General features: G+C 40.9%; 4 protein-coding genes across 12 annotated transcripts; 1 reads left to right on the forward strand and 3 right to left on the reverse strand.

Moving 5' to 3' along the window:
• Positions 1-5,278: 5,278 nt before the first annotated feature.
• Positions 5,279-25,524, reverse strand: CIRSR (corepressor of RBPJ and splicing regulator). 2 transcript variants are annotated; one of them, XM_074911472.1, is made up of 10 exons: positions 25,373-25,524; positions 24,502-24,596; positions 23,924-23,997; positions 22,738-22,751; positions 22,586-22,641; positions 22,179-22,227; positions 21,850-21,967; positions 10,110-10,216; positions 8,580-8,665; positions 5,279-6,879 (listed from the first exon to the last, which is right to left on the reverse strand). In XM_074911472.1, the coding sequence occupies exons 1-10, from the start codon at positions 25,442-25,444 to the stop codon at positions 6,156-6,158; spliced, it is 1,395 nt and encodes a 464-aa protein (XP_074767573.1). In that variant the 5' UTR covers positions 25,445-25,524; the 3' UTR covers positions 5,279-6,155. The 2 variants fall into 2 exon arrangements, with proteins under 2 accessions (XP_074767573.1, XP_074767574.1); XM_074911473.1 differs by lacking the exon at positions 22,738-22,751 and adding an exon at positions 23,429-23,446 and having other exon boundaries at positions 23,919-23,997.
• A 32-nt stretch (positions 25,525-25,556) lies between these two features.
• On the forward strand, positions 25,557-33,895 carry SCRN3 (secernin 3). The gene is made up of 7 exons (XM_074911474.1): positions 25,557-25,788; positions 25,958-26,139; positions 26,871-27,070; positions 27,757-27,969; positions 30,528-30,690; positions 31,009-31,189; positions 32,000-33,895. The coding sequence occupies exons 1-7, from the start codon at positions 25,621-25,623 to the stop codon at positions 32,153-32,155; spliced, it is 1,263 nt and encodes a 420-aa protein (XP_074767575.1). The 5' UTR covers positions 25,557-25,620; the 3' UTR covers positions 32,156-33,895.
• Positions 33,896-35,631: 1,736 nt separating this feature from the next.
• On the reverse strand, positions 35,632-84,841 carry GPR155 (G protein-coupled receptor 155). 7 transcript variants are annotated; one of them, XM_074911466.1, is made up of 16 exons: positions 84,823-84,841; positions 59,449-59,954; positions 54,454-54,853; positions 52,975-53,140; positions 51,529-51,684; positions 50,352-50,435; positions 48,929-49,049; positions 47,531-47,615; positions 47,359-47,449; positions 45,954-46,251; positions 45,196-45,297; positions 43,354-43,487; positions 41,729-41,824; positions 40,658-40,722; positions 39,839-39,976; positions 35,632-37,665 (listed from the first exon to the last, which is right to left on the reverse strand). In XM_074911466.1, exons 2-16 carry the CDS (start codon positions 59,939-59,941, stop codon positions 37,443-37,445), a joined length of 2,652 nt encoding a protein of 883 aa, XP_074767567.1. In that variant the 5' UTR covers positions 59,942-59,954; positions 84,823-84,841; the 3' UTR covers positions 35,632-37,442. The 7 variants fall into 7 exon arrangements, with proteins under 7 accessions (XP_074767567.1, XP_074767563.1, XP_074767566.1 ...); XM_074911462.1 differs by lacking the exon at positions 84,823-84,841 and adding an exon at positions 65,941-66,189; XM_074911465.1 differs by lacking the exon at positions 84,823-84,841 and adding an exon at positions 65,773-65,791.
• On the reverse strand, positions 80,027-119,222 carry WIPF1 (WAS/WASL interacting protein family member 1). Of its 2 annotated transcripts, XM_074911470.1 has the most exons (7): positions 96,783-96,871; positions 94,060-94,189; positions 91,427-91,609; positions 89,388-90,161; positions 86,641-86,853; positions 84,823-84,936; positions 80,027-83,515 (listed from the first exon to the last, which is right to left on the reverse strand). In XM_074911470.1, exons 1-7 carry the CDS (start codon positions 96,831-96,833, stop codon positions 83,460-83,462), a joined length of 1,521 nt encoding a protein of 506 aa, XP_074767571.1. In that variant the 5' UTR covers positions 96,834-96,871; the 3' UTR covers positions 80,027-83,459. The 2 variants fall into 2 exon arrangements, with proteins under 2 accessions (XP_074767571.1, XP_074767572.1); XM_074911471.1 differs by lacking the exons at positions 80,027-83,515; positions 84,823-84,936; positions 86,641-86,853 and adding exons at positions 115,658-115,749; positions 119,126-119,222 and having other exon boundaries at positions 89,198-90,161.
• Positions 119,223-121,896: the final 2,674 nt, after the last annotated feature.

Below are 121,896 nucleotides of genomic sequence, written 5' to 3' on the forward strand. Positions count from 1 at the left end.
TTCATGTCTTATCAAATATCTAATTAATCTCCTAGACATCATTTGTTCTGGCCAACTTTATCTCAGCTGGTCCACGGGGAAAACGCCGAATATTCTCGGTGACAAAGCTCCCTTGAAGATCCTTTTAATTGTCCAAATTAACTGCACCAAATTTGCATGTCAAACGGTAAAGGGCAACCTGAGATAAAATGTAAACGTTTTAAAAGCCCCAAACTAAGCACTTGATTTGATAACTAGGCTTTTTAATGTTATGGAAGACAACTGCTCCTTTCCTTTTCAAAGACAGTTGATCTATGCAAATAGTGAATTGGAAATGCTTATGTCCCCATGCAGTCAAATGGTCCTTGCATGTTATTTGAATATCAGTGGCTCTGCTATTGAAAAGGTTCAAGGATGCTCTCTGACTTCTTTGTGATTACTCAGTGCAGCGTCTTATTCTGAAGAAAAAAAAACTCAGGAATAATTAAAGGCTGGGCTAAGGCCTGGGAACACATTTGGGACAGGAATCTCATTTAGACAGGCTCTTTCAAAATAAGGCACAGTTAAATTGACCAGAAGGCAATTATTGAAATGAAAATTATTTTCACTCCCTTTGTCTCCTGACCACCAACCTAACAGCCACAGTATTTTTTTTAAGGCAAATTGTTAAATGAGATAATTGTATTATTAAAAAAAAAAAAAAAAGGGGGGGGGCGACGGAGGAAGAAAAAGTTAATTTAATCTGCCCGGTACAGATTGGAGGAACACAAATATTTTAATCCTCCATAAAACAGGGAATGCAAATAACATCGGGAAACGGATTCTGCTGTCGGCCACCAACTGGAATAAAGACGTTGCGTTAAAGAAAATACATCTGCCGTGAATACTAATAACCGCGTCCCACCTCCTCCGCGCCACCGTTGCACAAAAGCCACCGGGCAGCGCCGACACCGCCTCTGCCCCGGGGCGGCGGCGGGAGCCCGGCGGGCCGATCCGCGGCCCGGGGCAAGGAACCCTCCCGGGAGACACACCTCTGCCCCGGGTGCCCGCAGCACACTCCCCGAGGGCCGCCCTGCAATTTTTTTCTGGCCGAAAGCATCCCGGCGAAGTCCCTTTGCTCCCGCCCCGCCGGCGGCCGGGTCCCGGTGGGGGTCCCGGCGGGCAGGGCAGGGGAGGGCAGGGCGGCGGGGGGGGCCCAAGGGGACGTGCTCGGGCAAGGGGCAAAATGAACGCGGAGCTGGCGCGGCGGGACAGGGCTCTCCGCCCTGGCGGGTGGCGTGGGGCTGCGGAGGAATGCACCCGCGCGGGGTGCTGGGCAGAAGTCAGCTTTGTTTTCGATTTATAATAAAACACATCAAAGGAAACCATCCAGGTCCAGTTTCTGCCAGGCCGGGGTTACAATTCTCAGCTCAATGATCAAGGACCTCTTTGCATTGCCTTTGCCCCTTCGGGTCAGAAAACGTCCATCACTTACAGGCTCCCCAGAAACGAAGAAGAGAGCAGCTCTGGGCCGCAGAGCCGGTTCGTTTAATCGGGAAAATAGAAAGCATGTCACCTTTTCAAAAATAAATGACACCCTTCTTTCGTACATGTTGGCGATAATTATATGGTCTGGGGAACTTTTACACAAAGAAAAACTAAAGAACAGACGGTGTGAGAACCGAAAAATAAATCCGATTTCACTGAATCCGTAGTCCGGCAGCACCTCTGGAGGGGGAAGACGCTAACCCGAGAGCAGGAAAGCACCGGGAAAGAGAGCGCGGCCCTCCCGGGCTCCGGCGGGGAGGGAGCGGAGGGCAGAGCCGGGCTCGCCGCCGCCTTGGCCCCGCTCGCCCCGGGCTGGCCCGTGGCTGAGCCCAGCTCCCCTCGACAGCTCGCTCGAGCTCCCGCTTCCCACTCCCTCCCTCGCTCCCTCCCGCACTCACTCCCGCACCGAGCAACCGCTCCCCCCTCCCGCACCGCGCGGGCAGCGGCGGCCTCACGCCGGCTCTCGAGCCCGCTAACAGGCGGCTCACGACCAGCCGGCGACGGCAACCACCAACCGACGGGAAAAGGTACAGTGCCAGCAGAAATTATTTAGTAAACGCCGTTCGATCGCCGAGTGCTCGGTCCGCAGGAAGCGTGTCCCCTGCCCCCCGCGGCGAGTTACAGCCCTAACGGCCCGTTTTACACTTAAAAGGTAACGTTCATGGGTTTGTCCTCATGAGATAACATATAAACACCCGAGCCCGTGCCCGGACGCTTTCTTAATTGCGTCTTTCAATTAAAATAGAAACTTTATCCGCGGGAGCTGTAATTTATTTGCAGCCATTATCTCTTCGCTAGGATCCTCTCCCACCCTTCCCAAGGCAGATGAAGGGAATCTAACAGAAAGCCCGCCCCTTTGGGTAATTGCTGCACTAAGTGTTTATTTTAAGTGAGAATAATTTAGCTACAAATTTCCTCAAGGAATAACATTCTTAACACATTATAAAAAAAAAAAAAAATAGGCGGCAGCGGGAGCGGAGCGGAGCGCGGGGGGGCCGGGGCCGGCGCTGCCCCGGCGCGGGGCCGCACGGCGGCTGCTGGGCGCCACCTAGAGGCGCGCGCCGCCCTCCCGCGGCCCGCGGCGGCTCGTGGGCGCGGCCGGAGCCCGCGGCGGGGCCAAGGCGCTGAGCGGGCCGGGCCGGGCCGCGGCGAGAGGCCGGCGGCGGCGGCGGGAGGGGGCCGGGAGCGGCGGGGCCGGGCCCCCGGCGGCGGGCGGGGGTGAACTTCTGTGGGAGAGGACAGGGGCGGGACGGGCCCGCGGCGGCAGCGCGCGCGCACCCACCTGAGGGGAGACGGCGGCGCGGGGGGCGCCCGGCGCGTCTCTGCAGCTCCGCCGGGGCCGGCACCCGACGGGGCGGGTGGGCCCTTAACAACTAAACGCCGGCACCCCGCCGCGGGGCCGGGGGAGGGGGGGGTCACCGCTCCCCGCCCACCGCGCGGCTCCGTGGGCCGGCCCCGCACCTGCGGCCGCCCGGGCGCGGCTCCCGGCGGGCACCCGCCGGCGGGCACCGGGCGAGGCACCGCCGCCGCCTTCGCGCCGCTGTTTTAACACAAACCCGCGGCAGTGCCTATTTCCGAGATGTGCTAATTGCTACTTGGATGGCAGGGCGCGAAGTCCTTGTCCGTTTCCTAGTACAAAGTAGGTTGCTAGAAAATTTGAAATTGCCTTTCAGCCTAAAGCTGCCTTACCTGAATGTCATAATTACAGTAATTATGTACATCCAAATTACATGCTAATTAAATTAGAATCAAATCGTTCTAAATCGAAATCAAATGAGGTAGCGAGAATTAATCAATGACAACATAAATAGAGAGCTTCCTTCAGGGATATTTATTGTAACGATCCAAGCGCGAATCTGATCTGGAAGTCACCTGTTTATTTACTTTCGGAACAGCAATAATTTACGGTTCAGCATTAATTTTGAGCGTTCTGTTCCGCGGGGCGGCAGCGCTAAAGGGCGGTCCGGGAGCCCCCTCGCCTCAGGACGGCAGCTCAGCGCCGCCCACCCCCGGGCGAAGCCCCGGCCGCCCCAAGGGCCGCTCAACGGAGCCGGCGGGGGCGGGAGCCCGCCCTGCCCCGCCGCCGCCGCCCTCAGCGCGGGGCCGAGCCCCCGCCCCGGCCCGCCGGGGCCGCGCGGCGGGAGAGCGGCCGCTAGAGCCGCCGGAGCTCCCTCGGCTCCGACTTCTCCCGCTCCGGCCCCGGGGAGCCCCGTCCCCGGCGCAGGGCCGCGCCGCAGGGCACCGTCCCGCCCCGCCAGGCTGAGGGACCCCCCTCACGGCGCCGCGGTCCCCGGCCGTCCAGCCCCACCGCGCGGCGGAGGGTGAGCCCTATTCCGCGTCTTTTAAGAAAAAAAAAAAATGCTCTTACCGTCATTTGTGAACCGACAGCACCTCCTACAGGGCCCCGGCGCGCTCTGCCGAGCGGCCGCGCTGAGGGGGCCGGGACGCCGCCGTGAGGGCTCCCACCGGCGTCCCGCCGCCTGCGCGGGCCACCCGCGGGAACACCCCCCCCGCGGCCCTTCCCCCTCTTCTTTTAATCGGGTTTGGAACCCACCGGCTTTTCCCGGCGCAACGCGGTCGGGCCCACGGGTGGCGAAGGGGGCGGCCCATCAGCCCCGCAGCCGCCATGCCGGGCGCCACGGGCCGCTCCCCAGGCCTGTAAGGCGGCACAAACCAGCTAAGGAAAGTACCGAGAGCAGCGAGCCGGGCCTCCTCCAAAGCTGCCCCGACCTCCCCCGAGGCTGGCAGGGCCGCACGGAAAGCAGGAAAGGTGTTGCAAGGATGGGTGTCAGAGCTCTTCAACAGGCGGTCTCTGAGACAGGTACATCCAAGAGGTCATTACTCTTCTGGTTTGATTCTCGTTCACAATGGCCATCCGTCACAACAGACCCACGCCTTTCGCCAGTCTCTTCTATGCGGAAAGGCAGGATGTACACAGCCTACCGTTTAACCGCATGCAAATGAACAAAATGCAGAGCCCCCAAACTGCTTAGAACTGTACGCATCAAGCTGTCCTTCCTTCTTCAGGTAGGAGTCAACTGCATTGCAGCTGGCAGGTCCCTGTGCCACACACAACAATCAGACCGACTGGTAAGCAAGAGACCTTTCTTTGGAGTACAGGCACTTTCCAGTACTTACTGGTTATTCCTCCTATCTTTCATGCTGCACTTAACATGAAAATATTCTACCACAGTAAGCCTGTTCCCCTATCACGTTACTCTGTCCTCTTACAGAGAAAGATAATAAATTCTTCACAAGAGGTTTTGTTTAGATTGTTCGTATGGGCGTTTTGCCTGTTCCTTCTAAGTCAGAGCTTCCACGTGCACATTAATATAGGGCCTGACTCCACTGAATTGTGTGTGCCCTTTAACTTTTAGCTACTTCAGCCAGAACGCCTGGAGCAACCTAAGGCAAAGCCATTTAAAAGAAGACTGCACATCCCTTAATGGCTCACCCTTTCAAACCCATTCACATGCACTTGAAAGATAAGCCAGGTCACTTCCACCACATATTATATTTTGTGTGATACTGAAAAACTTCTGAGTGACCGTTTTAAGAAGTAGAAGTGGACTGGTAATAAAAGATAGTCCCATTTATTCTGTGAGTGAGGAGGAAGAAAGCTGCTTGCCAGAATACCAAGAATGGTGATGCCTTTTCACCTGTCCACTAATGTACTTCCATCTGCCACCCTGAAATGGCAGAGAAGCATCTCCTTTGCAATAAAGACCTTGTGAAGTGTTGCCCTGTGCATTTGTACTGATTCAGAACTCTGGAGAAGGCGGCAATTCTTACTGTTTTTAAAGAATAAGGTATTTTATTATGGAAGTTCACCTTCTTAACAATGTGTGCAGAAAATTACTGACAACCATTAAAAAAACAGTTTGTTTCATGAAAACAAAAGGATGACTATTTACATTAACTTCCTACCACAAGCAATGAAATACCTGAAACGGTTGAGGCAGTAAATATTCTTTTCATGTCTTGAGAGATTATTGAACAATAACTTGACATTGTACTGACACATACCAACGGGGGTTCAAGATGTTTATATAGCCCTGACCAAGTTGTACACTGCAGGAGGTCAAAAAAATGTTTGCTACACACTTATGTGAACTATGTCTCTCTGTTGTTTAAACTCATGAAATTGATCTCTTACAGGGAACTTTAGGAAAAATGCTTTAGTATTAAAAAAAACACCCCCTCTACAAGACAATGTTTTGATATCTGAAGCAGTGATTTTTATCCAGAACGATCTCAAACGTTTGTTAGCATTTAGCATATCCCAGGACTCTTCCCAAATTACCCTCTGCTTTCCCTCACAGTTGCATCTAAACAGAAAACGTAATTGACAAAACCAAGAATATCACATACTGCTGCTCCGAAATATTTTAAAACCCCAAAATTGGGTCTATGAATTACTGCATGTATACAAGAGGTATTTGCCAACAAGTATATTTATACAGTAAGAAAAATACCATAACATTTATACCTAATTTACAAATATTCCAATGCTATAGAAATGATGCTGTTGGCTTTACATAGGAAATGCTAGTTACTGAGGTTGGAAAAGTAACAGCAACACGTAATTGAGCCCTTGTTAAAGGTATTCGTCAAAAAACAGGCATTCCTGTTTGCACCTGTGCCCTATACTATCTGTTCCTTTTCCTCTCTCTGCTTCTGCTTCTACTTCGTCTGCTCCTTTCTCTGTGTTCCACTTTATTGCACTTGTCCCCATAGTGCTCTCTACATCTTTTTTTCTCTCTGTGCACATCTGTGCTGGGACTTCTGGTTTCACTTTTCCTGTGCTGCTCTCCACTGGGGCTTTGACTTGGACTTCTTATTTGCCTTTGCCTGGAACTGCTGTGACTTGTGCAAGGGCTTCTCCGGCTCCCCTCATCCATGCTTTGGCTTCTACTATCCCTCTCCTTTCCTTCAGTCTCTCTCTTGTTGGTGCTATGGTATCTGCTTTTGGACTTTCTTTCCGCCTCACAGGAGCTCCATTTGTTGTTCTCCACAGAACTATTTTGCTTTAAAAGTCTGTACTTCTCCCTATCTTTGTCCTTGTTGCCGTGACTACTGGAGAGATCTTCATAAAGTTTTTCCTTCCTAGTCTTTGCCTTTCCTTCTGAATCACTGCTGCTGCTAGCCTCTGAAAACTTGTCTTTTTTTCTTTTCTTAGAATACATCTTCTTTTGTGCTGCTTTATCTCTGCTGTCAGTCTCGCTATCACTGCTGCTTACTGAAGTCTCACTGGAAGATGAGGAAGAGGATCTCATCTTGTGTTTCTTGTGTTTGGTTTTGCTTTTTTTCTTTTGCTGCTTCTTCTTCTTTCTGTCTTTCTTTTTCTTTTTTTTCTCCAGACGATCCAACTTCCTTTCATTTTCAAAATAGAAGAGTGGTGCAATCAGACATGTTAAGATATTCTAAATTGCAAAGTCATTGTCTTTTAAAGTTCACTGCTTCTGATGACCTAAACAGTAAATACACTATTTTCCATAAAAACATGTTGAATTGTTCTCCTCTTTCAGCAAAGTACTACTTTTAAACTTCTAACCTGACATTAACCATAGCAAGAATCCTCCTGTAATTCACAGCTGCTTCCTCAAAACAGGAAGAATATGATTTTATAATTCTTTAATTTTTAAAAAAAGATAAGTCATACATGTCAATTTTGGCCTTGTAACTAGGAACAAATACATTCAGTGGTGCTTAATTTTTTTCCATTTCAGCCTGATCTGGACACTTTGGAAAATCATTGCTGCTTTTGTTTCTGCATTTTTATAAGTGATTTTAAAAATTAAAAAATGCAATCATCATTCACTTAATATTAATGATGGAAACCGAGTCTCTAAAGCCTATGACTCGGAGTTCTCCAGGCATTCTGTCACAACTAGAAATTTACATTTTCTAGCCATAAATACAATATTACATCATACACATGTATTTGCTGCTATTTGACTTTTACCTAGTTTTTATTTTGCTTTCCGTGTTTAGTCCTCAAAAAAATCACTGACTGAATAGTGAAACTACTTTCAGTGTATTAAAAATAAAATCCTTTCACCTAGTAAAGTCCAGAGGACCCAAATATTTACTGAACTTCAACTTTCAAAATATAAAGTATCATAATTTCACTGTATTGAAACAAAGAAGTTCAAACAAAATACCATTTTAAGTTACTCAAACTACACACATTCCTTAAAGAACATAAAATATGCCAATTATTTTCAGAAAATTATTTATTATATATGCAAATACCACATGTACCTAACTGCTCATGTACCTGCTTAGCCATTCACCTTTCTCCCCTTCTCCTGCTCCCCATATACATACAGAATGTCTTTAACATAAAAGGCTGTTTTAACTAGTGATACCTGTATGGGATCTACCAGGCAGTAGTTAGTATTTTTCATTTTAAACGTCTTCAGGTTATTTCAAGATAATGTTGCAAATTAGCAGAGGAAAAAAAAAAAAAAAGTCACATATGAAATCAATAGGACGGAAGCAAAGAATGAAAAGCTCATTAACTTTTGATTAGAACTACAAAGGCAAGGGTGCTCCCTCTGCTGGAGCAGCCAGCTGCAGACCCTGCTCCCAGAGCAGTGCAGAGCTCAGGACAGCCTTGGCCCTGGGGTGCCACATCGGGTTCAGTTCAGCCACACAGGAGAAGACAACACACTTTGCCAAGTTGTAAACCAGTAAAGAAAAACATAGAATTTTTAAGCCTGGAAGAAGATACTGTAAACAATGGAGTGCAAAATAGTATTTTAAAATAGCCAATTTACAGCATCTTCAGTGAGTCAATTATTATTATTTCAGTATCGCACTTACACTGGAAACGAGCCCCAGTGCAAAGGTATCACAACTAGATTAGAACAACCAGGTTAAAACAAAACAACTGGATTAAAAAAACATGCGGCATAACGCCACTCGTGGTCAACTATATGTTAAACTAAGCTGATTTTCGTCTACACTGATGGTGCTAAATTCTCCAATGGCATAGAAGTGTTACAGCAACAATCATGGAGTCACAACTACTGCCAATACAGATCCCCTCCACTAGGTACCACACTTACCTTAGAAGTTTCTGTTTTTGTTTGGTTGACAGTGATTTTAAAAATTCAACTTCTGGATCATCATCTCCTTCACTTGCAACAAATTCCTAGGAAAATGTGGTAAGACATTAAGCTCATATATAAAAATAATCTCTTAATTCAGATTTCTGTATTCAAAGCGATGCCTCTATGTACCTTATTTTTGCACAGGCACAAATATATTTGTATTACTAAGTCAGCTTAAGACTCTGTGGAAAGAGCAGCAAACTCGCTACAAAGCAAAAAACCACCCCCCACATTCTGTCTCGAAGCTGAGTAGGTGTTATAATGTGGGGGTTATACAACAGGAGTTATTAGTAACATATGAAAAAATCACTGCTAGGGAAAGAAACATTTCTGAAACAGTTAATAAAAATGAGCCAATTTTGGTGCCCACATGATTCCCTGGGATAAGTCACTCCATTGTTATCATGCCTGGATGAATAGGTAAGATGCTAGTCCTGCTCGAACCCAGAGTAATTTAAGCAAATTACTTTTCTGTCTCGGTTTAGTCATTAGGAAAATGGGTATTAACACATCTACCTCACTGTTGTGTTATTAGTCTTTAAATGTTCATAAAGTGTTCTAGCAATGCAAAATACTGTAATCATACAATCTACATACAATAACGCAATCAGCAAAGCATAGCTACTTTGAAGACCCTGAATTCTTCAAATTATGTGCATCTGGTACACTACAGTTCTCCACCGTGATGTTTTTAATTTTAGCCACACTCAGGAGGGGAAAGAAGAAATAAAGATTAAAAAGCTCTTCCAAAAATCCCCCACCACACCTAACATAAACCAAACATACTGATATCACTGCGATTCATTTAACAGCGCCCATATGCTACATTTTTTCTGGAGCACAAAGCTTTTTTAAATGCAAAGGTATATCCATCTGTGGAGACACAATGAATTGTTGATTTACTCAAGATTTCAAGACCAGCTGAGGGCTGTTGTCCCGTCTTTACCAGTGGTTTGACTATCCTGCCATATGAACAAAGGTTATTTCATGGCAGCTCGCTCAAGGGGTGTATATGAATTTTTCACTTTACATTAAAGCACCTCAATTAGAAATGTACCCTGATAATTAAACATTTTCCCTCCCAGAAATAATAAATGTAACAATAGTCAATGCAATAAAAAAATCTTCATAGCCTTCCTGGCAGTGCATATTTGTGCATATTTCCTCAAACTGCATCCAAAGGCTAGTGCTGCATCAGAAGTATGTGGCAAAACCCCTAACCATCCCATTTATGAAAAATTCAATTTCTAGTCACCTAGAGGAGGGATTTAATTTATTATATGGGGTTTTAAAAGAAGTAATTTATGATTCACCATTCTGACTAAAACAAAGCTGGAAAACAGTAAGTTTGTGGACATTTTTCTACTGGTATAGCTATTCAGCTTTCCTATGGATATGCATATTTGAAAACATTAAGCAGCAATTCACAAGCAATCACATTTAGATTTATAGACATTTTCAGCTTACTGGTAAAAAGATCATTACCTGTGATGGATCATTTGCGGTCAAGTTTCTCCCCAGTACATTTTGTTTCAGTGCAAACCCACTGTTTCTCATCTCCGCTATTAGCTCCGAGGGGTGCATTGATGGCCCTGTTCACAAAAATCACAGTTTGAATGTATCATTTATATCTCTCTACCTTTTCTGGACTCCACAGTAGGAATTCAGTTGAAGCTTTGTTAAGTAAAATCACAGCTAAATCAACTCAATAATCTTCTGCTGAGCAAATAATCAGATATGATTTTCTAAAACAGCAGTGTGGAGATTCAGAATAGAAAATAATTGCATTTTTCTTTAAGTATGAGGGTATTCTCTTATGTAACTTTGTCATGTTGAAAATATATTTAGGTAAGTCTAGTAATATAATTTTATTATAGTAAAAAAGCACAGGAAACCTAAAGAAAGCACATTAAACAAGACTTCTAGGTGCCTCTTCTCTCCTAAAACAATGGGAAAACACACTTCTGGTATGTCACTAATAAGGCATTTTTCATGACACAAGTTTTTGAACTTAAATGTTGAACGTAACCATTATTAGAAACTCAGTATACATATGGAAAATAAATAAATGAATGAAAAAATATCTACGTCCTTACTTATTGTAGTATACACCAGGTGTCTAGGCTGTTATCTCCTCGGAGGTTTCTGTTTTATCAGTTTAAAAAATCCACTAGATATTGCATTAGAGTAGGTATTTGGAATTAGGCACACCGTCTTTCTTTGCAAACATCTAACATGGAGCAAAATAATGGGATGTATTTTGGATGATTCACACTTGACTGCATAATTTATAAACCCCATAACTCAGTCTTTCACTTTAACTGAATACCTGTGATCATCAACACCTCACGTACTGTCTGATTAGGTACTTTTTCTTCACCCTAAACATACACTCTTTTGTTAGGTCACTTCTAGTACATTTCCTTACCAGGTCATTCACTAACCTTCCTGTCAATGAATTAACACTACTACAGAAGTTAATCTAAATTAGAAGGAACATAAAATAGAGCATGGAGCACATGATTACTATTACTTCTGTAAACTAACTGTAAATTATAAGATTAACTAGTCTTACAAAAGATACTGTTTTGTGATTTTAAGAGCTTCTTAGCAGTGGAGATGGACAAAACTCATAAATTTTCCACACAGAAAAGTATGGAAAGGGAAGTATTTACAATGGAAAATATATGGAAAGTAAAATAGCACTTTCTCAAAAAAATGTCAACTTCTTCCTTCTGGGACGCAGGGCCTCTTTCTTTCTTTGGTGTGAATTGATTGTGGAGTCCTGCTTGTTGGGAGATGCAATTATCCTCAGCACGATCAAACTTGGTTTGTCTGGTAAGCCCTTGAAGAGGTAAATCTTTTCAGCCTGTCTTTGGCTTATGACTACACTTATGTCATCACTCTTCCAAGATCTTCAGACAAAACACTACTAAGTACACCTGATAGCCATGTATCTTTATCTGGTTAAGTTCCAATTCAGTCATAAACTGTAAAACAGATGGTAAGATTGAGCCAAAAGGCTCTCAGTTGGCTAAAACCTTGGAAACTGATGTTAGCTAAGTATTCTTGAACAGCAACCATCAACTTGCAAAAAATCACTCCTACATCAGGCTTAGAAAAGCACTGTGTATTATGAAAACTGATGTCCTCATACATACATTCCTTATGGACTTGTGACAGTCTGTGAAGAAGCTACCTGTGTGATCTCATGCAGGTGAAAACATCTAGAGACAACACTATGCCATGAGTTGACAGAACAGATATAGGAATCCTGTAAAAATAGCTGATCGCTACAACTTCTGACAACTAGTCTCTCAGCATTCTTCCATCAGCAAACTAAAAATAAGTTCAAAGTTACAATGTTTCATCATCTGTTTCTTATTCTTTCTGAAACAAGTCAAATACAGTACCTTGCTATTTTTGAACATGACTGTCAAGCTTATTTTCTGGAATTTACATTTTGATAGGGAAAAAAAGAAAAGAAAAAAAACCCACCTTTAAAACTTTTCCAGATGACACTTTTTAAAAAATAAAACATTTATCTGCTTTAAAATTAATTCATAGTCTTGGAAAAGCTTTTTACTACATAGTGGAATTAATTGCATGCTGATATCATACTTATTTTTGTGCATGAAGGCAACTGACAACTTGTTAAGTTTTCTACAGGTACTTAAAATTATATTAAGGGCTTGCACAAAAAGAGGCTCCATACTTCCAAACATACACCAAAGGATTTTTAAAATCTTTTCACGGGCCTTTATAATTCTGAAGAAATAGTGTTGTCAAGCAAATAGGCTATAGTTTCTTGCTGCTTCTTACTTCCTACAGAAGTTCTTGCTACATTAATTCTGCTATCTTCTGTTTAAGATACTATTTAGGAAAAAAGTCCAGATAGATCAGTTGACTCAAGAGTTGGGGCACAAAACCTGAAACCACTCAATGAAGCATGAAAAGAAGGATTTTATTCTTCACAAAGTATGACATGAACACAACCTTAGCTTGACAGCTGTTGGTGCATCTTTATAATATTCATACAATTAAATAAACAGAAGAGCTATAGATCTAATTTTTCTAAAGTCTGTATGAGCATCAATTATACTGGATTGCAGAAGAATATCATACTAGGATTTCTACAACTTACAGTAAATTTGCTTTTTTATAACAAAGAGCACTCCGATTTCTTATCACACTTCACTGAGATCAATTTTAACAAATTCAGTTCTGCTTCTATTAAACAACTGGGGGGAATATAATTCTAGATTTCAATTACTTAAATGCCTAGCTTATAGCAACCTCTCCCACCTCACATTACTACCCCCACTCCTGTCCCAGAAACAAGAGAAACCTATAGCTGCAATTAATTTCCAATTCTGTCTGTACTTCTCTTGAAGGTACAAATGCAGAGCATGTGTAACACTCTGTTGTTGCCAGAATGTCTCCTCTAAGAGGCATGGGCACAGGACTCCTCTTCGGAGAACAATGCTCGCTGTAACACACCATCTAGCAGGCCTCCATTAAAATGTCTAAAGCACATTTTTCAAATTATCCAATATTAGAGAACAGTATGCTAAAACCTCTTTTCATAACGACTGTGATTAACTACCACTTTTTCTGCAACAGTTTCAGTGGCAGTGAGGACAGACCATAATATTATGATTGCCAGTATCACCAAAAATAGCAGTTTTACTTCTATCTACTCATGATGCATAGTCTTGACCGTATCTGCTCAATTTATTGATAAAACCTTTCACTTCTGTCGCCAGTACAGTGAGCAAGCCGAATTATTCTTTGCAATCAATTAAGTTTTAAATGGATTTTTATTGTGGAATATATATGGAAAGCAAGGAGATAAGCAGCAGCAATAGTGTAACCACTATTCCCACCTGTGGCAGGGGAAACTACAGTAACCAGTTGTACTCAGGTAGTGGCTGCAGTTGTGTGCTGTTATGAAATGAAACAGGCTATTCAATATAAAACTTACTGAAAAAGGCAGTAGATCCCTCACAGTGTCATTTTAGTTATGACTTTTTAACCTTTAGTGTAACTAATGCTCATTTTGTGTATCATCAAAACAGAGTATTTAGAATAGGACTCTTCTAGATCTTTCCCTTCCTGAAAATGTGTTCTGGTGTGGGACACTTCTAGTTTACAGATGTGAGCATTTTAATCTAAAAATATCACCATCATCCTACTATCAGACTTCTTCTGACTTAGTAACAGAGAGATAATTTACATGAACATAAATGTGAACAAAGCACACTTGCATATCTGCTATCAATTTGCCAGTATATGTCACATTCTGTATACTGTACCATATTTAAAAGTTTATGAATCAAGGATAAGGTACTTTCAAGGTTTATCCTTTATTACTATATAATTTGTGTTAACAAGGTAGGCCTAAAGCATGATGTCTTTGTGCTTTATTATATGAATCTTGGACAACATGATGATATAACTCTTCCAAACTGAAATCTGATTTTCTATGTAACAGTGATACTAAAGCCACGTTTTGTTGTGGGAAAATAAACACATCAACTAGGTTTTAGAAAACCATTCTGCTGGTGGGTTTCAGTTTAGCTCACAATCACATGAATACCCTGAATTCAAAATGCTGCCTTCTCTGGGTGGTAGCAAAGGCGAAACATGATACAAGGCTTTTTAGGTTTTGCTTTAAAAGCAAAACTAACTTTAAAATTAGCATAGACAGTTTTGTCAATATACGTTTTTCATGCTCTTCACAGTTTCATATAGGTTTTTTTCTCTCATATGGCTTTAACTGAAATTGAACATAAATGGGAAAAAATTACAGACTGAGGCTAATCACACTGTATCGTCTGTGAACTTTTATTGTGGTTGTGACAGAGATAAAAGTAGACACTTATTTATCTAAAGGACAAAGAGCCATTATCAAAATTATGTGATCATGATCCTGGTCACAAAGAACGTAGCAAATTTATGCTGCCTCCACTAATTCAGAATTGATCATTTTTTACTGATATTTTTTCCATCTATTTCAGAGATGACTATATTCAGGCCATATTTACACTTCAAAGCAACAACTGCAGTTGGCATTGGGAGAAATCAATGAATAAAAAAACTCTGGCTTTTAATTAGCTCTTCTTCAGAGGGTCTGTAGTTCAACTGAATTTAACACTTCAGCACAGAATTTGTGTATAATTTGCTATGCTTTTGTCACAGGGTACTTCAGAGAATGCCAAGTTTCCTTTTTGCTTTTCTTGAGTAGTAAAAACCTATTTTGCATTATCAAACTGCTACAGGAATCCGTATTTATTGCTTAAATACCAAGCACAAGACTTCTAATAGAAATCTGTATTTTATGCATTCACACCAAATACAGAGACTTCTGAGACATAAATGGAGGATTATTCTAAAATGTGACGGTTCTTAAACTATGTGAAGATTTAGTTAAGGTTCCTACTGTTCACAATCAAAGGTCTCAGCTGTAGATCATACAGTGTATGAAACCTTCCTTTATGTTTCTACAGATGACCGTTTATACAAATATTCACAGTTAACATATTCAAATGCCTTTTCTTTGTTATTATAGATTCAAGAGAACACTTAAATCAATTCCTGCATTCCTGATACAATGCAGATTTTTACCTGTTGGGAAACAAAAAAGTACTGTATTTGTCACTGAAAAAATGCAGTGAGATATAGACATAATATAACATAGACATAGATTTCCTTTGTTGCTGTCTCCATATGACTGATAATTTCAGTGATTACTATGGAAAGGATTTTCACCCAAAAGCTAAAGATCAGTGGAACACACTAAGTGACAGACTGATGGAAACCACAACCACAATTAGTATAGGGGCACTCAGGCGATGAAAAGAGAGGGCACAAACTCTAGGAGATGATAATGAGCTTTAGAAGGCTGCATTTGCATAGACTTATCTAGAGTCTATGCTTTATCATTGTAGATCATAAGACACTAGATACATACACATTTTGCTGCATTACATTTTTAACACTATTTGCCTGATTTTTCCACAACATACTAATCACTTTACAGTACTCACTTCTCAGTAATTTTACTGGACAGATCACATATGGAGCCAGTCACTTGTAAAACATTCAAAGTTAGTCCACAGCAGAGTAGGATGCCCAGCACTCTCCAGGCTTAGATTTCATAGGCCAAGAGCATAAGAACCTCTTTTAATCTCACCATTCCACTTCTTCTAACTATGCCATTCATAAAATTACATTGCCCATTTGAGATACTAGCCTTACTTCATAAGATATTAATACCCTTCTTCATAAGAGAGTAACAGATTCCTAGCAGGTTATTTGTTCTAAAAAACATATGATAAGAATTGTAAGCATTTAAGTTTTTATAGCTTTTTAGCAATCCCCACCCAATGCTCACTGAACAAGATAGACTGCTTGCAGGGAAGAAGAAAAAAAAAAAAAAAAAGGTATTTAGTTTGTCCCAACTTTACCTGACCAAGAAAACTGCATGCAATTTTGAAGTGAAATAACAGTATTACTTCAAAACATTTTGCACAGAAGATCCACTCACTAGTCTCTGTCCTAATAAAGGCTTTTCAGGCTCACAAAAAAAGCACAAAAATCAACAGATGCTGCTGGTTAATGATAAAAAAGGATTGTAAAAACAGATGAACTTTTAGATGCTAGTGACCTGGATTCTTTTGCTGGTATATATTACGTGCATATACAAAGCAGCATATGAAGTCAGAACCACAACTGATATCTCCATCTTGTCTGAACTTTGAAAGTTAGGATTTTATCAGTAAAAAATCCTGTAAATCAGTTTAGCCCAAAGAAGGATTTTGATTGCCTAATTTAGCTTTGTAAAGAAGTAAATCTTATAAGTTGGTCCCTGTAAGCCTCACAGCTGGAACATTCTAACACTACTTTGCAGTTTCCAGTGATCAAAGTAAGTTACTTTATATCTAAAACTAAGATTTTCATAATGGAAATAATGCAACACCAGGGGGTGCAGTTATCATGAAATAATTACACTCCTGGGAGATTACAGACAAGACTGTACCCCAGGGGTGTGATTATCCCATGATAACCACATCCACTGAAATTGCCTTATTGCAAAAATAATCTCTATTCACTGGTGAGATATTATTCAATAGGCACTTTTTTTAATGGTAAGATTATTATTTTTTTTGTATGAATTGCCAGATAGATTAGTAAAATGGTCCCAGAAGAAAAATAACCAAGCCACCATGCCTAAGTTAAGGTACTGATTGTAATTATTTTTGTTTGCTGGAGTGCTGCAGTGTATGTCAGATCTTGAAGGACAGCAGTCTTTTCCTCACAGAACAGAGTTCTGTGCCACAGACGTGCTTTTGCCCTGCAGCAGTTCTTAAACTGAAGTCCATGACTGGTCTTTGCATACAAGATATTCTACACTGAATCCAAACCAGCAACTGCCAGTCTGTTTATGGGTAAAGAGGAAGATTACAATGCAGTCCTCATATAAGATTCAAAGACAAGTATCCTGCTGAAATAAGAGAATCACAGCTTACAGAATTTATGGGAAAGAAAAAGCCTGCATTGGTGGTTATTTTATGATGTGAAAAAAATATTTACGTAAGGATATCAATAACTTTTCTCACGGAAAAACAGAGCAGGAACTTTAGATAATGCAACTAAATCAGACAGAGCTGTTTCATTTTCATTCATCTGAACTCAAACATTTCCTTTGAGGCTGAAAAAATGGTCTGAGTTCAAATAAGACATTTTGGTTTATTCCCTGAAGCAGGAAAAAATTTGAACAAAACAAACTGAATTTGTATCAAGTGCTCTTGAATTTGGCTTCTGCATTACTTAAACTTTTTTCATTCAAATAAGAAGTCCACATCCTACTGAAACTCACTGATCTGGGGCATTTAAAAAAACCTCAAAACACATTGCCCCCAGGCTTTTATTAAATTGAAGTCACCATTCATCTAAGACGTTTGAAAGCCCAGTTTTTGGGAAGGGGGAAGGAAGAAAGGGAAGGATGGGGAAAGGCTGCTCTTGTTGTTTTTACTCAATAACTTGGTTATCCTAATAAAATAATTTTTTTACTCTTCTGTCAAAAGCTTCTACTTTTGACTAAGGAGAAAGATGAAAATGTCCCTCCAGTTAAGTAAGTGCCAGTCCTTTATACATGCATACAGATTTGTTAGCAATACTGTGGCTACCACTCTTTGTACGGGTTTTGGCTGGAATAGAGTTAATTTTCTTCATAATAGCTTGTACCGTGCTATGTTTTGGGTTTGTGACCAAAACAGTGTTGGTTACACAGAGATGTTTTAATTATTACTGAGCAGCACTTGCACAGCATCAAGGCCTTTCTGCTTCTCTCACCACCCCACCAGGGAGTGGGCTGGGGGTGTGCAGGAAGCTGGGAGGGGACACAGCTAGGACAGCTGACCCCAACTCACCAGAGGGATATCCCACACCATGACATGGTGTTCAGCTGGGGGAAAAAGGAGGAAGGGAGGATGTTTGGAATGAAGGTGTTTGTCTTCCCAAGTAACCATCACGAGTGATGGAGCCCTGCTGTCCTGGGGATGGCTGAGCACCTGCCTGCTGATGGGGAATGGTGAATGAATTCCTTGTTTTGCTTTGCTGGCATGCGCAGCTTTTGCTTTACTTATTAAACCATCTTTATCTCAACTCACGAGTTTTCTCACTTTCAGCCTTTCACTCCCCAGTCCTGCTGTGGGGGACTGAGGGAGTGGCTGGGTTGGGCTGCCTATCTGGACTAAATCCTTTCCAGGTTGATTAACTCTTGTTTCAATGATTTATAGACTAAATTTGGTCTAATACAATTAGTTTCATATAGTGAAATTAATTTCATGAAGTCCCAGTATTGACTATTTTACTAAAATTTTGTTCTGGTTTCACCTTTATTCCTTATTATATCTGTATTTCCCAGATGTACCATTTCATTTCTGAGATAATATTTATATTTCAATTTCCTACCACACAAGCTAGGAACAAGCTTTCAAAGATTACTTTCTACATATGGAATTACTTCCTGACCTTTGGAAGTATTATTTGCCCTAATAATTTAGCTCAAGATTTTTCAACTCTTTTCTTGAGCTGGTTGCAAACATATTTTCACACACTTAGCTATTAAAACCCCCAGTCAAACAAACTAAATACACATCCCAGGCTTGCTGCATACTATAAGCAGTCATTCCCTATCCTTGAAATCCCTATTCAATGTTCTCTTCAGAGGTGCATATTTTCTTCTCCATTCGAGAAACAGACAGCTTCTGAAAGTTGCTCTTTGGAGTTCTGACCTTAAAAGCGAAGTGTTTTTGTACTTTTATTTTGTTGCTGACAATCACAATAAATGAAAACTCTGGACTATTTACATGTTTTTACCAGTCTTCTAAGCATGACACTTGTTTGGGACACATTGTATGGGTGGGAGGGAAGCAATTCAAATGCTTCTCGGTTGTTTGTTTTGGTTTTTTGGTTTTGTTTTTTTTCACCCTAATCATCAGTTCATGAAACACAGAAAGGTTTCTTAAAGAGATGATATCACAAAAAGTCTCTGTCCCTTACAAAGCAGTGTTTTCTGCAGTTCTATACAATCTGAATAAGAACAGTGGCAACAGACATTTTTGCAGTACTATAAATTCCTAATTCTGATTATTTTAATCTAGAGACATAAAAGCACCTTAGGAGTGCATGCAATTACTGATAAAGAGAAGCAGGAAGAAGCAGAGGTTGAGAACATGGGTTGTACAGAAGAACAGAAGAAGGTTCTTAGAGGTGGATACTAATTCAGCATTAGGGCTAGTAACAAAGCATTATGTAGAACTAATGAGAAGAAACAAAGAGCAATAAAGAGAAATGGCCAAGGCAAGATTATATTGTTGGTGGGTGTTCGTCAGAACATGATAGAATTTCTTTTTCATGTTGCAGTGTCTTGTTAGGAAACATAAAAACACTGTTTCACTCTCAGCGTAGGTTAATTTTACAGAGCTAACTGCAGATCTGCAGCACTTTAACAACTGGGTAGAATTCTCACCATTGCAAAGGTAATGACTTACTCCCATCCCAGACAACACAGGACTGCTGTCAGGGTTTAGTTAAAAAAAAAAAATTTTTTTTTTTTTTTTTTTTAATGTGTGTCGTTAGCTTTAACACGCCACGTGGATGAATTACAAGTCTTATGGGAATCAGTGAATTCAATAACTTGTGTTCTCACTTAACTGTAGTGCTTCATTTACATACATGGAATTTCCAGAAGTTGTCAAAAGGAGCGTAATTTAGCTTGTTATTAAATCAGATGAAGTTTTAGAAAAGTTGATGAAAGGATTGTATTCCTGAGGTTGGAAAAAGCAGACAACCTTTCATCTGATGATCTAATTAATGATATTACCATTTCCTATAAGCCTTGTATCTGCTATTAAATCGAGAATTTAAAACAATTCTAAGCTTTACCTACAGTGTTTTTACATAGTTTCCCTGAAAGAAAGTAGCAGTATCATTACAGCTGACTATTCAAAACCAAGAACAGTGTCTTACAAATTATATATACAAACCCTGATCTGTCGCCCACCCCTACTTGCTGAAATCCTTCCTCAGCCTATAAAAAAAGTCTATGCTCAGCATAGCACACTGTCTCCTAAGTTCCAGAGTTGAAAATGAGAGGGCATTGGTGCAGTTTGAGAACATTTAAGTAGTTTTACTTTCCTTCATGCAAAATTCATCGTATGTGCTAAATCCCTTTCTCGAAGCTTAGAAAGATGGTTTGGAAGGCTACCTGCAGAACATCTCTCTGACAGGAAACACCCACAACAGTCGAACGTTACCTACACCTAGATAGTTACTTCAGCTAGGTTTGAAACAAGCAGTTAGTCTTATATTGACATTGCAAAGTATTATGAATAATGAGGAGTCCATCTTCAAGTTTGTGCAAGCATGTACAATCACTTTCTGATTTCCCAGTCAAACATTCCTGAAATTTACCCACATCATTTGAACTTGGGAACAGGGGGGAAGAGAGGAAGTGAGTTCTGCAGCACAAAAGCATGTCTGACATGCAAGAGCTGCGCAATATAATTCTACCACCACCAAATGCTCCAAGCACCATTTCTTCTAAAGTAAGAACGAGGAAAGAAAATGATTTAACGTTATAACCTACTAAATAGAGAGACTGAGAATTTCAACTACAGGATAGCTAATACAATGGCATAAATCATCAGACAGTGTCCAAAAGCCAAGGAGTGTAAGAGGCATTATTTCCTTTAACTTAAGTCTTCCAGGCCTCATCTCAAAGAAGTGACATATCTCAGTGATCTAATTCTGAAAAACAAGATTGTCAGTAGGCTAAACACGTAATAAAACTAAGAGCTACTACATAAAATAGATAACCTGAGGAAAGACAGAAGAAAACCAGATGTTATCAAGTGTGCAACTGTAATGGTATCCCTGCAAAATCAAATACACAACACGGCACGTGATCTTAAAGCACAGTACAGCAAAGTTGAAGACTCACCCATGTTACCAGGTGTTCCTTTAACACGACACAATTTTAAGAATCTTAAAAGCGTTACAAATTTGAGTCAACTTAGAGAAAACAAAGTATTGCAGGCAAAAAATTATTCAATTTCAATGTTTATATCCACTTTAAACCTGATCTAACACTAAATGCTGTGTGACTTCAAGTAACAGGAAAGATAACAGGAAGCAATATGAAGCCAACTGAAAGGAAACCAGGCATTTGGAAATCTAGGTGTCAACTGCTTGTCCACTTATAGAAGCCCAATTACGTATATTAGAAAACGCAAACCTCTCCTTTCTTCCAAGTGACTAACAAACATATACTGATATATTCCAGCTTTTCCAAGCAGTTTGCCTGAATCTGAACTGGGACAGTCTTCAGCAATACATTAATATTTTTTTTGGTGAAACAAATATTGTCATTCTGATATAAACAATCTAATTGCAGCGTCTCAATTTTTGCTACAGATAGAATCAAAGCAACAGTCACTGCAGAATCTTTTTTAAATGTGTTACTAATTACAAAATTAGGTCCCTGTAATTTGAAATAATTAACTGAAAATTGTGGATCCTACATTTGGAATAAAAAAGCGTTTTCCCCATTTCATCAACTCTTTGAAAGATGATAAACTTAAGTCTTCTAAAATTAAATGTGACGAGTTCCCTCAAAATTTCTAACTAGCACTTTTAAAAGACACTCACTGCCCACCTGAACCATCACTGGAGACTGAACTTGCGTTAATTCCAGAAAGGCCAAATAAGGGACATTCTCGATCAGTGTTTACATGACCCCACTTGTGGCATTTAATACATCTCACATTCCGCACCTAAAAGGAAAAAAAAAATTTTACATAATTCAGTTAACAATACAGAAACATAACCTTTACAGAAATGTCTATGTTATTAGGCATGAGAGAAGCTTTTAAACTCACTGAAAAACAGATGATAAAATTAAGAGAGTCCATGTGAATGTTCTGCAGTTAGATAATATTTGAAATATACCCAAGACATCCAGAGTGTGAAATTTATGTAACTTGCCTGGATACCAAATGGCTGATCTCTGATATTCATATCATCCTTAGCATATCTGTTACACAAACACAAAAGAAAAAAAAAAAGTTAATTGAATATTTGTTTTTAAAGCCATCATATACAAAGCAACTTTTTAAAGTGCATATCAATTCCAGAGATTATATACTTCTGGTAAACATTAGTTTTAATGAGTTTTACATCCATATTTGAGAACACAAACAAAAACTAAGCTGGTCGAGGAAGAAGTTCCAGGTTTACAGGTTTTACTAATTAACTGCCAGGACATGACAGGATTACACAAGTGTCCTTCTCAAAAATAAAATGGGAAAAAGTAGAAAAAGGAAAAAGAAGAAAAGGATATGAAAGGTAAATAAGAAAAAAAAAATCATTCAGATAAAATCCAGACATCTTACTTTTCTCGAGGGGCGACTTTTTGCCATTCAAATTTGTATTCAGTCTCTCCTTCTTGCTATAAAACAGAAAAGATGGTAAGTTTGAAAACTTTTTTTAAAATACATTTTTGGTAAGTAGAAAGAAAAGATAAAAAAATGATGTAATGAAATACCTCTTTAGTCTCCTCTTTCAATTTTCAGAAATCATGGAAAGAAAAGAAATGATACATTAATTATACATGTAAAATGCAGCTGGTGTCTAAGCTTGAGACAAAACATTTTATGGTTTACACTAATACAATAGTGCAAATACTCAGAAAATAACTCAATTTAAATACAGTTTTAAATAATCAGTCTCTAGGATATGGTTACAAACCCTGTAAAGCCAGAATCAGCTGTTAAAACTACATTGATCTGATAAACAAATACAGAAAATTTTTTTTTGCAGAAGTAGCAACAATACTTGATTTTTAAATCTTTAAGGAAAGATTTTTTAAGAAAGAATCACTAGTTTAAAATTGCATTTGCTCTAAACCTAAGGGATTACTTTAAGAACTTTTAAAGTTAAATAATTGTAAAATTTGCTCTACAGGAATGAGCCCATCCAAGCGTTTCCATGCAAATGGGAAAGATGTATTTTAAAGGGAACATGTTTTCTTTTAGAGGGAATAGGTTTTTTAAGTTCTGCACTTACATTCAGATTTTGCTAAAATTAAATGACTGAGTATCCAGCAGGTAACTAGTAACTTCCATTTATGAATCTACAAAATACAGTCATAGTCAGACCCACCAGAGTCAGGTCAGCCAGCGCTTTTGACTACAGAATCTCAGTATTTATTATTTATAAACTTCCACTAATTTAACTTCTTGCTTTGGTATTTTCTATGTTTGACACCCATCAAGACGAATTATGGGCAGAACTTTTGGGCAAAATCAATCTTGCTATTTCTAAAAAGGAGAGTAGGTCAAAAAACAGGTTTGTGTTGACTAAGTCATGGCCTTGGTAAGGTCTAGTCCTCCTCATTCTGTGCCTTTATCACTGGCTATGGCCTTTGGTCAAGGACAGGATCTCTGCTGTTGCCAGGAAAGGTATTGTACCTGTTTTTTCCCTTCACATTGAACTGTTGCTTAAAAAAACCCCCAAGCATTCTTAGTTTGAAAGAAACTAAAGTATCGTAGATCAAAATTATTACATACTATGTATGTCTGCATATTCCCACAGGAAGAACTAAAAATCCTATGTTTTAGCATTATCTCACTATGAACACATTATTTTAAAGTAATGGACACTATGCTTATCTCTGAAGAAGGTTTTTAGCTTTGCAGTACTGTTTGCTCGCATTCAGGAAATCACAGTACCTTTCTTTGCTCCCGGTGGGGCCTCATACATGAAATTAAGACCATTCTTCACACGCTCATCACCCATAAGCAACCTAAATAAAAAGGGCAGAGTTTGGGGTGTTACACACAAACCAGTCACATGATTTTTACTTATTAAAAAAAGAAAAACGTGCAACAGGAAATTGTTATAATAACTGGCAATTTCTTAATTTGAGCAACAAATTGAGTACCAAAAAACCTGAAAGACCAGTCAAAACTTTTGCGTGCTCTACTGTATACCAAAAATCACACATTTCAATCACAGCTGAAACATAACTCTGTGGCTATAGAATTACGAGACAGATTTCTGTGTGATACACTGTTATACAAAGTTACCTGCTGTTCTGAGAAGCATAACATACTTTGAAAATAACTAGAAGACACACGCAAGCCACTTGAAATTGCTTAATGAGACACGAATTTCTGAGCCGCTGTCCTCTCCTACTACTACAGTCAATGGGAGACAGTATTTCAAGTAAGTCACAATGGTAGGCCCTTCACTGCCATAAAAACAAGAGACAGTAGGAAGAAGTGTGTGATCTTATGCCAATTCTCACCTATTATCATAGGATTCCTGTTCTTTCAGATACTGTTGCATTAATTCTTCTTGTTTCTTCTTGTCATATGATATTTTCTGTTCTGCCATCCATACCTAATTAAGACAAATAAGTTTCTATTTTAAGCAAATACAAGAGCACCACAAAACATATTCACATATAAATACTTAACTAGCCTAATCTATGGAAAATACTTAACAAGGGAAAAGTTCCCATTTCAATCACATAAAATATTTTACTTTCATCCAGCATTTCTACAAATTAACTTTACACAAGCATTAACTTTGACAAGCTACAACTCCAGCATCTAAGAACTAAAAAGACAGATGAAAGTTTAGTAAATTAAAGAGAAAAGCAGGCTCAGAAAGCACCTCGGTCTCACCAGGCCCCAGATCCCAGGTTCTCTCGGGAGCTCCTGGAATGGCAGAACGCTGGGGAATAGAGAGACCTGGATCCAGGTCAAGGCAGTGTGAAATACTGGGAAAACACGGGCACATCGGGACAGGTGGGGGTTTTCCTGGACGGTGCACAGTGCCTGTTTACCCAGAGTCAGATGTTGAGAAGCCAGACCAAGGAAAAGGCGACAGCTGCACACGCCTACGAGCAAGGAAACCTGAAGCTCCAAGTATTTCTTAACGTCTTCTCCCGGCTCTTCCCGCCCCCTCGCCCCAGCCCCGCTCCCAGCACAGGAGGGCCGACGTGCCCTACTCACGCTGCTGCGGTACCGGGAGCCCGTTGCCCCCCCAAGGCACCGCTCGGCCCCGTCCCAGGCCCCGGACTCGCACAGAGCGCGGCGGGCGCGGCCTGTCCGACCGGCCGCCCGGTAAGGGCCGCAACGGCTCCCGCCGCCCGCCCGGCCCCCCTCCCTCACCTTTTTGATGTTGGACTTGGAGGCGGGGTGAAAATCCTTCTTGCACATGAAGTTGGCGAACGACTTCCCCATGGCGGCGGCGGGGAGGGAACCGGCGTCTCGCCGCACTGCCACGGGCCCTCCGCCGGCTGCCTCGGCCGGGCCTTCCGGGGCGGCGGGCGGCCCTTCCTGCGGGACGCGGCGCCGCCGCTCAGCCCCGCCCCGCCGGGCCCCGAGGAGCCGCCGCCGGGCCCCGCGGAGCCGCCAACATGTTCCCGCGGCCGCCGCCCCGCTCCTGCGACACTTTCGTGGCGCTGCCGCCCGCCGCGGCGGGGGGTCGCGTCGTCTTCGGGAAGAACTCGGACCGGCCGGCGGACGAGGTGCAGGAGATCGTCCACATCCCGGCCGCCGCGCACCCGCCCGGCGCCGAGCTGGAGGTGAGGGCACCGCCAGTCCTGCGGGACACGGGGCCGGGGGAAAACCAAACCCTTTCGTCCTTTTTTCTGTGTATTTTTAGCCCGAGATTTGGCCGATTAATCAAAGGGAGATGCTCGCTAAAGCGATTAGCGCGAAAGATAATGTGTTGCGTGCTCTGACTCCCTACAGTGCACCTACATCAAAATTGAGCAAGTCGAGAAGACCCACGCCGTGGTCCTGAGCCGCCCCTCCTGGCTCTGGGGGGCGGAGATGGGGGCCAACGAACACGGCGTGTGCATCGGGAACGAAGCGGTGTGGGGCAGAGAGGAGGTCTGCGACGACGAAGCTCTCCTCGGCATGGACCTCGTAAGGTTTGCACTGGCTCCTTTGGTAAATGGTACTGAATTCGGAATTTATTTGAAACATTTGTCCTGAGTTATATGGGGAAATACATTCTTTCACTTTCAGAAGACACGTCTGTCTCTTCTGCTGTTCTAGCCATGGTTAAAAATAAGTATTTCTGGGCTGGGAGCCCATGAGAGGTATCAGGTGCTAGGACAGAATCTGTCAAGGAAATCATCAAACGTTTTTCTCTCTACAAACTTTACACTAAACTGAAACAAGACTCTTAACAAGACCATAGTTGGACTTCAGGAACTAGCATTTGCACCTTTTTCTAGGGTCTGTACTCACTTCCTACTTCCCCCATCTTTCACACACGTATTTTTAAGTTTCAGTCTTAGCCAGGCATCTCCATGTAGATAATGATGACTTCTTGTGCCTGCCTTGCTGGCTGCCAGTGTAACTCATTAACCTACAGCAGTCAGTTCTTCTTGGTACTTTCCCCACAGGACTTGCAGACATTTCCTAGGAGCCTTCTTCCTGCCTTTCTGTATTTCCATTTTGTTGTTTTTCCCCCACGTCAGGGACATAGAGGACACACATCAAACAAGCCCTTTAAGTGACTTGCTCCTTTCTCTTACCAGTTCATACAAGCATCAGGTACACATAGAAATAGCATTCCAGTCAAATTGAATACTCAGGCTGAACAGTTGTTTGTAAAGTTCATAGTTCCAAAGGTAACATCTTCCTTTTGTTTTAGGCTTGGACTCGAGAGAGCGGACACAGCTGAAAAGGCCCTTACTGTTATAGTTGATTTGCTAGAAAAATATGGCCAGGGAGGAAACTGTATGGAGAGCCACATGGTATTTACATACCATAACAGTTTTCTGATAGCCGACAGAAAGGAAGCATGGGTGCTGGAAACATCAGGAAAATACTGGGCAGCAGAAAAAGTAGAAGGTATGGATGGTGCCCTTCATTTTAAACATTTCAAATGCAACAACAATTAGCAGTTATCCACTTTCCATTTACCATTTCCTGAAGGCATCAAACTAGCCTCCACATATGTGCATGCAAACCACAGGAGTTGCTTCCTAGGACATCAGTGTGGAGCTGTTCGCAGCTTCACAGAGGAGCTGAGTCACAGGGGGCCTTCACAGGGTCAGAGATGACCACCTCTGCACTTGGAAGACAGAGGACAGCAGGAAGGTCAGCATCAGAATGAGATAGGACGTATGCTCTTAAGGATGGTGACAATGAATGACAATTTCATTTGGTGACAGGGTAACACTGACAGGATCAGTGCATTGGGCCCTGAAGTGGCTGATTTGTCCACTGGACTTAGAAGGACAAGCTATGTCTTTGGAGGTCTAAGAAGAAGAATGTAAAGATGGGAATAATCAGGACAGAACCTGAAATATGATGGTAGCAATCAAAGTAAATGAGTCAAAACTGAGTGGAAGTGGAGTTTTAGTCAGAAGGGTACACATAGCCAGGGAGAGAGAGCCAAAAATAAACCACAGGACTCACAGATCTTGTAGGAAACTCTTCAAGGCATAATTTGCTTTAGTAAGCTAATGGTAAACAAAATGCCAAGAAAAAGCATTACATTTATTAAAATGATTCTTTCCTCACCTTACAAACAGGAGGTGTACGGAATATTTCCAACCAGCTCTCTATCACAACCAAGATTGACAGAGAACACCCAGAGCTGAAGGAATATGCCAAAAGCAAGGGCTGGTGGGATGGGGAAAAGGAATTTGATTTTGCTGCCACATATTCTTACGTAAATACTGCGAGAATGACCACATCCAGAGGCCGATATTGTGAAGGCTATAAACTTCTGAACAAACACAAAGGTATAATTTTTATATTTTTTTAAGATACGCAAAGCATTTAGTGAGCTACATTAATTTAAACCATAAAGGATTAGACCTCTGATGCGGGCCATCATTCACAGGATTTGGTGAACCAGAACTTACTAGAATAACTTTTTGCCTAAAGGAGGAACACTGAACTTGAAGTCTTCTATCTATTTTTGCCAATTCGTTGATGAGGAAAAATTAAAACAAGGGTTAAACATCAAACACACACAGCTCCAATAACAACAGTGAGAGGTCACATTATGACTACACCGCTAACTACTCTGTAAGACCCGCTTTTAAACATTTTGATAGGCTATATATTATTACTGTACCTGTAAGAAAAAAAAAAACAAAAAACAAAAAAACCCAAACAAACCAAAGGCTAAAACAGACTCCTGGTGGTTTGCAGCCACAAACAAAATCTTATGAACAACTTCAGTCTGGTATCATTCATATAGGCCTAAGACACCAGCACAGCATTCAGATACATATCTTGCATTTGTTTTTTGAGATTGTTTTTTTAATCTTTGTAGTTTCACTATAACTGCTGCTCTAACCTTGTGTAGTCTAACATAACACAGAGGCTGAAAAAAATAATTTTCTGTACTCTAAGCAGGTGCTCCTAATCACTTATTTACTTATTTTTCAGACCTCTCTAGAAATAAGCTATTACTTCTCTTCTAACTGTATCCACCTGGCAGGTTTTTGCTGCATCTATATTCACTTGCTCATTTGAAGTAATTAATCTGAACCAAATTACATTGCACCCCTGTGGGTTTTTTATTTATTTGGCTGAGCTCTGCCAGACCAGGTTTAGCATCAGAATTACCCTTAGCTATCCTGCTCTAGTGATCATGTAAATCCTGCATTCATTTTGGGAATTGCAGGTTCTGAATACTGAAAGCATTTTCATAATACCTGTATTTACTTGTATTATAACAATGCTGAGATTCTATCAGTGTTTTTCATTCTAAATCCCCATTTTCAGGCATTTACCTGAGCCATTTTAAAAATCACACTAGGTGTTCAGGTTACCAGCCTCATGATTTCAGTTTGTTTATATTTATTCTAAATAGGTGCCCTAACTAAAAGCTATTTGGCTTACAGCATCAGTAAAATCACTGGTTTCTTAATCCACCCTTTGCAGCATTTTCACTCAGTGGCACTACAGTTTTCTTCCAGGCTGCCTACCATGTGAAGACCATTTTTAGATATCCATTATTTATATTTCAAAAAATAGGGAATGTATTTCAGGAGATCAAAGTAATAAAAAAAGTCTAGTGGAAAATATGCAGTATCTTATTTCCAACTTGCAGTTGACAAACTGACTGTTGCTTCTTTTAATTTCTTTGATTAATCTAGTTTGCTGATTTCTTGAATTCTCTGACTTTCCCAGGCACCTGTGGGAATACTTAAGAGTGTTTCCTTGCTGAACTGTAGTGCTGCATGCCTGTCTGCAGGCAATTTGAATTGTGTATAAAAAAAATAATATTGGAGACTTCTGATTTAAGAGCAGAGTGATTATTTTCAGAGGAAACAGCAAGGCAGGTTAAAAAAAAAAACCCTTTATGCAGCTAGAACTTCACCGAGGGAAATACCAAAAGATTAAATGGTGGACAATACCTTCAAGTAAAAAAATAGTGAATGAACAAATATTTTTCTGCCATACGCATATACTCAACTGGTATATCAAATTTGAAAAGAAAACAACTGCAATTGCCTGTTAGAACACTGGATTGCTTGGTGATACCATGGCTGTATTTAAGCTTCAGTGGACGCTATACATGAACAGCAGTATCATGTGAACACTAGATGCAGAAGGCCTATGTGGAAAGGATTTTGTTTAACCTAACTTGAGAAGAAATAATTGTCTTCATAGACATTTGACACTATACCTCACAGAGGTAGTTGACAAATGGGTGTACTATTGTAGTTTCTGTTGATTCTGAGTATAGAACCTGTTGTTACTCCAGTGCATCCTTTCAACTGTCCACTTGAAGCTTAAGTGCATTGGAAGGTCAGATGATTAAAAAAAAAAAACCCAGACCCCAAAACATGACAGTCTTGGTGTTTCATTTTCAAAGTTACACACAAAATCCACACATAGTTGTTATTATTTTTATATTTCCAAAGCAACATAGTGGTATTGTGTACAAATACCAGTAACTATTATAGTAACACGGTGTTCAGAAAGTTCAGCCTTTAATCCAAGCTGCTAATTTTGACCTGAAAAGTTACTGTGTGAATGACCATTTGCTCGCCATATGTATGTTACCTCTCTGGGAAACATCATGTGTTGTTGTCCTCCACCCTTTCTAAGTCATAAATGTTATAGCTCGTTATCACCTACTCTTTGAAATAAACAATAATATTAAGTGTATTGCATATTAAGGTATGCTCTTAGGATGATGTTGGGTTGTTTTTGCCAACACAGACAAACTAAAATTGGCATTGCCTATTAAAGGAAAAAGCAGCCAGTTGTAGAGAATGTGCCATTTAGTTGGTATTATAAGTAGTACTGTGTGTAAATAATTGTATTGTATCTTAAATAGGATCTATCACTTCTGAAATAATGATGGAAATTCTTCGTAACAAAGAGAGTGGCATTAATATGGAAGGTGGATTTATGACAACTGGAAGCATGGTGTCTGTACTGCCTCAGCAGCCTAATCTGCCATGTATTCACTTCTTTACTGGAACTCCAGATCCTGCGAGGTGATGTAGCAGCAAGTAATTAGGATTAAAAGTTGCAAATATCTAAATGAAAAAGTATTGTAATTTGTTTAATTATACTTTTTTGCTTTGTTTCGTCAAAAAGCAGAAGGAACATAATGTACATTATGTATATTAATGCTATCTACTAACCTTAGTGAAACACTGCTATGACACTGACTTAATCAGTTAGGAGATTTTTTTTTTAAGACTTCTTTAATAGAAGAGGGAATTAGAAGAACAGGGAAAAAATACAGCAATCCACTGCCTGAACAATTTTAACTGTATCAGTAAAGTATCTGTTCTATTTTCTCTTTCTAGGTCTGCATTCAAGCCTTTCATTTTTGTGCCCAATATTACTCAGTTATTAAAAACTAGCTCCCCTACATTTGGTCATGATGATCCAGTTAAGAAGCAGCCACGTTTTCAGAATAAGCCAGATCGAAGACATGAGCTCTATAAAAAACATGAAAGTGCTGCTGTAGTTATGGAAACTATCAAGGTATGTTGATTAAACTAGATTTCAATGCAAGCAGGTGGCTTATATAAGCTCCTTGCTCGCATTTTGTTAATGCAATACCAGTTAATGCCCTTTGATGGATTGCAAAGAACACAGTAGTGCACCAGAAGCCTTGGCATCTGGCAGGCATATGTTTCAAACACTAAAAACTGCAACTAGCACTTTGCTGTACTCCCAGGCATAGCCCCAGACAAGTATCTGTACTGCTCGTCTTGCAGAGCAGCAGGCCACACATACTCCTGCCCCAGTCAGATAATGGGGAAATGCTTGAGCAGCCACAGGCAAAATATACAGCTCCTGCTAGGAGTACTGAAACTTCTTCAGGACGCTGGTCTCAGGCAGTAAGGAGGGCAAGCCTTTTATCATTGCTTGGTATGGGCAGGAAAGGAAACAAGATCACAAAGACAGCTGGACACAAAGGTGAAGCAGGGAGGCAGTTGCTTACTTTTAACAGTAGCATCTCTCCTACAGAGGTGCTAAATCATCTCTCCTAAATGTTCTAAAAAATAAGACATATGCTCACATAAGTTTTGACAGTATAAACAAAATGAAAGCTGCTTTAGGTATTTATTTTCAATCCATCAGACAAGGATGCAGGGCAATGAAGTGAGTGCTAGATATTAGGAAAGTTGTGTAATAAAACCTGTCATAGTGCTAACTTCTACCAACACAAATTTGCACCCTAGAAACTATTAGAAGGTTAAAATAAGGACAGTAGAACAGAATTTTGTTAGGGTGAACCGTACATAGTCTGTATAGTTTTTAGTGAAATACAGATGTTTCTTTTTGCAGGGACAAGGTAAAAAGATGCTGCAAGAGTTACAGAAGTTGGAGAAACAGAAGATAAGTGAAATGGAATCAATCCTGCAAAACGGATGTCTTGACATTAACCAAATGGTTAACCTTTTTTCGCAGTGTGTAGATGAAGAACTCAAAATATATAGCTAAAACTACTATTTGAATGTGGTAAAATTCAGTTTTATGATTAACTTTTCTAATGAAGTGGCTATATAGATTACATCTTACTTTCAATATAGCAGTTAGTATGGATAGTTTTAAATATGCGGATTCATATTCAGGCCAAACAGCTTTTGGTTGTATGAAGCAATGCTGAAAAGGCTCTTAGGAGCTAGGCAGTAGCTTTGTCCGTATGTGGCATAAAGCTGTCAGCAGAGATTGATTTTGTCAACAAACAGATGCAATTAGAATGTAATAGCTTGACTAAATTGCAGAACAACCCCATCTCTGGATGAAGAGCACCAACTCAGATTTGAAGAACTGAGTTCTAGTGTACACACAGGTAGCTTTTATAGTCAAGATAATCATAGCAGAATTTCACATTGCCTGAATTAAAATGGCCATGCTGAAGGATGTTCTAAAATGTAGAACCTATTACTTGCACTGAATAAAAAGGAAAGTAATGTGCAAGTCAAGTAACATTGATATTTGACAAAACCATTCTAAGACATGTTTAATGTATAAACCTTCTACTCTGACATAAAATGAGGCTGAATTCAAGGTATATTAAAACCAAATCACAGTTACAATGTTACCATAGATTTGTTGTGAAATCTGATTATATGGAGTTCCACAATGCAATCATGTGGCAAGTTATACTATTTTCACTTCCCTGTCTATATCCCCCACCCACCAAAAAATAAACACACTTATTTACATGCAATATATTTATTGTCAAATTAATTCTGCAATATACTTTATAACATCATATGGGAGGTTTTTTTAATGTTTCTTGAATTGTTACTTTTTTTAATTGGGCAACTAGAAAGGAAGAGGTTGGGGTACACATGTATATACATATACTCTGGGACACTTAAAAGGACTCTTAAAATTTTTTCACTTCATATAAGGCCTTCTAACCATGACTTGTCTTGCCAAAATTACTAGACTATGGAGTTAGTTTAATCAAGCATTTTGCCCTCTTCCTCCCTGATCTTGTTTAAAAGTAATGAAAGTAGCATCACATATTGATCATTATCTGTGGCAAGGGAAAAACCTAGCAAACAACAAAGCAAGAAGATTCTGGCTTTGCTACATGATCAAGCAGGATAAAAATGTATGACTGGAAGGAGAAAAAAAACCCAGCACACTTCTGCAAACCTTCGGAAAAGAACATGAAACAAAGCATTAGAGCTGCGGTAGCAGTATGTGATATGACAGAACATTCCCACAGAAAGACACAGCAGACCACAGAAAGACCATTCTTTGATGTTTTTCTATATATAGTCAGTTTCTAGAATAATCTCAGATTCTAAAGATGGGGCTACACACAGGCAGTTTTCTCATCCCTCCACTGGTAAAAACTAAGTATAGGCAAGCAAAAGAAATACATATACAATGAGGTTTGCAGAATAAATAAGAAAATTGAGAGCTTGCAGAATTTGTTCTTCCTGATCCTACAATGAAAGTAGAAGTTAATTTGGGGTGCTGTGTTCAGATCCACAGCAAGAAACTAATGAGTCAGGAAAGGTTCTTGAACTTTCTAGTTCTAGTGATCCTATGTGTACCAAGTGGCAACAGCAAGTAAGATTGAATAGCAGGTAAAACAAAGTTGACTGTGAACCTTTTGAGCCTGTGTTGCCAACAAAATTTCTTAAAAGTTCAATAGTACAGTGGACGTTCGTGAACTGGAAGGTATATTTAATAAAATTTTGCTGTATTTACCTGTTTTCCTCGTGGATGTCTATATCTGACAATCATGTGTCTTTGTCCTATTTCTGATCATCAGCTGTTCCACACTAGCTCTTTGATAACTTCAAAGCATCAATAAATGCCGGGTAAAACTGTGCTGGAAACCAAGGTGTGAGTCAAGTTTACAGGTAGCATAGCAAAACAAGAGAAACAGTTTTATGCTACAATGCAAATATAGTGAAGTTCCACAGGAATGAAAGCAGTGAAAGTGGTGGGGCAGGCCTTTAAGTGAACTTCTTGGCCACTTAATCATAGTGTGGCAATCAACCAGGTTAAGCATATTAGTCTGCTTGTAATATAGGCAGATACAGTCTAACAGTTCCTCTAGTTTCTGTGCTGTTCTTTATTTACTGGTTTACACAATACAAAGTAAAAGCAAATGTCATGTGTGGAGATAGATCAAGTGATGGCCGACAGGGTACAGGATATTTTGGTACCTTTTTCACTGGGATTTCATCCTCGTAGAACACATGCAGTGTAAAATCAAAAAGTGAACATGAAATCGGGAGGAATAAATAACGATACATTAAAAAAAAATAATCAGAACGTCCTCTAGAGGGCAATCGTTGCATGTATTTCAGCTAGGAACACATTTACAGCTTATTTTAAAAGGTCTAGAGCTTTATGAAGAATCATTATTTTTTAAAAAGTACTAAAATTGCTATCTAGAAAACTAAAAGTTTTATATCCGCCCCTGTTCATTATCACAATTATTTTAAGATTAGTGCTAGAAAAAAGATCCAGTGTTTCACTGGAGACTCCTTTGGACTTGTTCAGTGAATGTTTTCATGGATTTGTTAACTTCCAAGTTAACTGAGATTTACCCCAAACAAACCCACCTTCAAAATAAAATAACTCATTGCACCACTGACCACATCTGTGAAGCAAAGCTATTTCTAACCACCAAAATTTCACACATCAGTAGATCAACTATTGACATATATCAAATTGTCAACTATTTAAAAACTTGCCAGTGTTCCTTGGTGGAAACAAGTATTTACCAGACACAAGAGTTACTTAAGTTTCTAAAGCTATCTGAAGTCTACTCTTACCTTCCAGAACTACCCAGTGATTTATAAACAGATTATCATACCTTGTATTTAATTCCTAGTTTCTTTAGTGTATTTATTAATCATCATAGTCTCTCATCAGATTAATGAGCGTATCAGCAGTCACAATGTTGTAACAGTTTATCTAACAGGATTTGGTGTCAGTTGTTAATTAAAGGTATTATCTTCATTAGATTTGTAACAGGGAGCCTTCTCTAAGCGGAAATTTTGAGCAATTTCTTACTTAGAACAGATATATTGTGTTCAAATCTAGGGAAGAGCAGAGCCATTATAAAAAGGGAGGCAAGGGCATGACTTTATGATGACAATGAGAAAGACAACCGTGCAAGAAGAATGACTATGCATAGGACCATAAAACTGACCTAAGATCAACTTCGTGAACATTTGAAGAATTTTCAATTTAAAAAAAAAAATATTTGGTAAGTAGATGGTAATGTGCAACATTCCTAAAGCTCTGTTTAGGCTTAGATAAAAACTGGTATCTTTGTGTGAACATCCATTAACAAGTCCTCTGCCTACTTAAACAACAAGGATAGATTTAAGAAATACACTTTATGAAATCTCTCAGGAAAACACATGTGTTATAAATCTTGACATGCACACATAACCCTCCCACACCCCACATAACATCAAAGCTCAGAACTCTTGAAATCAAGTAACAGATTTATTGACAAGTTACAGTATTTAGAAGCCAGACATATTATGGCTTCTGCTCTTAAGTCACATATATCTAATTTTTCCAAAATATTTGATGTAGCTGTCTTCAACAGTTGTAATGGAAATACACTACTGTTCTCCTTTTTGGCCACAGCATGATACAAATGGCAATTATTTTTGTGCTGGAAAACGTTCAAATACATCAGTTTGTATAGCATACATATGCAGTAGGATGCAGTTATGTTTTTGTGCACACCATAGAAGTGCAATAAGACTGACAGTAAAAGGGATTTTTTTTCAAATATAAGTCTTGCATGGAATTATAGCTACCATAAAACAACTGTTTCTTGAACAGTAGTTTAATGCTGCTAAAATCACTTCTAATTCTTAGTACAAAATAGATGCATAAGTAGCTATAATAAAAATCTGTACTAAAAAAAAAAGAAAAAAGGGAAATACTTTCTTAAAAAAGATGAGAAGAGTTATTCATATGCTTGAGCAAATAATTTTTTGTTTTAATACCTGGGTTCTTTTCCCTCACTATATAAAATTTTTGTTTAGACATATAAATGCTGTTCTTACAGTTTCAAAAGGGCAACGTAATGGCTATTGGATACTATAGTTTGTCTTTAACCTTTTCAAAATACTGCAGAAGACACACAGATTCTCAGATTCTGCCTTCAGTGCACTGGAACCTGAATGACACTAGAGTAATCATTTAAATATCACAGGAGGATACCTGAGGCTTATTAGAAACCTGTGTTAGGCAAACAACACCAAAAATTTCAGCTACACTAAACCCTAACTTGGATCTTCAGTTAGGATCCTTTATATAATGGATTTAAAAGTCAATGTATTTAATTTAAAAGGTTTCATAATTGATAAAATTTTTCATCTTGGCTTGCACAGGTATCCAAGGCTTCTGTAACATCTTTATTTGAGGCTGGCACTTCTGAATTAAACTGGAAAGGCTAATTACAGAAGGTAAAAAAATCTACTCTTGACAAAGCTGTTACTAACACCATAAGGCAAAACTTTAGAACCAATTGTTTAAATTAAATTCCATTATATCATTTCCCAATTTGGGGGAATGGTGGGTATTTTTATATGTTTTATAGATTTTGTAAGTTCGTACAAAACCATTATTTATTCCACTCAATATTTCCTCAGCTTTAATCCTCTGACATCAGAATCATCTTCATAACAATTCTGCTTTTACAAATGGAAGATTTTATCTTTAAGGAAGAAACAAACCACCTGATCTGAGGTGTAAACATCTAGAAAATGTTCCTGGTGTTAGACAAGAGTAGAGCAGTAAGAAGTGGGGTATGACAGAAGAAATCCTACTTCTATGAAGTATGGGGGAAGCCTGACCATAAATGAATCAGTATTTCATCACACTAAAATATGGAAAACATATAGCAACATGAAAAATACCTCTCATTCATGTTTTGTTTTGATTGTGTCAACACTCACTAAGGCTGCTGTTATAATGCCTCTATAATATGACAGTGACACATATCGATTTACTATTTGTTTTGTCAGAATGGAAAAAATGCTCTAAATCCAGAGCATCTCGTTTTGTTCTAGTTCCATTCTGGCTGGAACACTCACTAAATATCACTTGCTACCATTTCCTTCAGAACAGACACAAGTAGAACCACATCTCAACTTTACAAGAGAGAATAACAAAATTCTCCATGAGCCCTGAGAAAGAAGTACTTCCAGTTTCAGTGGTGAGGGCAGAGGAGGTGGTCACACTCAGCCCTAACTGCCTGTCCTCTGCCTACCTGCTCAGGTCAATGGCTCTCAACGGCAACTGATCTCTTAGGAATAAAGCGGTAGTACAAATATTCATCCCGAAATTCAAATTCATTTGTAATATGCTGGACAACGCCTCCTTTCATCAGTCTGTCTCCATACATCACAGCTTCACCGCGGTCAGAGGCAAGGCCAACTTGCATGAGCCAGTTCACCAGGTCACAGCCAAAGAAGATGCCAGTGGAGATCTTTGCACCACACCTGTATGTCAAAGGAATGATTCACCCACATGTTCTGTAAATCTGGTATCACCACTGCACGATGGGGGAAAGGCAAGGAAAAATAGCAGGAAACAAGGAAAGACATCATGATAGTTAAGAGCATGTTAGAAGAGAATTTACAAGTTTTGTATATTAGGGACATGCCAATCTTCACTACCTTTTCCTACAAACACTTCAATGAGAAGCAAAATGTAGGTACAAAGTTATTGTAGGCTTGTGCAAATAAACTTCAGCGAACTTAAGTAGCAATTTTCCTAAAAACACACACAATGTAATTCTATTTCTCGGATACTTACTTCCCATGTACTCATTAGCATGACCATTTCTGCAACAAAATATCTGATTTGAGTGCGGCATGCCCGTAGCAACAGGGACTCAATCTGCACTTTAATTCAATTTTATAATTTCTCTACAGCTTTAAACAGACACTAACTGCTTACATATATTGTAAACAAAAACCATTTAACTTGCATATCTGATTAAATATTTACCACACAGCCAGTACTAAGAATAAACAAAACCTTTACAACAAGACTAAACTAATTTTCTTTTACATATTTATGAGGCAATGCCACTAACCTCTACCTAGCTGCAGTAAAAATACCATTCAGAAATTTACCTGCAGCAATGACTGTTTCTGGTTATCTAAAATCTGCTTTGTGGAACCCAAGAGCAGGGTTTCTGAAGATGATTAACAGCTACACAAGACAGCAAAAAAATAAACTACTTTTTTTTTTTTTTTTTTTAAGTTAAAAGCAGCAGTAACACAGAGCAAGTGTTAACATCTATTAGCAGAGAGGCAAAAATTAAAATAAATAAAAATCCATGATTACAAGGTCTCAGTTACAGTATGTTTAAATCAAAGAGAATAGGATTAAGTTAGATGAATATTTAAAATGAGAAGATAAAAGCTTTAACTCACAAGGAGAAATAAGATATGAAACTCCTTCCACACAAACATAACATTAGAACAATGAAGCAACAAATGTCAAGAGTCTGATGTATTCTCAGGTGGATATATGATTAATAACCACAAAACCCAGCCAAATGAACAGCCCTAAGACCAAGAAACCACAGTAGCAGCAGAGGCACAGGAAACACAGCTCTAAAACCTGTCCTATTTCAAACCAAACATTTTCTGATACATCCTTTCTGTCTGGCATGAAAGCAGCAAGTCTTTGAACTGCCATATTTCATTTTTCCTAAATAGATAATTTTAATACTTATTTTCTTATGGAACATTACTGACTTCTGAGGAGACTGAATGAAATCACGATGCTGTTGAAAACAGTTCTGGAATGCAGTTTTGGACAATATGATCATTAAGAGACCACCCTATCCCACCAAACTAGTTATACTTAAAAGCTCACAAGACAAGAAAAGTAGAAGTGTCCTGTTAGAACAATTCATCATGTCTCCATTTCATACTGTGAATATTTAAATAAAGGCAGAATATTTTTCTTGTTCCAGCTGCTTCTGTCTGCCTTTCTATTCTCATCCACCTACACATACCTGAATACATAATCCTTAATTTGGGTATCTTAATTTGCTTCTGAAAGCTTTGCTGATTCAAAAGTTGAAGTTTAGGCCTCACAAGATGAATAAGCAAAAAAAATTGTATGAACTCAAAAGGTGTAAAGGTCCTGAAACAACTATAATCTCAGATACTGAGAGTGGCCTCTGAGTACACACTGACATCAGTTGCAACAGTTTTGCTTCCTGTAAAAGCATTAGTAAACAGTCACATAAATACTGACACCTTAATCTCAAATCAAAACAAATGAAGGGTCTCAAGTTTGACAAAACTCATAGACACATGCACTCTATCATGGGTTTTATTGTATAAATTTTTTCAGGAAGATTTTTCTCTCCAGAACTCCAGCTAAATGCAACTGGGGCAATGCTTTAACAACATAAAACTTTTTAGAATTTATATAAATCCCAGGTGGGATAATGTGGTAACTTGCACATCAGTGTTGCAGTGTGAGACAGGAAACATTTCTGTTACTGCTAAATTTTTAACCCTCACCTTGAGTTTGAATAAACATGTCACAACAGGAATTGCCCACAAACAGATTAAACTGCATTTCATTATTTTGAAACAATGAGCTATGACCTTTGTATTGGGTTATACATACAGGGAGGAGCCTTACCTTCTGCCTCTGACAATACTTTTGACACAGTGATCTCTATGATAACGAACAAACTGTTGACAGGTCATCCTGATTTCCTCTGGTACAGAGGGATCTGTATGCCCTGCTGCTTCTCTTCCTCCCCAGAAAAATTCAAGTCTTAAAAAGAAAAAAGAAAATAAATTAAAACCACTAAATCAACCAGAGGCATTTTTAAGGAAACTGCAAATAACAGAATGGAACTCATAGGAAGTTTATTACAAATGTTTTACTGGTTTTGTGCCCAGTACTTCATATACACTCTTCACAATATACCTGTATGGCCTTTGAACACTGAGAGGTTTTATTCTAGGCTCAGATAGAAGGAAAGACAGAGCGGCTGGGAGCCAGCTTTGGCTGCTGGATTCACACCACAGCCAGCTAGCTCTAGGTTAAAGATGGCTTTGTACAATTTCTGCCTCCACAGTGAAATGTCCATCCATACAAAGTACTTGCAAGAGGTTATGAATACAGGTTCAGCATTCACATTTAAGTTTTAATTATTATTTAATTATTTCTGAAGATACATCATCTCACTGATCCAATCACTTAATTCATCATCATTTGCCAAAGATTTTGTCTCTAAGGAGCCTGTGAGATTTGTGTCTTTGGGAATTTCATTAGGACAGCTGTGAAAAAAACTCATGCACAGTGAGCTCTCTACAACTGGGAGAAGAAAGAAATTTGGAAGATTGAACAAACAGGAAATGGCATGCAATGGCACTGAACATTAAGTACCCTTTAGAAATTATTATTGTTAATAAAGAAGTTTATAGGTGTACGTATAAAGATTCTATTTACCTTCGCTTGAATGGTAGAATGATTAGATGCTTATCTAAGCCAAAAATACCAAAGCAAATGAAGCCCTGGAGGAAAAAAATTACAGAAAAAGCAACATTAAGCAAAAACTTTGGTTTCTAAAGAATGTAAATAAAATGTTAAAAGCTCATTGCCAAAACACCCATGAAAAGTAACTATCTTCTCTAGATATAATTTAAAATGCATTTTGTTTCTGCTTTTATTTTTTCATTTGGGCCTTAAAAAGACAGATTAAAATGTAACAGGCCAAAGAAACTCTTCAAGAAACAGTCTGGTAACCTTAATGCTGTGACATGCCACCTGACACTTAAGGGTAATGGCTATCCTCACATAGCCAGTTATTTAAATCTATTGTTGTTAATGTTAAGAAAAGAACTGACTTACTGTAATTGGAATGCTAGAATGCTCTCTAGTTAATTCATTTTTCTGTGCCGTTTTTGTATCAAAACTACTATCATTATTTGATACTGCAGCACATCTTGCAGGCACATCTGTCCACAGATTTGTAAAACATTCCACTAGTATGTGTGTAAATACTGCCTTGCTTTCACCTTCATAGATAACCAAGCTACCTTGTGTCAGTTTGCACGGAAACAGGCTATGTGCAGCTGGAGCAATTACACATCTAACTGTCAGCTATTAGCTGATGGTGCTGTAACTGAAACTGAAGAGGTAACAACTTAGAACCTTACAGTGAAAGTATCAATTGTAGCCATTTTGTACCTATTTAGTTACACTGGTGTTAACTCCACAGAAGCTACACCACTAAAGGTTTCTGGTACAAATAAGGCTAAAATCCTACTCAATTTCCACAGGCATTTGGCATTCAGTTGTCATTTGTACCTTTAAAAATGTTCATGCACATAAAAGACACGCATTGTGGTAAGCAAGCTATTAAAGCAAATGAAAAAGCTTGAGGAAAAAAAAGGCAAAACAACATAAGGAGCTGGTGACTTCAGCATTGTTTGAGGACTTAAACTTACAGTGCTTGTAACAGCATCTGCTGCAACACCCACTAACAAAGTAATTTTCAGAACAAACATTGACGAGTACCTGACCAAAATTAAACACAGCACAGAAGAACTGCAATTCCACATAGAGCCTTCCAGGCTCTTGGTTGAACAGCCACCACAAACAACTGGAAAGATTCTATTAAGAAGAAAAAAAAACAAAACAAAACAACAAAACCCACAAACCTCACCTGACTGTTCAAAATCAAAAGCACTTTCTTACACGCTAATAGATTCTTGCACCATTTTCACTGTTGTTATTTAACAAATGATTCAGACAAATAAGAAGGAATAAACACCTTAAAACATCATTTTAGTTAGACTTAATAGCTGGGGGTGGAGGGAAGAGCTTGTTTGTTTTTAAACAAAATAATGCAAAACATACCAGTGTAGAGGTCCTGCCCCTTTAGATGTTTATGTAAAGTACTTGCCTTAAGCATACTTACATATTCAACCTAACACAGACAATATTAGCCCAGACAGATCCGCAGTATTTGTCTTTAGGCTTGTTTGGTTGAGACCAGTGCTTTCTACATATTTTCTGCATAGTTAAGATTGTGTTAAGCTCAAGCACATACCACTTCAGCTATTTTAGATGCCTGACAGCAGGAAAAAAACTCCAAAGTTAACCCCTTTGGGTGTAAAGGCTAATTCTTTAATGTAACTGGTCTCATTTCATGGTATCTATGTAATCATTCAGATACAACTGAAGGCTAACATTTGGGACACCTCAAATATATAAGATGTAAAAAAATATATTAGCATGGAATATTTGATGCAGGAAATTTGAGAAAGGGAAAACTTCCATTTTGTAATTTAACAGAACCTGAAAAGCAACAGTAGTAGCTATTACACTACATAGTTGTGCCACACTGTCCTGCTTTGCAGCATTACATATTTGTGCCATAGTATTTTCCAATTAAAATAAAAATACTTCCCCTCAATTGTCATTTACAAGCAGCTCAACTTTAAGCATTACATTCAGAGAGTTGTTTTTCATCTTTGTCACAGGTAAAAATTTAAATTTTATCCCTAATGCGTTATATTCTGGTACCGTACACTTCTACACAGGAGCGGCCACCTTCACAGCTGCAATCTAGTCAGTAATGATGCTTGGCAACACCAACTCAGCTGCCCTGCCTCCAAACCACCACTAAAAGCAACAAAATTGCATTTTCTCATTTCAGATAAAGTCTTACATTATTCTTCATTACTAAAGCACCTCAGAAAATTCCAAGCTCCAAATATAAGCATGATTAGATGGAACAATTTTTGTACAGTCTCCTTCAGAAGTAGAATTCACTTTATATGTTCAATTGATTATTGCCTAGGGAAGAAGACTAGCTCTGGAGAAAAATGGGAAGAGGGGCAGTAGTGATTAATTAATTACCAAATTATATAATTATTTTTTTTTTCTTTTTACAGTTCTCCAGTGTGGCTTGCTCACTAACATCATCAATCTTAACTTGCCTTTAATTTATGATATGGCACAGAAAAATTAATTTTATTATATCCCTCTTCCAGTAAGGGACCAAAATAAAGCCTCTAATTTATTTAATGAATTGTTACATGAGTAATTGGAAGATTTTTACTGGACTGTCTACATAGCTTTCCTAAAAATCATTCCACCTCAATGAGTTAAACAACATGGGGAGAAAAAATATTTACGGCAAACAGGCCAACAATAAGAAGTAAGCACAGCAGCACATGTCTGGCCAGCTGTTTGTCTCCGGTCTGTAGAAGCTGTTCTTCCTGAGCCAATACACAGGTTTGAGTACTGCAATGACTCACACACTGATCAGCTGAAAAACAAACCAGAATCTTTTATTAGGCTTCTAACTTACAAACTCCATGAGCAAACTCCTTCATGTAACTTCCTGAGTTGTAAGTATATGTACTGAAGTCACACACAAAAAATTTAATACTTAGCTTTGACAACAGCCTGTTCAGACATCTATTTGCACATGAAACAGTAGTTTACACGTGCTCGTAAAGTGAGGAAACTTTTAGCAACAAAACTCTTCTTTCAAAGGTTTAATGCAAACTTAAGTTGTGGCTAACATTTAGAAAACACTACTAGAAATAATGAAAAAACCAGACATTTCTCAGAACAGTTTTTAAAATTAGAATTTCTGGAATAAATATTTCAAATAGAACAAGTCTAATGTTTTTACTCTGTATCTCAGCATTGTTGAGCTCTAGAGCAGACAACCAACCATATTTAATTTCAATTCTGTGACTATATTTTGAATATGGTATATCATAACACTGTCATAATTCTATCAATCAAATCAAAAAGAGCCAAACACACAGAGAATGGATGCTTGTCTTCCAGCTACAAAGCTCTAAGGAAGTCCAAGTATCTTCCTCTAGATGGCAGTGAAAAACTTCCTGGCCAAAGACATAACTAAAGAATTTGCACCAGATACCTGTCAGTACTTCAGTGGAATAGTAGAAGGCTTAATATTTATTGCAGCCAAAGGCACACAAGTGTATCCATTACAATTTGTTTTTACTGATGAATAGTTTTGAAGTGTTCACTCAGCAGGTCGAAAAAATTTCCACTCAATGTTAAGATATTTTCTGCCTTATCTTTTAGGATAAGAAAATGAAACTGGCCTTTCCCTGTTATTGGAAAACATTCTTATGATGCTTGTCTGAACGACTTAATAGATAAAAGAGTTGGCAATAGGCGGAAAGCTAGTATTTTGTGAGAGGAGACATAACTATGTCTCAGTGTGAAATATTTAGATTGCTTCAAAGTTATGTTGCATCCAAACAAAGCATGAAGGTATGAACGTCCCTGTTAAGGATGCAAAAAAAACCCAAGAAAAAGAAAATAGGAAAAAGAGAAAGGCTGCACTGCAGCTAGCTTTGATTATTGAAAGCAATGTACAATGAGAATGGGCTGAGCATGCAGTTTTCCATCAGGTGCTGAACAGTCACAGCAATCCATTTTTTCTATTTCAGTGACTCCTAAGGCCCCCTTAGTCAATTTTCTCCATCTCTCTCCCCTAGACTTGAACAGTATAGCAGCATGGACACTTGATCTAAACTGCAGTAAGTGCCTGCTCCTCTAGATATCATTCAGGTTTCTCATTCAAAAAGTGTGCATTATTACAACAAAGGCTTTTTTAGAAGACACGAGATGTGAATATGAGAATGTAAAAAAGTCTGTTTAGGTTGAAAACTTGAGGCAAAATAGGGTTATGCATTCAACTTTCCAGCATCTAAACAAGGCAATGATGGAGCAGTAACGTCTGAATGCTCAAAACTTAGTGGTAGAAAAACCCAACCCAAAACAGCCGTCCATCTTGAGCACTGAAAGGTTACTAACAACTATCAGGCAGAAGAGAGCAAACACCTAAACACTAATACTTGATTTTAATATGAAATATAAATGATGCAGGTCGAGTTGAGAGAACAACAGCCCAAACATCATCTTTGTGAGAACAACACAAAGTGTGGAAGAGTTTATAGTACTAAAATAAGGAGACACTACTGCTTTACCTGTCTCAATTGGAGGAACCTTGCTTTCAACAGCATTTGACACTGCTTTGCTCTCTCTAGCACAGGATAATTCACCATTTGTTGTTTGACAAGAACAGCAACCTATTAAGCATATACAGTAACAGGATAGTTATCTTCCTTCACTACCATAATTTCTTTTACAAGTATAACAATATATTCTATACACCTTTAACTATTATACTCAAAAATGACCCAAAAGGAGAAAGCAGACAATTGTCCCAATTTGCTGAGAGGGTAAATGGGTTACACTACTAATATGTAGAAATATTTAACATAGCAATTCCACCATGGAAGCAATGCAAGTACTTCTAGCTAGAGGGAAAACATATGAGAAGTGATCAGAAAGACTACATACAAACAAGGAAGTTTAGAAACACATAGAGTAGCAACACTGCTGGCATATCTATTCTCAGAGACACAGTTTAGTGGGTAAACAATCTAAGACGCCTAGTGGACTGCATTTATCACATCCTTATCAAGACACCCCTACTTACATAAAAACCATATGAATGCTTTTTTCCTGTCTACTTCCCCCACCCTTACAGTGATAACTATCAAACTTTCCTTGGAAACATAAACCTAAATCCTTGGGCAGTTATATCTAGATTTTTTCTGCCCCAGTGTAACACTTGAAGGTGTAAACCACTGTCCTTCTTAGGTCAGAATTACATTTTGAACATTATTTTATTTTATTGCATCCTGAGACATTTGTTCTTTTACAAATCTACTTTCTCTACCTCTTTCTGCAGATGGCTGTGCAGAAGATCCTGGAGAAGGCTGTGCAGAAGATCCTGGAGAAGGCTGTGCAGAAGATCCTGGAGAAGGCTGTGCAGAAGATCCTGGAGAAGGCTGAGGCACAGTGGCTAAAACTCGATTGCCCTCGCCCCCTTCCACTTCAACATCCTCCACTTGGCTACGTGGTGAATATGGGTTCAATACCTCATAGCTTGACTCTTGCCTACTTCTGTTCATGCACATAAGTGAGATACCTGACATCAATATACTGATGAACAGGATCACTGCTGTAGTAATTATCTGTTAAGAGAGCAAAGGAAATACGCTTAAAAACAAAATAAAAATACTTGCATATATCTGTCTAATTTCTGTACTTTCCTAAAGATACTAACAAATGCATCTGAGTAAGACAGAGTTTTTTGTATTTACTGCTCTTGCATCTTGTAGCACTGAAAGAACAATCAGTACATGAGACTTTCCTTGACCGAGTAACTCAGACTTCTTTTTTCTTTTTTTTAAGTTGGGGACTCCTATTTCCAATTTTTTTTTTTCCCAATATTTCCAGTAATCCAAAAACATCCCCTGATCATCGTCATCCTTGCCCCCAGGATCATCAGTGCTCCAGTTTAAGTTCTGTTCAGGTACCTTTTAATTCCAAAGAGGAATGCGCTCTTGTCACCCTCTGACATGGCTCTAATTTCCATGCTTTCGCCAATGAGGAGCATCCCATTAATTAACCTTTCCTTCTAATCATCTGTCACCGATACCTAGAGTCCACTCTGAGGCTATTTAATGCTTGTGAAAGCACCACATGAATAATCCTGAGACACTCATAGCCTCTCTATCCATAAGACAGAGAGAAAACATGACAATTATCTATGCTAGTGCACTTTGCATCCTCTGACAAGAGAAACTCTTTATTGGTAAAAAAAGTAGTTCAAGCTCAGGGACTTTCAACCCATGATTGTGCACAGAAGGCTCCCACAGCGCAAGCAGTTACTGCTACACAGGTAATGTAGATCCTATCTATTACAGACCAAAAGCCATTAATTAGCTATTGGATAGTAACAATTTTAGACAATTATCGAGCGAGACTACAAATTAGTCACCAGGAAAAGGGCTCTGCAATTCATTACCACTCCTAAGCCTTTTCTCTGGGAAGCCTACTCCCTCTTCTTAGTCACAGTTGCCTAAATGTGAAGGTCCTTGTTCAAACAAGTTTTCCTAAGTTTCATTACAGAAATACATTTTTGTATCAATCTATAAGCATTCTATAATGATACTGTTATTACGGTAGCCTATACTTCGACTGAAAGCTACTTACATCAGAAGCAGAGAACACTATTTCTCAATAACGTATTAGACACAGCAGAAGTCTGACGTGATGAGGACAGAATACGTTCATACCTGGTATTTTCCATAGAAAAAGGCAGAGTCAATACTAGTGTTGTTACGTTCACCAACAATTAGTAAGATTCCCACTAGAAGTGTTGGGATTCTGAAAGAGCAAAATAGGAACAAATTAACATATTTAGCATGCTCCCACTAATTCTACAGGGAAACAACTGAATTAACTTACCCCCATCCAGCTATGATAATAAACCCAATGGGAATCTTTACTGTTTCTCTTTTTCTCAACAGAAACAAAGAGAAAGACAGAAAACCTAAAAAAAAAAAAAAAAAGCCTTGTTTATTATTAAAGAGGGAACTGATAAATACAATCTCGAAACTGAGTGACCTGCTCCATAACCATGACATTCTTTTCAGCCCTTCAAATAGTTCAAAACTGGTTTTCTAGTTATATTCTGAGAAAGTAAAAGAGAAACACCTATTAACTTAAAAAAAAAAATCATTTTAATCATGAAACATGGAAGAAATTCCATGACCTTTTATATTAAACATCCATTTCTAAATGCTTAGAAAGGTTCACAAGTGTAGAAAATATGTCATAATAACGTTTAAAACAAGTAACTAATTTCTTAAGGTATCAATAGCAGTTGTTCTAGACTGACACTCTTAAGTAACCAACAAATAATGCTGTATTCTGTTATACAACATTTTTTAAAAAACTGACTAGTCTTTATAAATTCAATGATAAATTTAACAAAAAAGCTTTACACATTTTTACATATAGAACTATATATGGAAGTATCTTCTGGAACCGCCTATTCTATTCACAACTCAGAAGCTCAGCAACATTCCCCATGCTAAAGCAAAGCTAGTGTTTATGTTAGGCTATACTAATCATGAGCTACCTGTTTCAGCTAAACACAAATACCACAGGAATTAAACCCTCAGACTTCTGGACTCAAGAACAGTATAAAAAGCCTCCTGAATACCCAAAGTCTTTTTTTTTTTTTTTTTTTTCTTTTAATCATACATCTAAGGTTCTCCAAGATTCCTGATGCATCTTTCAATTCTGCCTATTCCAAGTAATCCCTTCATTAATCATTTACACCTGCATAACACACACATTGTTTTTAGAAATTACAATTGCCAGGGAAAGAAGTGTTAAAGCTACTTTGGCATTTCCCCTTATTCTGTAATTCCTACTTCTTTGAGGCACAAAGTTTTAAAATCTACTTAATGCTGAATAATTAAAATCTTAAACTCTGCATTAATTAAAAATCACTGATAAGATTTTGACTAGATGAAGGACCACCCACCACATTCACTGTATTTGTAATGACTTTTGCCTCAAGAGCAGGTTCTTGTCTGTTGTTACAAGCTAGTAAGGCTGCTCTATTTAGCAAAGATAAACAAGGCTTGCCCTAGGTATAAGCTTCCACTAACAGCAGCAGTGCCTGACACCAAGCCCTGTGTTGCTAGTGCTGCAGCGTGGCAGAGCTCACAAGTACGCATATTTGTAGAAATACACACAAGTGAAAGAAACAATTACTCTGAGTAATATAATAAAATTATTTCACTACATTAATCTTTTATTACAGTACCTAGGTTCTGCCTAGAAAAATCATACCTGTCCACAGGTAGGTGCTATAAAGTGAGCTGTAGAGGAATATAAATACTAGGATCTGCACCGTGATGTCTTTCTCTTTAACAACGAAATTCCATACCACCATTCCAATACAAGCAATAAACTGGAAAGAAAGGTAAGATTCCATCATTTAAATGGGGAAAGCAGGATGAGAAGAAAAGCTGTGTAATATAGCTACAATAAGCTTCGAAACTCCACCCCCAGATTCACTGGAATCTGACTTTATGAATGGATAGTTCTCACAGCAGTAAAGCAGTGCAGCAGTGAATTCAGTATTACAGTTATGTCACTCACTACAGTACTCTATTTTCAGGGGGGTTTTTTGGACAGCAATTATATAGCTCAGATAAACTGGGAGTAATGCAAGTCAGAATAAAATATGTAATCTTTATATATCTTATAATAAGTAAAATGTAAAGCTTTTGTTGAGTACAAACCATTTATCTGAAATGATTTAGACATGACGCTGAGGTCAACAGATGTTTGTACAACCAAGAATTTTACAAGTTTTCACCCAGTGATACTGCATACATGACAGTTTTAATACTGAAGGAATCTGTAAAGATAGGCTGAAATATTATGGAAACAGTAATAAAATAGTTGAAATTTTTTTCAGATGAAAGCTAACTTTGCTGTTACAGACAAGAAGCACCTGCAACTCTCATATGTGACATTTTTCAAATGAATCATGATCAGAACTCAAAGTTTATATATATATAAAAAAAAACCAACCCAACTCACAGAACACACCAGAAAGCACTACCACACGATACATTACAAGCACAGGCTGCTCTCACTGAATTTAACAGGAGTTGTGCAGTTGATGTCAAGGGAAGAAGGAGCAGAAGTACTCTGTAGTTTTCTCTCAGTTTAAATAACAATTAAAATTAATCCAGAGCTAGTTGGCTTTGCCCTTCCCTAGCCACCAGTCACACATTCCCACAGTCCTTCCTTGCATCAGCACTGGCACCTGTTTGATCCCTCAGCAAGCCACTTCAGGGAGCTAAACCAGCACGTGGATTAGTTTTCTATTTAGCACCTTGAATCACGTCACCACATTGCTGCTGATCCTGGCATTGTTGACTTCAGATTGGCATAAACTGATACAGAAGTGCACCCAACAGTACTATGCAGTAACTAAAAATATATTTCAGAAGTCATTCTCCATTCTGATTGCTACTTTGTCCATTCTGCTGTTTGAGAACCATACCACCAGCATCAACAATCATTTTCTTCAAGGATGTATTTTATGGCACCGAAATTGCTTAGACAGGCTGCACATTAGATTCCCCTGCCCTCCGCAGATGGCTACAAAGATATCACTGTAGAAACCAAACTTCTAAAAGTTTTAAAAGTCTTTTAAACCCCCCCAAATTCACGCAACAGCATTCTTCTTACTACTGACCTGAGCAACAAGTAGATTTGTTGTAATCATATGAGGAAGCTGTTTGTATTTCTTACTCAGAAGAACAACAATAAGAGACCAGATCTGTAACATACAAGAAAAAAATTGAACTTAAGAGTAGAATAAACCCCCCAAAAACCAGATGAGTATTCTGGCAGACTATGGTGAAAGTAAATATACAACGAACCTTCTTGAAAAGTTTCTTAGCAACATGACTACTGGAGTCAGTTCCACACCATCTGCTGCCAGCCACTATGCCTCAACAACTACAGCCAGAAAAAGCAATGCATCTTTGTGTTCTCATGATGGTGAAATATTTCCAGGAAGCACCAAGAACTTGCCTCTGGTGTGGGTGTGCAGAAGCCTAGTTTTTCCTCAGGACACAAACTACCACAGACTAGCCCAGCAATTCAGAATTTAAAATTCTCACCACCACCACTCTCCCCATGCCCACCCCATCCCCACCCCCCCACCCCCCCCCCGCCCGCCCTCTGCCCTGAATCTCCCAAAATGATCTGTGATATTAAGAGGAAGTGTTTACTTGTGTCTTCCCTTGAGGCACTGTTTCAAGACAAGGGAATTCCAACTCCCTCCAGTGTGGATGTTTTTATTTAAAAAAAACTAGTGCCTATAAAGCCAAAACACAATTCACATTGGAATTCCAGATTATCAACCCACTTTTTAAGAAAATAATTTCTAGAAAAGGAATTTGATAAAGTTAAATTAAAACTTCCAAGCTAAACATTTACATTAACACTTTATTAAATAAATATTCACTGACATTTCTGGAGCTGAATTTTGTACACAGCCTCCATTACTGTGATATCCAAACACCTCACATGGCTTGACATAATTGTTCCCTGTGGTGTAAGCTAGTACTGTTATTCCCTCACACCCTGTTATTTAAAAAAAAAAACAAAAAACAAACCACAACACACAAAAAGGACAAACTCTTAAGCCCTGCACTAGTGCTCTAATTCACTTAACCATCTTTTTCTACAGTGTAGCTTTCCAGCTGACCCACTGCTAAATCAAGAAGATTTTTTAACTCCTTTCTCATCCTTCTGCAACAGGATATGACAAGGAAATGTTGCATCGTGACTTCATTTGCTGTTTATGTACTAATGTTACCCTGACATGATAGTGTGCTTTTGTATTTCACTTCATCAATACCTACCAGAGAAACGAGGCTGACAATACTTATATCAAAGCTAACATTTTGGAGTGCAGATGCCAGTGGGTTGGGGTCCATAGATGGAATGGTCAACAGCCACGCAGAAACATACATAATAGGTGCAGACACAAAAGTGCTTATCACCATGCCTGAGGTAATCTGCAAAAAGGGTCAAACAAACAAGAACAAAGTTAATCAGATCTCAAACTAAATAATCTGCTTTCAGGAATACAACCACTGGCAAAACTGTACCTTTGAATTAAACGTACATAGACCTTTAACAAATCACTGAGTTGTTTCTACAACAAATTATTTAGAATTTGAGCCAGAAAGTATCCATTTTATACATACATTTAAACTGACTTCTGAAATAGTAGGAATAGAGATTCCCTACTGCAAATTTTTACAGAACTTTTTCACGGGTTTCAAATATACTTATGAAAGGTGTCAAATATACTAATGACTACAGACTATGGGTGAATTTACAATGTCACAGTTTACTTTTGGATGCAAACATTCACACCATAAATAAGAAAACATATAGTTATGCAAATACTAATATACACCAATTCATGCAAAGAAGCCATATATATTTACATTTAAGGGATTTCTATTTTGACTTCTCATTGTCTGATTTCTAGAATTTGCACAGTGATGGAAGTGTGAATTGTTATTCATACTACAGACACTAAAGATCTCTTTTTAAAGAGATTTTCTGAGTTTGTTGGGACAAAATCCTATCCTGTATGGTTTACTTCCACTATCTTTTTTAAAAAATGTCTTTAAAAAAAAGATACAACATAGATAACAAAAACAATAGAAGTCAACAGAAATGTCTTAATGTCACTTCAAGTGGAAGAAATGAAACAGTTAATTTGTATTTTAAGCTGAAAAGATAACTGATAACCTCCTACTATAAAAAATGAATTTGTATTGCAAGATTTAACTGAAGGGCAACACAACAGAATCAGTTAAAGCATAAGTTTAAGTTCTTTCATAAATTTTCAGCATTAAGCTAACACTGTTCTTACTGAAGTCAGTAACATAATTTGTTTTTTTCTACAAAAACAATAGCTCAAAGACGAGGTCTTTGGAAAAAAAAAACAAAAACAAAAAACAAAAAACCAACCCAAAACCAGAAACAAACCCACAACAAAGATACAAGTTCTTTAAATATAAAAGTATCCTAGTTCTTCTTGCTAGTGACAAATAAGAAAAGTATGAGGTCTTATTTATGAACACGTACTATCAAGACACTTGAGACATCAGGAGAGAGTACTTTGATTAATAATCTAAAATATAATTTACATTTGAGATCTAGAGAGTACAAGTAAATCCAAGGAGTCTATACTATGGAAAATCAAATTTATCAAGTCTACTTATTTAAGTATTTCATCAACAAAGTTAAGCTGAATGATAGTACATGTTTGGGAAAAGCTAACCACATACAATTCCTACTTCCATATTAAATTGACTTGCAAATATTGCGACACCAGGTGCTGCTGGAAAAACTCCATAAAGAAATGCATAGTTTGATAAACTGGTGTGGTTGACTACGCTGTCACTCTTGTCCAAGAGTTCCACCATTTCTCTACAGAGAAATGGCATCATAAGTCTGAAAAGAGAGGGGAAAAACAGTAATTAAAAAAAAATTACTCAAGCTATAGCAATAGACTCTTATCAGAAAATGAACCAAAAGGCAATTTAAGGCTTGTTTGAATACTGTTTATGAAAAGCAAAATCCTGACATCGCTTTGAATGATTGCCTTTACTGTTACATAACATTTATCAGTTGCTGCAAAATTTAAACCAGAAAAACCCATACACACAAAAAAAAGGTAAAAATTACAACAAACTAGGATATAAACACATTCTCTGATTGTGCTGACATGTTCTTTGTATAAACCTCGATTTAGAAAGGTAAAATATAAAAAACCCCCTAATTTTTCAACTGTTAAAGTAATAGTAGCTATAAGCAGTCAGAAGTTTTGCAATTTAGACCACTTTTCAGCAAGCTGTCTGAAATACAGCATAGGCTCAAGCTTAAGTATCCCTTCTGAAAGTTTTGGCCAGTAAAAAAACCCATCCCTGCAATGCTCTTTTATTTGCCTTCAGCAATACCCCAGATCACACACAGACTCACTATGTAAGCCTTACAACAGCTAATTACATAAACACTAGTAAAGCAAAGTGGTAATGTTCTTACAAAATTTGCCATTGAGCTGGTTTACAGGCTAGGTCTTTAAAGTTTGCTAGTTAGTTGCACTGATATCCAAATGCACCTTCAAATTTTACAGTATAAACATAAACAGCAAACAATCCTTCTATTATGGTAATTGTAGCTCTGTAGCAAATAAAATATTTAGTTCACCAGTAACAGATATATTCAAGGGAAGATAACGATGGCATAATTTCTAAATTCGAACTGTCATTTATTCATGCTTAAAAGTCAGAAAGCAACCATTTTAAAGCTCTTCCAATACAGCAGTTTCAAAGATTTATAGACAAAGTAAGGAAAATCATCTAATTTAGAGAAGTACTGTGTAATCCAAAGAAAATACAAATACTAATTAAATAATATTTAAACTCACTCTTGTCTAACTATTTAACTACTAAATTTTCATTTAAGCTAATAATTTCCCAAATACTCCATTCGTGACAGATGGCCTGCGGGCAGACCATGAAGCCACAGCACCCCTGAATTTTTTTCTCTGCAGAGCTTTACAACAGGTTTGTAGTCTTCTACACTTCCTTTAGAAGTTAACAGTTGTACACTGTCAAAGAGTTTGGGAAACACTCACCCAAAATACTGGAAGTGAAACATACTATCATTTTAACGATTTTGAGAGAAAAGCCATCTGACCAGTATATTCAGAGCTTAAAACATCTAGAGAACAAAAATTATAAAAGTACATAAACCGAACTTACAGTTTAGCTGTGATGAGAAGGATCAGTGCAACAAACATACCCTTTGTCAGTTTTTTTGTTTGTCCCACCATAGTTAGTCCAAGGTAAAAAAGTGCAGAGCCAGAAAATGAACTGCCCAGTCCGTCAAGGAAGTTTTCAAGGTATTCGGGAATTTTCTGGCCAAGAATAAAGTTTGAGGCAATTCCTATGAAGACCATGAATACAATTGGATTCTGCAAAACTCGAAGGAGTGCTAGGCCCACTATTTTGATTTTGCTGAGTGACACAGTGCGATTATCCCTCCACTTCTGGATTTCACAGAAGATAAACCCCAAAGGGTTTAGCATCATAAGAGATATTGGAGCCACTAGGTAAATGTACTGGAGATATTCTGGGTAAGTGGTTTGATATAAAGCTTCAACTAGAAGACAGGAAACGAAAAGTGATGAGTGATGACATTTCAGTACAAAAATACATTAATACTGAAATTAAATTTTGTTGTCTGAAAACTAGAGAAAAATTATTTAATTTTCCTTCAGAAGTAACTGCATTTACAATCAATATAAGATGCTGTAGTAAGTACTCAATCACCGTTAGGCCACAGTTGACTAATGAACACATTAAAGACCAAAGATTAACTACCCAACACTATTTAATGATTCTATGAATATTCAACATTTACAGGAAAAAAACAAACAAACGATATAGAACACTCCCATGTGCTCATCCCAAATACTGAAAAAATTTTCGGTTTGTTCTTAATTGCTTTTCCTCCCCCAAAAATTAACAGTTGTGGAGAATTAAATGCACCGCTGCAGAACACAAGTTGCCTCTCATCTTAGGGGAGTCTCACATCTCTGGAATTTAACCAGTCTTCCATGGATAAATAAAAGGGGTGACCTTTCTACATTGATTCAGTAAAATACAGCAAAGTAACAACCAAATACAAAATACATTATCACATGATTACTAGTTCATTCTCTGGGACTATTCAGGACAAGAGTTATTGCTGTAGTTCTAGTCCCTCAAGGAATTTTAAATCATGACCATTTGTCTTCATTGCTACTACATACTTCTGAGTCAAGGTAGAATTGCTTCTTATTTCAAGTCTGTGATAACAGCACTTCAAAAATAATTAAAAGACTGTGGAAAGATATACAAGGTTCTATTCTAGGGTGAATTAAAAAACCCCAAAGTTTTTAAAAGTAGGATGTTTCTTTTACCTGCCTTATAATGTTATTATTTCCAATAATTTTCAGAAATATGCCAAGTGATGCTTTCTATTATAGTTTTTCCTACCTTAGAAAGAAACACATTGTTCCCCAGGCAGAAGTATCTTAATATGCAGTGCAATTTTACTTGTACTACAAAGAGTATTAAAAACCCAGGAAGTACGTTTGTATAAATACACCTACTAGACCTTTCTGTCGGATAGCTTAGCACTCAAAGTACTAAATAATGTTTAAGATCACTAAGCTGCCAGCTGCTGCAGGTATTTCCATTTCCCCATATACTAAACCTGTTCTTTTTCTAAAAAAGAAAAAAAACTGGTTTTCAAAATCCAGATTTTTACCTTCATATTATTTAAGCATCTGGAATGACAGGATCTACTAAGTGCTAAATCAACATCTACTATATTCAATCTGAAGAGGAGACTGTTTATAAACTGACATTCTCAATTAGTTGATTTCCAGTATATAAGAAAAGGCACTAAAGGTGCTTTTCCTCTTACAGACCATGATTAAAGTATATATACAAGACTACCTGTCTCAAAATCCTAAATAAACTGCTGAACAGAACTACCAAGTTTGTGGTTAGTTACTACATTTATCAAGCCAGTTTTAAACACTAAATATATTCTGATAAACTTCAAACATGCTGGACACTTTTTATGTAAGTGATTTTTTTTTCCTAAAACCTCAAACCTTAGAGTGAGCTGCTTTATACAAAATGCCCATTTCAATCAAATGCAACACAACACAACTCACATGTAAATAATGCCTGAATGAAAAATGTAATAAATCATTATTTTTTGGCAAAATGAAACTGTATACTTAAAGTAGTTATAGACCTTAATATATTGTATTAACTGATGAAGTCACAATGTATTTTCCTGGGTAGAAAAAAGTGGAACCAATGTAGATTAATGAGTCAGTAGGTGAAAAAAAATAAATCACTCTTAAGGAAACACTAAGACAGTGAAATAATCCACAACTATCTCTGATGGAAAAAAATAATTTTTATTTAAATCAAGGTGCCTGCTTGCTGATCACAACAAAAAATTGAAATCAAAGATTTTTTAAAACTTAAAAAAAAAAAATCAATTCTCCACATCCCACCTGCTCAAACTTGCATATAAATCACACACTAGCTGTTCATGCTCAATACATTTAGCACCATTAAGTGTCATGGTAATCGAGGCACTGTCCACACAACACTCCTGCTACACCTGTGCTTCAACAATACAGCACCAGAGAGTACGAGCTGTTCTGTCAAGAGTTGTATCATCTCACCCAGTAACAAAAAACAAAGCTTTCTATCGTAGTAATTCTATCTATGTCAGGGGGGCGCTAGCAAACTCCTGTACCAGTTGTTTTTCACACCAACATCACTTGTAGCGTAGAACTGTCATTTAGAGAAAAACAGAGTGGCAATCTTTAAAACTTTAACCCATGTTTTAATTTTCCTATTTGCAAATCTTTGTTAAACAGCGAAAAATGGCATAGTGGGTATTAAAGAAATTACATTGGTTGAAACCTCAGGATGTTATTTATTTATTTAGGAGTTCAAACTGCCTTTTGAAATAGTTTTATTATAACACACAGTATTCGTTAATACTGAGTTTTTTCCTTTATAAATTTAAACTGAAGCAACCTCTAAAATTATATTTCCATTAAAAGATCAGGCTTTGCTCAAAACACTACCTATCACCATACATAAAAGAAATAAACAAGGCATTCTTTGTTGCCCAGTTCTGCAAACACTTCAGAGAAGCCACTAACAGTAAAGTTTTCACGTGTAACAGCATGAACCAAACACTGGTGAAAGTCGGAAGAAGGGAAAAGAAATAAACAGCTCTTAGAAATAAGCAACCCTTAAGTACCTATTGTGTTACTGTTAAGTATTCCAGTAAAGCTCTTAATGAACTAAATGTTGTGAATTTGGCCAGAATGTAAATAGAAGAAATATTAATCATATCTTATAAATCATGAAATACATGGATAAAAATGTACTCTGACAAGAAAGTCATTCAAAGTAGAAAAAAGATTTTAACTAGAAGGATACAACAGAAATATGTTCAGACAAAATAGAAAAAAAAAAGAAAAAAAAAAAAAAAAAAAAAAAAGAAACCCTAACTGGCATTTTAAACCAGTACCAGGAAACAAAGATGTAATCCTCACAGCCCCTATTTGCGATATAATTCAGATTTCTCTCAAGAGGAATAAAACTCAGGAGATGCAACTGAGGGAAACAGGATATTTTCATCTAAGGAAGAAAAAGTTTGCAATTGCATTTGTCTATATTTTAGACATATGCAGCAAACTTGAAGAGAGTAAAAAAGATTAAAGATTCTCCTGAGCATGTTGCTCTGGAACAGGGAGAATACAGAGCTACTTGTTACATATAATCTGGAATTACATGTTTAAGCTTCTCTTTTGTAACTGTATTTTCAATTCCGTAATCAAATATCTTGCTGCTTGCTTTGCTAGAACAAACTTGCTTTCTCTTTTTGTTCCTAACCTTGTCTAGATGATAAGAGTGATCTCAAGAGAATTTGAGAGGCACAGAGCATTCTCTCTTCAGGAAGCAGCAAACAAATGAAACATAGTCCAGGCAGCCTCTCCAAATACCTTCCACTCGAGGTGTATTTTGAAGATCCCCATACCTGCAGCGTGCTTTCCCACACCAGCCACACGGGTCAGCCTGGCAGGCAGCGCTGAAAGCTGCGTTGGCACAAAAGCGCCTCCCAAGACAGGTAAAAAGCACTGCAATTCAGGCAGCCGCAGGTGGGAGAAGGCTGCTACAACTCCACACCGCTTCCTAAGCACACAGTATGCATGGCTAGAAGCATATCAACATACCATTAAGAAAACGTATATATAAAAAAATCTTGCTTATCAAAAGGGAAAAAAATAAGTCTTGCATACTGGGATAAATTAAGTTTAATAACTGATGTTGCTTGGAATTCAGATACTTACAAGAACAAGAGTACACAGCTATATAAGTTATACTCTGAATGACTCTTTGTGTTTTGTTTGTTTGTTAGCTCTGCTGGACTGGTGGTTAGTTACACATCCCGAGAATGGCACCACAGCCACATAAAATTCTGATTTGATACACAAATGCAAGTAACCACTAATCATGCAGCAATCTTGTGATACATAGAAATGATGGTATTATTTCTTGTAACACTTGCTTTTAAAAGACTTCTTCCATGACTAAAGATTATGGGATAAAATACCATTTGCTACATAAATTAAGTAGCACAAAAATAAGAAGTTTCTTCTGAACAGATTTAAAGTTTGTCACACACACTCCACAACCAGTAGGCACCAACATTATGGCTAGATGTTTTCTTTGAGCTACACCAAGACATAATGCCAAATCAGTAAAAACCCCACTACAGCTATTTCAGGGACCACAGGTACAGGCTCATACTTTGCAAAGCAAGGAATTTTGGTCCTGAGGGAAACTGGCAATTTCCCAGAAGGCGATATACCAATTTTGAAATTATATTTTAATTCCTCTTTTTTTTTTAAATCTGATTTATTTTAACATGACTAGATCATACAGACAACGGTAGCTGGATTGTTTTAAATTCTGTCTCATTCATACAGTTTACAGTTTTCTTCCCTTACTAAAAAATACATGGTCTGAGGTCAAGGAATGTGACTTGAGAAATGGCTTCAATAGCTCATAACTTAATTTCAGAAGTCAATTTCAAATTATGGAAAAAATGAAAGCAAACACATCTAGAACACTGAAAAATAATTTTAAAGAAGAAAGCACACTTACCTATTGGATATCCCAGTGCAAAGTCATTGCTTTGTGTAGCAAAAATAGGGAACAAACCTGCTTTGCTAAATCGATTTTCAGGACTGGCTACCAACAATGTTAAAACACAGACTAAAAAAAACACAGCAGCTTTAGCAACTAAAATACTGTACAGGAATGACCAATTCACATCAGAAAAGTTAAGTACCACCATGTTTTTGAATAGTAGAGCTGGGAGTGCAAAACGGGACACAAAATTTCCCAGTCCTTTGGCCTGAGTTGATGTGATAATGTTGGCTCTTCCAGCTACATAGCCACAAAGAATTATTCCAAAGCATTCTAACAGGGCTGGAAAAAGCCTGCTTATTGACATAGAAGGAGTACCACCAGTGCTATTGAGTCCAACTTGTCCAGGCAAAGAAATAGACATATTAGCTGAAGATGAGAGATTCTTTGCATTGAAGTCTGAATAGTTATCCATTTTCTTTGACCACTTCTTCCAAAAAAAGAGCATGAAATGATTTCATCTGTAAAAGAAATAAATTTATTTCTTAACTTCCAAAACTGTGAATATTGATGGTAGTAGGCTCACTGACAAAAAAGTTTACACTTAAAACTGCATTACAATTGAATTATGAGATAACTAATAAGTAGCTAAAGAGAAACAACTCTGAGAAAGAAGAATGCTGACATATCATTCCATACACACATCATCTTCTCGCAACTCCACACAATTCAAGAAGACAATTGACAGAGGCTAAAAATCCCCAAATAAATTTGAGGGCAACAGTGAAATATTAAAACTGAATGTAGATTGGACATTCAAAAAACAAAAAATCTGTTGCAAGAAAAGGAGATATAACACGGATGTTTTATTATTCTAAACATCATTTAGAATAAATGACAACTCTTCAGCACTTTCCAGTCATCATTTCAGAAAACAGTAATTGCTAAATTCTCAGTGTATAGTCCTTGCTCGGTGGACTACCATTACAAATCTAGTTAACTAACAGAAAAGCATAACACTTTCCACATACTTGTTAGCAGCTTGTAACCTTCCTTATCTCCTGAGCTCACTGTCAGTTCCCTACAATTCTCACATATTCTGCTTTGAGAGAAATTTTTAGTTTTCTAACTTCTTTTGTTCACCCCAGAAAATTTTACTTCAGGTTCTCCCTAAACCATGTCCTACTTGTTTTTCTCCTTCACAATAAAAACACACCTTAAACTCCCAATACTAAAATCCCACCCTTGTCATCTAACTGCTGTTGTTCACCTCTGCTTCCACATGCCCAACTTTATGCATGGTTAGGAGTCCTCCTTCACCTTCATCTTCAGATCCTATTTAACCGAGGTTCTGCCCCTGAAACAACTCTTACCAAAAACATGAGAGGCCAAAATCATCTCAAACTCTTAGAATTGGTGTTCCATCTCCATTTTTTGTGACCATCATACCCTTTATCATAACCATATCATAACCATCCTCTTCTTGAAATTTCACCTTTCCCATATCTTTTGTAATTACAGTGCCTCCTAACTGCCCTCCCATCTCTACTTGGTCCTGCAACATTTACACGGGAGGATCCCTCTAAATTTCTGTGGCTGCTGATAGGGCTCTTTCCTTGTTCCTCTTTTGTCTCCCCACATCCTCTGCCTATGTATTTTCATAAGCACTATTCCATTATAAATAGATGACTCATAGATCTTTCTTTCTAATCCAGACCTATCTTCTTCTGTTAAAACTATCATTTCAGCCTGTCTCCAAGATCTCTTCTGAGCATCCTGCTGTCAAATCATGTCCAATGACCCTGAAACTGCCCTCCTCCTATTCTCCCAAGAAGCAGTTACTCTGTGCCGTGTATCTATTTCGCTAGAGATGAGTGACAAAGGTTACAAAATCCACTAATTTGGAGGAAATGCAACCCTACTGAACTCATACTCATCTATAACTCTGTTGCAAGAAAAATCTTCATAGTCTATTAGTATCAGTTCTTCTTTTGTACATCCTTCTATAGACTCATGCTCTGCACGTCAAAACCCCCTTGCTTTCATATTCTTTCACAGCATAAGATTATGCCCTCTTAATCTATTACAGAGTAACAAGAGGAATAGTCCTTACAAGAACTGAGGGCCAGGCAAGGAAGATAAATTTGACCAAGAATTACAGTTTCTGCGCTCTAGCACAAAATACACTTGGCAGGGCCCTCTACCTTCAAGAAAGATTTAGAGATCAAATCATCATATTGCCCTTCAAGCTTGTACCTTGCATTATGCAACTTCGACCTCTCCCAACATTTCAGTAACATGTGCTAACAATACAGTTTCCAGTTAGAAAGGGATCCATATATGACGCAGTGGTCAATGATTTAATTCATCGTGCTATTGTTTACCCACATTCCTACATACAATTCTTTAGGCCTATAACAGTGAAATTTAAGTATGTATTAAATGAAGTATTTATGTACAACACGTATGTCTCGTGACTCCTGATCTTCACAATCCCCTTTGAAAGGACTGCCTATAACACAGGTTCTATATGCAGGTAGAAATGTAAAGTCTGCAAATCAGAAGAAGAGAAGACATTAAACACAAATATTCATTGGTCAATAGCAAAGTCTTGCCAGACAGATACAGCTTTGCTGAAACAGCTCTGAAACAGGAGCAGTCCATCAGCTAACTAACATATAGAATTTTGACATAACTAAATCCTGAAGTATTCTGGAAAGGAAGTCAAGATAATTTACTCTGCTTTGTAGATATAGAACCTAAGGCAAAGGTGAACTGGTTTGCCATAAGCTATGTAACACAGTGGCAAAGCTGAGATTTTCAGCTCCCAAACCAGTGCTTTGTACAGCACAATGGCTATATCTGTACAAATTGACAACTGGTTTAAGAGTCTTCCCAGCCTCTTTGTAGCCTATCCACAGGGAACTGAACTCATAACAGCCAGGTAAATAAGCAACTAAATCAAAGTCAGAGCAAAGGTGAGATCTTGTATGCTCTGTTTCACACCCTGGCATCCAGCATACACATATTCACATGTAGTATGAACTCTTTGACTCATGACTTTTATTTATGCCTGAGGCTTTTAGTAAGCACTCCTACAATGCTGTTGTAATTTATCAGGACTGAGCAGCTGCATCATCCAAATCTGTCCAGTAGTCTTGGCTATGTCTTCTCCCAAGGAAAATGACTCTCACTTCAAGTAGGGCTTATTTTAAAGGTTGTATTTTTCTTATGTTATAGATGATATATTTGCCGAGATGTATTCAGATCAGGAGCTCAAAGCATTATCTACTATAGAACGATGGAAAAAACTTGCAATGAATTCAGCAGACACAAACCATTTCTTCTACTAACAAAATTTAAGGAAGTTGTTGGGATTTGCAAAATGTCTACAAAAGGATGAAAGACAGATTTCCAACACTGAATTCTTGAAAGAAGCCAGCCACATTCTACACTAGCTGCCAAATGAAAAGCAGGTTTTTGGCACAGCCCCACCTCAAATTCTTCAAGCTTGCAGCACTGCATAGAGGTAAGGCTCCTGACAATGCAACATGTTCAACATACTCCCTGCTCTGTTGAGGTATTTTTTTCAGCAATAAGATAAACGTGAAACTTTTTTAACCAAATGCAATGTTTGATCTGTAGCAGAAGTGTATTTTGGTTGTATCTATCCCTAAATTGTACCATTCCTTCTCATTCCCTGTGCCTACATATCCAAGGCTGTATCTTTTACCATCATGTCAATACTAATGACAAAATTTATTTTCTGACATTCTTACTCACAAAAGCCACAGTCCACATACAGTTATATAGTGGGAAGGACTCTTTCCACTATAACATCTCCTTCCCCTCTCTCCTAAAAACTGGTTTAAGCTATCCAGGCTTTTTGCTTGCACAGACTAAGCCTTCACAAATGAGTCTATCAATACAGCTACACAAGCCCATACTTTTAAACAAAAATTGTGTGTAAATTGAACACCTCTCTTCCCTCTGTATTAAAATTATTATTTCTCCTCATAGAATTGCTACAAAATATATAAGTGCCCTTGTACCCAGTTTTATAATTCAGGACTTAAATACGCAGAAGACCAACTCTCTAGTTGTATCAGTCAGAAGCATGTGCTAAATCCTGTATCTTCCTCACTAGATCAAAACCGACATGGATATACACCCACACATCCTCCATCATCTTTTGTAAAGTGCCACAAATAGTTCTGCAGCCTTCCTTCAGGCTATCTTCACCTTGAACTTCATTGCAAGGGACCCTGTAAAGTCAGGCAGGCCCAGTTTTTCGTGAACCACATGAGTTTCAAAGAGAGAAACTGCATCACACTAAAAGCCGCTACTGGCACTCCTGAGAGGGCTTTGAGTATGAATGATCTCTTCAGCTCCAGGGGTACGCACATCCCAAAACATTCACATTTAACACAGGTATCTACTGCAGAGCAGTGGGTATTTTCCAGAAATGCAGCTCTTGCACAGCATACTGCTTAACACAGTAAATACATCTCAGCCTCTTTTGCTCTGTAGGATACATGCATTTACATAACTGTTGTGAGATTATGTAATGACTAATCGCAGATTTAACATATAGCCTTATCACACCCGGGGCTTAACTCAAACTAGCATCTCACATGAGTGAAATTCATCAATTCATAGTTCCTAATTAAATCAAAGACATCGATCTGACGCAAAACCTTAAATGTTCTACACAGAAACTCATCTGTTTATACAGTAGACATAACAAAATAACTAATCAAATGACACTAAAATAAGGAAATATAACACAGTTCCAAAGGAAAGCACTTAACTTTGACTCCATAGGACATATGATTTGTGGACTGAGGATTGAGATTTGAATCCTTGAAAACTCAGACACAGCTGCACTGTTGGGAACAGCAGGCCAATGAAAACAAAGCTTTTAGGAGCAATGCTGCTTTATCTGCTGTCGACTGTATCAAGCATAGCTGCTTGCAGCCAGACTGTCACCTTGCATTTGTAAGGAAAGACAGTACAGCCAGCACAAGAGGAAGCCTGGTATGAAGACCAACAAGAGACAGAGAGCAAGGAACAAGTGCTTTACAATTCCCTTGAAACAAACTGGAGCTGTGATATTTGCCTACTTCTCTCGTAGGCTGTCAATATTTGTAAAGTGTTAAAATTCACCAGACCAGAAACTCAATTCTCCAGCAGTTGTGAGTTAAGCAACATCAGGTTCCCCTCCGACTACCAAAATAGAGTCGTCTCCTTTTCCAGAAAGAAAATCCCTTTCATCTTATTTTCTAATGAAAGTCAAAGACTGTATGAGAGAATAAAAGAGATACCTCAATGTACGTCTTCCCTCTGGTCTCTCATTCTCAAGCTTTCAGCTGATAATCACTCTCGGGATAACTCTGGTGACACTGGCAAGGCTGCGCACATTGTTCACAAATTATATCCCACAACATGACCTCATTTCCTACTTTAATGCAACGTAGAAACATCCCAAGGATGACACATTATTTTATTCAGGAGACTGAAAGTGGAATCCAGGCAGGAATAGTTACCATTCATGGCAGTTCTAGCATCTCATCCTCAGCCCAGATAAGAATGTACCATATGCATTTTCATATAGAAGTTTGTACAGTAAGGCAAAAAGGAAGCAACTTTAGAGTGCTACGATGATAAAATTAAGTGGGAAGAAGTGATTACTGCAGTTCCTATTCCTGTGAGTTAACCGCAATGTTTACTTTTCTCTTTACTGTGCTAAGAAAGCACATAGAGGACAATATTGTAACAGCAATCAACCCAAGAAGTGGGCCACCCCTAGCTTGAAATCCAGACAACGCCACAAGAAATATCAGACCTTAAGTGTCTCCGAGCAGTTATTTTTTAAGATTGCATTTCTTTTTAAATTTTTTTTCCTGTGCTGTCATTACAAAGAAAGCACCTGAGCAGCAGAGAAGCAGGGGAAGCCAGTGCAGAGAAAGCCCCGAAGCCAAGGCCTGCCCTGAGCACGCGACTGGCAGAGCTCAAAACGGCAATACTTGCAGCTCCATCAGCATTTGTCAGGGCGGGTGTTCAGGCAAGACCAAATGAAGCAACACGTGCCAACAGCGCAAAATATCAAGCCAGCAAAACACATGGAAAACCTACCTCCCTTTAATTTTCAATTAGGCTCCTCTTAGGACTTGTCAACAGATAGATACATGCTTTTGCAGCAAACAAAACATTTTTCAAAATACAGATTGTATTTTACTGTCAGTAGCACCTCACTTATCCCATTTGCCAAATAGGGATGAAACATCCTTTGATTTAACAGTGAGAAAGCCACAACAAAAACAAACACCTCTTGCCTACCCCTTTTTTGCCCATCACTGCTCTCCTTTCCGTGGTCACCCCAGCTACGAGCACACAGCATTTTCACTAAGAGACACCCGAGAGATACAAAAATAACAGCACTGTCCTGTGACAGCTGTCTCACTAGAAAATAAAGCCAGAAGCCGGGGGAAGGAGCGGGCAGCTTACCTACTTAGCTTTTGGTAGGCGCCTCCGCACAAGGGTACCTATAGAGGATTTGTACTCTGCCAAGGTGAGAAACTCCCCAAGGCCGAGGCCGCCGGTACCAAGGCCCAGGAGGGGAGGACTGGCCCGGCCTGGCCTGACCCGCCCCGGCCCGCCCCGCCAGCGGCAGCCCGGCACTCGCAGCCGGTCCAGCGCCCGGCGGGGCCGGCCCCGGGGCCCCCGCCCGGGGGGGAGCGTCGCTGCCGCGCACCGCCCCCCGCCGCCGCTCGCCGGAGGCCAGGCCCAGGCCGGCGGCCAGCCGCGCCGCGCAGGGCCCGCGGGGGCGCAGGGATGCGCGGCGGATGCCGGCGGGGGGGAGGGATCAGCCGCAAGATGGCGGCGGCGCGCGGCGGCCGGGCCCTTCAGCCGGCGGGTGAAGCCCTTGACGGCGGCGGCGGCGGCGGGCGGGAGGGCGGCCCGGGTGCGGCCTGCCCCCGCCGCGTACTTTATCCCGAGGGCTTCACCCGCTGCCGGGAGCCGCCTTCCCTGGCGGGAGCGGAACAAACTCCTGCGCCTCCAGCTTCTCCCCGGGGCAGACCGAGCTCCCTGCCGCCGCCTGCCCTCAGCCGGGCCCAGGCACCGGTCTGGCGGCGAGACGCTGTCTTTCCGCGGGGCTGCGGGCAGAGCCGCCACTCGCACGTGTGGGGCAAAACACACCCCCGACTTCAGCAGAGGCCAGTGCGCGGGTCAGCGACATTTATCTGCCCGAGCCAGGGCTGCCGCCCTCAGCTCGCTGTGGGCCGATAGCGGGGCTGGCTTCCAGCCTTCCTGCCCGGTGGGAGGGCAGCCCTGATCCCTGAACTTTCTATACTCCTGTCAACTTTTTTAGCAGTTAGAGTGCTTAGAAAGAAAACCTGAAACAAAATGCCATGTTTTCCACATGACATCGGTTCCCCAAGGCTGGACAGACAATTATTTCCCCAGTAAAAACTAAAAGCTGGTGATAGTCGAAGATTTTCTAGCTGAAAATGAGGATCCAGCTTTCACATGGCTTCCTGTTTTCAGTGCAGTTGAGGAGACGGTAGTTTGAGCTGCCCATTTTCTAGGAATTAAGCCAGATACTGCTGCTGCAAAGAGAGAAAGCATGACATTCTATTGTATACTTTCTTCCATAGTTCATTTGACCCAAACCAGCTTATTTTATTAAGTGTTGCAGACACAGGGCAATAGGTGTCCTAACTGGAGCAAGTGAGCTTTCCTGGCGGACGTGATGCCATCCAGAGTCTGCAGGCTTCGTAGTTTACCCCTCCAAACTGGGAACTTCAAGCCAGAAAAGAACTGTTCCTTTTCCCCTTTAATGTAATATTCAGAGAAGACCAAAACAGAGGGGAAGTGAGAACTATCTCAACCGAAAAAGATGTATGAGATTGCCAATTTACAGAGCATTGCCTTAGATATGGTCTAATAAATTCAGCCATAGTTGGTTCAGTTTATAAGGTGTACTGTCAAAATACTTACAGAAACTTCACCATAAACAAATGAGATACTATAGATTAAGAAGAGCAGTATCAGTAGTAACAACATAAATATCACTTAAGGGAATTACATGCAAGGCCAGTAAAGGGTAAAGAAAATCCCATAAAGCATGCAGACTGATAGAAACTTGTGGGGATAAAAATGAGCGTTGAAAACTTTACTATATTGTTGATATTGTATGTCTGCTTTCATTTTAATTTGAAAGTACTGATGCATAATGAGTTAATTTTTGTGTTGCTGCATTAAAAAAGTATATACTTAATACAGACCCCAACTGACATTTAGCAGCAATGCTGATGCAGAAGCAAGTGCCTGCCTCCTCTCTGCCTCTCATTCCTGTCCACATCCTGTCTCTACGTTGGACCGACACAGTCCAATTGAAAGATCAGTGAGGGGTCATACCAAAGCTGTACCAGCAAATGCACGTTTATTGCTGAATGGTGGTACAGCCTGTTGGGTGACACTTGCCTGCCGTAAAGTTAGGGTGAGACTTTTTTTGATGTAAACACTAAAAAAAGTAGACTCTGGTTAATTTATTCCATGTGAAAATTTCTCTGTTTGGCACCTGACAAAAACCACTTTGAAACTGATTTGGATTAGTTTTTGGAAATAGAGTATAATTGGATCTTTCAGATTTTTTGGCTTTGTCCCTGGCACTCTTCCCTAAGGAAATGACATGCCTTAGAAGGACATGCTCTGGGTAAGTAGCAAGGAAGGCATACCAGACTACTAAGAAATCTTGGTAAGAATTTATGCCTTCCCTTCTCTTGAACTTATCTCTTCCTCTTAAAAAGATCACTAGTGATTCAACATTTAATAAATTATTTAAAATATGATCATACTTCAGTGCATTATTTTACAAGAGCACGAATATTTACTGGATAGGCTGCTCATTGATTGCTATTCATATCCACCGACCAACAGCATGATTTTCCCAGGGATGAGCAGTTACAGGAAAGAGGGCTATATTTTCCATCTCATCTGTAGCATGTACACATTCCTAGAAAGTGTGCTTGACCGAAGTCTTGTTTTCTCTTTTCAGGAACACCAAGGAATGGAAATACTCAAAAGTATGAAATTGTAGTACCAAAGGCACATGATGAGATTAAAAATAGATTTTAAAAAAATATAGCTTGATGAATTATTTCAAGAAAGTTGTATGAATTATAGCTGCTGTCTAAGGAAAACATAAGGGAAAATTATATACACTATATTATTAGAATTTAAGGTAGCATGTTTCCTCTTGAAGATTTTAATATTCACATATTATAAGCAGCCTAGCAACTATCTGTTGTTGACATACAGCTGTTTCTGGGATAAACAGAGAAGAGCACTAGCACTTTGACCCCATACCCTATTAGAAAACATGAAATCTTTATTAACCAGCCTGTACCACCAGAACAGCACCACAAGTAACTAAAACTGGATTACAGGACCAGTTCTCCACTTGGCTGAGAACTGTAAGGAACACTGTTAGAATCTCTTGACCTGGATAATTAGCAATAATAACGACTTAATGTTGGAGTCAATAATTCTTTCTAATGCAGTACTGAATACACAGGATACTCCTGCATATTCCCAAAGACTCTACAAAGTCCTGCTTCCCAGAACAGCAAAGGACAGTATCTTCTTAGTGTTTGACAGCTCATCCTTTCTCTCCCAATACTTAATCAAAGCTCTGTAGAATTTTTCTTTTGAGCCACATGTTCTTCTCTGGCCTTGAATGTACCTTTGTTTTGGGTGGAGCCTCTTTGTGTTCCAGCACCCTGGGTTTATAACAGTTTACTTTCCTTTTCCTTTTAAGATCTTTGTAAACTAAGGGTGACGGTCATGGATACCAGTTCTCACGGACTTTCACCAAACCCATAGAAATATCAAAAAGCCTCTCTTCATTAATAAAAAAACCCATTTGGACTAGCAATGACCAGAGCTATAATAGCATAACTAATGTACAGGAGAGGCAAGTTTTTTTCTCTACAGACTACTGAGATGACAGATTTATACAGTCCATCAGCTCTTGATCACAGCTATCCTCCACCCCTGTCAATTCAACTTCAGCAGCTTAACTGTAGATCACAGAAAACACACCATTACTGGTGTTGCAAAGCCAAGCTTTCCAATAGCTACTAAATAAACACAAAACTGAAAGTTGTCCCCAAAATCTTAATTTGAGCTTCTTGAGCATTCCCATATCATCCATTACATAATCATGAACTGCTTTGCCCCTTGATTTTCGTTCTGTTTTCACTCAAATCAGATGTTTCTATCCATTTATGTGCCACCAAAGTAGTCAACCAAGTGTATAGGAGGGACAGTTCCTGCTTTTTAATCTGGGCAACAGCTCAACCAGTGAAAAGCAGCTGGAGCAACCATTACAGGAGTCGCCCTGCTGACCTGTGCCTTTCATCATACTCATTTACCTACCACAATTACACATACACAGGCTGGCCCCACACAGGAGCTGCAAGAGGCTTAACTCTCTCAATAAGAACAGGCTTCAGATAATTTAGCTTTTAAGATCTAGCAGTAACCACATGCAAACACATTTTTCAAAGACATACAACTGTGCCAAATAGGACAGATTTTCAGGGGATCACAAACATATCTTTGTACTTGATGTGAAGGCTACTTTACTGGTAAACTACAAGTGCTTGTTGCAAAGCCTAGAATGCTGGAGTATTCTGAAGAAAAGCCCTGAAGAATTTACTGTAAGCAAGTACATTTCTCCATTTTTTTTTCTGGAAATACTAAAAGTATCTTCCCCCCCCTGAAAGAGTCAGAGAGCTAGAATGGAAGTTGTAGCCAAATTATTAGGGTATGGTGGTAACTGAAAGACAACACGGCCTTACAACAGGAAGTGCTAGGTGAGCTTCAAAGCATCACTATCGATTGAAAATGTAGCATCAACATCTCTCTAAATAACCTCCCAATAGAATATTACAAAAAAGTGACTTCTTCAAGAACAGACAGAAGTAAGAATACAGAGGGTGAGCAAGAATGTTGGCAGATGCTTCAGGATGAAATCTGTCTGAAAATCTACGGGTATAATCTCAGTGTGATTTCCAGTCAGCTGTGCACCTAGTTTTCAACAGCATGGAAAACTCTAAGTATCTTACTAACACAGTAATTACAACAATGGGTGGAGAGACTAGTACTTCTTAGGTAATCCCCTTATATTCAATTACTGGAAAAGTACTTACTCAATGCTTCTTGGTTATTGACAACAAGCCAAAATTTATATGGAAGTTGGAGTTATGCCTACTGGAAGAAGTACTCTTCTCATACTGCTCATTGCTTAACATGTAAATGGATGATATAGTGCATAAGGCAGGGACCAGTGCTCAACCTCTGTTAAATTTTCTTTGCTGACTCCACCTGAAAATGCATGTCTAACTTTGGTTATCTAAAAATGTAGTTCAGGATTCAGAAAATTTGTTGGTTTCTAATGTCCTCTTGCAGTTGTGTGTAGGATGTTCAGGAAGAACATGAAATGCGTATCTGTATCTAGATGTGTCTGATCACTTACACTGACTCACATGGAAAATAAACTATAGCTTACAATATACCTATGCTTGATGAGGCAGTTAAGCAACAAAGGAAACCCGAGGAAAATTAATCTGTAGACAGGCAATAGCCTCCTGGATTTCTTCTCTGGAGGGGGGTGTCAAAAGGAAAGCACTTAACAATCCCATGAAAGAATTTTGCAAACTTTTAAGGCTTAAACACCATGAAAAATCCTGCATCTGTGTCCCTGAGGGCAATCTAACCCAGAGGTCAGGAGAACACCTAGCTAGATGCTATTACCCATAAGCTTGAAGCTTGTTAATGCAGAAATGATGAGGGATGCACTGGATGTTTACATTAAATTACCTTGGAACACTTTGGTAAAACATCTTTCTTCTCAAGAAAGCTATTTATCTGCTCATCTACAATTTCAAAGTAGCGCCTGTCATTATCTATGTTGGTTATGAGAACTTAATTGGCATTTTTGCATTTTGGTATATTATCTTTTGTAAGACAATGTGTACATTCAAGCTGGTTTTGCAAAGACGACGTTTACTGTACTCCCACTTTGTTCTGTGGCTGAGACAAGGGCATGTGTTACTGGTATCTCACAGAGCTGTAGGAGCAACTATAGTCCTCAAAATATTGTATCTGCCAAAAGAAAACACATGAAGCCAATACAGTCAGTTTGCAGAAAGTCAAACTAAAACTTCAGCAATGATTATGTATGTTCAAGTCTGTTGAAATGGACTGCTCTTGGAAGCAAGTTCAGTAAACATCATGCATGGTGAAATTCACCTCTCTAAAGCAAAAAATAAAGAAAAAAGGTTCAAATTAGAATGTACTGAATTTGGTAAAGTTCAGAAGAGCCCCACATGATTTCAGAACAATGAGATTTTTTTCTGAAATTGCTTTTAGGGGAGACAAAATGATGTTGCAGAGACCTCCTGAATGTATAAATTCCATCATTGGTGCTAGGGTATCAACGTGTTGCTTGGCTCAGCAAGAAGTTAAATTAGTCAAATCCTAATACTCAAAGATGAGTTAATAAGTTAACCAGCTTGACTGGGGAAAAACAAAAGTATGCAAAAGTAATGCAGAGAAATTACTATTTTAACGGAGCAGTTTCGAATGCTTTGTCTGGAAGGTGATTATCAAGTCTTGTCCATTTGCCTCACGTTATGGTTAGAACTATCTACTGTATGTAGAGACATAAAATATTTTTTTATATTTCCACATACCCACATGACTAACAGTATGTGGTGAAATTCTTAAGAACAGGGCATAAGAATTACGGCTCTTTCTTGACCTAAGGAAACCCATTCATTTTGACATAGGTAGCTTGTTACTTACATGTTCCCAGTACTCTTGCTGTTCAGTCACTGTAAGACTACTCAAATTCAGCCTGATTCCTCCAAAACAAAAAAAAAGTTATCAATATTGTACACAAGTTAGTAAATAAGTGCTTTGCTCAGGAAGACTATGTTAAAGCAAGCTGCACTGATTAAATCAGCTGTTTCTGATCTGTGATCTGCCTTACCTGTTGCTTATTCAGCAAGCAACTGATTAGTAAAGAAACCCAAGCAAACAAATCAACAAATGCCCCGAAACAACAAATAAACCACAAAACCAATTTTGGCATCACAAATGAAAAGGTTTGGAAATATTTTAAGAGTATGACCCAAATCTCTGTAAACTCCCTCCACTTACTAAATTTCCATTTTTGATCACATCATATCCCACCATTTTTCAAGCCACTATTTATTACTTAGACAAACACAGTTTAGTTATCCAACAAATGTATTGATTTCAGTGTATTGTGTCCTTTGGCAGAAATCCAGTAGATTTTGTTCATTTATTTCCTCTTCATTTCATCACTGCTATAGCATTCAATCCTTTCTGTTACTTTGTCACAGGAGCGTATTAGTACACCCTCTTCTTCCTGAATTCTTCTGCATAAAGCTACTGTACCTATACTTTTTTCATACTTCTCCCTCTGTAATCTACAAATTCTTCCCTGACATTGTTTCTTCCTCATACCTTTTCCTGATTATGTTCAGCAGCTGGCACTTCATTTAAATTCATGGCCAATATTTTCATCTCATATGGATTGCCAGACTGATGGTGGTTTGTATTTTGTTGACTCACAACACAAGGGAATTTCTTTCTTCTTCTGTTAAATATTTGCATAAATATTGGGATTAAGATTGTGATTTTGTCAGAGTGGCTTTCTTACCACTGTCTGTTACTTCCATTTGATATTTTTAGTTTAAAAAAAATTAATTCTTGCCTTCTCCACCTGTAGCTAAACTTTATTTGTTGAAGACTTTGTTTAGGCCTAAGAGCACGCCACTTTCAGCTGAACTGAAACAGAGTGGAGTCAGATGTGTTATTCTGTTGCCTCATTTTGATGCTACTACTGGAATTTTACTCGCCTCAGAGTTGTGTAACCGCACGGAGGAGGCGGCGGTCCAGCAGCGGCACAGCGTGCGGCCTTCCCGACGCGGCCAACCGCACCCTGCCCGTGCTCGCTGACAAAGCCCCGCCGCCGCCGCTGCCGGCGCGGCCCGGCCCACGGCTCCCGCCCGCCCCCCGCACCGGGGGCGCCTGCCGGCCGGGCCGCGCCCGCGCGCGCCACCTACCGCCCCGCCGGGGACCGGCCGCGCCGGCAGAGCGGCTGCCGCGGGGCCGCGGGTTGCAGGCCCCGGGCGGCGGGAGCAGAGGTGCTGCTGGCGGGAGCTGCGGCCGCTGGGTGAGCGCCGCCAGGCCCGCCCCCCCCGCCGCCGGCGAGCCGCGGCCCCGGGCGCAGAGGGGCCCTCCCGGCCCCCGGGCTCAGCGGGGCTGGGCCAGCTGCGCCATTTGGGCTCTTCATTGTCACCCGCTGCGGAAAGGAGAGCCTTTCATAAAAATAAACAATTTCCTGTATGAAAATGGGAGGGGGGAATAAAATCTAGTTGAAAAAAATAATAAAAGAAGCGAGCTCCAGAGACAAACGTTTAAAAGAAAATTCCCTGGTGATGATTGCAGGGGATGTTCTTGCTGTTAATTGACTGTCTAATATGCTCTTCCATAATGTAGCGAGCCTCTGATCGCTTACAATGCAAAGTCTAGATAATTTAGGGGACACAAAGCTTCTCTTGCATCAGAGGTGGAGTATTTTCAACACAAAGGGAAATGCCTAGGCTGGAGGTGCGTCGTACCTATTCCCACCTGCTTAGTTAAAAGCAAACACAAACACACGAAGTGTCTCGTTTTATGATACGTACTTATACTTGGATTTATATTAGAAATGTTTGCAGCTAAAAAATGGATTTACTATTTCCCCCCCCTGCTACAGGAGCCAGCAGTATGTATATGAGAGGGAGGAACGGAGGTGCTGGCATAGAGTGTACGTAGTGGATTCTCTTAAAGCACACAGCAGGATTTTTGGTTTTAAATCAGCAATAATCTGGAGCAAACACACCAGCCCCACAGCTGATAGGCGTTTGGATGAAGGCATAGCAATTCTGCAGGCACAGCTGAGGAGAATGGACTGTATGTTTAGAGGAAACAAATAAGATATCTGTATGTTTTCAAACAAAGGTCCCAGAGTTTCGTAAGTAACCCAAGTGACTGGCCAAATAGCAGAAGTGAAAGTTTCTATTTTAAATAGGGAGAAAAAAGAACCTCAACAGAAGGGTTTCAGCAGTCTGCAGCAAGGGCTCGTGTTCAGGCAGCACAGAAAGTACTAAGGGGCTCTGCAGTCTATGACAAACAGCACAATGGACAATATTTATGAGGTATGCTATTTCTAGTATCAACATACCTATGACAGAGGCTGGGTTTTAAGCCTAGACTTTCACCCATAGCTTTTACCTTGCTTTCCTCACAAGCACTCTGAGTGCTTCAGGCACCCTTTGCTCTCACAGCTTGGGAGTGCTCAGCCTTCCGCCGCATGGGCTCTGCTGCTCGACAGGGCCCATGAGGGCACACCAGTAACTGAAGGCACCAACATTTCTGCTAGAATGGAGAAGGACAGGAGAGACTCATTTTCACAGCCCTTTACCCATGAATGCTTACTTCAAGTTGGGTAGCATGTGAGATGAAGAACTGCCTAAATACCCATCTTTGCGTGAACACAAACGTTTTCAGAAGGGAATTGATTATGCGCCTTATTGTGTACAATGTTTGGGCAAGCTTGAACAATTTTGCACACAGGTAAATGTAAAAGGTAACCCAAGCAGTCATCTTTGGGAAGGGAATGGTTTTGGAAAGGGAGTTGCACAGCGATAAAACCCTCTCCCAGCTGCAGGGAAGGATCAGTGGGTCCTGTTTTGGTGAGAGGAAGGATAAACACCAACCAACAGCCCCTCCATCCCCAGTCCCTCTGCTTGCTTTTACCTTACAGGTGCTTAGGCAGAGATTTCTGCTGTATTGTAGCAAAAAATTAAATAAAAAGAACCATTTCATATTCAAAATAACAATGGTATTTATGTAGTCGAAACCCTAGCATTATCGAAGAAATAAATTTTTTAATTGAAGAAGAAAAAAAAGAATGGTAAAACCAGAGGAAAAATTATGAAAAAGTGCCCTATTGTGGTGGTGTAGGTAGTTTGACAATATCATATGGACAGTACTCATGATAGATTACTATTTTATATTTTAAATATATCTTCTGCAGAGGCTGTATCTTAAACCATAAATACATGTTTTAAGATTGAAGTAGTGATTATCTGATGTTTTTGTTTAGTAGACAGGCTGATGTTGGACACAGGTAGTGTTAGCAGCAGCCAACCAATTTATTCTCTGTGTTTTAATCAAAGTATTTTTGTGTCAGTCATCCTTTCCTCAGGATTATTTCTGTACCTGGACTGCTGTTGAAATTTTTAGATAAAGGTTAAGATCCTGATTGCCAATGCAGGAAATAACAAAAGTGTGCAGGCTTGTAGCTGTTTCAAACGATTGTGTCCTAATTCTGTTGAAGCAAAGATCCTTGGGTATCTGAATTGTAACATACAAATACCTGTGTCCATTTGTTTCCATTACCTATGATAGAACAGAATAAACCAGTAGCTATTTTTATTTTAATTTCACAACTGAAAAATCCACTACAGAAGGAATCCCTTATGCAGGCTTTCCCAAAGAGTTTTGACCACTGAAACTGAAAGTTTTACATAACTGAGACATTGTCTTTTCCCTTAAGCTGCCACCTTATAGCTTTTGGGAGCTGCAAAATAGACAAGCAGTTTTACCTTATTTTGGGAAGTGATAGCAGGGCTGCTTACCATAGGTCCGCTATATAAGAAGAGTGTGCTTACACTGCTAGGATGCAAATGACTGGACTAATGAAGCTTGTACTGGGAAATTTCCTAAGTACAAGAAAGGCAATGGGAGGGAGTCATCAGATGAGCATCTTCCAAGACGTATGGCAGCATTAGTTAATTCTTAGAGGAATGCTTTCAGGAGTTACAAAAAGGCAAGTTATTATTGATGAAGTCACATACATCATCCTACAATGTGAAACGTTCTGCTCAGTGTCTTTATAAAACCTGTACATTAGTCAGTGGATGTAATCCATGTGTTCAGAGGCTTTTACTAGCTCACATTAGAAACGGAGATTATTCATATTGCTTTTTATTCCCTGTGCTGCTGCAATATCTACAGTGTGGAGACAAAGTGCCATCCTGTTTACTTTTATGCTTCACCAAATTTTTTCATTAGCAGTCTGTATTTGTGTAAAATATACTTAAAACATGTAGACCAAACAGCACAGATACCCCAAAGGCAGAACAACCAGGGTACAGAACATAACAAGAGCAGGGTTCAGAAAAGGTTTTTGAGGCTCTCATTTGCTTTGCCAAATGTTTATTGTGATATAATTGAAAGGGGGAGTGGACCCCAGGCACAGCTCTGTTTATAGATAGAAGTTAATATGTATGGGGAGAAACATTTTGCTTATGAAAAAAAAAAAATTTGATTTTTAAGTTGACGTGCCACTGTATACACTGGACCCTCACAGCTTGGAAGACTAAGTATGAACTTTTAAGGACTGCAGAGACTCCTATTCAACAAGTGAAAAGGATGAGTTCTTTTAAAAGTGTAAACCACACAGTTTCATTTTGTATAAAATAAAAAGTATGGGATCTCTGAGAGTGTAACAGAAAATGAAACCTGGAATCAAGCTTACGTCATATTACATATTTGGGTAATTCTCAGAGAACCATAAAAAAGCATAAACAGCTGTTAAGAATTGCTCATTATGCTTGCTGTTAGCCAGAGAAAAACAAATCCTGAAGGCTTTTGATCTTTTACATTAGTTAACCTAAATAATACATTAATTGTTATACAGAGATGTATGGGCCAATATTTATGCCCCAAATTGATAATTGGCTAGGACCTATTTACTATTTTCAATGCTAAATGGAGTCAGACTAGGTGAGAGGGCAGAAGGGAGCAGCCTGTGCATACAAGGCCGGAAGGTCATTGGAAATTGTTGAACCATGATCAAAGGAGTTGGATATTTTTGTGTGTGCTACGTGCAACACGTGAGCCTTCCTGCAACTGCAGGGAGCAGTCAGAACTGTTTTACAGTGTAGTCTGTGGGTTTCTTTTAAAGCAACAGCGTTTTTTGAGTTAAATGGAGGAAGGACTATGTTGTGGTCAGCCCAGTTCCTTCTCCCCGAAGTCAATTTAATTTCTTGAAAACCAGAAAGACCCATGCTTCCTTTGGTAAAACACGAGATAGACAGTCCTACTAGCTGATCATTAGATTCATACCTCTGAGTTCTCGTTCAAGGCTACTGTCATCAAGATCTGCAAACAAAGGTCTCTCAGCCTGCTGAGAGCTCCTTTACAGCTCACAAACTCCCAGCCTCTGCCCTCCGTCATGGCTCTTCTATTTATATAGCCCAGGCGCCGGGACTGGTGGGCTTCTAGGCTACATCTGAGCCATGAGTGTTGGTGGACTTTTAAGAAAGTTGAGGTCTTTGTCCCAGTCAGACTGTAAAACAAAAGTTATCAACAAGCAGTCTCCATAGATGTCGAAGGATCCACCATCTGTGTGAGACTAAACCTGCTGAGTTACAGCATAGAGATTTTTAGCTCAGCCTTTTAAGTGACTTTCTAATTTCTGAAAAGCTGGAAGTGAAGCCTGAATTTGAGCCTCCTTTGGACTTTCATCAAAGTGATGAACCTGGTCCAAATTATCTGAAAAGGTTAACATCCAAGATTGAGAACAGGGCTCCAAAGTCAGGAGGGTTTCATTTGTTTGATATTCTCTGGCAGCCTTCTGCCTAGTGAGTGCAAAAAAGAGAAACAAAAATCTGTGCTTAACTATTGATTTTCCATGTCATTTCTCCATGGCAAGTGCTTACCTTGCTGTGCCAAGAGCCAATGCTCACAAGCGCCACAGCTCACACAACAGCCATCTTCAAGTACAGTGTCACTGACCACAGATTTTCAATCCTTCTTTATCCTAAACTTATTATTTTTCCTTATCTGCAGGCGCCTAATCTTCCCTGCATGGAGGCCCAAAGTCGTCTGAGCATTACTGCCGTGCTGTTGTGCAATGGCAGGCAGGAGGGGAGGAGAACAACTCACCCCAGCTCTCACCAGGCTCACTGCTACGCTCCTGCTAAAGCTGACCTGTGTTTCTGTCAAGGAAGCAACCATGGTTGTTCTCAATGTAACAATCTGCACCACCAGTTAAATAAAAGTAAAATTTATTTGGTATAGGACAGAAAAAATAAGGAGAACAAAATCACATACAAAATAAATGTTAAGCTAAAAAATATTCACAGACCTAGATTAATATTTTATAAAAAGCTCAAACTTTAAGCATCTGATAAAAAATGTTATTTTCTGCTCAGCCTATGTTTTAAGTTATGTTTCTCTCTCTTTCATAGTCTTGTGTGGCTTTGGAAGTCCAAATTTAGAGGTCTTCCTTAGCATGCATTAGTTTACACTAAAGAACATTTATCACAAACTGTATTTCAAAATGGCAACATACTGAAGGGCTACTCCCTTTTTTATGACATGCAGTTTCCATTTTTTTCTTTGAGTCTGCCTACCCACCTGCTGCATACTCACTCACTGAGAACATACACATGTGCCTTGCTTCTGCTGAGTAACTCCAACACTCCCCTTCTTGCCAGTGCTCCAGGTTTACATTTTAACTGAATGGTCCACACACTTCCACCTTACATGCCACAAACTCCCTGTTTTCTCCCAAAGCACATGAAGAACCATTCCATGAACTAGCTACACTTAATGTGTTACTGGATATCTCAGCTAAGAGATTCTCCTTATTTTTTTGTGAATACCATTCAAAAGATAAAAGTTCATACAAGATACGTTACACAGAGTCAATGTACCGCCATAACAGGTTGTTTGCACCTGACTGTGAGACAACGGTGTTCACACTGTTGCGATGTGGTATTACATACATGTACATTTTAGATCTTAATTTGTACTCTAGTATTGATAGTAACATTCAGCCAATTGTTTTTTAATTCCTTGAGGAGTCTTCTCCTTTCCAGTGTCCTGTGGATGAGGGGCCCTCTCTAGGTCTCTTGACATTTGACATTCTGCTTGAAAGAATCCCAGTTTGATCATTCAACCCCGTTCTTTGCTTCAAAGGCAAAAAGTACCCTTTCTATTTCCATACTCTGCACAAAAAATTGTTGTGTTAGAATATATGTGAAGCATGACAGCCATTTAGTTCCCTCATCCTCTGCTCCAACAGAGACCTACTTCTACAAGTGACATGTAAACAGCTGTTGCTGCAAGGAGAAACTACTGTCCATTTTTTTAAATGACAATTTAAGGAACTCCTTTAATAGTTCAGTCTTGCAGAAGAAAAAAATTATTCTTATGATTCTTTTAGTGTTGGGAAAACAAGAACTTGGCAACCTTATTTAAGTAGTTCATTTACAGAAATACATGCTTCCTGAATCACAAGCTGAATTTCCTTTAACAACTCTGAACACTAATTACTGTGACCTCTTCTCCCAACGGCTGCTGTAGAAAGTCATAACAGACATAACGTGCTTTTCTTCCAAAAATATCGAGCAGACATTATTGTCACATGGTACAAACGTTATTCCCATTTTATTTACTGACTTGAATTAAACAAAAATGAACATCCACGGCCGTTGTCACACAATGCAATTCTTAGTGATGACATAAAAAGATCGTTTGAAGTGCGAAGATTTATAATACAATGCCATTGAAACAAACCCAGTAAATTTTATATGCAAGCAGTGAATCAAATTTAGTCTTCTAATAACCTATGCAACCACACTGAAGTCAGCTGAGCTGTACGGACAGAAGCGTGAGACACTGGTTTTGGGAAAGGATTAAATTTCCAGAGCAATTGATGGTAAGGCTAACCAGTGCCTGCTTACACCTCACTTAAAGACTGATCCAGTAGTCCCTCCATACACTGAGCTCAATCTGAAGTTAGCAGACCGAGCACATTACAACGGCAGGACTTGGCTCAAACACTGTACAATGCTACTGTCAGCACTATTTACATCAGGACTTTGAAGAGACATGCCTAATTTAATTTTTCTAGTGAGACACAGAAAAGTTGACTCAAGAAGTCATAAGGCACCACTGATTCAATCTGGTTTGTATTCTTTTTTAACACTTCATAGTGAAATAAATACTTTAATACTGATCATATTGTAAATAGCTACTGATAATATGAAGAAATATATTGAATGATAAAATGCTGCATTGTTCTGGAATACATCTAGGGACTTTTATAGCAAAGGATATAAATATTAAAGTTGTCGTTAGGTGAAAAAAATACCTCTTTCTGCATTGTTAAGCTGGTTTACATATATGCCAAACATCCATTCTGAAGGGGTTTCTATAGTACAAAGAAGTGCTAAAACCCAAGCAGCTCAGGTTTCTTGGCTGTTGACTGAGGACCTTTTACACTGCATGTTTTAAAGTGAGACTGAAGCAGGTTTGCCAGGTCTAGTAGTGGTCCAGAATTTCTGGTCAGAAAACCTTGCTCAAAAGATCAAATACAGGATATTTTGAATGATGCAGAGAATTGACAGAACAATGTGCAGCATTTTCATTTCACTTACTCAATGTAAAACAGTCATGCTGGAAGCGGGTAAGTTACAAAAAAAGGTATAGTTTCTGGAGGGGTTTTTTTGGCTGCATAGCTATTTGGATATTAAAAGGATTTGGCAGGTCAAGGTACTGAAAATATTGTATTCTTAAATTCAAAATGTTGTTCTTTAAAAAGTTATAAGTACTTCAGTTTAAAAACATGAATACAATAATTTATCCTTTAAGTTATTATCCTAAAAATCTTATTTGGACTCCTATTCACATAATAATATCCCAAAGAGACAGGCACTTTAAGTGATATCCTTAAAATACATATACAAATTCAGTATTGCGCTAAGCTTGATCCCAAGGTGCACCTGTCACATGGAGGTCCCACTAGTATCTGTTTAAGAAACTCTTACAGCCACGATCCTGCAATTAGATGTAGATACATCCCTGCGCCTGCGCATTTAATTGCAAGTTCAAGACCATAAATAGTAACTTAAAATAGGTCATTAGATATAAAAATGTAAAAAACAGGTACATAATCAAATGCTATCACAGCTAACAAGATTTTGTAAACAAACACTGAAAAGGCCAAATTAAATTTGATCTGGCCAAATCCAACTGTCTCATCCCCTTCACTGTGACTGTCCAGGCTGCCAGACAGAAAGGGGATCTCCCCTCCAAGCCCACTGACAGAGCAGAAAGCCCTACGTACAAACACTTCAGTGGGGTCCAGACTCTCTTCAGCTAAATTCCCTAGATTTTCAAGGACTGACCTCATTCCAGCCACAGAGCATACTAAAGATCATGTCTCCCATGTTAGAGAAACATTTTCTTAATCTACATAACTAGCTTTTCCTTTTTTCCTTCTTTATTTGAGCAATGCCCTGCGGAGCATGGCTTTCTGATAAAGGCTTGGTAGGGATCCCAATAAGTATGCTGAAGAAACAGAGACAGAGGAGGAATTTTTCAGAGCTAACCTTCAAAAGTCCAATTAACAGAGCTATAATTCAGCAATATTTCAAATCCAGAATTATAATCTTCCTCTAATTTCCAAAGGCATTCTATGCATTTAAATCCATTTGTAAAATGCACTCATACAATGAGCTCTTTTCTCATATACAAAATTCAAGAGCCATTAAACATATTAACCAATTGTCACAATGTTAGAATACTTTCTCTTCCATTAATGTAAGCCTTGCGGCTCTCTGCGGAGACTTCTTTCAGCAAAGTGTGAAAGGACAGACTTCATGGTAAACTCAGAAGGCCAAATCTTCCCATTTCTCTTGAACCAGTGCAGACAGCAAATTTTGGAGCTGATGCTCCCACTTGAACACACAAACTCCAGACCTCCTTCACTACATCAAAGGGCTTTCACTTAACACATATTTTTGACCTCAGCTGCTCTACTGTAACACAAGTCAAATACAATCTCTCTAAAACTTGTAATCTAAGCCCCAGGAAGTTTTCTAAGTCAAACCCCATCATTTAATTGTACCAAAGAAACAACTGGAAAGCAGTCTGTGGAGCACTGATGTTAGCAATGCTTTACAGGAGCCTGCAACTACATTAATTGCTGCATTTGCACCAAGACTACTTTCTGAGGGCTCTTTGCATGCAGTCTCAGGTAGAGGGCATTACAGTAATCCAGGACACGGGTGACTGTGGGCTGGTCCACATCAGAATAGGAAAGAATTAGGTAACTAAAAGCATAGCTATTAAAAAATCAGGAAAGAGGGATTAAAAAAACAAATTTATGCTGCTGAATTCTTCACTTGTGCTTTTCTTTGGAAGATTCTCCACAGATAAAAACAAGGCGAGACACACTCCATCCTCAGGGAAGGATGTGCCATCTATTCTTTAAAATAAGATTTGCTTGGCTAAGCTGAAGTGAAAAGGTTTTGGATGAACTCTTGGTCACCATATAGTAGGTCTATGGCTTGCAGAAGCAGAGGGGCCAAGTTAGACATGCAAAGAAGATCCAGGGGACTCTTGGCTAAACGTTTTTCCCCAGCAACTGTTTTTTAAACAGAAAATAGGTTGTACTTTATCATTCAAATAATACGGCCACTGTACCCAAAGTGAATGAAACAGCTTTGTGAATGACACAGCTTTGTTCCAGCTCTCATTAAATTCAAAGCCAGACCTCCCATGAAGCTCTCAAGGGGACAGGGCTGGACACGGTAAGCATGATGCACGTACGCTGTGTATGGTCCACAAAATGCCTTTCGTGACAGCCTGCAGTATAAGCAAATAAAATTGATAGCTTTGAGCAACTATAGTTCATAAGCTGCATCTATTACTTCTGTAATAGAGACTGAAGTTTGTTCCAGCTGACAAGCCAAAAGTGGAAATAAAGCAAACCAGACAACTTTCCATTGATGTGGACAGGAGAGGTGACTTGAAGGAAATCTGAAAACACATCGCCCAAAGATGGGCCAGAACCCATTTCACCTTGGTATAGGTGGAAGGGGGGGTGCACCTCTTTCTTTTCGGCCAGAGCCACCTAAAAGAGAAAGTAAGTTTTTTGTGTTACTCCTGGTTTCTTTTAAAGTGGGAGTTTACATCCAAGCCATTAATTCAGTAACTAGTGAAGACCTACTCATTTTCTTGCCTAGCTGTTTTACTGAAAAAGCTTTGTAGAGTTTCTAGTTAGTTTATTAAACATCAGAACTTCAGACAGAACAAAAGAAAGTTTTTAACTAATGCTATCCCCAAATGTCTGGAAAGCATATGTATTTTAGTCCTTTGTTCCCTTCTCAAAATGGATTGACAGCTCTTGTTAGCCTTACTATTTTATGCAAACACATACCTCCTCAGTGCAACTTGCAACACATGCAAATTTCAATGAAAGTGGCAAGCTCTAAATACAGTCACATTTCAAAGCTCTTCATGTTTTTCCCTATATGAAAATTTTCATTGCAAACTCATGGAAGGAAACATAAAAATTGCATATATTACTTTGCCTTTCTTTGTGGAGTAATATGAATGGGATGAAAGCTAACAGGGCAAAGTGAAGGATTAGAAACTAACAGGAATTTCTGCTCCAAACCAAAACCTCAGCATTTGGAAACAGGAGGGAGGGACAAACATCTGAAGGTACAGATGATTACAGGATAACTGTGAGCCTCCGATGTCACTGGTTGTGAAAGAAGTAAATTGATCCTTGGGTGTATCAGGCAAAATACCACTAACGAAGATAGGAAACATTTATGCTGCTGTTGAGACCTGAACTGGAACAGGATGTAACACTGATTGGAAAAGACAAAATCAAACTGAAATATATACAGAAGCAACCCTGATGATCAGAGAACATAGCTCAGAAACAAGAGTTTAGTACATCTGGATTTAATCAGCCCAGCTCTCCTCTCAAAAGCTGAGAGGAGGATATGACTATTGTCTTAAAAAATATTAGGGGTTTAATACACCAAGGAGGGAGGATAACTAAGCTCAAAAATTATGTCGGCACAAGAATAAATGAGTTGTGCATGAAATTAGGTGGGAAATGAGAAGGAAGTCCTAGGAGATTTTGTGGTTCTGGCTGCCTGTAGAAGAAGGGCTGACTATAATGGCAGAGGTGGTCTCTTACCATACATGTGCCAACTTAAAAAGCAAATAATTCCCCCCTCAAATACAAGTGTAAGAGGACTTGTGTCTGCGAACCTGTATTTAGCTTTTTCTGTGTGGTGGGGAAGGGTGACCAGGATGTTAGTCTGAGAAGTTTTGAAACCTCAGCATTCATTCTCCTCTCCATCCACATTGTTTTTAGGATGACATGCTGAAATTCCAACAGCAGAGGAGGAACAAACTTACCTCTACTTTCATTTCTTGCTAGTTTACTGGGATAACTTCTGTTCACGGGTACATATGGCTCTGGAGGTGGCAAATCAGATATAGGATGAAAAGAAAATCGGCTTTCCCATTCATCTGAAAAAAATCCCATGCAATTCACTCGTTAGCTTTGTGACACAGCTTCAGGAAAGTAAACTGACATTAACAGCATGTTTAATAAATGTTTTATATTGCAAAATGCTTACATAGCTGCCTATTGAACCAGCATCCTATTGGGAAATCAAAGAAGATGCTTTAGGTTCGTTTGAGAATGAAAAATCTTATTAACTTTAACTCATCACTTAGCCAATTTAACACAAAATCACAGACCAGGAAAATGGCCATAGTTCCACTGAAATAAGTGCTATGTTCCCTTCCATGTATAATAGATTCGTATTTTTTAACACACACACACACACACACACACACATACATATATACACAGTACCGGAAATACACAGCATCTCCTACTTCAGAACAGCAATTTGTTCCTGGATATAGAATTTTTTGATAGTCATACTTCATAGATACAGAGAGTTCAAAAGCATCATTAAAAGCACACTGACCTATAAGCTGTGTTTTTACTTTCTTTTTATACAGGAGAAAGAAAATTTGGGGCAATTGTGATAAAATTCATGATGACAAAGAAACCCGTACATAACTAGCATCAAAAATGGAAAAATGCATCAGTTGAAACTCTATCTCTTGAGACTACAGGGGCCCTATTGATGTACTTACAGGGTCTACAGGATTCTAAACAATAAAGCAAGCTGATCAGTTTCTTCACTGAAATAATAGGAAATGTTTACAGAGTTCTGTTCCGCACTAAAATTTGGAGGCCCAAGGAAGAAAGTGTGGGCTATCAAACTTTGTCATTTCTTCACTTGGTTGCTTCACGACTTTGCAACCATAACTTTCTTGCAATATTGTTATATTTTATTGCATAATGTAATGAACAGCCGAGTAAGTTTTGAACAGCAGTTGTACATGTGGTTATTTGCTGAGGTCCAGTTTTTCTGTGTTTACTTGCAATGGTTGCAATTAGAAACCAGTGTGTAAAGGAGCTGCAGCTGAACCCTGCAAATGACTTGTGTAGGAAAAAATGTGTCTGTGACCCACCTACCTTATCTGATGTGTGAAGATGCTTCAAAAGCCTAAGTTACAGTTTTATTTTCTGCTTACTTTTTCTAACCTTACAAATGTCAGAAATACTAATTTTGGTCTCCTATAATTAGCTGAAAGATTTATCTGTCCTTTGCAAATAGAAAACAATTAAGTAGAAAAGCACAATGAATCTTTAACACACAGCCATCTTGGACCTCACCTTTTCAATAAACATTAGCAAAAAGAGAGATACTTGGCATTTTCAGCAGCATTCTGACAGTCTCTTCCCTCATCTGTTTTTCATCTTTCAGCTTTTGAGTCATCATTCTGACTTCCAATGAGTCTTAGTGTAGCTACAGTTTGAAATCTTATGAGAGTCAGAACAATCCCCTTAGGACTTATTTCTGCATTGTAACAAAGCAAAAAAATGACGAATAAGTTTATTTTTTTTAGTCTATTTTTCAAATGGTTACTTTGGAGACAGTATTGATGACTTTACCGTTCTGCTCTGTGTATGGCATATTTACTCCATTCTTACTCAGCGGGGTCAACTGAGACCCAAACGAAAGCTCTGTCGGTCAGAAATCAAAGGGCTCTGCTGAAAACAAAGCCTCCATCCCAGACCTTTTTCGATGCGTTAAGGCCAAAAGCTGCTCCAATGTCTATCAAAGGCAAACAGCTGGGAGGATGGCTTACCATCACCTGCGTCCTGGAAGCCGTTTCTCACAGCTGATGAAGGTGGTGGCGGTGGTGGCGGCGCTGCCGAGCCCGGGCGGTCGGGGGGAAGTGGCGGTCGCGGTCCACCTCTCTGGCTGTCCAGCCCTGCCCGGGAGGGCAGCTGGGGAGTAGCGGGCAAAGCCCTCGAAGTGCTTCCATTCCTGCTTATGGGAGGAGGTGGTGGGAGGGGGCCTGGAGCAAGACAAGAGGCAAGCACAAAACGCCATTTGCACCAGGAGTTATTCTGCTGGTGGTAAGCTGCTGCCTGCATCCCACAGCCTCCCACTAACAAACTGGAGAGGGTGGGCTGGCTTGGGACCCTCGGCCCCGAGGGGGAATTGCCCTCAGCACCCCCTTCCCTGCTCTCTGGGGCTCTCTAGGGAGTTGGTGCTGATTGGAAGAGATCAGGGGAGCAGGGTATATCTAAGAATATACCTCAGTGCCCATATTCCCATTTCCCTCAGCTACAGAAGCCCTTGTGGAGGTGCTGTTCCTTCAACCCACTTTTAAACCACTCTAGATTACATCAGCCACAACGAGCAGAAGTTACAGCTGGAATTTGGGGTACTGTGGAGGTACCACAGCCCACTTCCTTTCCATGTACCATTGTAAGGCAAGAGGACCTGTAGCAGAAGAACTGTGAGGCTCTGTCCATAGGGGTGGTCCCCTCTGGGTGTCACAGCCAGGGTCTGTGGTGGCACACGGGGGAATTCAGCCTGGGAGTGGCAGCATTAAGTAGCACAGCATCAGCTTGCTCATTTATAAACGTATGTGCTGCATGCCAGGCTTTGGGGGAGCTGGAGCATTTCCACCTCCTGCTAAGCTGGCAACAGACCTCACACGCAGACTGGCATTCCCAGTGTCTGTGCACTTGAGTAACTGGTGTGGTGACACAACAGGTCAAATATAAAGGCACGGCCCATGTAACACAGGATCAGGGTTGTCCTGAGGGCAGGGGAAGGGCACTTTTCCTGGAGGAGGTGGTAAATAAAGGCAAGAAAGGTGCTGCTGACAGAGAGAGAGGTACCCATGGTTAGGACAGAAGGAGATGAAGCAGAGGGTGTGGAGAACACCCTATGTGTGTTCAAAGGTCTCGCTACCTCTGTTTGGCACAGTTGGGCAACTATATTCATTTTTATGAAATGTTTCCTTGCCATGATGAAATCTAGCTACAGATGTGCATTTTGAAGAATAGAGCAGCAGTAAGCATTGAAACATGCTTCAAGAAACATGCTGTATTTTGTGGGGGTTTTTTATCCCTCCCCCCCTTTTTCCCTTCTTTTTTTACAAATTACTAAAGTTTGCCTTCAGGGAATGGTTTCTAAGAATGAGAAGCATTTAGCAACTTTCAGAATAGTTTGCTTGCTCTCTCTCTAAACCTACCTAAACCCCGTTATCTATACTGAAGTGCTGCAGAGTAGGAGTATTTATAATTTATTGCTATAATTTTCTTCTATTTATTAAGCATGCAGGAGGGTAGTGCAGATTTGCTAAAACCATCGGCCTCAGAAAAGAGCCAGCCAGGAAAGCACTGGTGGAAGCAAAGGCTGTCACAGAAGAACCCCTTGGAAGCATCTGCATAATTGCAGATGCTCTCTGCAACTTTGATCCATGCTTCCAGCCAAACGTGACAAAATTTCTATTTTATTTACTGCAGGCTGCTCTGGCATTGTGTCATCCTTTGGGTTGGCAACTGGCTCCACAAAGAACTGTTTCGGGGCCAGTATTTTCTGTAGCTGCACGGCTGCTGCAGGTGCGCTGCTACAGGAGCTCCAAGCTGGTTCAAGGAGCTGGAAAGCAACACAGACAGCTGTCGCCTGTGGGAGCGCCCATGACATTCGGCTCTGTTGTCCTGGACTGGGTGGGTTTGAGATGATTCCAGGTTTTTATTCCAAAGGATGAAATGAAAGGCAACTCTATGGGGCTTCCCAGTGTTGCCTTCTGTACAGCGTTTCTCCTTTCCCCATGTCACAGGGCCTGGCTGTTTGTGCTGAAATTCTCCCATCTCCAAAGGGAGAAGCAGCAGGTATTGAGAGCTGAGCTACGATGTGCAATTCTTGAAAGTTATAAACAGTAGTTGTCACAGAGGACAGAGTATATTATGAAATAACTCAAAGGAGACAACTCTATTTTTAGTCTCATTTGAAATCTCCATATGGTAGGTAACAACAGTTAGTCACGCTGTAACAACTGCCATTATATTTAACAACTATTGGCTACGTCTTTTATTAAAATAATTTGTATTTGGCGGCAAGCGTTCGCGTCCCTCCGCACGCGGGAGGTCGGGTTCTGCAAACCTCCCCCGACAGAGCGCCGCCATGACCTCCCGCGGGTTGACTCGGGAAGGCAAACGCCGCCGCCCGACAGAGCAGCCCCTGCGCGTCACGGCTCGCCCGGGGGGGCCCCGGCCGCACCCCGCTTCCTGACGGGCTCGTAGGGGAGGCTGCCGGGGTCTGCCCGCGGGCGCGGGGCGGCGCCGCGCAGGGACCCGCCCGCCGCCACCGCGACGCCCCTCGCGCCCCGCGGCACCCCGCGCGAGCCAGCGCCGGCCCGGCCCGCCCCAGGCACCCGGTGTCGGTCCTGCGGGGCCGCGTCGGGACGGGGCCGCTGGCGATGCCGGGTTACGCTCCGCGGGGCGCCGCCGAAAATCGGCCCTGCCCATAAAGAATGCCCACTTCATCCCCGCCGAGCTCAGGGCCCCCGGTCCCCCTCCAGCGGCTCCTTACCTGACCGGCTCGGGGGGTCTCTGACGGGCGGCGGGGGCCTCTCGCTGGGCGGGGGGGGCAGGGGTCCGGCGCGGCCCCCCCCGCCGCCGCCGGGCGCCGAGGAGGGCCCCAGCGAGATGTTCCTCTGGGGCAGCCGCGGCATCTCGTCGCTGCCGCCGGGGACGGGCGGGACGGGCGGCGGTCCCGGCCTGCTGGGGGGCGGCGGGGGCGCCGGGGCGCCGAGGGCGGGCCGGGGGGCGGAGGGGACGGGAGGCTTGCTGTTCTGCGGCGGCGGCGGGGGCAGAGCCGCTTCCCGGGCGGCGGGCGGCCTGTGCCCGGCGGGGGGCGGCGGCGGCGGCGGCGGCGGCTTGTCCTCCGCCGGCCGGCCCGGGGCGGGCGGCAGTGGCGGGCGGCCGGAGAAGGGGGTCGCCGCGCTGGGGCCGGGCTGCCGGAGGGGCCCGGCCGACCCCGCGCTCCGGCTGCCCGGGAACGGCGGGGGCGAGGGCCCCAGGCTGGGCTGCCGGCTCACGCCCGGCACCGGCGGCGAAGCCCTGTTGTGCAGGGCGGAGGCGACGGGCCGGGGGGTGCTGGGCACCGGCGGCGGCACGGCCTCGGGCTTGGAGCCGACGTCGGGCCTCGGCGGCGGCATGCGGCTCCTCAGCGGCTCGGGAGCGGAGGTTCGCGGCCCCAAGGGCGGCCCCGGGAAGCGCGGCGGGCCGCTCGGCGGAGAGAAGGGCTTGGCGGCTGCGGAGCGGCCTCCGGGCGGCAGGGCGGGCGGGCGGCCTCCCCCGGCATCTGCGGACACAGGAGCGGGGGTCAGCGACCATGGGACCGGGACCTCGCCCCGCAGCTCCCTCACGGCCTGCGGCGTCCCAAGGCCGTGCAAACACCGAGGGGCTCGGCCCCGGCGGGGGCACGCAGGCCTTCGGGGCTCAGCCCCCTGGAACCGTGAGCTGAGAGCACCGGGACACCGCGCCGGAGCAGCGGGTGACATCCTGATAACGCTCAGGAGGGGCGACTTGCGAGAGAGACCAAAGTGGCCACAAGGTAAAACAACTGATGCAGCCGTGTCTCAACAAGCAGTAACACGGGGAGGGAAGAAACGGTCAACAAGTATTTCATACCATCAACGTGAAAGCAACGAAATCTTAGCTTTTAAAGGGTATTTAACAGCAACAGTCCTGCAACAGGCTCTTTTTGGCCCTTGCTTGTAACTCTTAATCTAAGGATGTACTGGTGCACGTCAGGAAGAAGGCAGCCAGCCTTGCCATTGAAGAAGTACTGTTCTGGGATGCCAGGAACTTTTGTATTAATGCAAGTTCCCAGAATAGTCTGTGACACAATAGAAAATAGCTGCTCCAAGAGACTGTGCTGTACACATATGCTGAAAAATGATGTTAGTCTATAAAATATGTAAGGTTCATAACACCCTGCAGCCCCCGTTGCCCGGTCCTCCTCCATCAAGTGTGAAATCCTATGCTCTTAACCTTACAGAACTCACTGGCCCCAGATTTTCGTTTCAAGGGGCACGAGGCTTTGGGCAGCTGTTTTGCCAGCCAGAAGGAGGCTGGTCTGGGGCATGCACTGTTCAACTGCAGTGTGAATACCAGCCAGCTGGGATGCCTCATGCGCTCCCTAAGTGGTAAAGCATGCTGTTGTGGAGCTGACGCAGATGTACTTTCCATTTGGAAAGTACATCCTTTTTCCTGGTGCACAAGGGAGAATTAAGTTGGAATCCTCTTATGCTCCCCTCTGGTCCTCCACACCCACAGCTAAGGCAAGACCTAGTCTGCCTGACGGTACTTTGCAGGTAGCAATTCAACATTGCTGAGATCATCACTTTTCATCAGTAACTAGGAGGATGGGTGGAAATAGGAGTCTCACTTCTCCCTCACAAAGGGAATAGAATAGAATAAGATTCAAGCTGAAAATTACATTTCCTAAGAGCCCAAGGCATTTGAAGACTTTTTCAGTCCCAGCAGGTAACTGATTGCAGTGCTATGACAGTTTTAAGCAATGTCATTTACTTTTTCACACTGGAACTGCAAGGGCTTTCTTACCGGCATCTCGACTCGCAGCAGATCTGAGCTTTGGCATTCCTGCTTGAAAAAGGCCTCCAAGGCCAGGTGGTCCACCACCACCAAAGCTGCTGCCGCCGCCGCCGCCACCACCAAAACCCCCGCTGCTGCCACCACCACCTCCTCCAAAGCCGCCACTGCCACCTCCACCAGGTCCTTTGGGTTCTGTTGGAAAAAGAAATCCCCCACATTAGGCAGAGAAGTGAGACTGATCCTGCAAAGTTATCTCTTTCACTAGAGCAACACTTTTAGCTGGGAAAGAATGGACAAGTTTTCAAAACACACAAGTCCTTGTTCAGGCTGGATCAACACAGCTACCATCACCACCACTATTGCACCATGGAAGAGGTGGTGCAATGAACACAGCCACTGTGTTTTATTAAGCCATCACTTTCCTTTAGTCTGCTTTGGACTGGAAAGCAGAGACACTTGCTATGGAGAATTTGAAACTGAGTATGGATGTGACCTCTGAGAACATCATGTTGCCTTTGTTAGCATCTTTGTAGCTGCTTCCCATTTCTTCATACCTGTGCTCTCTTATCCTTCCCCTCCAAATCTCCATAAGCAAACCAAGAGGAAAGGAGGGCAAAGGCAAGGCAAGGTGGGGGGGGAAAGGGAAAGGGAAAGGGAAAGGGAAAGGGAACGGGAAAGGGAACGGGAAAGGGAACGGGAAAGGGAAAGGGAAAGGGAAAGGGAAAGGGAAAGGGAAAGGGAAAGGGAAAGGGAAAGGGAAAGGGAAAGGGAAAGGGAAAGGGAAAGGGAGGGGAAAGGGAGGGGAAAGGGAGGGGAAAGGGAGGGGAAAGGGAGGGGAAAGGGAGGGGAAAGGGAGGGGAAATAAAGTTCTTCCTCTTGGAGGTGTCTCTGGTGATCATTTCTGGGAACGCATAAACCTCTTTCACTATTGATGATGTTGCAACATATCTACTTATTTAAATAAAGCCTGGTGGGGAAAGAGATTTAATTTCTGATTACTTTCCTGTAGGTTCAGAAATGCAGTGGCAGGATCATTAGCTGCTAATTTTTCCAACAGGCAGTAATTATTTTTTCAGCCTCCCTCTCCTTCCCCATTTTTTTTAAATGTCAATATTTCTGCTGTGACAACACTGAGATGCTAAAAGTAAAATGAAAGCATTTCCACAATTGCAAATGCAGGAAATAGCCCTATTCAGAGCATCACTACACAATGAGGAGGCCCACAGGTTGGGATATTTGTGGAGATGAGCTCTCAGATGACAGGCTACATGGCTGAGGATCAATTGCTTAATTTCTTGGCATCTCAATTTCCACAATTTTGTGTGGGTAAAAATTTCACTGACTTTAAAGTAATTAAAACCTGTGGATGAAAAGTACTTCTAATAATCCCACCCAGAAAAAAAGAAGGAAGAATGTGTTTATGGGGGAATATTTCACATCATCCTTCTCTTTTCTTAAGCATGTTAGCTCTGACTCACATAGGGCGTGAACCTCTGGAGAAATGCTGCTACTATGGTTTAGTCTTTCATCATGATTTGTTAATTCATGTAAACAAGATAATAGGCCACATAATTTTAATCTTACTGTTTACCCCTCCTTTAATCCCCTTAATGCTTTTCTCCAGCTCATTACAATAGCTAGAACATGTAACTTTGCTTTCAGAGATAGTACTCAAGTGTTTACAGACTATGTACCTGGTTGACTGCAGGACTGTATCTATTTTTTTTATTCTTATTTGGTCACACTCCTTTGGGCATTTCCTTCTTCATAATCTTCCTATCACAGTCCAGCCTTTAATTGCATGGCCAGACCTGGACTGAGTTTTATCACATTTGCTCATCAGTCTGTAGAAGCATTGTCTCTCCCTAGGCAATAAATGCTGTTCCTCTGACGTAGCAGGCCCCTCCTTGGTCCTCACTCTACCCCTGTTTCTGTTCTGTATTCCCAATACTTTTGCTGCACTGGCTTTTCCAGCCAAGATGTACAGTGAGACACAGCAGCAGCACAGCTGGATGGAGACCTCGTCTCCATTCAGGTTAGAGGAGCTGCTGCCTTGTGCCAGGGCACCACTGGGCAGGCTGAGCAACAAAACTCAGCTAAAAAGATAACACCCCTGAGTCACTCCAGGAGTGGCAAAACTGCGTGCAGAGTGACACACAGGTGGGGCTGTGGCTCCTGGCTCTAGTTTTGCTTTAAGTGGTACTGGGGCCATTAACAAGCCAATGGTGTCATGCCAGGAGTGCCTTTATTTTTCTATTGCTTATGCAAAAGTAGAGTCTGAAACTGCACTTTATTCTCTGTGCTCTCCTCACTCCTGACAGGGGTTTTGTTTGCCTGATCTGCTGCAGCTCCTCAGCAGAGCTCCTAGTAAGGTTTGCATAGTTTTCTGATTTAAGCAAATGAGAAAATGAACTGTTTTATGAGAGTAAACAAACAAATTAACACATTTCTTAAGCAGTACTTCATTTCTCAGCTGACTTAATTCATGATGAACAGAATTTATTTTATGCATGCCAACTTCTGGCATTTTATTTTACCTGCTTCTCTCATGGCAGTTAATCCGATTACACAAAATTTTCTGCATTCAGATATGTAGAATCATTCCCACATACAGAAATTCCATCATGCAAAATCAAACTTACTGTCTAGAATCGGAGCACTTCTGTCATTAGTAACAGTCTTCTTTAGTTTTTTTCCTTTGGTAATATCAGATAATAGAGCATTTCGCCCTGCTTGTTCTGACCTGCTTAGTGATGGCTTTTCAGTATTTGCCTGCAAAAAAAAATTAAAAATGATGTGACAAAATAAACCTCAACTTCTAGCTACAGAGTTCTGCTCAGATATGGTAGTTACTTGATACCTCAATTTCTGTTTTAACAGCATTGGAGTGGGTAACATGGCGCATCTGATTTTGTGAATGATGTTACAGGTAGCTGGTTTTGTTACTGAGTTAAGGCACCAAACACTGCTGCTAATTTAACCCACACTATTCACTGGAGAGAGAACACTTTTATGTGAATTCACATTTTTTTAACTCAAGATTTAGAGTCTGATTTTTTACAGTCAAGGTACGTATGTGGCAAATTGCCATTTTGGACACTGAACAAGAACAGTTTACACACATAATTTGATTACACAAAAAGGTGGGGATTCTTGAAAGTTGTAGCGAAAACTCCTAATACACAAATTCTGGATAAATCAGAAGAAAAATGGCTATTTTAGTTTTGATAGAAATATTTTAAAATGGCAGTCACCATTTCAACAACACAGACCTCTTCAAACAGACCCAGTAAAACCTTTAGATGCATGAGGTTTGTCTCAATGGTCCTCTCTTTTCAGTTTATGTTTTGGTGACACAGTTTTTCAAGGAAGAACAAAAAACCTCCCAAAACATACACATATATACATGCGTACACACACACACACACGTATATATGGTTATTTCTTCTAGGAGATGGCAGTTCCTGAAAAGCTTTCTAACTTATCAGGTCAGTGTTATGGAAATTTCCTGAAAGGGGTGAGAGTTGCCATGGAGGGACGAAGCACAGAGTCTGTATTTTGTTTGTCGTGGAAAACGAGGGAAAGGCTCTTCAGCAGCACAGCCCAACCTATCTGTGTAACCAGCTAGGGTTTTGCTATGAAAGCATCTGAGTACTTTACAATGCCATTTCAAGAAGCCTTTTCTTTCCTGTCAGTGAGGTGACTGACCGAGGGCAAATACTGCACAAGCTCTATTGCATCTTAGGCTGACTTAAGTCAGGTCCAATGTCATCTCACCCATCATGCTGTGCCACCAGTGGATCCTGTGCTCTGATACCACAGGCTGGCTGAGGGAGCTATGCTGCCTAAGAGCTATCCTTATCAAATTTAAACAATAGGATTGATTTTTTTCCAGCTCGGGTCATATAAGTACTAGGGTAGAACAGGGTAGCAGGTGGGAGTACATGGCTGGAGGAAGACAATTCCCCTGACTTAGACAAGCTGTTGAGGAGCTGTGCCTCTCCACCCAGGATCCCTACATCAAGTCAAACCACCAGTGTGGGAGGAAGAGGAGGATGGAGAGTCAATGTGGCTAGCGACATCCGTATGGGCACTGGGAAGGAGTGGAAGTGATGGTCCCTCTTGTAGGATCAATCATCAACTGTAAACAAAATGTCAGATTGCTTTCCCCAAGTGTTATGTGTACCCTTGTCCACACCTCAATGTCTCTGGGCATCCTGCTCAATATACATACATAGAATGGTTTGGGTTGGAACAGACCTTCAAGATCACCTAGTTCCACCCCCCTGCCATGGGCAGGGACACCTTCCACTAGCCCAGGTTGCTCAAAGCCCCGTCCAATCTGGCCTTGAACACTGCCAGGGAGGGGGCAGCCACAGCTTCTCTGGGCAACCTCTGCCAGGGCCTCACCACCCTCACAGGGAAGAATTTCTTCCTTATATCTAATCTAAATCTACCCTCTTTCAGTTTGAAACTTTTACCCCTCATCCTATCACTGCACTTCCTGATAAAAGGTCCCTCCCCATCTTTTCTGTAGCCCCCTTTAAGTTCTGGAAGGCCACTATAAGGTCTACCCGGAGCCTTCTCTTCTCTTCTCTGGGCTGAACAGCCCCAACTCTCTCAGCCTGTCCTCATAAGGGATGTTCTCATCTTCATGGCCTCCTCTGGACCCGCTTGAGTAGCTCCGTGTCCTGATGTTGGGGGCCCCAGAGTTGGACACAGCACTGCAAGTGCATGAGAGCAGAGTAGAGGGGGAGAATCCCCTTCCTCGACCTGCTGGTCACACTTCTCTTGATGCAGCCCAGCACACGTGTGGCTTTCTGGGCTGCAAGTGCACATTGCTGGCCCATATTCAGTTCTCCATCCACTACTACCCCCAAGTCCTTCTCCTCAGGGCTGCTGTCAATCCACTCATCACCCAGCCTGTATTTGTGCTTGGGATTGCCCCGACCCATGTGCAGGACCTTGCACTTGGCCTTGTTGAACTTCATGAGGTTTGCACGGGCCCAACTCTCCAGCCTGTCCGGGTCCCTCTGGATGGCATCTCCCATCCCTCCAGCATGTTTGCCACACCACACAGCTTGGTGTCACTGGGAAACTTGCTGAGGGTGCACTCAGTCTCACTGTCCATGTTGCCAGCAAAGATGTTAAACAGCACTGGCCCCAACCCTGACCTGTGAGAAATGTCACTTGTCACTGCTCTCCACCTGGACATCAAGCTGTTGACCACAGCTCTCTTGAGTGTGACCATCCAGCCCATTCCTTATCCACTGAGTGGTCCATCTGTCAAACCCATGCCACTCCAATATGACAAGCAGCAGCAGAGTACAGTGTATATGGTACCTTTGCCTCCTGCAAAACTTACCAAGGCCAATGTTGGGGGTGGAGGGGGAGCTGGAGGGGGAGGCACGGGCATGGTGGAAGGCTGAGCTCTGTCTGGTCTTGCTGAGAAACCTGCACAGAAAAACACAGAAAACACACAAGTCTCAGAGATTAATAAATCTTTAATAAATACATTTATACTCAGCTAAAAAGCATCCTTGCAGCTAACAGGTTTATCTGATACATTTTCTAAATCTAAATAATCTGTAAAAAGCACTTCATGTTTCATTGTATGGAAACCAGCTACATCCTTAAACGGGGACTCCCTACAGCATCCTCACTGCCATACAAACTCATGGACATCCAGTTTCACACACATACACAACTGTGCTGTGGCAATGCACAAAAATGCTGTAATAAAATTGAACTCTGTTTAGTCCAACAATCTTGTTCCTGTGAAAGTATTTCAGGATAATCCCACAGCTATACCATCAACCCTTACTTCAAGAAGGTACCAACTCTTTAAAATCATACTCAGAAAGAGATGCTGTCTTTTTAAAGCCCTTAAATTGCTGGATGATCGCTCCTCCCTACTATTATGGGTAGAGCAGCAAAGCTCTGGAAAACACTCATGCTTCTCCCTGCTTGATCTGAAGATTCCAAGCTCCATCATGATCTCTGAATGCACCTTCCTCCTCCTCAAGAGCAGCACACATAGTCATGCTCTGTGTACTTTCCCAGAGGAGGAAGAGCATGCAGACAGCCTGGCCTCTCAGCTTCAGACTGCTGTGGAGGGAAAAGCCTGGCTGCCAAAGCTCAGCCTTCCCCGGGCTTCCCTGCCAGTGACCACGCTGCTGCTTTTTCCCACCCCAAATAGAACTTCCAACCTGGAGCAATCTTAGGAGGGTCACACCTGAGATGTAAAACTTCATTGCAGTGAAAATATTAAATGAAAAGAAAAAAAAAAAAAAGGACAGACAAGCAATAAGGAATTTTTTTCCAGTCACAAGGGCTTTTTGTGGCATTCTGGCACACTGCTCGCTGGAACTGTGACTATCAGAAGCTCTGGGGCTTTTCTAATGGTGCTATAGCATTTTAGCATGTGCTCTGCTCTTGCCCGTTCACTTGAGCCAGCTGTAGTAACAGTGATTTGCCACCATTTATACAGTGCTTGCACAAGACAGGTAAAACCAGTGGCAATAGGAATAAGGGTTATTCTCCAGACAACCCCAGGCTGACAGCTGAGGTCCCCCAGGGCAGTTATTTACAAGATTACACAGCTCTTACTTTCTGAAGTCACTTAATATTTTTTGATAAAACCAAGGCGAACTGTAATAGCACAGAATCTGCCAAATCAGCTTCATACTAGGTACAGTACCCTTTACAGTTTAAATGAGTATTAGGAAAATGTTCTGAATGGAACAAAATGGTATTTGCAGTGAGGGTTTGAGGTATGTCACCACCTACAAAGTCAGTAATGCCTCTGAGATGATCCACGGTATGTGTGTGAGAAAAAAATGGTAAGATGTACAGATTTATCTCATCAGATGCTCATGCTTCAAAAGAATTATAATACAGCTATAAACCTCCCCCCCCCAAAATTGCTGAGCTACCTTCCTCAGAAGAAACCTTTTCTGAAATAAGACTTTAATGGATTTTGTCTAAAATCTGTAGGGAGAAAAGGGTTTGGAAAGGAGTCGGACTCATCACCCCTAGCTCTGGCTTACTATCTAGAAAAAAACTTGGGAGTTCAAAGCAGCGTGAGGCACTACCACTGTCTCTAGCGTTTGCAGGTTTTCTTCTCTACTGCGGAAGCTGTTTCTCTTTCTGGTTACTGCAAAAGAGCAAGCAGAGCAGAGAGGAAGCTGGCGGACAGACTGGCTGACAAAGAGGAAACTGCATGAAGCCAAGCCTACGCTGTGCAAACACACGCGTTCTCAAAGTCCTGCAAACAGACCTGTGTGCCCTCATCAGTCCTCTGGTGTGTTACCGCACATCTCACAGCGTCTCCGGAGAAGCACCAGCTTCACATTCAGAGGATCTGCTTGAATCATTATATTCCTGTCTTCCATATTTTGAACTCTCAGTTGTTGCATAAAACTCTGCACAAAGCCCTATCCTTTCCTGATCTGCTTATCCTAAATGCAATATTTGAAATCTGAAGCCTATTAAAAGCACCAAGACTAATGTCGCTTTGTTCCTCAGCTTCCTGTTTAAAAAAAATAGTCAACAGGAAAATTACTACTTACAGCAGACCACAACCATCCTGTTTCTTAACACAGTCTTTTCACAGCTGCCGTTGTCTCTAGCGTAACCGTGCCATTAGGCTATTTCACCAAGCTTTAACTCCTTCAACTGATCAAAAAGAGAAATTCTGCTCTCTGCACTGCTTTGATAACAGGCCAAAGCAGTCTGGATAATGCGCCGTGAAGTCTCCTCGGCACTCCATGTGCCACGGGAAAGTTTCTGGAGCAGGCAGAATAAAGTTTGGTTTGATATAAGACTTTTAAATGAATTCCTTAAGGCAGCTCAGACCTGAATGCAGAGAGCCAGCTGGTTTATGAAGAGCTTTCTCTAAAAAGCAGTGTTTTTTCAAATGCCATAACTTGTCTACCTTCCTGTCAGTTAAGCATTTGCTTTCTGCATGCTTGTGTTGCTCTGTTCTACCTTTTTTTTTTCTTTTAAATGGGTTGTTTTAGATAGGCTTCTTAAGGAATTGGTGGGGATAGAGGGAAGCTGGGTAACTAACATCTGAAGTCCAAGCTCTCTAAGGGGAAGCCACTACCCATAGACATATCCAGCCTCTCCAAAACACTCCCTGCACACATTATTTGCAAAGAGGTAAGAGAGAAAGGCACTGGGTGCCCCTTCTTTCCCTATCCCATCTTGCAGAGGGATGACATCCTCTGACGTACCTTTCATTCCCAGCTGCACACTAGCTAGTACCTCTTCTGGTAGTGAAGGGCTTTCATAATGAGACAGGAGTGGAAGTTAGGTCCACAGCTGTACGCTGATGAGCCTAGCATTTAGCTACTGCTGAACAAGTCCTGTAGCCCCTAGGGCAGGTACCAGGGGAGTCTGGAAAATTATATTTTGGAATCACAGGACAAGGTTCTGTAATAGGCCAAACTCAGGCAGAACTGGCTCAAAGTTTAACCCAAGCATCCTGCAGAGTTGTTTGCTCATGATGTTCTAGAGTACACACGTCCTTTAGGAGCCATCAGAAAAGAGATCATATGGCATGACTCAGAAACCTGCATGCCCACACACAAAAGTATAATGCGCACACTTACAGAGCCAGTAAAACACCCCAGTTTGTCAAATTGTAACTTAAAACGTAAGTTATGACACTACTTCACTCCTACTTTTGCTACACTGACTCTGCTCCTGCTGCTGAGAACTTCAGAAACTTAAGCTGAAGCTTTGCAGCAAGAAATGGCACCTCTGTCTTTGAAGCTCTGACTCACCCTTGCTGTTTGGTTGTTAGATTTTGTACAATCCATTTCTTTGTCTGATTTTTTGTAAGAAAAAAAAAATGTAGCTCTCTGGATTTTTAAATTTTATCACGATAAGCCTTTAGGAGGAATAATAATGTACTGAAGATATGCAGTGACCTGGGGGCTTGCCCCCCATCACAGCGCAGTGCTCGGGCTGACCCTTGTGTTGAGCAGCACCTCTTGGGCTGCACAAGCAAAACAGCTGAATCAGCACAATGCTGAACTTGAATTCTGCAGCAGCACTGTTCATCACTAATTCGCAGGATCTGTTTTGCACAGAAATGTCCTAAAATGTTAAGTGTAACTCTGCAATTAGAGGAAAACAGATTACTACCCTACACTTAAGCAAGGGACTCAGTTCATTATTTGCTCTAGGTCAGGGGGAAAGAGCTGGATTTAAGAAACGGACATTATGTTTGATGGCTAACAGCGACACTATAAAATACCTGAAATAGTAACCGATGCGCCCAGTAATAAATTTTATCTACCAAACCTGGTGAACAACCAAGTTTCTTATAACACTTGCTGCTGCCAAGTGTTGAAAAGGAACCAATTTTGAAAGATGAAGACATGTTGGTACTTTGAAACCCAGGACACGTGTCCTTGCCTATTTTCTAGGTAGTAGTGTAAATTGTCACAGCTTTTAAGAAGCTATATGGAAACATCACATCTAGATGAGCATTGGTGGTGCAGCAGAAAGAATTACAGGAACAAACCTGCACACGTCCAGCACTGCGTCGGCCCCTGAGCCCCAAACACAAAGGTCTGTATTGTCAGCCAGAGGAAGGTTTCCACAGCTGGTGGCAGTGGCCGTCCCACGGCGAGGCAGGCGCCAGCAGCGCCATGCACACCACTGCTTTCTCCGCAGGGAGGTCCAGCCCCGGCCAGGGCTGCCACCGCTGTGAGGGGCACCCCACTGCAGCCTCGCACTTGCCCCGCTGCACCGCCCCAGCTACAACCCTGCTGCCAGGGCAGCCTCCCCGCAGACATGGGCAACCTTCCCCAGAGGCCTGGGCACAGATCTGCTGCCTTTTAAGAAAGCCACCCCAGCCCTTAGCAAATGAGATGCCCCAGTGCTGCCTGCCTAATCCCAGGTAAAGCATACAATCAGAAATGCTTAAGGAAGCCAGGCACACCCAGCAGTCACTACCAGAATTGGTATTAAAATATTATGATATGCAACGCATCACAAGAAAAAGCTAATTTTATTTAAAAGCCAAAATAGAGGAGAGAAAAAGCATATGTTGCATTCTGCAAAGAGTCCCTTGCTTCGCAAAGTAATCCATAAAGAGCAATAAGCAGAAGTGGCACTAAACTGAATTACACGAAACACAAATTCTGGGCATTTCAGATTTAATTTGGTACTTTAGAAATCATTTCAGGAGCATTAGAAATGCGAAAAAAGAAATGTGACATTTAATATGTGCAAACAACTGGACTTCAAGTGCACTGTTTGCATCTAGTCAGCCATTTTGAGCTGCCCCCTCTCAAACATATTGAGTCAGAGGCAGACAGACAGCTCGCTGTGGTTAATCATTTCCTGCATGATTAATTTCCAAGCAAAAAAAGAGGAAGGAACAAACAACTGCAAAAATAAAATAGAATTGATAGAACTTAAAGGGGACAAAACCCGAAGTTGCCAATTGAAATGCCGATTGGCCCTCTATGCAAAAAGACCTAACTTCCAAACCAGTATTGATTTGGTTCTTTCAAAATGCATTACTAACGAAGGAAGGGAAAACTTTTTAAAAAAATTCTGAATTTGAAGAAATTGGGCTAGGTTATCAAGTACTTTAGTAAGGTAGCTCTCAAAACAAGAATGGCAACTAACTGTAAACACATTACAAAGTAGCTGGAAAATCATTTAAAATCAGTTTCATACAGACTGCAGTATTTTTTCATGAGCTGTTTTTTTAACAGAGTACAGAACTATTAAACTGTTTTGATAAAAAAATGCTACTGTGATGTGATGAAATTTGTTCTAGTTCCCTTGTTCCCACTTCCCTTGGTGGACCCGAATCATTAGTAAGTCTACACATCCCACCTTCCACCACTGTGTCCTCCAAAGGCCAGAGGGGCTGTCCGCACTGAGAGAGTCGGTGGGGGTGTGCAGCAAGGTGTGAATGAGAGCTTTAGAGGATGCTGAAGACACTCCTCCCATGCAACACCATGCTGGTAAATCCCATCTGAAAAAAAAAATCAGGTAATTTTCTTCTTCCCTTTTTATTAAAGTTTCTAAATATGTAGAAACCTACAAATAAATACACAGATAGACGGTTTGAAGCTGCTAAAGAATTCAACAAGGGCACCAAACCAAACGTACAGCATGAGGCTACCTGAATATACTGAAAAGAAATTCCCCTACAGGGTGAAGAAAGAATATTTAGGAGACTCTGGTCTCAGTCACTCACACACAGAGGAGTGAAAAGCCTGACAGGCACTAAAGTAACCCAATACAAGTTCTAAGTGAAACACAGGGGGGCTGCTGCATAACCACCCTATACTCAGCAGGAGAGCCTGGATTTTCCTCCTCCTAACTGGGGTAAACCTTTCAAAGCTGAGGAGCTCCAGAGGAAGGAAATGGCACTTAAACATTGCTCTCAGTATTTCTGCATCCTTTAACATCAGTGACTGGTCTTTTAAGGATGGTTTCTGGCTGAAACAACACTCCTTTTGGAGCAGGCGTTACAAGACTTTGTGGCCTGAGAAAGGACATTGCAAGGGTGTAAGAATGAAAATTGCCCTATCCTGTCTGGAGGAAGCTGTGGTAGCAAAAGGAGGCACTAACATTTCACCTTTAAAACCACTTGCAGAGAACTGGACAGCCAAAAGAGAGACAACAGAGGAGAAGTTACTTTGGATGCATGAGACCCAGGGAAATTCTGGGGAGCTGCCGCTGCCAGAGAGAGGAAGGCAACTGTATTTGGGACTTTTTGCATTTCAGAGAAGCTCTCCACAGTACCTGAAATGAGTGGTATGAGTATGACTTTCCACCCAGACTGAAAAATACCACCCCTACGCAAAATGCCAGGGCAGAGAAAGTGGCTGGTACCAGTGATGCTGGAGAGCTCTTGCCCAGACCCCGAGTCAGAGCTTCTTTTCTCTTTCCACAAATGGCCTTCAGAGAGGTGATAGATGATAAGCTTCAATCACAGGTACGTGCGTAAAGCAGATGAGGTCTATGTAGTCCCGAAGTAGACCAACCTGAATGACACACAGGAGCTGGCAATAACAGCAAGATCTGTCACGGGGAAGTGCACCTTTACAAACTTGACAGTGACTGACTTGGGGGATGCAATGCCATCCTGCTGCAGTCATGGGCCAAAAAGGAGAGAAAAGCAAGAGCCTGGAGATCGCTGGGCATGATTACATGGGACAGTTCTTGGGGAAGAAACACATGTCAAGGCAGTATCACACTGAGCATTTTTTCAGCCCTACTTAGGCTGCAGATAGATGATAGATTTTTTGTCTTTAGACATATCCTTTTCAATAAACTACAGAGTACCAATCTTTTACCTCTTACAACAGCAGCAGAGCTATGTGAAAGGTGCAGGTGCTGTGGGGTAGTGAGGAGGCATAAGATAAATAACCACAATAGCAAACAAAGCTCAAGACTAGTTAGAAAAAAAATGAGAGGATGCCATGAGGTGCTTTCACCTCTCTGTGCATGTTAGCCCAGGCACCTGCACCCTGCCAACCCTACAGCATCTCCATCTTCCTCCACCCCTCATGGTCACCTCCCCATCACCGAGCCACCCAGCCAAGTGCAGTGACCCTGCAGGCAGCACTGGTTGCAGCCACACTGGGCAATTCCCCAGAGTCTTAAAGCCCCCTAAACTCTTTCCATCCACTTCTTACCATCACAGGAAAAGAGTAACAAATGAGGTTACTGTGGGGTGTCAGTGACAACTGAACTATCAGATCATTGAGCCAGCACACAACTGCAGGGTGCCAAGAGCTGTAACAGCCAGATGCATTCATGGTCCCCGGCAAGTTGCATCCAGCAAACCTCATCTGTCAAAGGCAAGCAGGAGTTATATGGCAAAAATCCAGCAGTGCTGCATCCATGGAAAATTACAGCTAAGAAATAGGCCACTATGGTGTCAGAATGCTGTTTTAATCCAAGTATTTTAAAAAGCCTTTTTCTTTTCAGTGACATATTTTTCAAGATATGCAAAGGATCACAGGCAATAGATAGCTTCAAAGGACTGCGCCCAATCACCAATATAGCCACTATTTGGAAGAAGCAGCAAAGCTTTTGGTCAGTTTACGTGTTTGGATGTTGACTTGAGAAAAGTTGATAATGTAAGAGCAAAGATACTACAGCAGAAAGTATGACTCACTGAAAACAGAAATTGCTTCCATCCAGTCCATGCTCCTATAATTTCTTTCAGCGATCCACAGAAATATTCCTCTGAGCATTGGCTCACGTCGCCCACAACAGGGACCCTGCCCTGGGGAGTGGGACCCCAGCCCTATGAATGACGCCTGGAGCAAAGCTCCCGCAACTGGACACTGCAGGATGGAGTCTCACTGGTGTTTTAAAATAAGCATGTCTGTGTCATTCCTCAGCAGGAGGTCTGGGCCAAACTCAGCAGAGAAATCTACAATTACCGGGCTGTATCCCAGCCCTTGGTACAGGAGGACACAACTTGAGACACTGCAATCTCCTGCAGCTCCCTCCCCACTCCTGCCTCGCAGCCAAAAACTGCTAAAGGCCCTTTCCCCAACCCCTCCACAAAGAAAAGCCCTACAGCAGCTTCACTCTCTCCCCCAGGCAGAAGCGATGGTTAAGGACTGAGCTGTTTGTGCTTGAGCTCTTACTTCAGCTGTCCAGAGCACAGCTGCCTGCTGTATTCAGTCACCTACCATCCAAGGCAGCCTTTAGTCAACCCAAGCATTTGAAACAATGCGCCAGGCTGTGTTATCCTAGGCACGCTGCCCAACACAGCCAACAAGGGATTCACCCTGGCTGGAGGCACCCTCAGTGTGCAGCCCTAAAGAAAGGGACCCTTTTGTTATGGTGCTCTTGAGAGGCTGTAGGGACAAACTCTCCACATAGGGACAACATACCTGGGGCAACAAGGACCTGATGTCCATCTCTATCTTATTTCCTCGCCTGTCCCTCCTTGTGAACATCTTGTTCACAAAATACGGCTCCTAATACATAGCCCAAGAGCTTCTCTCTGATGGGGCTGCTTTTTCCAGTGTTGTCTCTCATTACTGCAGAGGTGATCGCTCAGTGTCATGTGGCTGTTCAGCAGAATGTGCTTCGCTGCACAGCTTTCCCCCCTGAACTAGAGCTGTCTTAAGCTCTAGGAGCTGTTGGTAGGGTGAAGAGACTAGTTCAGGAGTTAAGGATTTCTGAGTATGGCCCCCAGCTTACTCAGTTCTAAATTAGAAAAAAGTGCATTGCATTAAGTTGGAAAAAGTCCTGAAGAGCAGGACTCTTCCCACCAGCTTCTCCTCACCACTAGGACAGGGCCATTCGTGGCCTGTCGGTGGCAGGCAGCCTGTACAGAGGCAGGCGGAGGGCAGGAAGGGATGTTTCCCACACCCCACACCTGGTGACCCAGAGGTGGAAAGGCACAGGCTGGCCCTTGGAGCCGCTAGCTTGTCACCATAGGGAAATAACTTTTGTTTACATTAGTGTGCTCGCCTTTTGCCTTTCCACCTACTGCTCCATGGGCTTTTTTTTGAGGATGTTACGAGTCTGACCGCTTGTTTCCCTTCTGTAGCATGAAAGCAATTCTGCCGTTTAAAAAAAATTGACAGAAGTCTGCAAGATATTTTTTTTCTCCTTTCTCCATGGTTTTATGGCATAACAGGCCAAAAAGTATCAGGAATTATTCTGAATGGTTTTTTTGGACACTGGAGCTGTTGCAACTTTCAGCCAGCATGGAAAAAAGTCATAGGAACCAAGTGTGGTGAGCAAGCCCTGGGATTTTGCTGGACTTCTGCCGACCATGGTTGCCTACCAGCGTGCTGTGGGTCCCCTCCACAGCGGCAGTTATAAGGAGAGGGGCTTCTCTTCGCTGCAAATCCTGGGGCTGGGCTGAAAAGAGCCTGTTCAGAGCCACAGGTTACATCCCGGGAGCTCTAGGACATCCCACACCACATCCTCTCCATGACCAGGGCGCTATTTAATATTATTAATAGTATAAATAACACTGTGACCTGCATAATGCTATTGCTGAAACTGTCTTCATTCACCTTTCTCTTCTGACCAACAGAACAACATGGAGCTGCAGTCAAAAGCATTTTACTATAATGAAGGCATACAGAAAAGGGTCAAGGATCTCACACACTGTCAGATTATTTTACTGCTCAGTAAGCATAGGTTTAGAATTCCATTGGCTTCAGCATTCAAATAGACTTTTTTAAAATAAAGTGTTTTCTTCATCACAATCAACTAACTCTTACTAAACCCACAGTGAACTGTGACTGGTCTACTAAAGCCAGCATCTATAAAATAATATTAAAATAGCGACTACCTCTAAAGGGGAAATCTGAGGCATATAAGGGCCAGACATATGGAATGAATTTAAAACACCATTCTTCAATCCTTCTCTCTTGTAAATATTGCAATATTCCTGTAAGAATGTTGAAAAACTACAGTGCACAGAGATTAGTTCAGATTTCACATCAAAAGCCCAAACAAAAAGTTAAGCAGCCTGGGTAGTCAAGAGAGAAAGAGCAACTACACAAACAAGAGTGCATTAGAGTTTTTACAGCCCAGGTGTCAACATGAATTAGAGAGTAACTTGAATACCTGTCACTAGAGGAGCAATCAAAGACTGATCTGTCCGGAGTGTGGGAAAAACCAAAATAAAACCCAGGGCCAGATCTGCATAATGTAAGGCAGCCTGCTCCGCTAAAGAAAGTTCAGAAAAACGAATACCACCTCAGAGCCAGGTTACTGTCAATAAAAGCCTCAGTTCAGTGCGGCAAGGCCCATAAATCAGTTTTGTAAGAAACAGGCAACCAGGTCTGGTAGAGATTGTAATTTAAAAAAAAATAAATTCATTCTGAAAGTTAATTTTGGATTATTTGAGGCTGCAAAGTGCTGAGACTCCAAACCTCCACTAAAATGGGTGGAGATGGGAGAGTCTGATTTTACTCTCATTAGAGTTCATGGAAAGGCTCAGGCCAGTTTTCAGAGGGGACTGGATGAGACCCATTGTGCCTTATAACTTTGCTGAAAGTGTTTGAATTATTTAGGATGATCAGACTTAAAGATTAAGAAGACCACATCCCACAAAGTCCCTTGATGTTCTCTGCTGTGCAGGGATTTGCACTGTAGCTTGGGGTTAGTCATTAAACCAGATCATTTGTGAGGCACTGAATCATACTTGCACATAAGTAATGAATTTGAGGAGTGTCATAGTCAGTAATCAAGGTTGGCATGGCTCCCACAACACTGTCTTTTGGATGCAGAAGGCTGGTGGAATAACAACCACAGCCGCAGTCTGGACAGAGAGATGCCATCGCCTGTGTTCAGCACGGCTGGCATCTTGCTTCACGACCCTGGGGAGAGCAACTGGCAAGATACACTATCATCTGTCTCAAAGGACCACGACCTTTTGAAAAACTCCCCATAACTTTCCCTCTGTGCCCTGCTCACAGACCACAAACTGAATTGAAGCTCATATCTGACCTTACAAACTGACTAGATACTAAATGAGGACAGAATATGAAGACATATTCTGCGTATGACTTGTATGGCCTGCATTTGCAAACATTCTCTGACCTCCGAAGCAAAAAGCTATAAAATAGAATTTGATCTGCCATTTAAATGCTTATTTCAATAACATGGCCAGGGAAAGTTAAGTTCTTTGTAGACTCTGCTGGGCTGTTACAAAACAATTACTTTTTTATAATTCACATGTCCAAAGGAATTAATGCAAGTTTGCAAATAAAGCAACGAAAAATTTTCAGTTTACTGAGGCATAAATGAATATACACAAAACTTAAGAGCTTTTAGTATTTAATATAATCAGCATTTTACATAGATCTGCCTCTGAGAATAGCTACAAAACTCTCCCTTACATAATTTATGTAATAACTAGCTTACAGCAAGTAAAAATGAAAATCACTTTGAAAGCCTGAAAACCCTGAACTATGTGAAACTGGGCAGCTTACACCGGGTACCTGCACATGCAAAAGTGTCCATTTGCACAAGCAATCAAAGCAACTCGCAGCATCCGTTCCTGCTTGCTTGGAAGAGGTTTGGCCTTTGAGGTTTGGCCTGCTGAGTAGTTCATACTGCGCTTCAGAAAGCTTTCAGATGGGCTGCTATGGTTTCAGTAATTATTTTTAAAGGTTCTCAGCAATATAAAAACAAATCTGCAGAGAAGACTTTAGAATCAGGATGGAAATAATAAAGGGGAGGGAAAAGAGGAGGCAAAAAGTAATATGAAACAAACAGAGGGTCTCCTTCAGCAAACAACCCCTCCCCAACCTCCAGGACATCAATCAGCCTTTCTCCATGTTGGAGTCAACCTTAGCTTATCCCAGACTACTCAGATACTGTGGCCAAAAGGTGATCGTTTCAAAAGAGTCTACAAAACTTCAGAAACTTCACTCAAAGTATTATGAAAAATCCCCAAGCCCAAAGTGAATTAAGGATAAGAGATTAATTTTAACCTTAAATATCCTACTGTACATATTTTGGTTTGACAGGGATTCATTTAAAGACAACAAAGAAAACCAACAGTGTTACTGAAAACACATTATTTCATGGGTGAATTTACACGATCACCTAATATCCTGGCAGTACTGGCAAATGATGCCTTGTTCTAATCTACATAAAAAACAAGTCCAAAATACTATGTTCCTGAGTGAACAGATTTGCTGGCTTGGAATCCAGCAAGAAACTCTGCAACTTCAGAGAAATAGATAGATGTAGCAATACTTCATTGGTATTAAAAATTGCCCAATAAGACAACTCAAAAACTGTATTTAGATGGCTTGTACAAATCTAACAGATCAGATAACCATTAAGTAAACTAGACTGAAGGTTGCCATTATCTCTAAATTATTTGGTTCTTTAGTTTAGTTTGGTTGCTATAGTTTCACTCCAGACATACAAAGTCTTATACCAGAAAAAGATAATGGTTCTAAAGTAGTAATGTGAATCTGTATGATAAAAGATGAAGGCTGCCAGCTGAAGCTCTAGGGGCTAAAGCAGACTACCAGCAGGGAAGACAGAGTTGTCTTTTCCTCCTGTGATACTGAACCACCAACTCCACCACATGCCTTATTCTGAGCTGGCGAGCACCTCCCCACCTCCAAGACAAATTATTGGATGAAACAAACTGCTACCAAATGGAAATATGTATAGAAACCCTGCAGAAGATCTCCTGCTCTAGACTCACTTCTTGGGAAGAGCAGCTCCAGAGTAAATTAGTGGTTTGGCATCTGCCCTGCAGAATGTCACCTCCAAGCCAGGGGCCAACAGGAGGGATGGGTGCAAGAGCAAAGGCAAGAGGGTGCTTGGAGACACCTTCCCTCTGTGGCCAGCATGGAGATGAGCTCTAAATCACCCCTGTGAATTGAAACCATGTGAGAGAGGTGGAACTGGTGGACTGGTGTTTAAAGAGATCCACAGGCAAGGAGCCTGATTGATGTACTAGTGGCTATCTGAGGGCTGAAGTGGTGGAAGGTCAGACCTGAAATTCTTCTTCCTCTGGATTTAGTTCAGCTCTTCGCAAAGTAGTAAAAATCTAATTCACAGCGCATTGCATACCTCACCATGCGTAATGGGAGAGACCTTAGCCTTCAGCATCTGAGTTTGCCTGTATGCAAGTCACCCGCGGTACTCAGGCACTGCTTCTATCACCAACAATTTCCGTTTGGTCCAATCTGGAAAAAATCCTGAGTAATACAAGGATGAATTTTTCTGTTAAGTATTTCCAATGCTGCCTTTTGGCAAGAAAAAAATGTCAAAAGTCACTTGGAAAAGAAAGGTACAGCTAAGTGATGTTTCAATTAATTCATAAAAAAGCTGCCAAAATGCAAAGAGTAAAATCCAGGCAATACTCATATTCTTCATATTTATACCATTATAAGCTAAGCAGAGATAAGAGTATTGACCAATCACAGTTACACTTTCTTTCATGTACTAGAGCTACAACAAAAATTCAACTCAAAAAAGCTTTGTAAAGCCATTTTTACATACATCTTGGAATTTTGTCTACTTTTGCAGCAGGACTTGATACTTATGAAATATTGGTATTTATGAAATACAGGTGAGAACATTGAAACCCGGGGTCCAGATTTTACATCTGGCATTTTAACTGAAGACTCAGCCTTGATACCGGCATTATGAAATTTGCACATATGCATCGGAGTTCCCAGTACACATCTGCAGCAGAGGATGCCAGTTTAAACACCTACAGTAAGGGCACACAGTTTAGCTGTCCATACTAATAATCTAAGGTTTTCACTGTCCAGTTGAAAGCCCTATAAGTAAAGATAGCTTCGGAAGATTTAATTTATGAAATACGCTTCTCTACTTGTTTTGACAATTATCTAATAGATGGTAAGGCACAAGTTCTATTTTGCATCAGTCTGTGGTTCTTTTAAACTCAAAGCAATTCTGTTGTTACATGAAAGACTAACTCAGTCGAGGAATTTAGATTCCCTGTTCTACCTGGGGAGGCACTCAAATTTCTGTATGTTGTTCTACTACAGGACTTAATATGTGTTTTTTGGGAAAAAAAAATAGAGAAGTGGGAAACTAATTTTATGTCCTGTCAAAGTCTGAGACGTGAAGAGATTTCTGTCTTAATCAGTAATTAAAAAACCCCGAACATTTATTCTTAGAAACACAAATTTCAGCAGAGCCTACATTTGCTTTAAGTATTTTAAATTTCTTTTAAAAGATAATTTTTAATTTTTCTAATTTCTGAAATTTAAATTGTGCTGAATTCACACCTTTTATCTCAGGGGGAAAAATAGTTTTGATAAATCGATGGTTTTAATCAGAAAAGCTTTTCAATAAAAACATCCTGAAAAACTATAACTGAGATCATTAACTTTGATATCCAAACAGAAAATTTCAAACTTAGGTATCTAAATCCTATTGCTAGAAGCTTGTGTTTTCACAGCTTTGCTAGTGTATTGACATGGCACTGCTGACACTGCACAGGGCTCCCTTACTCACTCCTGACTGCCTTGATCATCCCCCCGGTCCCGGGAGGGCCTCAGGCGAGCTGGTGCCACTACAGCGAAGACTGGGAGGACACAGATGCCGACAAGCAAGGGGGCCCAAAGTTCTGTAGCGGGAACTAGTTTAAAGCATGGCACAAATCAACCCAAAAGCAACCAAGGACAACAAAGTGAAAACGCCCTTCTGCTTTCCTCCATGTCTCCGATTACAGAGGTTTTTGCTCCAATTTACTTCTCTTTGGAAATAACTTTTTACAGCTGCACATGGCAAGTACTTAGCTAGCGAGCAAAGAAGAGAAGCTGGAAAGAATGATTATTAATGGATTCTGCCAAAAAAATAGGCAGGGCAAAGTCTTCGGCGGCTTAGCAAAAGAACTAGTCAACCTTCCCCTACACAGAGGAGGCATGTCCTGCGTTGCCTTCCTGAGAAGGAAAACCAGTGCAGCCACATCGCCTACTGCAGCAACTTGGGCTGGACCCCAAGGAAACATGCAGCACACCCTACTTTCTAATTCTGCAGCTGGTTGAGTCCACGCATATTAAAAGAGAGTTTGCCCAAGGCATAAAACAATTCCATTCAGCTATCTTCATTTTAAATATCTGTATCTCCAAGTGTTTTCCATGTGCTTCCGTGCAGCAAGTGTAGTCAAAGGCAATGTGTCATGGGGGTGCCTGCTCTGGAGGAACAGGTTTACCAGGGGACTCAGGGGACTGTAGTGACATCACCCATGAGGTCACATCTAGCTGACTGTGTAGGTCATACTCAAGCAGACATGATAGGCAGGTGAATACGCCAAGAGGGACAAATCCACATCTTGTCTGAGCTTGGCAGGAGCTGCAAGCCATTGCTTGAGGACAGACAAGGTGTCCCAGATAGCTGCTCCAGGGCCGGCAGCGGCTCCCGGTTCCCAACAGGTTTCTGGAAGCAGTACCCAGCCAGCACTGCACCTTCACGTCAGTTGGCAGCTCTGAGATAGCCTGCTCCACAGGCTGTGCAGGAGGTCACTGGGAGTCCAGGGAGCAGCTGGTACTGGAGGATGTCTCCATGCAAGACAGCAGGTCTAGCTGAGCTCCTGCTGGTATTCCAAATGCAACTTTTTGCATAAAAAGTAGTAGTTTGGTGCTGTTTAATCTAAAAAAAATAAGTATGTATGGCATACCACTGCCATTAAAAAAAAAACATACCCACAAAACCAAAAGCAGCCACATACCATCATTCAATGTTTGTATTTCCTCTTTAGAACGTTCATCAGCAAGTCCTCTTACTCCACAGGACTGTTCACATTTGCCCTTACTAATGTCAATCTACCAAAAGCTCAGAGGAGAAAACAAATCAGTTGCTGCAGACTGGAGTGCTCAGTGCAGGTGCCCTGAAACAGCAGGTATTGGAGGGTGGCAGCCAATTTCCCCTTCAATTTCTTTGTAATGAGCGGTTGTCACAGTTGTTAAACCCTAGCTAAAGTTAGCATCACATCTGCTGAATCCTGTAAATATGGCTGAAACCCTGATCAAACTGGCTGAACTGTTTGGCGAGCTTGCATGAGCAAAACTAAACTGGATTTATTTTAAGTAAGTTTGAAGACTAAGTTTAGCATGTGGCAGACTAAATTAGGGCTCCTAACATCTCTGCTTTCAAAACTACAGTTGATAATTGAATGGAGAATTAAGAACCATTTCAAGCTTTCAGATAAAAAGAAAATTTTTTTCTGGACTCAGAAAGCTGTTGTATCTGGATCAAACCCACAGCTGAAAGGAAGATTTGCATTGGTTTTATCAGGTCAAAAACCATTACTCTTCTCATGAAGTCTACTTTTTCTCTTAAACTGCTGTCTTGATGGCTGGCAGTTCTCAAACACATGACTGTGCAAGGATCATTATTTTTTTCTGTACCCGCCAAGGCCCCGGTAAGCAGGCTGGCTGACAGAGGGCTGGGATACAGGTGGTGCCAGCACACAGAGAAAAAGCCCCAGTTCTGCACAGAAGGGGTACGGCTGCACCAGGGCTGCTGTGTGAACAAAGCCTGAACTCTACAGTCAAATGCTACTTCAGGCCAACCCTGATCCATCAAAACTTGCTATCAAGGAATGCTGTTCAATGCAGACCAAACTGGTTTTGCATGGTCAGGGTGAATTTCAAGTTTGCCATTAGTACCAGAGTTTTGAGATCCATGATAAAAATGAGTAGTTTTTGTCTTTCTACAACTGTTCATCTAAGAAAGCAGCACAGACCACCTCTTCAGGACTCTCTTTTATGCAGGGAGCAGACTTGGTCCTTACCTTGCCAGCTGCTGTTGATAACAACTCAATACTTTCCCACAGTGCATAGTATAATGCACTCATTTTATTTCTTGACTCCCAAATTAGAAGAGCAAAATCTCCTCAGGAAACTCAGGAGCGGCATGTCACCTTCCCTCCCTGAAAAGTGGAGTGAGGGATATACTGTACCATACATATGGAAGTGTTTATTACCTTTAAAGTAACTATTCAGCTTTCATCAATAACCAGAAAAATGTAAAGTCACTGTCAACAGGGAGACTGAAATCCAGAACGATAGACAGCAGGGCTGGAAGAGGGCATCTGTCCTTCCCCTGAGTCACTAACAATTACATCATCACTGGCAGGTATTTCTCTTCTCTCCCTAAAAATCTCCCGTGATGGAAATTCTGCACTATCCCTCAAGTTACCTACTTTGTTAGCCTTACAGCTAACAAAGCTTTCCCCGGTACCTAATCTAAACTTCCTTTGCTGTGATTTCATTTGCTGTTTCTCATCCTATTAACAACTGATGTGCAGAATAATTTATTCCTTTTCACGGCTATCTAAAACTGTTTACATGCCTCTTTGATCTTTTCTTCTTTAGGCTAACCAATCATATTTTCTCCAGTCTTTCCTCACGAGCTGTATTTGGTCTGTCTCTCATCATTACTGCTGTAGGACGTACATAATCCCGTATCATATATGAAATGGGTGAGGGTGACAATTCATTATTTTTATCTCAGTATTGCATTGTATGTTCTTTTGCAGCATCCAGTATACTAATTTGAAATAAAATATAAATGTCAATTTAAAAATACTCATATTTTTCCTATCTGCCTGTTTCCCTCCTTCAAACAGGTTATCCTTTCTAACCCACAGTGTCCAAACAGGTATGTTTGGCTACTGATCACAGAGTAGTACCATGTTTTTTGGTCCTCTAATGTGAAACAACTCTCCAAATATTAGGCTTTGCATCAATCCTTATCCTGGCAGCAGTCCATCATGCTCAGTATGAGTTATGGAGCCATTTGTCTGTTCTTAGGACTAATTCTTCCCTCTCACATCTCCCAAGCCCAACACCCAGATTTCTCCAGGCTGTGGTTCCCAAAGCAAGCACACTGCTGAAACTACACCAGAGCATCCCACATGGAACTGCAATAGCCCCTATCAAGAAGCAGCCCAGAATGGTTTTGTGTTCATGTCTACAGAGAACCAAGATCCCAAGCACCTCTGAGACTCTCCCAGCATCAGTTTCTAGCTGGCCCACTAATCACAAAGAAGCCACTGTCAAGGCTTACAACACAGTGCATTTGAGATAAGAAATAATATTTGATCTGCTGAACTGCACCAGCTCCAGGTCAGCATGCTGCAGCCTATCTACAGCACATGCTTTCTGCTTGTACCTTTGCTGCAACGAGAAAAAAAGTAAAAAGTAAACTCACCATTATATTTTTCTTTTTGATTCATTAAGTGTCTCAGTGGACTTTTTCATACTATTTCTGTTCATTTAGCACCAAACTGAACATTGCAGCCTTCACTGTGCAGTTCTAAGTCAGGACGACTACTAATTCACCGTGCCTGGCCAAATCGTATCTTAGGTCTCCTGGCCTAGTTGTGAAATCTTAAGTACCTCCACTGTTAGCCCTGTGCTACTGGAATGAAAAAAAAAACAAACAACCCACTGCAAGTGTTAAAAGCTTGTGGATTTGGCAGAAAATCTGATGTAACCAAAGGCACCTAAATCTGACATTAGGAAAGGTGTGCCACATCAGAGCATGTCAGTAAACTGGTATTGCCATTAATCCTGCCCTAGAGAAGAATGACTCCTATATTGTCACATGGCAAATCAAGATGTGAGACGGCTCTATGCCTCCTGACTGTTACAGGCCAGGGATGACACATGCTGGAGACATGTTTCCCTGTGCTGCTGCTCACACAGTAAACTCCTTCCCACTCCCATCCCTCTCCCTGTGCAAACCCTGTGGGCTCTGTACCTTGTCACCAGAATAGAGGGCCTGGCAAATTCAGTCCAGAATACACTTGCTGAAGTTAATTAGATTGCAATAATTTCCCAGGAGGCACATTCCTGCAAGGAAGAAAGAAAAAAAAGAACCATTAATTGTGAAACTGAAACGCTGGCGACCACAGAGCCTGAGTACGTATCTATTATGCATTTCCTTGCGTAAGGAGAAATTCCGCATGAGAAACTGGCAGCATGTGAAGAGGAGCCCACCTCCATCTAAAGAGGAATCAGAACAGAAAACCACACTGACAGTGCTCTTCATATCAGTCCCTGAGACCAAAGGGCCCAATCTGTTCTCAAATTTAAGATCATTCTCTCACCTTCAGCATAGCATAGTAGAAGCCAATATAAGTGGTGGAATTAAAGCAGAAAAGCCTAAAAACATATGTAGATGGATGTGGTGGTAAGGCTGAATGGAGTTATCCACTGCTACAGTTGCTCCTCTTACAAGAGCCACGGTTCACAGGCCAGCATTGTAGTAAGGAGGTTTCTGTAGTTTAGTCTAGAGAAATCCATGCAAAAGCTGAAACAAATCAACTGAACAAAAGTCAAACCGACCTCCTTCAACCTCTAGATGCTTTTAACAGCTAATTACAGAAATGATTTGCAGAACTTGCATTGAAGTGGGGGGGAGGGAAGGAAGGGGGAGGGAACGGACAGCAATATGTGATAAAGACATGCTGCAAATAATGTCACAGCAAAAGATAGCCTTGTCCTTCTGATGTATTTAATATTGAAACAACAAAATATATTTAACAATCCAGTCAATTTAAAACAAAATATAAGAACAGTAGCCATTCAGCACTGTATGGATTTATTTTGACTTAAGAGATCAAAGTCTCAAGACTCCAATCCCTCTGGTATGAAACCTTTGCATACACTATGTGTTGAAATGAAACCCACAAGGGGATCCTGCTATAAACTCTCTGAAGATGGCCTTAGCAGTTCAGGTTTGCGTTAGTTGGTGTTGCACATCTTAACTCCTGTTTTTTCCTTTGCAGAGAGGAGGACAACCCTGTGCCAGGGATCCAAGTGCACAGTGGACACAAAGTGAACAGAGCAATGCAGCTGAACGGCTTTTCAGGAGAAAAACTGACCAGTCATTAAAGTGTCATTCTGAGCAGTTTATTCTGTTTGATTGCAGAATTAAGGATAAAGTTGCTTTCATTTAACTTTTAAGCTCTCTCTCAAACTTAGAAACTTTGACACTAATACTTCCCCAGGGAAATAAATCAAAATAAATATTTTTGAGTTACAGAAGAATTAATTTTCCTTCCATAGATACTATGAATATGTGCAAACACATACACACAGTCTCTCTTCCTTCTAAAGTTCTGTAAAAGAGGAGGGTTTTTTTCTGAGCATAGAATTTGTTCCCATCTGGTTCCATTTTTCACTATTTTCTTTTTTTGGTTTCCTTCTCTCTCAATCCAACCCATATTTATTTCCTTTTGTTTAGTCTGTACTCTTTATTCCCTTTCCTCTTTTTGCAGATTTCCTTTTTAATTTGTTAGGGAAAGAATTCCCTGGTTTTCATAATGTAAGCTGGTAGAACGGGCCCATTCAGAAATTCCCCCTCTCCTCTACCCTCTCCCGCTCTTTCCCTCCTCTTTCAGTCCTGGTTGCCTGTGCTCACTCCTGGCTGCTGAGTAAAAATGTTAGGCTTTATTTATTTAGGAAAGCGTATCAGTTTATTTTTGAATTCAATTGCAAATACCTGGTGCAAACCACTGCATGGAGGCTTAAATATATTATTTACAAGCCATTATACTTATCTTAAAACAACTCCTAATCTATCTGAGATGAGCCACTATAAAACAGGATTAGGCTGAAATGAAAATGTCTGCAGTGGGATTCTACTAAATTGGTTTTAAATCACATTCTTAGTTAAACAGGGTTGAGTTTCACAGTGCTCTGGTGAAGGCTATAAACTCTAATAAAGGAGAAAGGCTGATTTTGGGCAGAACTTTGACTCTTTGCAAAACTTGCTGGTTTTACAGAAGCAGAGGAGCCTAGCTAAGGCCAGAACCTTCTGCATGTAATACTCCAAAGCTCAAAATGTGAAAGCAAGCTCTGCAAGGCTGCAGAGATAGAGAGCCACAAAGCTATTAATTGCCCAGAAACAGGGCCCTGTTATTTCCAGATTGCTGAGACCCCGCAGCAGAGCCAGACCCAGAATCTTCCCAGGCAGGAGGAGGTGAAGACTTCCCTGCTCGTGCAGTCTGCTCCTTCTTGAGCTGCTGCATTTATTTTATGTAGGTATTTTTATGCTGAGATTGGGATGAATGCACCAGGTGGTATGGGGAGGGTAAAAAAAGTAAAAAACTTAGACTTTCTACAGAATCAGGAAACTAGTTTTAAAAATATTTAGGAAGAAGTAGGGACAGTTTTAGGAATACTTGCCTGACACTCAAATCTCTGATTTTAATGTCTACCATGTCCCTCGTAGAGCATCTGTCACCCCCAACAGCTGCACTTTGTGCTGGATCACGGCAACTACCACTGTGCCAGCCCCTCTGCCTTGCACGACCGCCGTGACCTTGCCTGGTGAGCACAGGAGTCTCTGCCCAGAGTGAGCACCTCGGCCTTCCGCTGTCACTACCTGAGCAGGCTGCACAGCCCTCGCTTCCTCTCCCTTCCCCCCATTCTCCCAGCATCACATGCACCCCATGCTTTAGTTCAGATTCTGTGCAGCACTACTACTATAGTCTACATTTTATCATCCTGAAGTTTATTTCCTTTGTAACTTTCACTCCGACTTTGCATTCAAAATTTTTAATCAGTCACAATTGCTTAGTAACATTTAAAAGTAACGAATGTATTTTTGCGCAGGAATACAACGTGCATCCCATTAAACAGCCTCTCTCTGAGAGCTCTCAAGTTTATCAGCACCAAACTAGTGCCATTTCATTCCTGACACGGTGCATTTCTCCAGCACAAGAAAAGGATGGAATTCCTCAACAGAAATCACCAGGAATGAATGAAAACTTTAACAAGAGACTACACCAGTAAAATCAAACAGAACAGCTATGTACACGGTACAGCCAAAGCCCAGTGAAGTTTTCACTACAGTCAATAGCTTTAACCTGTGCTTCAAAAAGCACTTTGTGGTATTTATTAACAACGAACACTTCTATTAAAAATCCAGATCTTTTGCTTGTTATATGAAAGTCTTAACAAGCTGACACTTCTAACGTGACTGAGTTTCACACTGCTGTTGTACTGCAAGGCAGGCTCCAAGCTTCTCACAAACCAAGCTAACTCACAGATGAGCTTCCTATTTCTGCCCCGTACAGTCCTGCTCTGAAAGCCCTCGTTGCTCACTACCTACTAACACAAGTGCCACATGGACCACTTCTTACCCACCCCCACCAAAAATCTGTGAAAATATGTACACAGAACCCCTGTAGGACAGTTAAATAGACTTTTAAAAACTAACCTGTGCTATTTGAATCCGTTGGAAGTCACCCGATTCTGAACTTCCCCAGCAGCTTCAATCTCGTTTCCTGTAGAGTGGCATGTGACACCGCACTTCCTCACCGCACCTTGCTAGGCTCACTTTGCTTGCTCTTAAAAACCAGATGAAGAAACTAACTGCCCCTTACAGCATGTTTGAGAGTTTTCTGCTCTCATGTTGAACCACTGACATTTCTGCACGGCCTCTATTGCCTTCTGAATCACTCCATGATTCAATGGACCTTTTTGTACTTTTCCTTGTATTAATACCAAATGCTGAATGTGATTCTGTCACAGTATGCTCAGTTCCCCCTTCTTCTTTTGAAGAAGAAACAAATGCAATAGTGGAGAATGTAATTATGCTTCAGGCATGGGAAACTACAGTTCAAGGATATTTATCAAATTTTCAGAACGGTAATGAATTGATATATTCGAATAGATGCGGTTATTGGCAACTTTCAGAAATATTTTTCATCTCAATGACTAACAGCTTTCACAGGAGTTTGATTTCTTTGAAAAATAGTTTGACTTCTGAAGAGTAGAGGTTCTTTTATCAGCTATAGCAGTATGCATCTACATATTGTCATCTAGTAATGGAACAAACAGGCCTGAACACGTCACAAAAGAAAGGACAGTGAAGTCCTGGATTAGAAGAGTATGTTTACAGAAATAGACAAGAGGTGGTGCTTTAGCAGAAGTTTTTTTTAAAGACACATGAATTTTGGAAAGGCAGTCTAATCCTAAATGGTGCCAACACCAGAAATGCTGACACAGCCTGTAGATAAAGTTTGAAGACTACCATGTCAGAGGAGAGGCAGAATGGTTTTATCTGGGTCAGCAAGGAGATACTGCTCTGCTGGAAGATTATGTTTGTGGAGCATGTTAAGCACTCTTCATTGAGGCTAAGAGAGGGAGCAGAGTTCAATTAAATGTCCCTTTATTTAGTGATAGCTGAAATAACAGGCAATGCCTGGGGCCCTGACCAGCCTGGCAAGAACTGAGTGGAGGTGAATGGGTTACACAGCCAGAGGGGTTCCCTTGGACACTGACTGTAAACATCTATGCTGGGGCACTGGTTGGATTTAGCTGCACCTAAGTGTGGGTGTGAAGAACCTGAAGGCAGGAAGAGAGTGAACAAGCAGACAGCAATGCTCCACATTTGGGATGCAAAGCTTTCAGCAGCGATGCTGGTTTACAGCTGTCCTCCCACTGTGCCCCATGGCTGTCTCAGGTGTGCTGGCACAGTGGTTTCACAGCATGTGCCATGGGCCACACTGAGGAACTGATCTAAGTGTTCAAGAGCTGATTAGGTTTTTCTGTTTTTCTCACTCTCAGGCAGCAGGGGACAACTGCTAGCATGAAGCTGGCACCGCAGCTACCCAGGCTGTAACACAAACCCACTGTTTACAGTGAGAGGCCCAGAGCAAACCAATGGGAGCTGCTTCTTTGCCCACTGGTTGATGCGTTCTATGCAATGCCTACATCAGTTAAGAGGTTCCCACTAAAAAAATGTCATCTTCTAAATTAAACTGTGCTAGATGAAGACATCAGTGCTGTGATCAGCCTCCCAGTGACCACCAGCCATGGATTACCTCCCCATCTGCTACCTTGAGGCTTTCTTCCTACCACCACTCACTAGTTTACTACTATCAAAAGAGTCAATTTAGCTCTAATAATTTTTATCAGTGGGTTAAAGTAATCTGACTGATCCCACTGGAAATTGTCAATTGTTTCAAGGATCCCCCCTACTCACAGTGATGCAAGGAGTAGCGACCTCTGGCAAAGAGGCAGTGGCAAACAACAGGATTTCACAGAGCAGCAGCTAAGTGTTGAACAAATCACAGCCATCTAATAAGAGATGTATATATTTTACATGTAAACATACGGAGGATACCCACACAAAAGGAAATACTTGAGTGGCTGAAAAGGCTACTCCACAAAATGGATGCTTTTGCATCAGACTCTGTCTGGGCACATACACGCCTACTTGTGCATGCATGTCTGAGCTCCTGCAGTTGCCGCAGGAGTGCATGTGCAAACACATGTCTGCAGATGCACCTGCTCTGCCCTCATTTCAAGTTTTGGGCCGAATGGCCAAGGTATTATTTACACTGGAAGACACTTGAGAGCACTTCGAGACACATGCAGCTTAAGCCTTTTCCCCTCAGTAAGCATGCAGAGATGCGATACGCTGGACCCCGAGCTTCAGAGGCACTGAGGGGAAGTTGAAGAGTTCAGGAAGTGGCCATGTTTGCTCTCAGCACACTGCCTCTTTGTCCTCCCCCCAGCTGCTCACCCAGGGGCTTTCAGACAGCCCAAATCCATCACAACAGACAGCCTATTTCTCTCCATTTTAAGAAGGGACTACGTTTACAAAGTCACTTTTAATGTGTCAACTGCCGTGTGAGGATCTAGCCGCCTATACTGGACTGTGCCAGAGCTAGTGGGGCAAATGTACGTTTATATCCCCCCAGATACTCAGGGTTGTTCAAGACGGGAGGAATTTGTTCACCCAGCAGGTAATTCGCAGCAGTCTCCCAGCCGCTTTTAAGCTACGCCCAAGGAAAACAGTCTCCCAGGGTGTTGCTTCAGCCAAGTTCAGAGTGCAGTGGCACCTCGGCGTGCTCTTCAGCAGGGCCATGGAGAAGGCGCTGCAGGGACAGCAAGGGCAGCTGTTTGACACTGGGGGGGACTCACCGTGTCCACAGTGCTCTCATGCAGCAGGGTTTGCCGAGCCACCACGGACAGCAGAGG

This window comes from Athene noctua, chromosome 7 (genome assembly GCF_965140245.1).
Source record: "Athene noctua chromosome 7, bAthNoc1.hap1.1, whole genome shotgun sequence".
In the NCBI taxonomy this organism is placed as follows: domain Eukaryota; kingdom Metazoa; phylum Chordata; class Aves; order Strigiformes; family Strigidae; genus Athene; species Athene noctua.

Coding starts and splice junctions, on each gene's coding strand:
- CIRSR (XM_074911473.1), bottom strand. CDS start 25,444: ATGGGGAAGTCGTTCGCCAACTTCATGTGCAAGAAGGATTTTCACCCC. Junction 24,597..25,372: donor CCAAGTCCAACATCAAAAAG/GTGAGGGAGGGG, acceptor TGTCTTAATTAG/GTATGGATGGCAGAACAGAA. Junction 22,228..22,585: donor AAAGTCGCCCCTCGAGAAAA/GTAAGATGTCTG, acceptor TTTGTGTAACAG/ATATGCTAAGGATGATATGA.
- SCRN3 (XM_074911474.1), top strand. CDS start 25,621: ATGTTCCCGCGGCCGCCGCCCCGCTCCTGCGACACTTTCGTGGCGCTG. Junction 25,789..25,957: donor CGCCCGGCGCCGAGCTGGAG/GTGAGGGCACCG, acceptor GACTCCCTACAG/TGCACCTACATCAAAATTGA. Junction 27,071..27,756: donor GGCAGCAGAAAAAGTAGAAG/GTATGGATGGTG, acceptor CCTTACAAACAG/GAGGTGTACGGAATATTTCC.
- WIPF1 (XM_074911470.1), bottom strand. CDS start 96,833: ATGCCCGTGCCTCCCCCTCCAGCTCCCCCTCCACCCCCAACATTGGCC. Junction 94,190..96,782: donor CACCCCCAACATTGGCCTTG/GTAAGTTTTGCA, acceptor TTTTTTTTGCAG/GCAAATACTGAAAAGCCATC. Junction 83,516..84,822: donor AGCAAGAAATGAAAGTAGAG/GTAAGTTTGTTC, acceptor TTTCTCTTTTAG/GTGGCTCTGGCCGAAAAGAA.
- GPR155 (XM_074911466.1), bottom strand. CDS start 59,941: ATGCTCTTTTTTTGGAAGAAGTGGTCAAAGAAAATGGATAACTATTCA. Junction 54,854..59,448: donor TGCACTGGGATATCCAATAG/GTAAGTGTGCTT, acceptor CCTGTCTTCTAG/TTGAAGCTTTATATCAAACC. Junction 40,723..41,728: donor CTGTGTTTAATTTTGGTCAG/GTACTCGTCAAT, acceptor TTTTTCCTCCAG/GGCTTCATTTGCTTTGGTAT.